Raw genomic sequence first — 144,179 nt, forward strand, 5'->3', positions numbered from 1 at the left:
GGTTTCATGGAGAGACAGCCTGCAAGAGTGTATGGACAATTTCTATGGCCTTCACCAGATTTACACTGTCCTGCCAGACCACACTTAGCTTTTACCAATTTTCCAACTTTTCTAGCTTACCTGTTCTTACCATATCTGGTTCCTATCTCCCTCAGACAAGTGAATGCTCCATCTTCTGTCTCCCTGTAGGCACCATCTTGCCTTAGATGTTTAGGGCTATTCACTGTGTCTCAGCTCTCTGATGGGTTAGAAAACAAAGTAATATGTTAGGAGTTAGTCTGGCTTTTTAAAAATATTTTATGTTTTTATTGATTTCAGAGAGAGGAAGGGAGAGGGAGAGAGAGATAGAAACATCAATGATGACAAAGAATCACCAATCAGCTGCCTCCTGCATGCCCCTTATTGGGGATTGAGCCAGCAACCCGGGCATGTGCCCTGACCAGGAATCGAACCGTTACCTCCTGGTTCAGGGGTCAGTGCTCAACTGCTGAGCCACACTGGCCAGGTGGCTTTTTAAACGAATTTTATTGCAGAATGGACATGATCTCATTGATGGTACATCAGGGAGGTAGAAGAAAGCAAAGGGGGAATCTCTGAGACTGGATACAAAGAAAAACAAAGAGACATACTTCTTTTACATAAGTGGGTCTGGGGTAGTTAGCAATTAATTTCAGCAGCAGGAATGTTATGAAGGAAACAAGATAACAATGAGGGGTTTTGGTCTCATGCTCTGGTACAGTGGGTGTGCCCTGAGAGTTCTGGAAAAGATTACCCTGACATTTCAAAGGTATGTTATTTCTGTTGCAAAAAGACAACAGATAGGCTTACTTGAGGTAAAGATTCAGCTTTGTCAAGGAAGCTACAGGCCCAGGACATGACTACCTGCCATGATTGGCTTTTAGTTAAAAACATTTATGTTCAGCACAGCTGGTTTGGCTCAGATGTATGGTCCATTGACCTATGAACCAGGGGGTCACGTTTGATTCCCAGTCAGGGCACATGCCCAGGTTGAAGGTTCCATCCTCAGTGGGGGTTGTGCAGGAGGCAGCTGATCCGATGATTCTCTCTCATCATTGATGTTTCTATTTCTCACTCCCTCTCCCTTTCTCTCTCTGAAATTAAAAAATATATATATGTTTTTTTTAAGAATGTTTATGTTCAGACTATGTTATAGGGTTACTTTCTGTTTATGAGTTTGTAAAGTCCACCATGCAGGCCTCCCCTGCACTTGTCAGGTTTAGCCTGTGGCCTCTTTTTTGTCCACATGTCCTGAAAATTGGTATGTTGAAGTCCTAACCATCAGTACATCAGATGTATTTGGAGATAGGACATTTGAAGAGTTAATTAAAATGAGGTGCTTAAAGTGGGTCCCAATCTACTATGACTGGTGTCCTTATAAGAAGAGGCAATTTGGACGCAGACACACACACAGTGAAGACCCAAGGAAAAGGTGGCCATATATGAGCAAGAAGAAAGGCCTACAATGACCCTCTCTCACAGCTCTCAGAGGAACCAACCTTGCCCACACCTTGGTCCCAGACTTCCAGCTTCTAGAACTGTAAGAAAGTAACTTTCTGTTGTGTAGGCCACCTACTCTGTGGTGGTTTGTTTTGGCAGCCCCAGCACACGAATACAGATGGCATCCGACATTTCCCAGGGCTACATGCGCAGCAAGGAAGAATAAGTATCTCAGATTCCCATCAAATTCCCGAGTTTCATTTTGGTTAAAACAGTTCTAAAACATGTGCCAGCCTCCAGTGCATCGTTGTTGTGACCAGAGGCATGAAATGGGGCCATTGCCTTAGCCTGTGTCCTAAACTCCACTTCTGCTGGAGTCTCCTGCCACAGCACGGAAAGAGCTTGCATGGAATATGAGGGCTAATGCAAATGGAGGAGCAAGGGATGGATGCTAGGCAAATGATTTCTCTGTTCTTTGACCTGCAACTATTCTTCTTCCTAACGGGAGGAAATACTCACATACATGTCCATATAAGGGCCCTTATAAACTTCTTAGTTACAGTGAAAAATTAGAATCCACTTCTGTGCCTGCCAATAAAATAATAACTGGCTAATCTGTGATAAAGCCATAGAAAGAACTAGTGTTCCTTTTATGCAAATGTTAAAAAGAATAATTTGAATTTATATGGTTTGACATGAAAAAATATGCTTGACTAAAATGGAAAATGTGAATTGTTTACAATATCTGTAGCATAATAATAGTAACCCAAAAAGCAAACAAATTACATTTCTGGATATACATATGGATTTGGATATGCATTTTTAAAATGTCCAGTAGAATGCCACCTAATTGGCAACAGCGGTTATGTTGAAAGAAGGTTCTAGGATTAGGATGATTAATTATGGGGACTTTTGCTTTATTTATAGGTTTGGGCTACTTATGAGAATACAATCAAGTAATTAGTATTTGAGAAACTAAAAAAAAAAATGATAAAGTACTTAGTACCATATCAGAAGTGTAGTGAATGTTTAGTAAATGTTAGCAGTTATTATTACTTTACGAATAGGTGAGAACTTACCAAATCAGATTCCTGCTGCTAGGTATATATCAGACGAGGGAAAACTGTGCTCAGCAAGAAGGCTGGAAACTTAGATGGCATACATGTGTTAGTGTACCGGTGTGGATATAAAGGCGCATACAGTGTGGAAGTTCCCTCGCCAAGCTGGGAACTATGAGTCCTATGGGGAGGGTTACGGAGTAGGGAGGGGATGAAGGTGGCCTCCATTTTTATCCCACCTATTGTGTTCTTTAACTTTTCATAAAGATGAATTATTTTGGTACTATTTGAAATAATGAAAAGTATGCTTATGTAATCCCTGGTTTGCCTCTATTACCTATATCCTCATTTACTTAAAAACTAATCCCAGCAAGGAAGAGCATTTGCAAAAGCATTAATTTGAGCGCTGTTTGTGTTCTTATGTTCTGAAGTATTGAACAAGAAGGAGGATTGTTTGTCAAAGCAGGACCAGCTGGGATCTCTGGCTGACTCCCAGATGCAACTGTGAAGAAGCGGATATTGGGTGCTCTCCCACCTCCTCAGGACTCCGTTACTCCTGCCTGCTCTTGGCACCCCCCAGCATCCTGTGCCCTGCTAAGGTGTTAACTGACAACTGACAGATTTTACTAAGAGCCTAGTCTTCTCAGTAGTATTTTTGTTTTAAAAGTTAACTTGAAAATGAAATAAAAACTCCCCAAACTTCTGAGTTTCAAGGCATACACATCCTCCATGATAGCCCATAAATAAAATCACAACTCTCTCATCTTTAAAGCAAATACATAATGCTCTCTTGACACCTGAGATCCCATTAGATACACGTTTATCAATTTTCATGAAAAAGTTTCAATGGAATAATTCATTGTCTCTTCCACTAAGCTCCCAATCACTACTTCTGCAATGTAATCTGGCTTTCATCTTCTCTCCTGAAACTTGTCTCCTTAAGGTTACTATTATTAAGATCTAATTGCCAATTAGAAGGACTTGTCTTCAGCTTAAGTCAGTTCTCTCTAGGATAGAAGTGTATGGCATTTGTCATGGTTTTCAATGTGTCTGTTTATCTGTCTCCCCGCCTTGATGGTTAGCTACTTGACATCGGAGTCTCTGCCTCATTCATTTCATACCACTGTGGTCTTTTACAATGCTCAGCCTGTGGTAGTGTTGGCAATAGATGGATTACCTGGTATTTGTTGAAAAACTGGATGATGGGGAAGGCCCAGTGCTGGTCACATAGGGGTGAATAAAATATGTTAAAAGGCATGACAGGTAGTGGGGGTATTAGATTGGGTGAAGTATTTTGAGCAGGTTAATTCTTCTAGCAGGCCTTCAATAATGCTGCCTGCCCACTCTTCAGATGGGCTGTGATTACAAGAATTAGGAAGATACAAAGGTATAACTTGGCAATAACCAGAACTGGTTGAGGTTTGGATGAAAGAAGGAGTGGCATCTCAATCATGACACTGAACAGAGCATGAGAATGAGGAAGGAGAAGAGGGATATTCTAATATTAGAGCAAGAATGCAACTTCAGTGCCCAAGATTTTACTCAGACATTACTTATCCCTGTGCCCCAACAATAGGGGTGTGCCTATTTCATACTGTAAATATGCTTAAATATCTAACGCAATGGAACGAAACATGGCCTTTAGTCACTTATAGTGATACTAGAGGCCCGGTGCATGAAATTTGTGTGCGGGTATAGTCCCTAGGCCTGGCCTGCGATCAGGGCCATGTTCTCCGGCTGCCCATAGATGGCCCTGCCCCCCACTTCCACCCACCCCCAATTCCCCATTCACCATCTGGTGATTAGAGCCTGCTGGCTAGAGAGGAAGAACCAAGAGGTTGGCTGTTCCACTCACTCACCAGCCCCACCCCCACCACGGGTTGCCCTCTATGTGTGGGGTGACTGGTGAGGCCGTGGCCATGGCCTGGTGCCACCCATGTCCCCGCTACCCACCCCCGGTTCACCATTCACCACTGGGCGATCAGAGCCTGCTAGCCAGGGAAAGGGACAAAGAGGTGGTCAGTGCACCTCATAGTGACTGGCCTAGCAATCATTCTGGTCATTCCACCCTTAGGGTCAATTTTCATATTACCCTTTTATTATATAGGATTATATAGGATAGAGGCCCAGTGCATGGGGGGGGTCCAGCCCGCCTGCCCTGATGGGGGCCCTGGATCAGGGTGGGGGGGTCCTTGCTGGGGGGCGGAGCCAGTAGGGGCGAGGGGCGGCAGTCATTCTGGTCTCTGGTCATTCTGATCATTCTTCTGTTTCGGTCACTGGGCTTTTATTATATAGGCTTTCCAAGCAAGTTCTGAGCTCTGCTGAAGAGATGGGTATAGGAAGTCAGCTTTGAATGAATTTTCAAAATGCTAGAGTAAGTCTTTTGAAACTTATCTCAGCCCTCATACATCTCCTCTATGTATGGACTCAGAATCCTGTTTTACTGTTACTTTGTGTAGATTGTATTTTGGGGAGTGCGGGGAAAAGATAATGAGTGGAGAAAAAGAGGGAGGACTTCACTAGGTCTGCAAATAGGTGATGCATATTCTAAGCACTAACAGTGACTTTCCTTCTGTTCAACACCTCTCAAGTTAGAATAATTGTAAGTTGATCCTCTTCTCACTGCAACAGATATAAAACCATTGTAATAGAACAATGTTATAAGCTCAATGCTTTCCACTTTCTAAAACAAACATCTTGGCTGTGCCTCTGTTTGTTTTGGCTTTGGAAGCTGAGTCCTTTATCATACAGTAGGAGGCTACTATTTGGTGATAATATACTTTGATTTTATTGTTATCTTAAAACTGGTTTCTTCTGGGCCCACCTTTCTGGTATGTTTGTTTAATTACATGTTTAAGAATCTTTGTAAGCACTGTATTAAAATGAAAGATATTTTATATTGCCAACATAAACCACAATCTCCAAGGCTAATGATAAACTCCAGTTCTAGTCTTGGCTACTGTGTGCTTCAAAGCTCTTAGCTGCTTTTCAGATGTTGGCATAGTTGTCAATCATTCTGTATCATGCTTATAATAGTTTGTGTGGGGAAGCCATTTGTTAAATTGCAGCCTCCTAGACTCAAAGAACATTTACCAAATGTTTTCAGATAAAATTCCACCTTATTCTGTAAAATACTGGAAAGCTTGTGAGGGAAAGAAATACCTGAGGAAAAGAGCAAATTATGGGAGAAAAAGGAAAAAACACATTTCTCCATTCTCTATTAAATATTTTATAAGAAATAAGAGTAACATTTAATCTCCCCTTTTTTATATGTGTCTTTTTGTTATACTTTTGACTTGATAAAGCTCTTTGGAAATAAGAATAGTTACTTCACTGGTTACCAAGGATAGGAACTCACTGTGGTGACCTTGAGAGCCAAAGGAGGATCTCTTCAGGTTTTTCTCATATTCTACCTCTTTGCCCTCCTTTTGATAGACCCTACTCTGCTATAAGGGCAGAGGTACTTCTAAATTATAGGAAAATGAATGGCAATGGTGGTAAAAGGCAAGTAAATATTACCTCCCCCCACCCATATTACTACCCATCCAATATTGCTTGGTAGTTGGCCATATCAATCCAATCCTATATAATAAAAGCCCAGCGATCAAACAGTGTAATGACCAGAAAGACTGGTCGACCAGCTGCTATGATGTGCACTGACCACCAGGGGGCAGACACTCAGTGTAGGAGCTGCCCCCTGGTAGTCAGTGCGCTACCATAGTGGGAGCGCTACTCGGCTGATGGGGATGAGCGGCTGCTCCCACTGCAAACCCTGGACCGATGGGCAGGAACCCAGGATGCGATCATCACCTCCTCGCCCCAAGCTCCTTCTCCTCACTCCCTGCTGCTGCTCCCAGATGTCAACAGGCCGTGCAGTGCTGCCTCAGGGCTCACAGAGCTGACCCCAAAGGCTGGGAGGCGAGTTCATGTCTGCTGCGGAACTGAGGCCTACTTCGCCGCCTCTCAGTACTATTGTCCCTGGAAAGGCAAGTTCTCCAGCTCCACGAAAGATGCCGGACCAGGGAGCAGCAGCTCAGAGGGTGGGTCCACAGCCACTCAGCTGACTGCGATGAGCTGCATTCCCACAGTGGGCGGCAGATCTCTGCAGGCCACGCCCCCCACATCAGTGCATGAATTCTGTGCACTGGGCCTCTAGTATTTTCATAAATCCTCTTTGTACTTACCCTTATCATCCTGTTATTTTAATCAAGTGTTCAGAAGATTCTGACTAAGTTTTCCCCCTGAAGTACCAACTCAAATTTTTATCATTGTCACCTGTGTTTTAACTTAAAGGATTTAACGATGTGGTTCCTAACCAGGGAGTATCCATGTACATTAAGTAGTATGTGAAACTGAATCACTAATATGTTTCACAATACATAATATATTATGTATGTGTATATCTCATATGGTATGTAATTATTTATTCATGTATTATTTTCTATTGCATGTTTGCAGTAGGTGAAACAGTATGTTACAAGTTAATAGCTTTTTTAAAATATATTTTTTATTGATTTTTTAGAGAGAGGAAGGGAGAGGGATAGTTAGAAACATCGATGAGAGGGAAACATTGATCAGCTGCCTCCTGCACACCTCCTACTGGGGATGTGCCCACAACCAAGGTACATGCCCCTGACCAGAATCGAACCTGGGACCCTTCAGTCCACAGGCCGATGCTCCATCCACTAAGCCAAACCGTCTAGGGCAAGTTAATAGCTTTTATGTGGTGGGAATTGAAAATAATCTTGGAACAGAGTTCTCTCATTATGGGAGGATTTACTTGAGTGGTTCTTTTCAGTTAAGCAGTTGTAAGGCAAGAGAAGCCTATTGTCCTGATAAATCTTATAATAGAAACATTTTTGGTGCCTGGCCTCTTGGTTTTCAGAGTTAGCCTTGTGGGAGAAGAATGATCAGAAGCCAGGCTAAGGTATGATATAGATGAAACTAAGACTTCAACTTATTACCCCGTAGATCAGTAGTTAAAATCAGTTTGTGTTGACAAAAGTGACCAAATATGTCTTAGTTCATTTGGGCTGCTGTGCCATAGAATACCATGTTTCTGAAGTTTGAGAAGTCCAAGATTAAGACACCAGCAAAATAGGTGACTGGTAAGGACCTGCGTTCTGGTTCATAGATATCCCTCTTCTGATTTTGTTTTCAGGTGTTAGGAGGGATTGAATAAACTCTCTATATTTCCCTTATAAAGGCACTAATTCCATTCCTGAGGAACCAAAGAACTAATTAGCCCTAATGAACTGATAACTTCCCAAAATCTTCATCTCCAAATACTACCACATTGGGGGTTAGGTTTCAATATATGAATACTGGGGGACAAAAACATTCAGTTAATGGCACAATCCAAAGCTGGTTAGTAACAAAGGATACCAAAAACCCTAGAGGGAACCTCACTATGAGAGAAGTGGCTTGCAACTTTTTTCTCAATATGGATCCATGTATTTTTGTATGAGATTAGAGCTAGCACAGCACGTGTCTGAGGCAGGATGAGTCTGCAGGTTCTGCCACCCATTGGAGGGGAATATATAGGAGTCGTGTTTGAGGACCCACAGAGGTGCTGACAGGAAACAGACCAGCAAGGGCATCACTGCACAGCACATTAGAGTCCCTTGTACCACAGACTATCATTATTCAATAGCAACTATACAATAGCAATAGCAATATGGCAGTCACCATGAACTTTTAGGATTTTACATTCTCTCTCCACCTGGTATTTACCAGGTGTACCGGTTTGCTAATGTGATTTTGTAATCGAAGAAAACATGATAATTTCAAAAGAAACATCAAAAGTGCTTTATTCAACATAATGTCCATTGCTAGCTACACATTTCCCCCATCTTTCAGGTAATTTGTGGATATATCAACCCAATAGAACTTTTCTTGTTTTGAGGCAAACCATTCAGAGACCCAAACTTCTTCATATATTTTGAAGTGCTGCTCAGAAAGTGCGTGTGCCATCGATCGGAACAAGTGGTAATTTGAAGGAGCAAGGTCTGGTGAATACGGTGGGTGGGTTAATACTTCCCAGACAAGATCTTTTAATGTGTCTTTAACTGGTTTTGAAGTGTGTGATGGTATGTTATCATGAAGCAAAATTACTTTGCCATGTCTTCTGGCCCATTCTAGTGGTTTTACAATCAAAGTGTGGTTCAAGTTGATCATTTGTTGTCAGTAGCGATCAGTATTAACAGTTTCACCCGGTTTTAGAACAGTGGTTCTCAACCTTCCTAATGCCACGACCCTTTAATACAGTTCCTCATGTTGTGGTGACCCCCAATTTCATTGTTACAAATTGAACATAATTACAGCATAGTGATTAATCACAAAAACATTATGTAATTATGTATGTTTTCTGATGGTCTTAGGCGACCCTGTGAAAGGGTCGTTCAACCCCCAAAAGAGTCACGACCCAAATGTTGAGAACCCCTGTTTTAGAAGCTCATAATACATCACACCTTCCTGATCCCACCAAACTCAGAGCATTGTCTTCTTTCCGAAGCAATTTGGCCTTGCAGTTGATGTTGATGGTTGAACTGGATCAACCCATGATTTTGTGCATTTGGGATTCTCAAAATAAATCCACTTTTCATCGCCAGTCACAATTCGATGCAAAAAAGACTTTCATTTGTGCCGTTGAAGCAACATTTTTACTGATGACTTTTCGGTTTTCCATTCGTCTTTCGTTCAGTTGATGTGGCACCGATTTTCCTTCCTTTAAAATCTTTCCCATTGCTTGTAAATGATCTGAAATTGTTTGCTGGGCAACGTTTAATCTTTCTGCAAGTTGTTTTTGAGTTTGACTCACATCTTCATACAATAATGCTTGTAATTGTTGGTCTTCACACTTTTTCGGTTGACCTAGATGTTCTTTGTCTTTCACATTGAAGTCATCACCTTTAAGGCATGTAAACCGGCGGTCACAAGTATCTCGAGATGGAGCATGTTCGCTATAAGCTTCCCGAAGTATATGATAACTTTCAGCAGCACTTTCCTTCAAAATAATGAATTAAAATTTCCTGCAAATGCTTTTTTTGGGGGCATGAAATTTGACATTTTTAAGCGTAGAAATATCTATGATGTTAACACCTTCATCAAATTTGACATATGAAGTTTTGAAGCTTGCTGTCAATACAAAATAGCTTACATATCAAATCACATGTATATCAACATATGTCTAACTCCATCTATTGAAAAAATTCCGCATTCTTAACTGGTACACCTGGTAGAAGAAAGAATTGATGTATTTTTTTTCCAAATAATCCACAGCATTATTTAATAGGATTCAGGAAAAGTTTGGTAATGGAGGCATATGGGAATTAGTTGGTTAATTAAAAAAGAAGAAGTGTGATTATGTTTGTATATCAAGCTTGTAAAATGGGTCATACTACTTGCACATGGATGCTACCATGCTTCCCAGTAGTCAATATTATCTAAATGCTTTACTGAATGTATAGTCTTTTGACATTTTGATTTTATTAATAGGCAGATACAATGTGGGAGTTTTGGAAGTTATTTATATCAAAAATGAATTTCCATTATTTCTGAATCAAGAGGAAAAAGACAACTATCTTAGATTTCATATGAGCTCTCCCCCTTCTTTCTATTGTTAAAAAATTCTTAAATATTTTTTCTTTATTTTATTTAATTTTCCCATCACTATTTCCCCCCCTATACTCCCTTCTACCTCCAAACAAATATACTACCTTCTCCCCACCACCACAACCACCATACCAAAATGATTAACAAATATTTTTAAAAGACTGTGCTTGATCCAGACAGTTATTAAGGGAAGGTCTAGAGTGCATTTCATGACTGGCGGAGGGAGAAAACATAACTGAAACAATCAATGGGAACTTGCTAGTCTTTAAAGATCTTGGAAGAATAGGTAGATAGGTATATTAGGTTGCTAGGGCTGCCATAAACTACCAGAGACAGTGGATTAAACAACAGAAATATATTTCTCCACAGTTCTAGAGGCCAGAAGTGCAAGATCAAGGCAGGTTTGGTTTCTTCTGGGGCCACTCTCCTTGGCTTGCTTCTCATGGTGTCCTTACATGGTCATTCCTTGATCTGTGTCCTAATCTCCTCTTCCTATAAGGACAACAATAATTTAGAATTAAGGCACATTTCTATGACTTAATTTTACCTTGATTACTTATATAAAACTAGAGGCCCGGTGCACAAATTCATGCATGGGTGGGGTTCCTCCGCCTGGCCAGTGATTGGGGCCTATTGGGGTTTTCTTGCCCAGTCCCGAGTGGGGCTGATTAGGCCCAGAGGCTGGGGGGAAGGACCGCAGGAGATTGGCTGGCTGGCCAGGGCTGGCCTGCTAGGAGGAGGGACTGCGGGACATTGGCCAGCTTCCGATCGGGGCCAGCCAGACAGGGGCAGGGACCGTAGGAGGTTGGCTGGCCATAGGAGGTTGGCTGTGGGAGTGCACTGACCACCAGGAGGTAGCTCCTGCATTGAGCATCTGCCCTCTGGTGGTCAGTGCACGTCACAACGACTGGTCAACCGGTCATTTGGTCCACCAGTGGTAACGGTTGCTTAAGCTTTTATAAATATGGATACCTATCTTCAAAGATGGTCATAATCTTAGGTACTGGGGATAAGACCTTAACATATGAATTTTGGGGGAACACAATTCAACCTATAATGTAAGGTGAGACTGCAATGGGTCTACAAAGGATGCTGCATCAAGATCCTGGGTTCCTAACTTTTCCTCCTCAGAATTTTGTGCTATGGTCTCAGCTCCTAACAGTTCTCAAGTCCTTGAAACTGTGGTTCTTTCAGTATTGGAGCAAGAGACTCAACACTTGTTGAATGGTGAAGGAAGAAGGGATGACTGGAGGTGTGAGGGAATCACTAGTGTGCAGAGCTGGTTCATGCATCCCAAGTTGAAAACTAGAAATTAATTTCAACACAAAACACTTTTCTATACCATAATCAGTTTCTTTTAGATGATCAGTTGTTGTTTTTTTATTTCAGATATGCTACTGGTTAAAATGGCTTTCTTGGGCAGGCAAAGTATTTGCTACAATAATGTGGAATATTTGTTTGCTAACAACAACAACAATAAAAGAGACAATGTTACTCACAACCTATTCACACAGGGAGTCTGCCTATGCACCCTTATTTTTCCCCTCAGGGCCCATCATAATGCTTCGTAAATATGTTTTCATTGATTACTTTTCAGTTCACTGAATTTTACAAAACACCTTCAGGCTTCCTCAAACTGTGCCTTCATGTCTCTTGCTGATGGTCAAGTTACACAAAATGCAGGACTGACTCCATACATTTTGTTTTTTATTGTTGTTGTTGTTTTCAAATTCTTTTGGCCATGGTTGTCATCAACTAGATTGAGTAGAGACATAGCAATATATCAGATTTGTGAATTCATGCAAGAATCCTTACAAGAAAATGATTACACTTTTTCCCCTTAACAGAAACAGCTGGTATCGATAATGGGCATGGCTGAAGTTTTATTTGAATGACAGCAGTTGGTATAACAACTCTTCTTCCATTGCTTCCATTTAAAATACCCCGAACACATGCCACTGAGATGGTGGCAAAGCTCAGGTCTTCCAGTTGGAACTGGAGCTCAGCTTGGAACTCAGCAAGAGGAGCAAACACTGTGAAACCCACTTTTTGGACTGCACCTGCTGTGGGGGCAGTTTGCATTTTTTTCTCAATGAATCCTCCCATGATTTATCCATTTCTAAGAGGAGCTCATCGGTTTTAAATAAATAAGGTACTTGTCTTTCAGTTTTACCGAAGAAAGAATAGAGAAAATGGGCAGAAATTCTGAAATGAAAGTTAGGTTAGTCTTAATGAAGAGTACTTTTTAAGACGCTAAATATTTTTAATTTAGGTGTAGCTGAAAGTTTTCTTCTTAAATTTATTGGGGAAATTTTTTTTTATAATGGATTGAGTAATTTCCTGTCTGGAATAAGAGTTTAAGGTATTAAACAATAAAGCCAATTGATTATCTTTTGAGTCATGGAATTTTACAAAACACCTTCAGGCTTCCTCCGACTCTGCCCACATGTCTCTTACTGATGGTCAATTTATACAAAATGCAGGGCTGACTCTATACATTTTGTCTTATGGACCTCTTCCAGCATTAGAATTAATAATGGGAATTCAATAGCTACAATGGTCTACACACAATCAGCTAAGTATTTTGCATTCATTATTTAAATTAATTCCTACAATTCTATATGAGGCTTATTATTAGCTCTATTTTCATATTTTAAAAACTAAAGATTGGAGAGGTTAACTAACTTCCTCATAGTCACAGAGCTAAACTGGTGAAGCAAGAATTTGAAGACAGTCTTTCTGGCTCCAAAGCTGCTACTTTTAATCATGCCCTTACCTTTTGTATTGTAATGCCACAGGTTGCCTCCAACGTGGCCCCTTCTCTCAATTACATTTAACAAACTTTTCTCAGCTTTAAGAAACAGAAAACAAGGTGCCATTGCTTTTTTTTTTTTTTTTTTTTTTTTTTTTTGCTGTTTGGCTCTATATTCTGTAGAACTCATTAGGTCTTACTTCCTGCCTCACTATATTGAAGAGGAAATAACCAAAAATAAGGCTTAAAAAGTCGTTAAGAACCTGATGTACTTTATGATTTACCTTCATTTGATAGATACAGCCACTTAGTCCCATTCAGAGCTGCTAATCTGCATAGTTCTTAATTACAAAGATTCATTCCCTTAAGCAGTTGTTCTATCCTTTTTTTTTAAAGTTGTAATTTAATCTATCCCAAGTAGTTATTTCACAGAAAAAAAAAATAGGTCCACATGTATCTCTATTTTAAAACGTGGCAAATCCGTGCACTTCAGAAGTTCCGCTCAGTTTTCCTGGTGGTATGACTGAAAATAGCACTAGATTAGGAACTGGATTATAAGGGAGTGAGATTGGGAATTTAGTGGCCAGCTTCTAAATCTAGCTGCTAATTTGGATGTGTCAGAAAAGGACCAAGGCCATGAAAACTTCTAACTCAAAGATGGAGTCTGTAGTACCTGATGACATTATTTTCAAATAGCAACATTTCCATTAATGAGAAGGCTTGAGGGATAGACTGCTTGTTATTTGAATTTTCTGGTTAATTTGAGATCATCTGTTATACTCTTTGCTTCAATGTGATATTGCTGTGAAACGTTTTTACTCTTCTGTTTTGTGATGGATATCCTGGAGTATGCTAGATTCATTCTGTGAATAACAGAGTATATAGAATTTTTTGAAATGTAAATAATATCAGTCTCCAACAAAATGATATACACACTTGCATACTGCACCTTCTCTTGGATTCTGTCCCTTCCTTGAGAGTGCCTATCTCACTCAGATAGAAACGAGTAATCAGTAGCAAAATAATTAAGGTGATTATACTATAGAACTTGGTGATGGTATCATTAGTATTTCAGACTAGTTTTCAGTGGCAGCTGCTTATGGGGTTATCCTTCTTTTTTAATATATCCATTTTTAAATAGAAACTGAATTCTAGAAGCAAAAGATGTATCCAGATCTTTTAAAATTATAGCTTAATAACTATATAATATGCTTTCTACTTTTGGCCCTCCATGACTTCTGTTATCACTCGTGGAATATATATATATATATATATATATATATATATATATGTATATATTCACTAGAGGCCTGGTGCACAAAAATTTGTGCACTCGGGGGTGAGGGGGGTGTCCCTCAGCCTGGCCTGTGCCCTCTCGCAGTCTGGGACCCTTCAGGGGATGACCATCTGCTGGCTTAGGCCCACTTCCCAGGGGATTGGGCCTAAGATGGCAATCAGACATCCCCTCTGGCAACCCAGTAGCCCTCAGGGGATGTCCACTTGCCAGCGGGGAACAGGCCTAAACTGCAGTCAGACATCTTTAGTGCTGCTGAAGAGGCAGGAGAGGCTCCCACCACCACCACTGTACTGGCAGCCATCAGCCTTGCTTGTGGCTGAGCAGAGCTCCTCCCATGTGAGAGCACCCTGATCACTAGAGGGTAGCTCCTGCATTGAGTGTCTGCCCCCTGGTGGTCAGTGTGTGTCATAGTGACCAGTCATTCCCAGTCCTTCTGCTGTTAGGGTCAGTTTGCATATTACCCTTTTACTACATAGGATAGAGGCCTGGTGCACGGGTGGGGGCCAGCTGATTTGCCTTGAAGGGTGATCCGGATCAGGGTGGTGGTCCTGCTTGGGTGCCTGGCCAGCCTGGGTGAGGGGCTGATGGCTGTTTGCAGCTGGTCACACCCCCTTCAGGGTGGGGGTCCCCACTTAGGTGCCTGGCCAGTCTGGGTAAGGGGCTGAGGGCTGTTTTCAGGCTGGCAGGTGACTGAAGCTCCCAACCTCCCTTTTTTTCTTTTTCTTTTTTTCATTCTGGGATTTATTTACCTTCTATGGCTGTCACTGGAACTGAGAGCCGGCTTTAGCTCTGAGGCTCAGTTCCAGCTCTGAGACCTCCGCTGCTGAAAGCAGGTATCTGGATTTGTTTGGTTTCTATAATTGAAACACTGTTGCAGCTCCAGCTCTGACACCCGGCTGGCTGAAAGCAGGTTTCTGGGGTTTGTTTTGCTTCTATAATTGTAACATTGTTTCTTAGAGTGTAGCTCAGAGGCTGGCAAGGGCAGGCGGGGAACCTTGGCTTCCTCCATCACTGGAGCAAGCAAGCCTCCTGTTCGCTTCAGCTGCCTAGCTGCCGGCCGCTATCTTGGTTGGCAGTTAATTTGCATATAGCCCTGATTAGCCAATGGGAAGCGTGTCGGAGATACAGTTAATTACCATGTTTGTCTATTATTAGATAGGATATATATATATATATATATATATATATATATATATGTATTTGACAGAGAGTTGGGGGAAAGGAGTTGTATCCTTCAATTTCATGCAATTATGTGTGTTAAAATGAACTATTAATTGCTAGTAAATGTAGTGGATCTCAGCAAGTTTAGGACTTTTTCTCAAAGCATCTGTGAGATTCTTTAGCTAATTGGAAGGAGTTCTGGACTGTTGTTGAAGAAACTGCTCTCAGATCTTCTGTTTCTATGAGCTTTATGATTGTTCTTTTTTCTTTTTCAAAAAGGATATAATCTCTCCAAACCTCCATTTCTCATCTGTGAAATGGAAATAAAGATGCTTAGCACAGTAGTGCAACATAGGACAATTCAGCTTTCACCTGAGTTCTCTTTCATTATAAGACATTACGTGTTCATCCAGGAACAAGTGGGTAAATATACCACAGTGCAAGAGGTTGATGTATGAGGCTCAGAGGCCTGCTATTTTTTTTAATATATTTTATTGATATTTTACAGAGAGGAAGGGAGAGGGATAGAGAGTTAGAAACATCGATGAGAGAGAAACATCAATCAGCTGCCTCCTGCACACCTCCTACTGGGGATGTGCCCACAACCAAGGTACATACCCTTGACTGGAATCGAACCTGGGACCTTTCAGTCCACAGGCCGATGCTACATCCACTGAGCCAAACCAGTCAGGGCAAGGCCTGCTATTTTGACATAGGAAGAGTAGGCTCATCTGTCAGAGCAGTACTTAGCTTAACCAAAACCATGTATTTTATAAATTAGGAGTGGTGGTGAATTGATTCCTAGTGATCAAAACTATCACAAGAGCAGGAAGATGGGCAGTCCATTCTCCCCCTGGAAGTCAAGCCTTATAAAGGGAATTACATCTTGATATAAAAATTGCTTAAGGAGCTTGATATTGAAATAAGAGGAATTGAACGATGTGAAAATGTAATGGCATAACTCTAAGATAGCCTGATGTATCCATCTCAAAATAGTGATGGTTTTAGCATTGCAATGGAATGTTGCAAATACACTGGCTAAAATTCTTTATGGTTACTGTTATAGGACTGAACTGTGGCTAAAAGTTTTGGTTGTCTTCTCCCAGGAACAATGAATTCTGTCAATATACCATGTGGGTCTTCAATTTCCATATTCAATGGCCGCTCAGCCTGTATACTTGACTTGTTCTTGTTTACCTATGATAGAGCATTTATTCAAGTTCTGGTCCTATCTCTCAGGCCAGGGGTCCATTTCCTCTTTTTACATGACTCTGTCTAATTTCACTCTAAAGTAATTTTACAGTTTAGTCCTTGGAAGTTATTTGACTTCTCTTTCTGGCATTTATGACAATATGTACCCCACACTGTTATTATGAAAGCTAATTTATCTAATGCAACAGAAGGTGTGTGGTACAGCTTCCAGCATCTTTCAGACATTTAATCTTTTTGACTTGGAATACGAATATCTTATCTGAAATACTTTATCATTTTATCTGTATATTTTGGGATAATTTCATCCCAATTTCAAACAATTGTTCCATTTTCAAATAGTCATTTGCACTTTTTGCTAAGTCAACAAGCTATCCTAAAAATTATACTCTTTGGAACATCTAAATTATATCTCCCAGGTGCTCTTAACACTCCTAACACAAGAAAGCATTTTTTGGACCCTGGTACCTGAGTTTTAGTTGGAGAAAATATCCATTAGGATTTGAAATATGTACAAAACAACACCCTCATTTAAAATTGGAAGTGATAACTGTCATAACGTTATTTTATGACTTGTATTACAGTGAGAGATAGGTACTTAAGTATGACAGGTAGCATTTACTACTTTTCTACTATGTATTATAGTTTTGCCAATCTACGCATTTTGTTTTTTATATTCTCCTTTGGCTTCTGTAAGGAAAGGGACAAGGTTTTTTGTTGTTGCTGCTGTTGTTGTGTGTTTTTTAAATATATTTTATTGATTTTTTACAGAGAGAAAGGGAGAGGGATAGAGAGTTAGAAACATCGATGAGAGAGAAACATCGATCAGTTACCTCCTGAACACTCCCTACTGGAGATGTGCCCGCAACCAAGGTACATGCCCTTGACCAGAATCGAACCTGGGACCCTTCAGTCTGCAGGTCAGCGCTCTATCCACTGAGCCAAACCGGTTAGGGCAAGGGACAAGGTTTTACTCATCTTCATATTCCCTCCGTACTTGATAAATTTGCATTGACAATGGGATAATAGCCAAAGAAACAGCCAGGTTCTAACATTAAGATGAACGTGACTTCAAAATACTTCCTTTTTCATCATAGTGGTTAAAAATGTCACATCTATTAATTAGCATAAAACAATGATTTTAAACCTCTTTTTAATCTCATGGCACACATAAACTAATCACTAAAATTCTGCAGCACACCAAAAAAATGTATTTTTTGCCCACATGGCAAAAAAGGTATAATTTTGAATAATTTACAACTGATGCCTATTGTTGTGTTGGCTGTTTTCATTTTTTAATTTGACAATCTAAGGGAAGAGAGGTCAGTGCTCCTGACTAAATAGTCAGGTATTGCCTGCTTTAAAAATTTTGCGGCACACTAGCTGAAAACCACTGATATAAAGGATTGTGGCCCACTAGCTGTAAATCACTGACATAAAGGATGCACGAGTATTACAGAATGTATTCAGTAGGAGTGTGCCTCTCCCAGCTATTTCCTGGCTATATTTCTGACGGAGATATATGTTAGGGGTATGGTAAAGTCAGCTAACTAAAATCACTGACATTTCTGTCATTGTTTACTTCATTTTCAGTTGGTTCAAGTTAATTCTGTTTTTTTGTGACTTTGGCTAAAAGTAGTCTTTTAAAAGAGGTTTGCTTTTCAATTATAGTTGGCAGTCTTATATTAGTTTCAAATATACAACATAGTGATTAGATACCTTTATACCTTATGAACTGATCTTCCCAATAATTTTAGTACACACCTGGCACCATATATAGTTATTATAATAGTAGAGGCCTAGTACATGAATTCGTGCACAGGTGGGGTCCTAAGGGGGTGGCCTACAGAGATTGGTTCCCAGCTTGCGCCCCCAGCCTCGCAGCCCCAGCTCATGTCCCCACCCTCGAAGCCCTGCAGCCCCACCTGGCACCCCACCTTGGCCTGAAACCACCCCCTCACCTGCTCCTCCATTCCACCTGCGGGGTGATCGATCAGGGCCGGGTCCCCCACCCAGCTCCCTTAGCATCAGGGAGCTGCTGTGTGGCAGCCCCGCCCACCCCACCTCCACTGGTCACCGTCTACAGGGCCATTAGCAGGGCAATTGGGCCCCCACTCATACCCGTCTTGGCCTGGCGTCGCCTGCTCACTTACTCCACCATCCCGCCACAGTCCTGCTCTCCTTGGGGCCCATCAGGGCTAGCAGCACCTCTACTACCACCCACTGCCAGCGCCGTGTTGCCGATGCCCGCCATGTTCTGCTCCGCCCCTGCATGGTCAGCGCACATCATAGCCTGCAGTTGAACCCCCAGTCTCCTGGTTAAACTCTCGGTCGAACGACGGCCCTAGGGGACAATTTGCATATTAGGCTTTTATTATATAGTATTATTAACTATATTCCCTGTGCTGTACTAAAAGTATTTCTTATGTCACTTTGTAACCAACATAATTTAGGTCCTATATGGGCATTAGGGTAGATTGTAGGATTTCCCAGGCTCTCCTGAATCTCAGACAGACATATTTTGAAAACAGTCTATGTAGAAAATAAGCAAAAATGTTGTCATAAACATATATAATTTCTTAACTTTTCCCTTTATATAATCATATTATCATGGAATCTCCGAATTACAAATAAAATTTTGATAACGAATCTCTCTCAATAGCTTTCTCTATATTCTGCATGAATACTTCTCATGATGGAAAACCCACTTAAACATAAAACAGCTTCTTGGAGCCCAAATTGATGTCTCTATAGTCCTTACACCTTGTTTTCTCTCTGAAGTCATGCTAATGTAACATACATTTTCTTGTTTCCTCCTTAAAATGTCTTAAAAATACTATGTGACTTGCTATAGTAAGCATGGCAGAGAACCAAGTGACAACCCTTTTCATGGTCTCTGAAATTTCATAAAACATCATCACCCTGTTTGGATCTTCTTCAGATACAGTGATTTGAAATGACATTTTCTTGTGTTTTTCACTTTTTTTAGGTCAGTGACATCCCATTTCATAATTAGTGTTCTATTGGGGTTGTGTGAATGTAGACACTCTCTCTTGTTATTTTACTGATGCTTTACTGAGAAGATCTTCCCAAGATATTTGAGAGTAAACATTCCATATTTCCTTTTTTTATCCTCTTGTTTTTAAAGTGTTACTGAAAATTATGAAATTTTTAAATGTAGCATTATTGAAAGGATGGTACATCCATGCACCCATTAAAGAGAAAGGGACTGTGGTAGATTTTAAAACAAGTCTGTGAAGTCTTTGCAGACCACTGTCATCAAGAAGTGGAGTCCGAGTTCTGTAAGCAGTTGTGGAATGCAGGAGAAGTGCTGCTCCATGACTTCGGAGATGCGGTCCTAAAAGGCAGAGCTACTTCCGTCTGTCTCTCCTGGAAACATTTGCTCTTAGAACCCTGACATCATACTCCCAGGAGGACTAGCCACATGGAGAGGTATCCGGTAGGTGTTCCAAGATAATGCTCCTAAGCCAGGCCCCCATCAACAACCAGCAGGACCCACCAGACACGTGAGGAAGCCTTGGACCTGGCTCCAGCCCCAGGACCATCTGACTGCAACCTTATGGGAAACCCCCAGTAAGAACTGATCAGCTGTCACCAGTCACCCTTCAGAACTCAGAGGTCATACTAGTAAATGCTGCTGCTTTTATGTTATGCTAAGTTTGAAATGGTTCGTTAGGCTCCATAACCAGATAACCAAATATATATATATATATATATATATATATATATATATATATATATATATATATATATATATATATGGCTTTTAACCCCTAGAGTGCCGGGGAGTGCAATCGCGCTCCTCCCATCTTTCGCCAAAAGTGCCGGGAGCACGATCACGCTCCTCCTGCAGTGTCACTATTAGATGCTAGTAGTTCACTCTTTATTGACAGATGGCACCGAAGTGCAGATTACTTATGATGCCGAATGTTTGTAGTTCTAAAATTGACCACTGGCATCTATCTGCCTAATTTTTTACAGGTACTACGATTTTATGAAGTTTACTCAGATTTTATAGCCCTAAAGCTTCGAAATGGCGTCCAGTTCTAAGTCTGCTTTTATTAGTGATGATGATATTGCTAAATATGTCAATTCTTGCTGTGACGATGACGATTTTGTGGAAGATACTGGAGAAGGGCGTCCCTCTATTTTAACATTATATGTTTTGTTCAAATTTTTTTTTCTACTAGTATTTTATAATACAATCAGCAAACAATACATGTCAAAGATGAAAACAAAGGTAGTAAAGGTTTCCTTAAGTTTTTCAATATGTAACTTCATTTACTTGCGAGTCATATTTTTTTTTTTCCTAAACTGCTGTAAAATCAGCAAAAATGCCTTGGCAATTATAGCATAGTTCGTAGGATATTGGCTGGCACTCAAAGGGTTAAAGTAACATTTATTTTTTTAAAGTTAACATGTGCAGATATAGGAAGCTGAAAAACACAAGCAAAGAACAAAGTCCTCCATAATCACAAGACTCGTGGTTTTCTCACCTTACGTTGTCACTGGTCGGCCAGCTCTTCCATGCAGGAGGCCTGTTTGCAGCGAAGTTCTCCTTCGGAAGGTCAGGGGGAGTGCAGAGCAGCTTTTCCTATTCTATACACAGGCGCCCACTAAGGGCCTGTCAACCTTCGCAGAGGGTGGTGGGCCCTTCCCATTGGCCAAATGGGGCACGTGCTTCCGCCATTTCTCTTCCGAAACCAAGGTTTACAGTGGAAGGAAGACCACCGCCCCATGTCCTGCTCACCGCTCCCTCCCGCCTTCAGGCCTTTGTCCCTGGTGGTCCGGCCAAGGTGAGGTCTCCTCCAACCGGGAGGGAGGAGTCACCCCAGGTGCCCATCCGCCTGCTCCAAGCCCTGAGGGTGGGAGCTGTGTCCCAGCAGCCGCCATCCGCTCGCCCTGCTGCATGTTGCTTAAGCAGCACGGCCTTGCGGAGGAGCCCTCTCCTCCTGGGGCTGGTCGCGGGGGTTTGGGGGAGAGGGGAGGGCTCCGCTTAGGCCCCGAGGGTTAGGCCTGGAGACCCTGTGGTCCACTGGATGCGCCTGGGGGAGGCCACCGCCATCAGGCCGCGGAGATGGAGGTGGGGGTGGGGGGTAGAGGTTCCCTGCTGCTTCCCAGCCTGGGCCTGAAAGGACAGAACAGGACTGATAGCTGTGTCCTTAACCCCTCTTCCAAGAAAAAGCCACAGAATGTATCAGTTACTCAGCCTGCCCTTATCTTGGCCAGTGGGAAAGTGGGGGAAACTAGCCCAAGGCCAAGAGTATGCTAGCCACGCCCCTGTCTTTGTGTAACCAGACCCTAGCTGCACCCTGCCCTTGCATCACTAGCCCCTGGCCCTCACTCAGCCAACCGGAATCGGCCAAATCAGTGGTCAGAGTGTGCCCCCACCCCCCCACCCCCACCCCAAGCTCTGTAAATTCTTTGTTCTCTTGGGACTCGGGGCTCTCTCTTGCATCCAGTAATGGAGGCGGGGGGGGGGGGGGGGGGGGGGGGGTGGTGGGGGGGCGGGGACCAAGCCCCGGGCTTGAATAAAAGACCCTATGCTTTTGCATCCGGACTCGGCTCCCTAGTGGTCTGTCTTGGGGGATTTTGAAATCTGGGCATAACAGCCCTGGCAAGTGGGCACCCGCAGGGAGGGCCCTGGGTCTGCAGGACGGAGCCTGCTGCTGGACCCCGGCCCGAGGGCCCCGAGGAGAAGGCCGCGCTCTCTGCTGGAACTCTAACCAGAAAATATTTTGCTGCCACATAGAAGGTTGCCATGGCCAAACCTAAAACATGAGGCATTGACTCTCAGACTAGCACTAGTAGCCGCTTCCAGCTACCGCTCATGTGTTAACATTTGTAGTGAAGTGTAAAAGGTCTTGAGGACTGTTTCCAGATCTTAGCTATTGTAGATAGCGCTGCTGTGGACACAGGGGTGCATATATCCACACTGCTTTCCATAGTGGTTGTACCAGTCTGCATTCCCACCAGCAGCATAGAAAATAGATTTTTCTCCACACTCTCGCCAGCAATTGTTGTTTGTTGATTTATTGATGGTAGCTTTCTTGATCGGTGCCAGGTGGTACCTCATTGTTATTTTAGTTTGCATCCCTCTGATTAGTGATGTTGAGCATTTTTTTTCATATGTCTCTTGGCCATTTGCATATCCTCTTCAAAGAAGTGTGTATTTAGGTCATCTGCCCATTTTTTAATTGGATTTTTTGTCTTCCTTTTGTTGAGTTTGTATGAGTACTTTATATATTTTGGAAATTAACCCCCTTTCAGATATACCATTGGAAAATATGTTCTCCCATAGAGTGGGTTCCCTTTTCATTTTGATGCTGGTTTCTTTTGCTGTACAGAAGCTTTTTTATTTTGATATAGTCCCATTTCTTTACTTTTCCTTTGTTTCTCTTGCCCTAGGCATTGTATCAGTGAAAATAAATTAAAAATAAATTAAAAAGGTCTTGAGGAATTTGTCAGTGAGAATGTAAAGAAAAATGACTAAACATTTTTAAAAAGCTGGGAGAAAGGAGACACTTGTTATGTAGTGGTAAGAAATTTAGAGGCGTTGTCCGTCACTGAACTACGGAAAGTAAATATACCTAATGAATTGGATGATCTTCCGAAGGAAATTTCTAGGCATAATGTTGAAGTTTCCACCTGATTTCTTCAGCTGCTTATAATAAAACGAGAGAAGAACTAAAGAAATAAGAGCTTAAAAAAAGCTGTTAAGTATAAAGAATCCAGGACTTGGGATCAAAAATAAAACAGTTCCTTTCTCATTCCCAACCTCTCCAGATGGTAAACTATTCTCAAATTAGGAAATAGCTTTCAGACAAAGATCAAATTCAGGGCACTGTCAGGAAAACATGGTCTAAAAATGATTTTTAAAGCAGTTTTAAGACTTTAGAAGGATTTAAGGTGGTGCCTCATACACCTTTTCCAACACCCAAAAGGCCATCTAAGAATCTGAAGAACAAGTTTCACATTTTCTCTCAAAATCTAAGGCTTCTGATGATATTCAGGGCATTATCCCACAGAAATCTAACTGGGAGGTGAAGGGACAGAAGAGTTTACCTCAAAACTTTCTATGTGAGTGGTTTTTGCTTAATGGAGTGAATCCTAAAAAGATTCATTGAGAATCCATAAAAGTTTATGATAAATGCAATAGCAGAAACACTGCCAACTTGGACTAAAAAGGAAAGCAATGGTATGAAGTGAAAAGTGGCCTTGGCATACCCAAATTTCTATGAGAAAGAAGCAGGCAGAGAAGAGTATTCAGCTGTAGCCATGGGATGCATTTTAAGCAAAAGGAAAGATAATGAAGAAGGAAGAAGGAAGAGCCATGGAGAATTACTGTCAAATAACAGGGCTAAGCACTAATGGGAATATGTGCTTGTCTGGGTTCCAGAATTATAACGGACCAGTGACTGTTACATATCTTCCATTTTACTTTTTGCTTTCTTTTCTTTTTCTTTTTCCTCCCTATACAATAACATCAATCTTAAGTCTCTCCCATCACTATATGTTGGTTGTGTAGACAATTTCTTTAGTTTACATGTATTCAGATTCACAGAGAGTATACTCAAAATGCTATACCTGCAAAACCGTACCCAAGGTCATGTGGACCCCTTTTAGATGATAGCATCTAGACATTAAGCCTGAGACTAAAAGTCTAACAAATAAGACTTTAAGAATTGTTGCAGAAGTGGGGCAGTCTATTTTGCATGTGAGAAGAATGTAAATAATCTCAGTCTAGAGAGTAGACAGATAATCATCCATCAAGAGACATAATCTAACTAGAAGCCTGGTGCACAAAATTCATGCCCCAGGGAGGGGGTCCTCTCAGCCCAGCCTGCATCCTCTCCAATCCGGGAACCCGCGGGGGATGTCTGACTGCTGGCTTAGGCCCAATCCTCGGGGATCTGGCCTAAACAGGCAGTCGGACATCCCTCTCACAATCCTGGACCACTGGCTCCTATTCACTCACCTGCCTGCCTGCCTGCCTGCCTGGTCGCCCCTAACTGCCCCCCTGCTGGCCTGATCACCCCTCACTGCCTCTGCGTGCTGGTCTGATTGCCCCTAACTGCCCCCCCAGTCTGGTCACCCCTCACTGCTCCCCCCGCCCCCGCTGGCCTGGTTGTCCCCAACTGCCCCCTGCCCCCCTCTGCTGGCCTGGTTTCCCCACGCAGCCTGCTTGTTCAGTTGTTTGGTCATCCCTCACTAACCCTCCCGCCAGTCTAGTCGCCCCACACAGCCTGCTTGTTCAATCATTTGGTCATCCCTCACTAACCCCCTGCTGGCCTGGTTGTAGGCAGCCATCTTGTGAGGGTATGAGGGTTAATTTGCATATTATATTATATAGGATTCCCTTGTCCTTACATATTTGTAGTTTTAGTGTCTCACCTCTAATAAACAGAGCTTCATGATTTCTAAGGCTACGTTATTCCTTTGTCTCAAATTCCTCTTGAGATACTTGCTCTTGGAACCCAGCTGCCACACTGTGAGGAAACCCAGGAGAATAGAAGTCACTTGTAGTGTTCCAGCTGATCATCCAGATGAGGTCTCATAGAACAACCAGCATCAACCACCAGACATGTTAGTGAGGACATATTCAAGATGACTCCCTACAATTATGATCTGATATCAATGAGAGAGGCCCCAAGAAAGGATGTCTAGCTGATCCTACTCAACCTCCAGAACTAAAAGAAATAAAAATAATAAATTATTAATGCTATTAAGTTTGGTATAACTTTTTGATAGCTATAAGTAACTGGGCAGGGGGCACATAAATAATCACTGACCTGGAACAGTCTCCAGTGTGTATTAAAAATAAAAAGAAGTAGGAGTGCATTGTACATGCACAGCCATTGTTGTGCTCTCTTTCTTAAGTAGATTGCTTGGGACTCTTTCTTTGTCTTGTCTCAAAATTGGTGTAAAGCTGAAAAAAGGGGCTTTAATTATTTCACAGAGTAGAGCTGAAAATAAGTGGGGTCCTACCCTCTCAGGCCTTATCTAGTAATAGCTGAATGGCTCTGCTGTTTCAGCCACCTCTTCCTTATATGTCAATAATTGGGAGGGTTTCGGCAGGCATCCAAAATGTCATCTGAGTCCCAGATCATCAGGTTAGAAATGGAAATATTGGACATTTGTCCTTCCTTTTCATGGAACAAAATAGGAGACTCTCTTTTCAGATCCCTTTTCCAACCCAAGTGAGAAAGACTCAAAGATTTACTTGTAAACATTGAATGGCCAGCAAGATAAGGTGATTGGCAAGTTTTCCCAAATTGGGTAATCTGCTTTGCAATGGAATTTCTGCTCTGGCCTCTCCACTATTTGGACAAGAGTATCAGAGTTTTGGAGAGAGTAAGTTAGTCTCATTCTAATGTTTACCTTGGCAAGGATGTATATGAATATCTTATGGATAATATGTACATGTGGAAGGTTTAACCATCTTTCTAGTGCCCATCACTGAAAGTAAGAAATTCAGCAGTAAGGATATCTGAGATATAGTTTTGGTTGGGAGGTAAGAGATCTAGAAGTATTCATATAGAGACATAGCCACATTGTGGAACTTGCAACCTTACATACTCCATGTTGTAATATAAAATGGTATACTTTGGAAAACAGATTGATGGTTTAAAAAAATTTAAACATATACCTACCATCCAACCCAGATATTCTACTAATAGGTATTTACTGATAATAAATATGGGTTTATGTACACACAAAGACTTGTATATAGTTTATAGCACTTTTATTTATAACAGCCAACAATGGAAACAACATAACTGTCCATCAACTTGTAAATGGTTAAAAAAATTGTGGAATACTACTCAGAAATAAAAATAATACAAAAATAACTATTGTTACACACAATAACATGGATTAATCGTAACATAGCTGTGTTAAGTGAAATAAGCCAAACATGGTCTATGCTTCCATTTATATGAAATTGTAAAAATTACAAACTAATCTATAGTGAGAGAAAGCACATCAGTAGTTGCCTATGGATGTGTGTGAAGTAAGGCATGAATGGATTACAATGAGCATGAGACAATTTTGGAGGGTGATGGATATGTTCATTATCTACATGGAAATAATGGCTTCATAATTGTTACATATGTGAAAGCTTATCAAAGTGTACAGATGAATTATACCTCAATAAATTTGTAAAAACAAATTATTAAACTTTGTTTATCAAAGGACAACATTAAGAGAGTTGAAGGAAAGCTATAAACTGGATGTATATATTTGTCACACATATACTTTACCATGAGTGGAATATATAATGTGTTCCTGAAAAAAAAGAAAAAGAAAAAAATACAGGCAATCCACTTTTTGAATGGGCAAATATTTAAATAGGTACTCCCCAAAAGTAGATATTGCAAATTTTAATAAACATCAAAAAGATGCTCAGCATTATTAGTTAATAGGGAAATGCAATTAAAACTAAGAGACTATTAAGACAATAATACTGAAAGAAATAATAACATCAAGTCTTGGCAAGAGTATATGAAAATTGGAATCCTTATACAGTGCTGGTTTGATGTTTAATATTATAATCACTTCAGAAAATTAGCAGTATCTACCAAAGGTAGGCATACATTTACCTCATGATCCAGTAATCTTGAATCTTGGATATCAATCAATAGAAATGACTTGTTAGTTAATGTCTAACAAGAGATACGTAAAATAATGTTCATTGTTTTATTCATTATAGCCTAGTTTAGAAACAACCAAATGCCCAATACATTTTAGAATAAGACTGCAATGGAATATTATCCTATATAATAAAAGCCTAATATGCAAATTGACCAAACAGCGGAACAACCAGTTGCTATGATACACACTGACTACCAGGGGGCATATACTCAATGCAGGAGCTGCCCCCTGGTGGTCAGTGCGCTCCCACAGGGTGAGCACTGCTCAGCCAGAAGCTGGGCTCATGACTGGTGAGCGCAGCTGCAGTGGCGGGAGCCTCTCCCTCCTCCGCAGCAGTGGCAGCGCTAAGGAGCAGCAAGCTGAGCAGTAAGGAGCAGCGAGCAGGCGGGTGCTAGAAAGTGAGGGGTCCTGGACTGCAAGAGCGTGCAGGCTGGGCTGAGGGACCACCTCCACCGCACGAATTTCGTGAGACTAGATTTTATTATATAGTCCTCCTATATAATAAAAGGCTAATATGCAAATTGTCTCCTTGACCGGGAGTTCGACCGGGAGTTTGACCAGGGGGCAGGACCAGCAAGTCAATTGCCCACAGCCCCTCCTCCCAGCCAGCTCCACCTCCTATCACCCCCTCCCCCAATCAAGGGTGGGGCCAGCCTGCCAACCACCTGCGGCCCCTCCCCACAACCAGGCTGGCCCTGATTGGGGTGGGCTGGCTGAAGCCCACCTGTGCATGAATTTGTTCACCAGGCCTCTAGTATGCTAATAAAAATGAATAAACTCCCTAATATAAAGTATGGACTTTGGGTGATTATAATTGATGGGTCAATCAATGTAGATTCCTCAGTTATTACAAATGTACCACTCTGGTGGGGAATGTTGATAATGAGGGAGGCTATGCATATATGGGCCAGAAGGTATATGGGAAATCTGTATTATCCTTTCAATTTTGCTGTAAACCTAAAATTGCTTTAAAAAAACTAAGTCTTGCAAAAAAATACTGTTCACACAATAGCATGGATAAATTTCATAGGCATAATCTATACTAATAAAAGGGTAATATGTTAATTAGACCAGCTAGACTGGACGTCTTCCGGACGTCCTTCCAGAAAAGCCACAGTGGCGGGGGCCGAGGCAGAGGTGGTTAGGGCCAATCAGGCAGGCAGGCAGAGTGGTTAGGGGTGATCAGGCCGGCAGGGGAGAGCGGTTAGGGGCTATCAGGCCGGCAGGGGAGAGCGGTTAGGGGCTATCAGGCTGCCAGGGGAGAGTGGTTAGGGGTGATCAGGCTGGTAGGGGAGTGAGTTTAGGGGCAATCAGCAGGCAGGCAGACGTGGTTAGGGGTGATCAGGTAGGCAGGCAGAGGGGTTAGGGGCGATCACGAAGTCAGGCTGGTGAACAGTTAGGAGCCACGGTCCCGGATTGCGAGAGGGATGTCCAATGCTGGTTTAGGCCCAGTTTAGGCAGTCGGACATCCCCCGAAGGGTCTCAGATTAGAGAGGGTGCAGGCCAGGCTGAGGCCCCCCCCCCCCCATGCACGAATTTCATGCACTGGGCCTCTAATGTTGAATAAAAGAATATGGCCACAATATAAGCACATACTATATCATTCCATTCATATGAAATTGTTGATAACTGTTAATTAGGAGTCTGCAAAAGGAACCTTCCAATTTATTGAAAAAATCTATTTATATGGCTGTAAATTATCTAATCTACACATAATAGATATATGCATACATACATAATAACATAAAGTACATAACTGTACTTTAAAGAGCACCAAATTGTTTAAGTTTTTATTATTTGCTTTGTTATATCTTGTTTTTAAAAAGAAAAAATAAACTATTTATGTAAAAATCCCTACAAATATAGGCTCCTCAAAAAGCTGACTTTACATATATACATACATACATACAAGCATTCATAGGTAGATTCATAGATACTAAATACAAGGTATACTTATGAAAGTATACTAATAGAATATTTCTGAAAAGATACACAAACAAATAGTAAAGAATGAGAGCTATGCTTTTCATATTATACTTTTTTGCATATTTGTATGTAAGTTTTGGAATTTGTACTTCTACATTTATTTCCTATTGTAAACAATAAGTAAAGGGATTGCAAGAAGAAACTTGCTCTTGAGTCTGCTTAACTTGTATTAATATTTTGCATCTATGACCTAGGGATTAATTAAAAAAATTTAATGACCTAACTTATGTTGAAAATTATATAACATTTTCTGAAGTTAGAAGTTGGTTTTTAATCCTAAATATTTATGAATTTAAGAACACAGTCAATATTTTCTAATAGAGTTATTTCTCAATGTTTTAATTACCCCATTAAGAGTCCCTTCCTCCCATCCTAAGATGTCAAGATCATAGTGGGGAGTAAGGAGACTTTAGACTATTGGTTCTATTGTCCTATTGTTATGAGATCTAGCTTTAGCAGTACAAATTGTACTAACTTTTACTATTTTTTTTTTTGTATCAGTTCTTTGAGCTTTCTTTACTTCTTGCAGAGGTATAATTTGGGGCATCATTTGGCCAAAAACTTAATTAGTAGTAAGAATCTCAAAGCTCAAGAGGGCCTAAACATCTTTGTAAAAAGCAAAGTGGAGGAAGTAAAATCAATAATGACTTTTGGGATTGCAGTACATATTGACCTTAGATTTATTCTCCAGAGAAGTTTTGATCAAACTGAAGAAAAGCATGTGCATTTCCTTGCATTGGCTCCAATTTAGAGAATCTTATGTCTATATGGCCTTTCCAGGGATGTTAGGAGCCAATGTTGAAACTGTACTTTAAAGAGCACCAAAGTTAAAATTCACAAGCTGGAGAACAACTTGTTTTCACAGAACTGAGAGCTGGCATGGCAAACACTTCTCAGTGGTGACTTACATACTTATTCAGTGATTTAGACTGCTTCTCTGGCACGGGTCAAATGGCATATTAACATGGGATATAATCCTTTCTCACTCCGTAGGCAATGGCTCAGTGTGATATTGGCACCATATTAAGCTTCATTAACCCTACAACACGTTGCCTTCTTACTCTTGGCACTCTCCTGCAGGCTGCAGGCAGTAACCCATGAGTAATCTGATTACCTACAACCGACTCTAGCTGCATGGAATGGAGGTTGACTACAGAGTGGAACACAATTACAGTCTTTTGAGATTCAATTAGAAAGCTGTTGGTAGAGCTTCTTTCAGAATTCTGAAACTGGCTGCAATAACCCTTGTGAACTGCGTGTTTCTTAAAGAGCCCATACTAAATAACCAACTTAAAAAGCTTCACCTGTTCTTCATATGCCTTTTTTGGAATTTGTCCTCCTGAAGTGCATAATAAACCAAGGTTGCAGTTATAAACAACAGTAATTATTTCCAGACTTTGCATGGGATTTTTTTTTTTTTTGCCTTCTTTAAAGGGGAAACATTATTTGTCTCCTCCACCAAAATATTTTGATTTAGTCTTTGTTAATGAACATTAAAAATAAAATGCTACTTAGCATGGAACTGAACATTATCATGCCCTTTAAATAAAAGCTGAGCTAAGAAAAATTAAGCTTCTCATGTGAAAAACCAAAATTAAGACAAAGATGGTCTAGACTGGATTATGTCATTCTGTGCCATCTCATACACATCAATTTTGCTAACTATACATATCCATATGACGTCATTCTTTGCATTCTGGTGGTCTGAATTTCTAATTGCACAATTAAAATAAAGCTATTTTACACTGGCCAGTGTTTCTCAGTGGTTAGAGCGTCTGCCCAAGCATGGAAGGGTCGCTGGTTTGATTCCCAGTCAAGGGCATGTAACTAGGTTGTGGGTTTGCTCCCCACCTCCAGTCTGGGTTCATGCGGGAGGCAACCAGTTGATGTGACTCTCTCTTTCCCTTCTCCCCTACCTTCCACTCTCTCTATAAAGCAATTGGAAAAATATCCTCTGGTGAGGATTAACAAATAAAATAAAATAAAGCTATTTTAAAATGCACATTTGGAAGAAAAAACACAGTAGTTAGAAGATGTTTCAAGTATGTATGTATATTAAAATGTCTTTGGTAATGGAGTGTTTGTTTTCTGTATTATTCTTGTTCCAAAACTTGCCTCATCTTGCTTATTTGTTGTAGGAGTTGCTTTTTCTATTCTGAAAATTATAGAATGAATATGAATTTTGGAGACAGACAAGCTTGAATCTTGGCTTTTACTAACAATCTATGAGACCTTTAGAAATTACTTGCTTTTTTGAACCTCACTCTTCTCTTGTTTGAAGAAAGGGAATAAAAATACCTTATGACAGAATAGTTGCAATGATTTAACAGAATATGATAAAGGGAATGGCACAAGGCATGGGATATAGTAAACAACACATGTGCCTTTCTGTCTTACTAAATTTCTAGGTCTCACCAGAAACTTCACCAGCTTGTTGTAAATTCATATCTTTTTTTTAAAATATATTTTATTGATTTTTTACAGAGAGGAAGGGAGAGAGATAGAGAGTTAGAAACATCGATGAGAGAGAAACATCGATCAGCTGCCTCCTGCACATCCCCTACTGGGGATGTGCCCGCAACCCAGGTACATGCCCTTGACCGGAATCGAACCTGGGACCTTTCAGTCCACAGGCCAACGCTCCATCCACTGAGCCAAACCGGTTTTGGCCATATCTTTGTTTTTAATACTGCATTATAATAGTTACCTTGTAATGATGTTATTATCTATTTTCATGCCGTGCAACTGGAGGAATTATTACTAATTACTTTGAGTTGGGTATTTATTTTTTAATTTATATTTCAATAACAGTTAATATCCTATATAATAAAAGCCTAATATGCAAATTGTTTGACGGAGTGTGACTGGGAGTCAAACCAGGAGGCGGCACAGAACATGGCGGGTGTCAGTGACATGGTGCTGGCAGCCCCGATGGGCCCCAACAAAAGTGGGACCATGGCGGGATGGTGGAGCAGGTGAGCGGGCGGCGCCAGGCCAAGAAAGGTGTGAGTGGGGGGGCCTGATCACCCTGCTGATCGCCCCTTAGATGGCGACCAGCGGTGGCAGCAGCAGGGCTGCCACCTGGCTCCCAGGCACTGAGGAAGCTGGGTAGGGGGACCTGGCCCCGATACATCCCCTGCAGGCAGGCTGGTGGAGCAAGTGAGGGGGTAGCACCAGGCCATGGCAGGATGACAGGTGGGGCTGCAAGGCTGGGGGCAGGAGCTGGGGCCTGATTCCCACAGACCACCCCAAGGGACTCCACCTGTTCATGAATTTGTGCAACAGGCCTCTAGTAATATTATCTTTTAGTTTTACAACATAATGATTACATATTTAATACCTTGTGAAGTGATCACCCTGGGAGGTCTGGTACCCATCTGACACCATACATTGTTATTATCAATACTAGAGGCCCGGTGCACAAAAATTTGTGCACTTGGGGGGAAGGGGGTGTCCCTGTGCCCTCTCGCAGTCTGGGACCCCTCGGGAGATAACGATCTGCTGGCTTAGGCCTGCTCCTGGGTGGCAGAGGGCAGGCCCAATACCTAGGTGCAGCCCCTGGTCGGGCTCAGAGCAGGGCCGATTGGGGAGTTGGGGTGCCACCCCCTGTCATGCACAGAGCAGGGCAGATTGGGAGGTTGCGATGCCACCCTCAGTCACGCTCAGGGTAGGGCCGATTGGGGGGTTGGGGCACCACCCCCTGTCACACTCAAGGCAGGGTTGATGGGGAGGTTGCGGCACCACCCCCGGTCATGCACAGAGCAGGGCCAATCCGGGGATTGGGGCGCTGCCCCCTGTCACGCACAGAGCAGGGCCCATCAGGGGGGTTGGGGCTCCGTACCCTGTCACACACAGAGCAGGGTCTATCAGGTGGTTGGGGAGCTCCCCCCTGTCATGCACAGAGCAGGGCCCATCAGGGTGGTTGGGGAGCTCCCCCCTGTCATGCACAGAGCAGGGTTGATCAGGGGGTTGGGGAGCTCCCCCCTGTCACGCACAGAGCAGGGCCCATAATGGGGTGGAGGAGCTCCCCCCTGTCAAGCACAGAGTAGGGCCGATAGGGGAGATGGGGCACCTCCCCCTGTCACACACAGGGCAGGGTGGATCAGGGGGTTGGGGCGCCACCCTCTATCACCCACAGAGCAGGGCTGATCAGGGGGTTGGGGCACGGCCACTCTCACACTCAGGGCAGGGCCGATGGGGAGGTTGTCTCTACCCTGTCACACACAGAGCCGCAGGGCGATCAGGGGGTTGGGGAGCTCCCCTGTATCAGGCACAGAGCAGGGCTGATCAGGGGGTTGGGGCGCCTTCCCCTGTCACAAGCAGAGCAGGGCGGATAGGGAGGTTGTGGCCCCGCCCCCTGTCACACACAGAGCCGCAGGGCAATCAGGGGGTTTGGTCGCTGCCCCCTGTCACACTGATCCTGGTGCCGGGAGGCCTCTCGGCTCCGCTGATCCCGGTGCTGGGAGGCATATTACCCTTTTACTATATAGGATAGAGGCCTGGTGCATGGGTGGGGCCCTGCTGGTTTGCCCAGAAGGGTGTCCCAGATCAGGGTGGGGGTCCCCACTGGGGTGCCTGGCCAGCCTGGGTGAGGGGATGATGGCTGTTTGCAGCTGGTCACACACCCTTCAGGGTGGGGGTCCCCACTGGGGTGCCTGGCCAGTCTGGGTGAGGTGCTGAGGACTGAAGCTCCCAACTGCTCCTTTTTTTCTTTTTTTTTATTCTGGGCCATCTTTAGCTCTGGCTCCAGCTCTGAGGCCTCCATCTAGCAACCAGCACTTTGTTTTCTGTATCTGTGACTTTATTTAAGTTTTGTTTGTTTGTTTTTCAGATTACACCTATGAAATAATATGGCATTTGTTTTTCTCTGTTTGACTTATTTTTCTTAGCATTCTACTACTTCAGATTGTACTATCATAATGTCACAGAAGGCAAGATTTTCTTCTCTTTTTTATGACTGACTAATAGTCCATATATTAAACACATTTTCTTTATTTATATATCAATGAACATTTAGGTTACTTTCCTATCTCAGCTATTATAAATAATGCTGCAATGAACATATGGGGTGCATATATCTTTTCAAATTAGATTTCTTTGGATAGATACTCAGAAGTAGGATTGCTGGTCATGTGGTAGTTCTATCCTTAATTTTTTTAGGAACCTCTATATTGTTTTCCATAGTGGCTACACTAATTTACAATCCCACCAACAGTGCACACAAATACCCTTTCTCCACATCTTCACTAACACTTGTTGTTTGTTGACTTACCAATGGCCATTCTGAAAGATGTGAGGTAATATCTCATTGTTGTTTTAATTTTCATTTCCCAGATGATTAGTGATATTGATCATCTTTTTATATGTCTACTGGCTGGTCGACTGTATGTCCTTTTTGGAGAAATGGCTATTGAAATTATCTGCTCACTTCTTAATCGCATTGTTTGTTTTTTTGGTGTTAAGTTGTGTGGGTTACTAATATATTTTTGCATATTAACGCCCTATTTGATGTATCATTGGTAAATATCTTTTCCATTCAATAGGTTGCCTTTTTGTTTTGTTGGCAGTTTTCTTCACTGTGTAAAACCTTTTTAGTTTGATGTAGTCCCATTTGTTTATTTTTTCTTTGGTTTTTCCTTGCCTGAGGAAAATATCTAATAAATATTGTTAAAAGCAATGTCAAAGAGTTTGCTGCCTATATTTTTTTCTAGGAGTTTTAAGGTTTCAGGTCTTCTGTTTATGTATTTACTAGTACTCCATTTTTAGTTCATTTCTGTATGTGGTATAAGAAAGTGATAATTTCATTTTTTGCATTTTTTATTTGTCCATTTTCCCAAACATCATTTTTTGAAGAGACTATTACTACTTATTAAAATGCATTACTTGTAGGCCTTTATTTGAGTACCTGAGTTTCAGTAACTGGTATCTGAGGTTGAGTAAATATATTCTCCTTTTATTCACTTTGTCCTTTCTTCAAGAAAATGTGAATATCCAATCAGTTCATTAAATTCAACCAGGTTCCAAAAAATTCAAGCCAGTCTTTTAGACCTCTTTGAGATAAATGCATAAAGAGTCTGAAAATGTAAGCATTTTTCAATCTGAAAGTTGGATGGTTAACAAATGCTCAGAGTATATGAAAACCTCTCCACTTGACTCTGCAAACAAACAGCTAGTAAACTCCTGAATGATAAACAGTTTCTTGGTCATATTGAAAAGTTATGACTCAGGAAATTACTTTCCTCCCGTTACTCTGTTGTTGACCATGTGCCCACGAGTCTGGTGAATCCCCACTAGTATTGGCTCCAGTTGCAGGACTAGTATGCATTTGATAACCACTGATGTGGGAGGCCATGCCACCCATTAACATCTATGAGTCAGATCGCTTAGTTTTATCTGGTCATCACTTACAATAATTTAATGAGACTTGCGTTTATCCCTTTTGTAGTTCAACATGACACACTTCATTTTATCATTATCTGTAATGAGTCACTCCCTGTCAACTGGTCAAGATTAGCAAACATTCTTAATCACCAAGGGTTTAGGGACAATTTTCCAAAGTTTTGTCTGCACATTTTGTTAGGTTTGTATTAATTTGGTTAATAATAGCTGGGTCATTAATACAGGAAATCCAAATGGAGTCCTGAGATTTCAAAGTGACTTGTCCCAATCTGAACTACTTTTCAAAGAATAATCCTGAAAACAGCCCTGGCTACATCACCAAGCATGGACACGGCTGGAAGAGTAGAAAGCTGGTGTGTGTTAGTTTATTTATTTTTTAATTCTTCTTTTCACTTGAGCCTTAGGCATGTCCATATCACCAGTGGGAAATCTGGATAAGTAATAGTTTAGCTAAAGGACATTGAAGGTCTTATGGGGTTGGTTTCAACTTTTCAAGCATCAGATAAAATAAGGTCTTTTTAAAAAAAGTAGAGAAACTCAATTTGGAAATTGTTTGGTCAATACTACTTATGACTCTCATGAAAGCATTGCCACATTTTATTTTTGGCTATAAGCCTGGAGTAAATCATCAAGACAAAGCTTGGCAACAAATTATTCTCATTTGTTCTCACATCTCCCCCCATTTGTATCTATTCATTTGTACACAGTTCAGACTCTATCACTACCGCCTGGTTTGATAGATTTCATACTTCTTTCTGTCTCCAGAATCTTATTCTTTGGACCCACCCTGATTACTCCTGTCACTGCATTTTCTTCTTCTCATGCTGATCCCCTTCAAAAATGTCACCAGCTGCCTCCACTTGTTCCTAAGCCAATCTCAGTCAATTTTTGTTTTCTTCACCCCATAAACTAACTCTAAAAATATTGATAAATAAAACAGGTTTTACTGGAGCTCTTTTATGCAGAGAAAAGCTAAAGTACATAGTCAAACACCCCCAAATGCCCCCTGTGCATCTTTGCTCTTTTCCCAAAGTTCCTCTTTTCCCAGGCACTTTCCTCTCCTTACTTAGAAAACGCTGTCTCTTCTCCCATTGCAGTCTCACCTTTTTCTGTGGCTCAGCACAACAAGGCATCTACCCCAGCATCCATGCTGGGTGGGGGTAAGAGTGGTGGTATAAGCAATGCATAATTTCATTGATAATCACACATGTGTTATTTCATTTAATCTTTACAACATTCCACACCAGGAGATGGAGGAGCGGAAAGCTTCATACCCAAGATCAAAATTAAGGGGCAGAGCTCAGATACAGACCAGGTCAGGCTGCCTCTGAAGCCCTGGCCCTGTCGCCAAACCATTATGACAGGTAATGTTAGGTGATGGTTGAACCAGCTTTTAAATCGTGTGGTAATTATACATTTATTTTAATATGTATTTTTAAAAATATAGTACAACCCACATGTGATTTTAGAGATACTATTGCTTATTTTACAAAAACAAGTGAGCTGAGTCAAAGTTGCTTTGCTATAAAATTTTAATTAAATGATAACATAGGTGGCCTACGGATATGGGAAAGAGTTGTGAGGGTGCTATTCCACTGAATAAAGTTGAGGAAACACTGACTGTATTTGTTTAAAGTTCTGCTAACTGCTCTCTGAGCGTCTTTCTACAGTATTAGTTTGAATAGTCTCTGTGCTTCTGTGCTTTTCCATCCAAAGGTCCACCTTGCCCCTTTTCTTCTTGCTGAAATCCTGCTTAAGTGGCACTCCCCTTCATCAACCTTCCCATCTGAACCTCTTCTGAAGATCTTCATTCCTACACTGATATGGCACTCAGTAGAGTATATACTTTTTTGAGTATATTTGTCAATGTGCTTGCTCCCCTCTGTTCACCACCTCCTAGTCAGGGACGTTCTCATTTACATCACTGTAGCTCCCTTTCCCACAGCACTTGGCTCACAGATAAGCACCCAGAAGAAAGGTGCTCTGAGGAAAGAAGTCAAGGAGACTGGGTTCAAACCCCACCCTGCCACTTAGTAGCTGTGGGAGCCAGAACAAGCAGACTGTGAGTCTCTGTGAGTGCTACACAACACAGCATAGAAATGTGAGATGAATATTATATCTTATCAGAGAGTCAATATATGTTAGTACTTTTTGTTTCTACCACTAATAGATATTTTCCGAAATAAAAATGTAATAAAAGTTTTATTATCTAAGCCTCGCCCCTAATTGTTACATGCTTTTGCATGTAACTTGAGTATTTACTCAGATAAACAATTTTCAACAAAAGTATCCATCTACCCAAATGCTCACAAAATTTATATTAGTCAGGAGTTCTTTGGGTGCCTGTGATTGACCACCAACTCATGCTAGTATAAGAAAAGGAAATCTTAAAGAAGTTGGGGGAGAGAAAGAATGAATATTTATGTCTCAAGAAACTACAGAATCCCAGGTGTAGGATGTGTTTCAGGCATAGCTGGGGCCAGGCTGCACACGTGATGTCACATTGCTCGGCGTGTCTCTCCCCATCTCCTCTTTCCCTCTGTGTTGGCTTCATCCTTAGGCAGTCTGTCTCCAAGTGCAGACAGTTCCTAAGTAGTACTGGGCTTCCCTACCTCCTCCAACTGTATCCTTAGGTGAGAGCCTCTCTACCAGCCTGTGTATCAGTTCCCAAGGGCTCCTCCTGGCCTTTGTTGAGTTATGTGTGCACCCCTGAAACAAACACTGTGTCCGGCATATTTGGTTGCTCCGATTGCCTAACCAGCCCAGGGTTTGGTGGAAGAGGAAGAGACTCTGACAAACAGCCCAATAGGCTCCAGCAGTGAAAGGATATAGGACAGATATGAACTAGCAGGTGCTCTGTCTAAAGAAAAAGTGAGGTAGAATAAACACAAGCATTTAGAACTGTGTAACATACTATAGGCCCAATGCACGAAATTCGTGCAAGGGGCTTGGCCCTTGCAGCCCCAGCTTCATCCGGAAGGTCGTGTGGAAGGATGTCCGGAAGGTCATTTGGCTTTTTGGACTAATATTAGCTCTTTATTCTATAGGATGTGCTCAGTGCCTCACTCACATTCTTTCAGCATTCACTGTTCCAGCAACTCACCGACAGCATCCTACTCCAAGTACCTTTTCCTTCACCTAAGGGTTTTCTTTTGCCATTAGCTAACATAGAAACATCCCTTGGCCAGTGATGGGGGGATGAGTTGATGGATACATCTTTCAGCCCCCTCTCCTCTATTGGGATATCTTGGTGGCATGTTTTTCACTGTCTCCTGGAATTCTCTAGTAAGATTGGATGCCAATTGCCTTAGAAGTGCTCACTTGACAATATAGTATTATCACTTCTCCATTTCTCCTCTTCCTAGGATAACCTCTCACATAAATTACTTATTCTTACCTCCTGATCTTGGTGTCTGCTTTGGGGGGAATCCCTCCCTCCCTGAAAAAAAAAAGAGAATAACAACAACAAAGTAACACAGAACCTAGTACATCTCTATTCAATTTCAAAGTTTTCTGTGTAGCATTTACTCATTGCAAATCATTACATAAAGACTGAATAGTTAAATTGTAATGATTATTGTATTTGTCTGTGATATGTGACAATAGAAAAAAAATATCCAAGTGAGCATTATAATGAAGACAGAGACACATTAGATGGGATGCAGGTGAAGGGCAAAAATGTACTGTCATAATTTTTTTCACCTTTTCTTCCAATTAAAATTTTCTGCCTTTGCTATTATTTTAAGGGTTTCTAAGACACACAAAAACATTTTCAACCATATTTGAAAACACTTGGCTTATTTTTCAAATCTGATGCAAGAGAAATACAATTACACTCATCATTCTAACTTGTCATTTGGCAGTACAGTTTACCCCTTGAGCCAACAAATTTCTACAAATTAGATATGTGGAAGTACAATGAAGATAAACTCATACCTATATACTCAGTAAATACTTGAATTCTTGTTGTTACCAACTATGATGTTATAAGAAGGAGAGAATATTGTTTTCATTCTCAAGGGAAGTTTAATCTAGTGGCAAGAGGAGATTCAATGAATAATGAGAGTACAGGGAATCTGATTATGTGTGTGAAGGTTAGTCTAAGCAAACAATCTTTTGGAGTTTGGAAAAAAGAATATAAAGATAATCACGAATCCAAGACCAACAAGAAGATAGATAATGGCAAAAATGTACAGTATGTTCTGGCAGACACTATATTGATTGGGTTATCCATTAGGGCTTCATTAAAAATGACCTTTTCCAGATGTTCCTTACTCATGTAATCTGCATATTGGGGATTTTGAAATGTTGATTTTCCATCATTTGCACTTCAGTGCTGGGAAGGAATGAAAGAAGAGTGAGATTGAGGGGAGAAATTCATGAATTATAGCCTTGATGATATCACTCATCCCCATGTCTTTAAATATCTTCTTTCTGCTGGTGATCCACCAGCAGAAAGAACTCTCTCATGTCTCTCAGTCTAGAACTCTCTCATGAGCTACAGACTGAGTTTATACAACTGCTCAATCAACACTTCCACTTATGTGTTCAATAGACACCTCAATCTTAACATGTCTAAGCCTGAACTTATCTTCCTTCCCATAAAAGTTGCTCTACCTATAGCTTTTCTCATCTCAGTTGATGGTAATTCCTCATTTTAGTTGCTTAGTCTAAAAGACTTGAAGTCATTCTGAATTCTTCTTTTCTCTCATAACCACACATTCAACCCAGTGTGAAATCATGTTAGTTCTACCTCCAAGATATTTAAAGACCACTCCCACCACCTTCATTGCTAGCATTCAAGTCCAAGCTGTCATTATTTGCCTGGATAGTGCATTAGCCTTTTACTGGATAGGAATCTCATCTTCGTTTTACCTTGAGACTGTAGCACCACTCCTCTGCTCAAAACACTGCCATGGCTCTCTCATTTCTCTCAGAATAAAATCACAGGCGCAGAGTATCTTACAAGGCCCCATGTGATTTGGCCACGTGTCACTTCTCTGACCCCTCCCCTGATCTTCCCTTGAGCATTCTTCTTCAGGCCATGGCCTCCTAGCCATTCCTGGAGCCAACCAGCCCTGTCCTGCTTTAGTACCTTTTCTTGTGCCCTTTGTCTTTTTGTTCTTTCTTTCATGCTCGTACTCAGAGTATTTGTTTGATTCAGTGTCTCATTTCCTTCAGCTCTTCGCTCATATAGTACGTCCTCAATGAGGCTCTGACCACTGATCAAACTACAGCTATCTACCACCCCAAACAAACAGCATTCTCATTCGTCTTTTCTGCATTTCCCTACATTACCTCTCCATTTTGCTACATACCTACATTATTCCTATATTTTCTTCCTTTGCTGCTACTTGTTAACTTCTAATGTACTATATCATTTACTTTTTAATCATATATTGTTCATTATCTATCTTTACTTGATGGAATATAAGCTACATGCAGGAAAAGTTCTCTCCTGATCTTATTTCCTGTATTAGTTCTTGTATTAATTCTCTATTGTTGAGTAACAAATTGCCAATAAATTACAAATATATTAGTTCATAATTCTCTACAGGTCAGACATCTGGCAGGGTTCAGCTTGATTCTCTTCCTAAGGTTGCACAAGGCTGATATCAAGGCGTTGGCCAGGCTGGGTTCTTATCTGTAAGTCCTATGGATGAATCCACTTCCAAGCTCATTCTCCTAAATGGCAGAATCCAGTTCCTTATAGTTGTAGAGTTGTCAGCCCCTTGCTTTCATCTCCAAAAGGCCCCAAAGGCCTCCTACAATCCCTTTACACACGGCCCCCCATATTCCAACTGCAAATCCCTCTAAGTTCCCTTTCTGCCCCTACTTCTGCTTTGAAATGCTCATGTGATTACATTAGACCCATTTGGATAATCTAAAATAATCGCTCTATTTTAAGGTCAATTGACTAGTAACCTTAATGCATCTACAAAGTCTGTTTTGCTATGTATTGTTCCATATTTACATGGAGTAAAGGTCATGGGGGCCAAAATTCTGCCTATTTCACTTCCCAAGCACCCAGAACTAGTCCTCCCTGGCATATAGTACAAATACATGATTATGTGGCTGTGGATACCTGAGCTAGAGGTTTTATTTGCTGAATGTTGGTCATTTATTTATTATATTTGGAAGAAATTTTCTGAATCCTTCTAACTTGAGTATCTTGGAATGTAAAAAAATCATTTGTGTTTGTTTTGATCTTTGAAAAAGAAAGGATCAGGAAATAAGAGAGGGATTAGGAGAGAGGAAAATATGGAAAGCCAGTGAAGGATGATGGTTGGACCAGAGTAAGAGAAAGCCAGAGGCCATGTTCATGGGAACCTCCAATTTTCTGTTTTACACAAACTGAAAGTAGAGATTTTCCACCTTTGTTAATATTGTCAGTCCCAAGACTCTCACTCTTGTGTGCCAGATGTGGTTTTCCAGGCTCTTAGAGCTGTAATTGTTGAACAAACCAGACACCCTTAGAGGTTTGCTTGTACCTACAGACACATATTAGGCCTGTAACAGGAGTCTGGTAGATGCAGCCAGTTAACAAGGGTGGCCAGGGCCTGGGAGGCTTGGCGTGGAATTCATGGCTTTTTCTTCTTGGCAAGACCATATTATCAATTTGTCTTTATTACATTAAAACACAAGCTATTTGAACTTAAATATGAGAAATTACTTTATTTCCTACATGAATGCTTAAACTCCACAGGGAAATTGATTTGGTAATTAGGATAATGTTTGAATATCAGAAAACTTTAGATTAATTAAAAATGATAAATTAGTCACTTTTCAATCTTGTGCCTGGCTTCACTCAACCATGAATATACTGCCAGTTTAGTACTTCTCTCCTCTTCTGCAGAGTGAACTCTCAGAGGTAGTCAGCTGGCTACCTTTCTCCTTTAGCCTTCACACTTGGCTCTTTCGACTAGCTGAGTAGGAGAATCCTTCTCCTGTCTGAGATGACGGCATTGGGTGCCCTCCAGAAGTGCCATTCTGCACGGCCCTTTTACTTTTTGGTGGAATTATGCTAGCAAAAAGAAATTATGCTATAAAAATTGCTTAATTAAGAAAGACTCGGGAATTTCCCCCCTAATTTTGTTACTTCTTCTGCTAGCTCTTCTTCAACACATTTGTGTTGAATATTCTCTTAAATGACAGACATGGGCTATGTATTGGAGAGACTGCTTTGGTTATAAGTTCAAGTAGTTTGAATCTGTTGACTAAATTCTGGTGGAGAGTTGGCTGGGCATGGGAGGGGAAAGAATGGTTTTAGGGAGCTAGTGTGGAAACTCTGTGACCGAGAGCAGAGGTAGGCAAATTATCATCTGCATACTGACTGCAAGTTAAGATTGGTTTTGCATTTTTAAATACTTAGACAAATCAAAGGGATAGTATCATATTTGTGACACATGAAAACTATATGAAATTCAAATTTTAATGTTCATAAAACATTTTATTGGTATACAGTAATGCTCATTTATTTCATATTGACTGTGTCTACACAGGTAGCGTCGAATAGTTACAACAGAGACAGGTATAGCTCACGAAACGTAGACTATTTATTATCCTGATTTTTATTATCTTTATCATCACAGAAAAATTCTTATGATCCATGGCCTCAGAGAAAGGGTTGATAAAGAGAGTGGAACTCCTCATTCACGCTCTAGGAAATGAAAGAAATTAACTACTTCAGAGCACCGATTAAATGGCTGGGGACTAAAGCTCAAGAGTTGTAGATGGGATTTTAGGTTTTAAGAATGGAGGGGAGTAAAGTGACACATCTGGCAATGGAAGGAGAGGGGATGAAGCATTCCAAGGGCTCAGTCCTGACAAAGCATAGATGTCACTTGCTCAAGTGACAAACAGTAGGGTTCTATGCTAAAATCGTGTTAGAAGTTATGGGAATTCTTGTAGTTACAAGTGATAGAAATCCTACTCTAATTTAAACCACACAGAAACTTGTTGGCTTACATGTCAGGTTTTAGGGCCTCGGTCTCTAACTCATTCTCTAAGCTCCTCTGATCTGCGTGACTTGATTTTGCAAGCATGCTGTTCCCATGTGGCAAGCGAAATGGTGGCCAGCCCCAGTATCCCAGCCTTCTAGTTTAGAATACACCCAGAAAGGGCCCTGATGTGTTTGGCATGATTTACATATTCATTCCTGAAGCACTTCCTGAAGATTAAGTGAGATTAGAGAATCTTGAGCAAATCTAAATCACCACGAGGAAGGGGTTCTGAGCTGGAAAGGGGTTTCATTACCAGAAGAGCAGTCAAGGTTCTGGGCAAGATAACAGAAGTCTGCTTTGGTGAATAGTGCTGAAGAAGCATTGACACAGGGTAGCAGACCAACAGATGTGGCATTTCTGGGCAGCATCAGAAGCACTGAAAACACAATGTTATTATCATGGTTGGGCAGTATCTCAGTGGCTGGGTAGGCCAAGAAGCTGAATATAAAATATAAATTGTCTGCCTGTTGTACGCTGCTTCTGAGATCATGAACATACACTAAAGCAATAAAAGGGACCCTGGACAAGGTCTGAAGTTCAGGGAAATCTAGTTACATAGTCAGATTTGTGATTATGGGACCCTTGCACATAGCCCCAGGCTTATATTGCTTAGAGAAATACCTGTTACACAGAGGTGAATGCCAGCTGAACCCCTGCAATGTGCTGTCTGTTTCTTTTGGTCCAAAGGGTAGAAAGACAGATAAGTAGCTCTGATTTAATAAAGTTTAGCTGCTATAATAAAATTATATGGTGAGATTTGGATACATAACAGAGAAGGTAGTGCTTGAGGTTGATTTTCTGGAAAAGTTACCTACAAGGTTAATTAGGAAAAAAGTTCCCTACATAGGTAGGACCATGTATGCAAAGGGAGGTGGACTTCAGAGAGCAAGTAGCAAGTAACTCAGTGTCATTGAGGTGGAGAAGGCAGAATCAATTTTTTATTTGTTGCATAGCATTACCCATATCAGACTGGTTATGGTGAAGTCAGAAGATGATTTTGAGTAACCAAAAGAGGAATGTAGGATAATCAAGTGTTTTGTTGGGGCAAATGGGTAGAGAGTGATATTTTCAAAAGAGACAGAGATTAAAAGAGTAGGTATCTGATTAGCAGGGCATGTAATGAGTTCATATTTGAAAAATGTGAGTTCATGATGCCTATGGGATGATCAAGTGTCATTGTTTAATTGGCTGCTGCAAATGTGGTTCTAGAGCTCAGAGAAAAAGTTCAGGAATTTTCTATTAATTCTCCTCCTGGTTTCATGGGAATTTAATAAAACCACTACTCATATAATTGCTCATTATGAAACCTGAGAATTTCTCTAGATCTGCTCCCTCTGACTATTGATGTCCTTCATTTTTATTTATTCAATGTCTTGGCTATTCATATGCCTCTCATTTTTATGGAAAGCATCTGGATGAAAAGTGCACATCCTAGGTCTGGACAATAGCCTTTGCATTAGCTATATAGTGTACTGGTTGCGATTCTTTGCTTAGGGAATGGGTCTTTTAATTTAATCTTGGTCTTCTTACCATTTTATTCCTAAAATACTCTCAGTGGCCCCAATCACTGCAAAGATGAAAGCTATTCTGCCTTTATCCCATTTCTGTGTTTTTACTAGACTTTTACCTGTAACAGAACAAAAGCTAATAATTATATTGAGAAGAATAATTGAAACCCCATGATGTTTCTAGTTTAATATATAGGCCATCTCCTGTATCAGAACCACCAAGAGGGCTTGTTAAAAAATGCAGCCCCCTGAGTTAGAAGATCTTAAGAGTCAGAATCTCTAGGGAGTAAAGTTCAGAATTAGTTTTTTCTTTTTTTTTTATAAGCACCATGATGATTTTTTATGCACACTCTTAAATTTGCGGACCACAGATGTAAAGCAAGCAAGAAAGAAGGTCACATTGTAAACCTGACTATTTTTAAAAAGGGAGGTTAAAAAGTCAAGAATGATTTTTTAAATTTTATTTATGAAAAAAATTAATATAAATTTATTGAAAAACACTTTACAATGATCAAAATTTGTTGATATAAAAACACAATTCCACATATAAAAAGACTATCAAAGTTAAAGTTTGGTGAATGATCTTTCACCTTTTATTTTCTAGAGGTATTTTTTCCATTGTGTGTGTGTGTGTGTGTTTCTGTGTGTGTGTGTATAATATATATATACACATATATATATGTATGTATATATATATGTATATATATATATATGTATATATATATGCTCAAACTTCATATAAAGCTTAGCTTGTAGTGTACTTTTCTCACTCAGTGTGTCACATGCATTTCTAAATGCTATTTAAGTTCTTAAAAATATTTAAATATATGTACACTTTCCCATATTATGGATATGTTACAGTTATATCCTTCTAATATTGGTCATTGTTTATGTTTGTGTCTGGGTTACTTTGCTAATTTTACTAGTGCTGTCTCAGAAGTGAGCTCCCTGGTTTCTCCAGCTTTGAGTTTCTGAAGACCAAACAGGACCTACCAGAGTTTAAACTATTGATGGACATTATCAAGAGCAACTTTAACAGCACTGTAGGGGAAATGAAAACGAGGCTGAGGATGAATGCAAAATAATGTAGTAGAGGCTGAGAATAAATACTCTTTCAAAAGTTTACTCTTTTCCTAGTAAAAGAAAGAAAAAGGACAGCATGACTGCTTAAAGGAAAACAAGGAATGAAGAAATTGATTTGGGGGTGAGATGCACCTAAATATATTTGTTGGTTGAGGAGAATGAGTGGAGAGGGAAATATTAGAACTACAAAAAGAAGGAATTATTGAAAATCAAGTTTTCAAATGTTATAAAGGGATTGAAATCTTGAGTACAAATGGAAGTGTTAACCTTGAAAAGGAGCAGAGATAAGACTTTCCCTGAGAGAGAGGCAACTATGCAGATGAAGATAATGGGGGTGAGCGGGGGGAGACTTTGATGCAGTTCACACATAATACTACACCTCTGTGTAGGAATCCAGACCTTCTGCCAAGACTGATGAGGGGGGAATGCAGAAGGGAGCTTGAGGCGGTGGTGGTAACAGAGCCTGCAGCATGGTAATGGGAAAGCGAAGAGCAAGTAAACGGAAAAGGGGCCACCGAAGATGAGAATCAACTGTGAAACTCCCAACAGGATGACCTTGTAATTTTCTCCAGCATTATCAGGCAGGCAAAGGGCAGTTCAAAAACAGAAGGTTAGATTAATCTAGGGTTCACCAGGCAGATGTGCTAAAGACAGGTGAGACTATCCTTTGCTTTAACCTACCTCGATTATTTCAGTGACAGAATCTAATCTAATACCCTATTCTTCCGTTTGTACAGTTCTCTTATAGTCAGTTTTGTTATTCAATTATCCACCTACCCACAGTTAACTGAGGACTGACTCACAACATAGTTGTGAAACATGTGCAGTTTGTTTATTCTATATTTCCATCTCCTTGCCTGTACCTCTACCCCAACTCCCACAATCCACATGCATTTACAACTGAGAAAGTGTGTGTGGCCTATGATCTCAGCATACCCCATGCTGTAGGCACTTCTCACTTTTTTTCTCATGTTTTATGACACTTCTATTGAAACAAACCTACGTGTAAAGTATCATTGGATTGAGAGGCCAACTATGTAAACAAAGGAGAGGGAATGAGGAAGAGTTTAGAAAGTAAGGTGGCCTAAGAAACATACTAGTAGCATGAGATCAGGAACTATGGAAGAACAAGATCAGAAAGAAATTCTCCATGGGTAATAGGAACAGTGATGTCTTACATTGAGCTGTTTATTTTTCTGTGCTATAATAATGATTCATAGGGCCACCAATTAAAGTCCTTAGATACACAAAACAAAGAATGAATGGAGGAGAGGAGGATGGATTAAGGCTGTTTCATTTACTAACTGGTGGCTTTACCTGAGCAAATTAGATTCTGTCTCCCTTTCCACCTTTGTGAAATATTTACCTTGCAAGATTGTTGTAGTCCCCTCAAAAGGTATTCTGTGTTGCCCTCAGGCCTTGGTATGTGATGGATTGACTATGTGTTCCTCCCTCTCCCACAAATAAATAAATAAACAAACAAACAAACAAACAAACACGTGATGTGGTACACAGGTAATGGCAAATATATTCATGGTAATAATTATTTATATAAATTTTCCTGATGGAACATATTTAATATTTTTAGGGGTTTTGAATTCCTGAGTTGGTAAGACTTCTCGCCCATTGTGAAAGATTTTAGTTTATATTTGTTTTGGAGTGTATGTCATATCTTATGCCCTGATATATCAAAGCATGGATAACTAGAAAAGGAAGAGATGAAGACCCAGGAACCAGACCTAGCTGATGGAGTGAAGCAGGTTATGGGAATAACCCACCTGAGGTATTGGAACAAAGTCTAGTCTAGAAGCCAGAACAATATTTAAGGAGCCACCAAAAGACTGTCAGTAAACAGTTCAAGTCACAGAGGTCTTACAGGAAGTGCAAGATTGCCTGGGCAAGTGGATGGAGCATATTAATGTTCAGTAGCAGAAATCTCAGAGTGGTCAATATTCAGCATTTAATCAGATGATTTAGTGGCTATTTTCAAGGATGTTCATCAATACAAATAATCTTTTTGGCCAAAGTGGCTAATAAGCAATAATAAAGACCCCCAAAGTCCTAAAGGATATGGACCCCAGCTGAGATATCAAATTAAAAGAGTAAGTTTGTTTTTGTGGTTTTTTTTTGGGGGGGGCGGTTATCACCAGACACACTGGAGATGATTCAGTAATAAGAATGTCAAGAGGCTGAGCATTGCATTGGAGCTCTTGAGAGCCTGTCCTCCTTCTCGCCTTTCCTTCATCCCACGTACATACATACAACCTTAAGGTCATTCATAGCCTTAGCACATTTGCTATTTAGCACATGGAAGCTCTGCAAGTGGAAGCCCGCTAATCCATTGGAAAGAAGAGAGAAGACTCCAGAACTTGACAGCCAGGCTGGACCTAAGATGCTGCTTATACCCTTCACATGTGCCACTGGAAAGGCAGACTTGGGATGATCCATTAACAATGTCAACCGCATGCAATCAACAGACATTTCTTCTGTCACCTGTCCCTAAACTCCGTAGCATGATATGAAATGTCCTTCACAGCTCAGCCGTTCCCACCCCCATCTCCTGTGTCTTCCTTCCTGGTTGTCTTGGAGACACCTACTCATCCTTTAAAGCTCAGGTAAAAATGTTACCTTCTCTGTGGAACTCCCTCAACTCCCCTAGGCAACATGAATCACTCCAACTCTGAGCTCTCCAAGAGAGTGCGAAGTGTCCTTTTTGATCCATCACATTTTATCATCTCCATCTCTTCACACCTCTGTCTCTCCCACTGGACGGGGGAGCTCCTCCCTGGCAAAGATGGCCTTATTCACTCTTGTTTCCCAGCACCTCATTTGGTTCTTGCCACAGTCTCATGTGGTTGCCCACTGAGGACACTCTGGCTCAGAATGTTAAAATGACTTGCCCAAGGATATTCTGCTAGTTTGGAACAGACCTGGGATTAGAAACCAGGTCACCTGACTTCGAATACAATGTTTTTTTCAACCTCCCATCTGATTACTGTGATCTTTTGCATTTCATTGCACCTTTAGTAACCTCTAAACACTTTTTCACTTATTTCATGCTTAAAGTAGGTAGAGAGTTCTCATTGCCTCTAAGAGATTTGTGAATTGAGGCAGTTAGCCAATGCTTAAAGTCTCAAAGGCAGTCATTTGAAAGAGCTTCTAACTTGTGCTTATGATTTACTTCAGACCACCCTGTCGTATGGGACACATGCTTAGCTATTTGACATGGTTATTGAAGGAACAGGAAGAAAGCAGTTAGATTGCGCTGGTCACTGCTTAAGTTGTTATTTATTCCTCCTGCAGTTTTAGAAAAAAAAAGTTAGAACTCTCCCTAGAGGTATCTTACTAATGTGGGTGATTTATCACTGTCCTCTCTTACACAGATATGTCTTAGGAGTTAAAAGTAGGAAGCTGGGAAGCTGGAGACCACCTGGGGCATTATGAATTCTCTTTCTCAATCAGTCTTTGTCTGACTGGCATAGCTATTTGCTTTCCATGCATAAGAAAGCTTTTTTTATATAATATAGTTTAAAGAAAGGTACTTTTTGTTAGCATTCATTTCCCTAAAGGACTTTTTATTGGGAATCTGGGAAGAAACACTATTCTTAAGGAACACACCCAGCGTGGATAGATCACATTTCATTCTTGTTTACAAGGACAGGGTTCTGCATAAGACCATATGGCACCATGTGGACATTTAAAAGGCAACACTTGTTTCATAAGTTACTCTTTCGTGTACTAAAAAAGAGCCCCAGTGACTTGAAAGATTATGTCTTTCTCAGTTACAATGTAAGTGAGATACTCTATTCTTAGTCCCCAGGGAAAGGTTTTCTTCTTCGGGGAGCATGTTTGTTAACAACAAAATATGCTCTTTCAAAATTATCTTGATCTCAGATATTCAGATGGTTCAGAAAATTTCTGGAATAAAATATTTTCAGCCCGTTACCCTCATGTACTAATGGGGGGGGGGAGCCAAACCTCATTATGTACATGTGTAGAAATAAATGTGGGACTCAGACATTTAAGATTTTTCTGCACTTCTCATAATGAGAATAGGGAATAGAATTTCTCAATAGGATATAAGGAGTAGGGTTCTGGGAGCCTGCAATTATATAGAGTAGCCCAGGAATTTATGAGCAGGTATGACTATGTGCTTAGTCCCAGGGCTCACTGAAAACCAAGATGGGCTTGGATATTACTAGGTTCCCTTAGGGAAAAAAAATTATAACTTAAATACCTTCTAAGAAAAAACTTTGTTTCTTTTCCCTACATGACAATATGTTCCTATATTAGCTTCAGAAACAAATAAGCAAGGCATTGGCATGTATTTTTCTCTTACACACAAAAAAAACTCACTTGGTTGAACTTCATGAGCTTTTGAAAATTATATATATTTGTAGAAGAGAAAATTGTGTTAGCATTTTTCACTAAACAAGACCTATGGCATATTTATGTTATGTTCTTTTGCCACCAAAAATTATTCATTTGGATTAAATTATTTTTATTTTATTTGCTATGGTAGAGGAAAATGTGTTTGAATTGCTTCAAGATTGTTGAATGCTTGTTACTCACAAGATAGGTGTGGCAGTCTGCAAAAATGGTGGCGTGATTCCACTCCCACTCCTGGTTTTACCTCTTGCAAAGTGACTTTGCAGCCACTCTCCACAGAAGATGGAATCGCTTCCTCTCCCCTTTGCTCTGGGAACGGCCTTGTAGCTAGCTCTGGGTAATACAGTTTGCACAATCAGTAATGTGCCAGTTCTGTCCTTAAGTCTCCAGAGACTTTGTTGATTGTGTTCTTTCTCCTGAACTTCTGCATCTACTATGAGAAACAGCCAGCCTGCCTGCTCTAGGACAAAAGACCAAGAGAGAGGACCAGAGTTAAATCGTCCCAACTGACGTCTTCTAAACTGGACAGCTCTGAGCCAAATGGCAACTGATCACAAGAAGGAGCTCAGCTCAAATAAGCCAATTTAGAAGCCCCCAGGGCAGCTCACAGACCCCAGAGCAAACTGTTGGATACCCTGCTGGATACCTGTGAGACTTGTATTTGCTTGTATGCAACTGCTATGGCAAAGATAAAAGATTAAGGTAGCAAATACTTACTTAGTTGACACTTTCAATCATAATAATAAAGACCCTCACTTAAAAATGTACATAGATAAATGAAATGCTGTATTCAAAAGAAAACGTTTGCTGACTTTTATTCTACCAACATAGGGTATGCTATGCCCAGTGTAGAGTAAGTAGCTCTGGAGACCTATCAACTTGTGAACTTACAGATGGCTTTTCACAGCCCAACCCATTCATCAGGGAAGGAGCTTGTGGAGTGGGGTGGTCCTTCTTAAGTTAGCCAAGATTATTTTTTTATAGTTGAAATGTAAACCCAAATAAAATTATAAATTAGTTAATATTTTTTGCCCTTTTAAGACAGTTGCCTCTGAACAGTTTGTTTTTTTCTTTTCTAAGGAGAAAAAGAAAGGGTTTTTTTTTGACACTAATTTTATTTCCCTCTGTAAGCATATTTTATCTGCCTACATCTTGAATGATGATAAAGCTTTATGCTAAGGAACTAATTCTTTGGCAAGAGGTATCTTAGAAATCTGACAAACCATAAATTCCCTCTAGTGCAAAGCCAGACAAGCAAGTGACCCATTTTTACATGAGAGTTCAGTTTCTAAGGGAGACTACAGACTTACTGAAATCTGGAAGGCAACTGATGAAACCAGCCAAACAGGGATGATGGTTTAGCTGGACAAAGAAGAGGACAAGAGGGTGCAGAGGAGTAACTCAAATGCTGTAGACACTCAGAATATATTAATTCATGATGAGAAACTGCTTCTCTTCAGTTCTTTTGCTAATATTGTACAGAACCTTAGAAATCATAACTTGATGATTTTATCTTTTATAAAAATGTGGAGGGAAAAGGGACATCTGTAATACTTTCAACAATAAAGATAAAGTTTTAAAAAATGGATCACAATCCTAGCTCCATCTTTACGAGACCTATGACTTCTGTGACTCAGTTTTCTGACCTGGAAAATGGGGATAATAATATCTGCCTGATGGTATTGGTAGAAGGATTAAGTGGCCGAATATTTGTAAAACTCTTAGAAAAGTGCCTGATACGTAGTAAATGTTTGTTAAATATGAAGAGTATTATGCTAAGTGGAATAAGCCAGTCAGAGAAAGACAAATACCATATAATTTCACTTGTAAGTGGAATCTAATGAACAAAATAAATGGAAGAAAATAGAAACAGACTCACAGATGCAGAGAACAGATTGACAGCTGTCAGAGGAAGAGGGGGTTGTGGGGCTGGGTGAAAAAGGTGAAAGGATTAAACAAAAAATCCCCATAAAAAAACTCATAGACACCAACAACTGTGATGTTTACCAGAGGGAAAGGGGGCTGGGAGGAGGTAGAAGAGGGTAAAATGGGGATAAATTGTGATGGAAGGGGACTGGACTTGGGATGGTGAACACACAATACAATATACAGATGATGTATTATAGAATTATACACCTGAAACCTATATAATTTTATTAACCAATCTCACCCCAATAAATTCAATAAAAGAAAAGAACAAAAAAATAAAAGCTGAGGACTTCCTGTTTTTAACCCAACATGTATGAAGCTGGAAGTCACCACTTTATCCTCACAAGTAAAATGCTGAATAAATTGAAAAATCAACAACTCCTTTTAGATTCATCAGAAAAGTGAGGTCACAGAGCAAACCGCTGTCCCACCAAGTTGGAGATACAGACAGGGGACTAGAGAGAATCACAGATATTGGAAGAGAAAGCCACCAGCATACAACTCCCATGGGAACCAATGCCAGGACAGGAAAACCTGAACTGTAATTGGTGACCAGCTGGAGGCTCAGAGCTGAGTGAGAAGCTCCAGGGGGATTCAGTCCTCCAGCTGAATTCACATTTGTGAATTTTTACCTCCAGGAACTCTGCTGGGGTTTCACAGTAAATATCAGAGAAAAAGCCCCTCGTACTTCCTGGGGGTGTGACGGGGAAGGAAATTTTGACATATTCCAGAGTACTCTGTTCTTCTCAACAAGTTCTGTGCTCAGGAGAAACATGCTGACCTTTATCAGAGCTTAACTGACCTCAGGGAAGGGAAATGCCCAACTCCAGCCTGCTTTAGGTCTGCATGTGGAAGAAGGAAAACGCCCAACTCCAGCCACACTAGCCATCTTGTTTCACCTGGGGTGGGAGTAGAGGGACGGGGAAGGACTGAGAAGCACATGTGAAGGTCTCAGGACACAGGTACAAGGTCACCACAAGACTGAGACCTACCTATATGACTACAGAATGCCCCCCTCCCTCCACATCTCACCACCACACTGCTAAAGATCTATTTACGGCAGCTCCTGTTACCCAGTGCATTGTGTCTGGCTACCAGAACAAATTACAAGACAAACTAAAAGGCAAAAAACCCAGTTTGAAGAGGCAGAGCAAGCATTAGGACCAGACTCAGACATGGCAGGGATGTTGGCATGATCAGAAAGACGTTTTAAAAGATGCTAGAAGTATGACCAAGCCAATAACAATCATTAGTAATAGGAAGCATGGTCTCTGTTCTTATAGATATTGTGGCTCAGACAGGAAGATGGAACCCACTGACACAGATGACATAAGGACCTTAACCAAATAGCTCGTCAACACAGACACATAATATTGGGAAAATCAAATCTATGGGACTCCAGAATAAAGAAGTTACAAGGAAGGTGTGGGGTTGTATCAGGAAGGAGTTCCCAGAAAAGCTAAACTCTGGTGTGGGTCACAGTATGCTAAGCAAAATCAGCCAGTCAGAGAAAGACAGGTATCCCATGCTCTCACTCATATGTGTAATCTAATGAACAAAATAAACTGATGAACAAAATAGATCCATATAGAAGCATGGAACAGACTGTGGAATCTCAGAGGGAAGGTAGCGGGGAGATTAACTAAATAACTTATATGCATACTAGAGGCCCAGTACACGAAATTCTTGCACAGGTAGGGTCCCTAGGCCTGGCTGGCAATCAGCGCCAATCATGTTCCCTGTCTCCCCGCCTCCCCCTTCCCTTGCTCCCTCGGTGCCCCTCTGCTGCTGCTGGTCACCTGCCATGTTCAGCGCCATCCCCTGTTGGTCAGTGAACGTCATAGCGAGCGATCGAACTCCTGTTCTTCTGGTCGAACTCCTGAGGAGACACTTTGCATATTAACCTTTTATATATAGAGAGATGCATAGCCCATGGACAGACAATAGTGGGGTGAAGGCCTGGTGAGAGGGTCATGGGGGGGGGGAGGAAATTTCTGTAATACTTTCAACAATAAAGATACATTTTTAAAAAAGAAAATGAATGTCAAAGTTTAAAAAAGGGGCTGTCAATCTTTTTCACTATAGAAGTAACTCAGATCCCTAGAACTACCTGTAATAAGCTAAAGAAAAGTTTATGCTCCATATCTTAGCCTCTGGAATGAGTTTATGCAATTTTCCAAGTTAAATAAAATAGGCCAGGGGAAAGATTACACAACAAGAGGATCTGGTCTGATATTTGAGATGATTCTGGGAACATCACTTTCTGAGGCAGAAGAAAACTTAAGAACTCAACTTTGTGAAAGTGGAAATTAACTTACAGGCAGCACTGGAATTGTCAACTACCTTGCTTCTTTTAATTTTTTTTTTGGTGTGTGTGTGTCTTCCTGAAAAAGATGAATTTGGTACACGGTAATTAGCTGCTCTGCTCTGCTTCCTCTTTGCAGCCTGATGGGCCCTGCCTTATGAAACAATTGCTGTTCTGCACTGTCGACATTTCTTGACAAGTGGTGAAAGCCAGTGCTCATGCAGATGCATGGAAACACCTCTCATTATGACAGGAAGCCATCTCTGAGGGCATGAGGGCTGAGGATGTGCAGCTCTCCCAGCGAAGGTGCTGGAGAGGGTTATTCTTTCTTTTTCAAATCTTTGGGGAAGGTGCGTACAGCAGTTCAAGAAAAGAGATGCCACGATTCTGACAAGTTAATTAAGCTTTCACTTCTGAGTATTATATGTATAGCAAAGAAGAAAAACCTTAATTTTCTTTGTACTGTCTGACACACACACAATAACACACACAAGATAAATGCAGGCGGATTCTTTCAAAGTTGTCCTTATTACTGATTCCTAGTCTGCAGAACAGAGGTTTTAGAAGCCTCGTTCAGAACAAATAAAAAGTCTCAGCATCTTTCATCTTTCTGTAATTTACATATGTATGTATATATGGCAATAGATATAAGAAGGTTATTCACCAAGATGTGAGAGCTGAAGAACACACTCTTGGGTTCCTCCCTCTGTGTGCTTCCTCCCCTTTTATTTGATGTCACCAGTGTGGGAAGTGAAGCATCCAGAGTGGGAGGTGGAATTTTGGTCTCACTGTTCTTCACCCCCAGGTGTTGTGCCTCTAGTCATGTTCCATGGCAAAGGAAGTTTGCAAATGTATGAAGTTTACTAATTAGCTGCTTTAACATAGGATATTATCCTGGATTATGCAGGCGAACCCAACATTGTCATATAAGCCCCAAGAGCAGAAGAGAAAATCACAGAGACTCAAAGCACAAGATGGATTTAATGTACCTCTGAAAGCTTCAAGAGGAAGAGGGCCACATAGCAAGGAAATGGGAACCTCAGTCCTATATCCACAAGGAACTGAATTCTTTTTCTTTTTTAAAAAATATATGTGTATTGATTTCAGAGAGGAAGGGAGAGGGAGAGAGAGAAAGAAACATCAGTGATGAGAGAGAATCATTGATGGGTTGCCTCCTGTATGTCCCCTACTGAGCCTGCACCCCAGGCATGTGACCTTAACCAGAACCAAAACCTGGGACCCTGCAGTACACAGGCCAATGCACTATCCACTGATCGAGCTAGGGCAGAATTGAATTCTTTAAACAACTGATGAGGTACAAAAAGGATCCTGAGTTCCAAATGAAAACTCTGGCTGAAGCTTGACTTCATGCACATGGATCTTAAACAGCGTGCAGCTGTGCTGTGCTCGAATGCTCACCTTCAGAGACAATGGCCTAAACATGGGTGTTGTTTTAAGCTGCTGAGATTGTGCTAATGTAAGGAAATGATAAAAACAAACACGTCTAGATTTTAGCCAACGTTATAATTTATCTATTTTTAGATATTTTGTACTATGTTTTTAATAAGCACATCAAGTGTAAGTGTTGTATATATCCATATGCATATAGAAGCAAATAAATTTCTAACGAAGTTCTTCCACTCAAAAATGTTGCTTCAGATAGGCCTTCAAGTGAGTCAAGTGAGTTCTGAGCTAATTCTGAATTAAGCGAGTTCATGTAAATCAAGGGACTAAAAAATAAAAAAAAAAAAATAAAAATGTCAAAAAAAAAAAATCAAGGGACTAACTAAATTGAAGTTCTCATTAAATGGGATTCTAGCCGAAACCGGTTTGGCTCAGTGGATAGAGCGTTGGCTTGTGGACTGAGGGGTCCCAGGTTCGATTCCGGTCGGGGGCATGTGCCTGGGTTGCGGGCACATCCCCAGTGGGAGGTGTGCAGGAGGCAGCTGATCGATGTTTCTCTCTCATCGATGTTTCTGGCTCTCTGTTTCTCTCACTTCCTCTCTGTAAAAAATCAATAAAATATATTTAAAAAAAAATAAATAAATGGGATTCTAGCCAGACACCTGGTGTCAAGGGGTAGGCAACTAGGAAGGAAATGCTACTAAGGGCATCCCTGGTTTGTTGACTGACATCTCTCCTCCTTCCTGGTACTGAGTCTAGATTTTACTTAGCAATACCCACCAATACTCATGCACACACCTTGCCTTCACTGTTAGTTTTGTCATTTGGGTAGGTCTAAACCACCTCAAATCTGCACTCTGATTGTATTAGAGCAGTGGTTCTCAACCTTGGCTGCACATTAGAATCACTTAGGAATCTTTTTAAAATCCTGATTTCTGGGCCTCATCCTCCGGAAATTCTGTTTCTTTGTTACTAATGTTGTGGCCCCACCCCATAACAAAGAAACAATTTCTGGAGGATGAGGCCCAGAAATCAGGATTTTAAAAAGATTCCCAGGTGATTCTAATGTGCAGCCAAGCTTGAGAACCACTGTATTAGAGTAATCTAAGCATGCCATACTTATGACCACAGGAAATGGTTTAGGAATGGGGAAACAACTCAGACCTGAGTCAATCAGCTCTTTGCTCTACACTGCATTGGTCCAAAGACATTGGTTTGTCTAAGCTGGTCCAATCAGAATGAACTCCAGGGAATTTTGCTGAGAAGGCTGGGAAATAGACTGCTCCCTTCCTCAACAGATATAAACAAGGGAGAACTCTGCCCCAGTTGTTGCTGGTAGGCATCTTGGGAGCAGAAAGTGAGGACTTACTTGAGATTAGAGCCATAACATCAAGGGTGTGGAGGGGAGACCACACAATTACACAATAGGCTCCTGAGCACAGTTTGGCACTGAAGTCTATGAGCCAGTAAATTTCCATTTTTTCCTTATTTGAAAGAATAGAGCTTGTCTTGGTTGGGTTTTCTGTTTCTTGCAATTAAAACATCCCTAAATTGCAGAAGGTGAAGGGAAAGACAAGTGTGGAAAAGACAAAACTCATACCTACATTTAGCCTTCACCAGCTTGCTTCTCCCAGGTCTGAGTCCAACTTGTAATTTCCCAAGTGTAGCTCTCCCAGCATAAATAGTGTTGTGGACTCATGAGTGTCTCCCATGTTTCTTTGCCTCATATTTTTAGTACCTGTGTTCTTCTTCCTGTAATTATGATTTTTTTCTTTTTGTTTCTTAGTAACATACCTTTTTCTTTCATGGTGATTGATTCTCAGGTGACTATTCTGAGAAAGTCGACGAGAGATGAAAGTGAATCATTACAGGGAATAAACTGTTGGGAAGACTTCTCACTTGGGGGGGCTGTGCTCCTATATATGGTCTTTTAATGTTCAGGGCATTCAGTTCATCCTCTGTCCCTGCTTTTGTCCTGCAGATGATATATTTCGTCCTCTCCCATTCTGGAGCTGGTTTTTCAAAATCAGTGAATGGAAAATCTCAAGTATACTGTTGCCAGCTGGAAAGAAAAACAAAAAATATCTGGGTCTCTTGTTGCACATCCACCTGACAATTTGCCCTGAAGTCATCCAGGGAGGTGAATTGAGAAATCTGTGTCACTCATGCACATATTTGAACAGAACTGCCAAAGCTTGTCTGGGCAAGTTTTCTTACTAGGTAAAAGCTATTTATGACAAAACCCTATTCATTTATTGTCAATATTACTTCCTGAGAGTATATGCATTTACACATATGAACTCTACACAGGCCACACTAAGAATTGTTAATAATAGGATAAATCCATTTATTTTAGATTATAAACTATAAGGACTAAGATGTGGCTTAACTTTATATTAAGAGGAAAATATAAATAAAAATAAACAAGATTGGTAGTAGATCCATATATTGTCATAATTTTCTACTTCAAGGCCCTTCTCTAAGTTTTAATGGCTGCCTAAAATTTCTTTAATATGAATAGAATGTTTTATTTTACAATCATTGGTAAAAGGATTGATGTGTAAATATAGACTTCTTTGTACTAAGATTTAATGGTAGTTAAAGCTTTCTTCCTATCAAGCAGGTTTAATAACGATATGATAATAGAAACCCATAGAAAGAAGTATGGAAGTATGGGAAAGGGACTCCTTCAGAAGTTGCAGACAAATTTCAATTTTTATAACAAAATGTTTTTTATCCTTTAGCCTAGGACAGCAAATTGACCTGTGGCTTTTTTTTCCAACAAAAACCATTTGTTCCTATTTTGTGGTGATTGCTATACACTCTCCTAGGTATTACCTAATGGAAGATCAGAACTGGTGGGTGAATGTAGACTTTTCATTACAATCTATTTACATTTGGGGATTGAAAATCATTCTTTATACTATTAATTTAAATGTATTTTAATATATTCACTTCCCCCTCAATCCAGTGTGCTCAGATATCATGTTAGGTATTAATATTGGCCAGTTACATCTGGAAACATTCTCTTACCCAGGGTTTTGGAGCAGCTTTTCTCAGATAGTTCCTATGTTAATGTACATTGTGAATCTCAGAGGGAAAATGTGTAACCAGAGATTTCTGAGCTACTGGGGTCTTTCTCTTTCTTCCAGAACACCCATTTATACCTCAAATGACACAGGTGTTTCTCAGAAAACAGAGATTTTCTTAAATCATAAGAGGAAAACTGTGCTATTTTCATTAACTCCAGAGTCAGGTTTTCAGCCCTTGTACAGGCTAAGAATTTCCCCCAAGAATGTCAGCTTTTGTCTATCTCCTTTCCATCTCTCCACCAGGCTCAAAAGTGAGATCAGAAGTAAATGATGGTGCCATCACTTTCAGGCCAAACTTGTATCTAGTATTGCATAAGACAATCTGTAACACAAATCAAACTCAAACTGGGTTAGTAATAGTGACGTTAACATCCAAAATACTTTCACCATTCAAGAGAAAGGCTAGCTTTTCTCTCAAGTTTCTCCCTTCACAATTATTTTCTCTACTCACAATTGAGAAAAGAGCAGAATCTACAAAAGGATTCAGAGTGGAAGATGTAGAGTATCTGATTTTGTTGACCCAACTAAAAAATGCTTTCTTCTCAGATTTGAATAAACAGTAATAACAAAATTACTAAAAGTGAAAATTAGAGTACTTGCTCCCAAAAACCAAATAATCATTTAATTTCTAACTTGTCTTATTTTATTGTGTTGGTATTACTGTCTGTTTGCTTCTTTGAAAGTCAGTGTTTTTAATTTTTGAAATGTCATGTTCCTTTGGATGGATATTAGTGCTATTGTCATGTCAACAAGTTCTCAGCTTTTATTATTTAGAAGTGAATATGTTTCAGTCAGCTTTGAATACCTATGTGTGGTTAAAAGTATGTAATCACAATGATTAACTAATTATAAAATAAAAAAAATAAAAGGTCAAAGAATTTTTGAAAGATGAACCCAGATTATTCATGCTATGCAAGAGAAATGGATTCTCAGAAACTTTAGGATTCAGGATTCAAAGGTGTGTGTGTGTGTGTGTGTGTGTGTGTGTGTGTGTGTGTCTGACCTCCCCTCCCCCAGATCAACCTTAGGACGCTGATTGCCTCCTAAAGAGCAAAATCCCACCATGCCATGTACCTGTTCCTACAGCTATATATGTGACCAAAACCAGAATCAATAAAAAGTAGCATTAGTGAGGTGAATTTTAACTCAGTAGTAGTAAGAGAAAGAACTGAACTTAGGTCTGATGCACTGTTCAGCACACAGGAAGAATGTCATAATATTCTCCTAATCCTAGTTGTATTTTTTAATGTTTAATTTAGTTCTTTCAAATTGGTCAGCTATGCTAATGCCAAATGAAATCTGACACTAGCATCATCCTATAAGTGTCCTAATAGCCACAGGCTTACTCTAATAAAGGCCCCATAGTGTTCACTCTCTTTTTTCCAATTTTAAGTGAGCCACCTTAGCTAAGCTTGCAATCCTCCTCTAATTGTTCTATATTCAAGATGTCCTCTGAAACAATGACTCATTGTTCCCTGTACTCTTTTTCCAAGGTGTGCAGATTTTGTCCTAAATCCTTACTTCATCTTAGAGCCATTTCATTTCTATTGAAACGGGGCTGCATATTATATACATAATAACTTCACAATCTTCATCACTGACAAGCTGTCAAGGAGGATGGAAAGGACTGAGAACTAAATGTAACCTTCTGCCATTATTTCCCTATCATCTCCTGTGCTCCATTCTCCATGGAGATGTTTGTAGCAGTCCAGTTTTTAGCACAATCACCATTGCTTGAAGATAAGCTGAAACTATGATTTTCCTAGATGGATTTGACTTTGAAACATCAATGTGTAGTCTGTGGTATAAAAAAGGAGAGTGGAAATGAAGAAGAGAGTGAGCTAATAAGGGGGTATTAGAAAACAAGAACAATTTGCAAATATTATGTACTTTTACTAAATGCTCAACAGATTTTGGTTCAAGAAAGCTGAGCTCTGTTATATGGTAGAAATTCTTTTCTTTCCTTTCCTTTTCTTTTATTTCCTTTTCTTTTTCTTGTGAAATATTGGGCTTTCATTTTGCCTTGTGCATGAAGCCTTGCAGGATGTCGCTAAGTCAATGCATGTGAAGTGATGAGTTAAGGATCTCCAAGCCAGGTCAACAGACATCTGAATGGTTCAGGCTCTGATTCTTTCTGCACATATGGATCAAAATCAAGTCCAGGACTCAGTTGAATTCCTTTAATTTCCAAGGAAATTAATGTGAGATACTCTACCCCAGAATACAAAAGCAGTGCCAAAATTCGCCAGTACCCCAAGAAACACAGAACATCACAAATGAGGATGGATAATGATCAGAATGATTGGCACTTGGAATAAAACTTAGATATGACTAAGTTCAAGTTTAACAAAAGTATTCAAGACTATTTTCTATCCTAAGTTATAAAAAGAAAAAAAAACAGTGCTAGTAGGAGTGGAAAGACTCAAAGAGCAGTTGGATAAATATGACTATAAATGAACTGACGGGAAACTTGGGTAATGAACTAAATACAACTGCAAACTTTTAGAAATTTTGGTTAATGTCTTGTGGTCTTCAGCTATGACCCTGACTTCCTGTTGTGTAAAAGTGTCTTTTATCTCCCCCCTATCTTTTGCATTATTGGATATAACTATTTATTTTTCTCAAATTTGATAAGGAATAGGGCTATAAACCAGGGAACAGCAGACCTCAATTCTAAAGGAAATGGTCTCACACCTTATTAGTGTATTTAGGAAGAAATGGTTCATGAGCTATACAATAACTCTTCCCTGAAAATTCTTTAAATTAGATTCCTGCTGCAAAGGTGTGGTGGAACTGCAGTTGCCACTGTGTATACGCATAGCTGATCATGCACAGAACTCTCCAGTGCGCCTGTGTGTTTGGCACCTAAAGAATCTTCTGTGCCATCTAATGGAAACAAAGAAAACTGCAACTTGCTTTGGAGGACAATACTCCAGTTTCTTCAGCACAGATCAATGCAGAGGAGATGGAAGCTACAGAGACTTAGTAGATCAAATACCAGCCTCTAAATGTAATAGCTTTGGGGAATTGGCCCTCAGTTTTATAGTGCACACAATTCAGACATGCCCAGGATATTATGATTTCAACATGCAAATGAATAAAAATACAATGTATCCATTCACAGCAGTGGACAATGGAGTTAACTCACATGCTTTGCCAAATAGACCCAGAATATTCCAGGTTTTATTTTTTTTAAATAACTATTCATTTTCAAGTTAGTGCTTTATTTCTTCTTTGCATTTATGCTATAGGTACAATATAATTTCATTTTTCAGGTGTCTACCACTTTCAAAAATGATAAATTTCATGTCATTGCTGCACCTAGAATTGTAAATTCAAATGTAAACAGAGATGTAGATAATGTGAATGAAAAGTGAAGTCTGGCGGGGGAGGGGGGGGGTCTTGGCAAAATGGAAATCACACTCCCTGTCTAGAGGGAGTGAGTGCTATTCAACAGGTGATTGCTGTCCAGTTAGAGTGTCCAACAAAAGTCAGAAATCTGTGCTCTTGTATAGATTGCCTTATCTTTAAAATACTTGTTCACACTCCAAATGCAGCTGTGGACCAGATACAACCTAGACCTAAGACCCACCATTTGTGATTGCTGCTTTATTATAGTCCAGGGCAGCACAATGAGAACATAGTCATAAATCCCACAGTTACTGGATCATTTGAGATACAAATCTTTTGAGAAATAAGTGGTCTTAGATTTTAATTAATATGCATAGATTAATTTTAACTCTACATGGTAATAGGGAATATCAAATCACAAATATTGTACAATCTTTCTATTATTCCAGGTCAGGTAGTTCTAAATCTAAACTGAATCTGTAGCCACTCTGCCGCCTGCACAGCCCTGGGGTAACAGGCAGCTGTCCAATTTTGTCAAACCACAGTTTCTATTACGCCCAGCTCCTGGACATAAGCACACACAAATGAATGTAAAGTGGACTTCAGCATTTGAAAGCTGTTTTCATGTGATTATCAATACACTTCTATATTTCTTGAGTGAATAAAGGAAAGGAAGCGACTAGCAATTAATTAAAATTCAAACATAGAGAAAATATAAAGAATGATGGAAGATAAAAGGGGTGTCGGATATAAGTGAGCCCAACCAGACAAAGATGTGTCTTTCTCCCTAAAAGTGTTTTAAATTTGAGGGATTTTTTTTTAATCCTTCCCCTCTACTTTTCAGACTTTGCTGCTCACTACCTCACTATTTTAAAATATTTCTGTAGATGTAGTTCCTCTAAATGAGGTGTGTGTTCCCTCCGTGATAGTCTCACAGAGCCTGGGGGGACTCCTTTCACTGGCCTTGGGACAGGTGATTGAATGTCTAACCCACACACTTTGTAACAGTACCTAGATAGTAGACTCATATTGACCTGCCTTTAATATATAACTGATTTCAGAGAAGAAGGGAGAGGAAGAGAGAGAGCTAGAAACATCAATGATGAGAGAGAATCATTGATCGGCTGCCTTCTGCATGCCCCCTATGGGGAATCAAGCCCATAACCCGGGCACATGCTCTTGACCAGAATCGAACCTGGGACCCATCAGTCCAACACTGTCCACTGAGCCAAACTGACTAAGGCTTGACCTGCCTCTTTATCAGCTGCCTGTCATGTCACAGAACTGTATCCTGAGTTCAGGAAACACTCAGAATGCGATGCATATTAAGTACTTAGCATTGAGTGTATAGTAGGTCTTTGTAAATGCAGATACTTATTATTCTCATCAAGAACTGCCAGAGCCGAAACCGGTTTGGCTCAGTGGATAGAGTGTCGGCCTGCGGACTGAGGGGTCCCGGGTTCGATTCCGGTCAAGGGCATGTACCTGGGTTGCGGGCATATCCCCAGTGGGAGATGTGCAGGAGGCAGCTGATTGATGTTTCTCTCTCATCGATGTTTCTAACTCTCTATCTCTCTCCCTTCCTCTCTGTTAAAAATCAATAAAATATATTTTTCTTTAAAAAAAAAAAAAAGAACTGCCAGAGGAGCTGCTCCTTTGTACTTTATAGAGAGCAGGGAGTGATTCTGCCATGACAACAAAGCCAACAAGGGTTGGATCTACTTCCTGTGTGTTTCCTTTTGCATGGTCTACCTGGTGTTTTGCTGGGGTGAAGATGGAAGATGTACTTAATCATATAGTGAAGAACGATGGTGGTGAGGTCATTTTAGCTGGAGGGATTAGTCTGGCCATTACTATTATCATTATTAAAATACTTCACATTCATTTCTTGTTCATTAAATTTCAAGTTTCTTAAAATCAAAAACTACGTCTCTTTTTCTTTGCAATCTTATATTATACATTAACATCAAGTTATGCATGTAGTAAGTTCTTTAAAAATGAGTAATAATGAGTAAGTAGGATTACATTTATTTCAGTTTTGTGACAAATATTGTCTTTGGGACCTCAGATGGTTGACAAATTATTTACAAATATGGCAGTATTTTATTTGTGTTATCTGATATTAATCCTCCTATACGGTAGTTAAGATTCACTGATGACAATGTATTATAATCTTAGTAAGGTATAGAAATTGATGAGTTAATATTTATCACATAAAATACATTTTTTATGCTTTGTGGATCATTCTATGAGACAGTATTGCTTACTTGGTAGCATACTAAATTGGTAACCAAGTAACCTAAATAAAGTTAAATTATTAATATTTTTCTTTAACCCTTAAATGAAAAACTTGGGTAGATTTTTAAAGCCTATATTACATTTAAGAATGCGTATCTTTAAGATACAAGTTGCTCAGGATTTTTAAATGGCTCATATATGCCACACTATATACTCCCAGCCTTTTGATCTTACCTGACTTCTCACTTTTGCTACCTTATAAAGAGGTCCAGTATAGCAGATGTTCTCTGACATTATGACCCAGTAATACTGCTTCACTACTCCCCCTAGGACATTTTTTTTTGTTTGTTTAATCTCAATTTCTCCTTGCCCTGGACTATTGGATATGCTGCCCCTAAATTCAGTCTCTGCCTTTGACCCTTCCTGGTACTGAAATTAAGTGCTGCAACTTTTGAATCTGAAATATTAATTTAGTTCACACAAGCCTATGCCATTGTGCCTAAATGTCCCCAGTTTTTAAGGCACAATCTATCTTCCTCCCTAGAACTTGCAGCCCTGTGAGAACCAAGCTCCCTTCCATGGTCTATGAAACAGCTACACAGGACAATTTCTCTGTTCCAACCCTGACAATCAAATAAAAAATTATATTTGTTTATGAAGCTTGAAAAACCATTATCTTGTTTTGTGCAAGCAGGTTCTATGTTAGGAATTGAGCAAACTTTAAATTTGTAAAATGCATTCATCTTAAATGCCAAAATATTGTGGGAAGAGTGTTCCCAAGAGTGGACAGTCTGGTTTGAAGACCTAAGTGGCAGAGATTGCTGGGAAAAGACCTGGAAAAGGCCATTTCTCTGAGCTGAATCATGGGCACTAGGGATTGGCTAAGGACATTTGAGTGGAGTGAAGCAATTACTATGGAATGAGCCCTGGCCAGGAAAACACACTGGGGTTAGACAGAGGAAATGCAGTATCTATGGCTTCAGCTTTGTTGGAGCAAAATCTTAATTAGCCTGGTTCTCTCCCTTTGGCTTCCACTGTCTTAGTTTTGCAGAGAAAGAGGTTATAATAAATGAGCACCTAAAAGCCAGTTTTTCCCCTCTTAGGGTTTGATGGCACCTTCTGTTGCATAGAGGATAAGTATTAATTCACATTTATTCTCATAAATTACACTGTACATTTTCTTGAATTTAAAAATAATACATGCCCATTATAAATATTGGGGCACCTTAAAAGTATAAAGAAGAAAATTACAATTCCCAAGGTAGATAAAATTATTAAATATGGGGTATTTTTCTCAGTACTTTCTCTATCCTTTAACGTATTTGTGATCAGGCCATCTAGCCTTTTATTACTTAGAAATTCAATATCAATATTTTTCTATTCATTTAAAAAATGTGTTTTGAGCATATTTTGAATATGTTCATGTCTTTCTGATTTTGCTTATAAAAATAGATGATAGCTTACTTAACTACCCCTCTGTTACCCTCCCACTGTGGTTGTGATTATTTGCAATTATGCTTTATTTTCTCTCCCTTATACAAACTAAGTGTAGCTTTTAAAGCTGGAGGTGGATTCTCACATCTTTGAGGTAGGTCAGACTTGGAGGGAAAATGCAGGGAGACTGAGACAGCACTGTTGGCCTGTTCATGATAGAGGTCAAAGTTAGACAATGAAGTGACTAGTTATTCAATCAAATAGCTGTTGTCAAGTCTAATTTCTGACAAATCCCCCCAAATTATCTTTCTTTACATGTTTGGCCAAGAGGAAGTTTTGGAATTGAAGACGTTTATTATCTAAATGCAACCCAAGCTTTCATTTGTAGTCTCCCTGTTAAATGCTGCATAACATCCTCTTATGAAGTTTCATTAGTCAGGAACTCTGGTGGGTGCTTTTTATTTCTGCACATTCATATTTTTATTTAAAATACTCTTAAAAATGGTTCTTTTATATTTATAATATAAATTCAATCCAATATTTTACCAGGTAAAGAAACAATGGGCATTTATGTATTTTATGTTCAATACATTGTTCATATTGAATTCTCCACAGACAGCAATAAGAAAACAATATAAATCCATCAATATTAAATATCAAATCTTAATCACAAATGAATTGTAATTGGATTCAATTGCAAATGGTTTTTTCCCCCTCACAGCACAATTAAAATTTATTCACAGATTTTTTTTTTCCATTAGAAAATAAAATCAGCTGCTTAGTTCTAAAAATGTACTGTGACAAGAGCATGGACATTTTCTCTTTGTTGGTTTTGATTTTTGTAGGCTGTCATAGTCTGCCTTTCAGTTCTCTGGTATCAGTGATCTACTTTGTAGGGGTAAAATTTAAAGTAAAATGGAGCATAAGACATAGTGAAGAACAACACATAGACTTCAGTTGTTCAGAAGACCAAGGCATCCTCATTTAAAATACACTCTGGGCTCAGATACATTAAGATTAAATAGAGAGCAAATTTCTATGGTAGTTCATGATAGCCTCAGTCCACTGTGGATTTTGTCTTTTCTGGAGACAAAAAAGTATTAAATCAGTGTGCCCCTTTTCATTTCCACTCTCACAAAAAAATAAAAACAAACAAGATTTCAAAATCAAACCAGAATCTGCTTCTCAAACATTCTGGTTGATGTCAGAATGGAATGACACTCAAGAGGGAGAGAGACTGGAGTTTGGCAGAGTTGAGACCAAAATTTCTCCACTTCTGGTATGAAAAGGCCTCATTTCCCTCTCTCTAGAGGTTTTGTCTACACACTGGTAAATGTTATCCTGGATGATTGACTAGTTATAAATATTTCTGGAAGATACTCTGCCAGATTTGGGGTGACCAAGAATTTTGGGTAAACTAAAGGACTCAAACCGTGGCTACCATTTTCATTCAAAACACATAGTTGCCTGTATATCTTAAACTAGTGTTTAATTCACCTTTTTGCATTTATGTCTTCCCACTTTTGTCCTTTAATTTCTGTCTTTGATTTCCTCCTCAGTAGAATCCAGATACTGAATATAGATTAACTATTGAGCTCTATAAAATGTTAAATAACCCTTCATAGATGATGAGTGTTAAGGATGTATATGTATGTGAGCACATAACACACTCTTGTGGATTCTCAGCCTGATCCCTTCTTCAGCAAGTATGAAAATTGAAAAGGAAGGACTATGTCACTGTTTTAATATTTTATTTTTGTCCCTTTTAAGTCAGCACATATTCCACCAGAAACTTTAAACGAGAAAGTTGAGATTCTAATAATGAATGCAAAATGAGATGAAGATCTGTTCTGAGAGGTGAATATTATAAGGGTGAGCTGCTAGGGCTCTAGGCCAATCTTTTGATCTGCTTTAAAAATATTATCCTCAAATAAAAAATACTTTTTTTAGGTCTTAGAATAGTATTATAATGTTTGAGGTGAATATTTAGTTCTTTACTGGTGTGTTTGAGGCAAAGTTCTCAAAAACTTTAGGACCTAGTGGGTATCTTATTGAACTCTGAAAAGAGGACCATTGTAGGCTTTAAAAGAAAAAAGTTTTCATCTTTTCCCAAAGATGATATTCTCTATTGTAAATGAGCACAGATTTAATTTCTAACTATAATACTCCTCTCCTCCCATTGCTTTCTGCCCGCTCCCCACACCCCAGCCTTAGTTCGATCTTCCAACTGAACCCATTAATGAAGGAAAGACAAATGTTTGAGGTAGTCTGGAAAAATTAGCAGGAAATTGTTTAACTGAGCTACAATTCTTGAAACCCATTTCTGCTGGAGGGAAATCTATCCTGTCACATCATGAGAGCTCATTGTCTTTCAGACCAGGTTTGAACGCATATTATTTTTCAGTAATTGTAGATTTTAAAATGCAAAGTGAGAGAGTGGTGGATATTATGCTTATTGGTCAAGCCATATTATTGCCTATCTAATCTTGGGTGCTAAATATATCAACAACTCTTTTGCATATAGAACTTTAATGGGTTTACCATCTCTAGGGGAAGCATTTAGGGATTTTAACTTTTCAAGTGAAAAATGAACTTATTCTAATTTAGCCCAGTATTGGTTGGTTCCCCTTGGCTAATGATTATTGGTATGCAGTTTATGATGGTTGGTTAGAGACCCAGAATCAGTCTGTTGCTGTGAATCTCAAGAAAATGTCATGACTGGTTAATAAGATGAACATAGGATACTCTAAGCAAGACACTATCTGCCATATGTTTTTTAAAATATAATTTTATTGATTTCAGATAGGAAGGGAGAAGGAGAGAGAGAGAGAGAGAGAGAGAGAGAGAGAGAGAGAGAGAGAGAGAGAAACATCAATGATAAGAGAGAATCAATGATTGGCTGCCTCCTGCACACCCCCTACTGGGGATGGAGCCCAAAACCCAGACCTGTGCCCTTGACTGGAATTGAACTCGGGACCTTTCAGTCCACAGCCGATGTTCTATCCACTGAGCCAAACTGGCTAAAGCACAATCTGTCATGTTGACATAGAAGAAATCTATTTAAAGTTAATAAATGCAAGTAGACAAGAGGATATTCTGGCTCTGGCTGACCTGTATGGAAGAAGAAATACTCCTATACTGCTTTGGTAATGGTTGAAAGGGAAGACTAGAACATTTGGGAGCTGATGTTAATGATATATAATTGAGATCTCTATAGGAATATGGAACTGGGTAATGGGCTCCAGTTTAAAAGATGGGACACATCTAATATCTTAACTTTCTTTGTCTCTTGGTCCATCCAAAAGGACGAATCTAATAATGAAATCATTGCAGGGGAGAAAAACAAAGTAATAATAATAATAATAAAAAAACTCCAAGGAGAACCAATAAAAACAGTTTGACCTAATCCCAATCTAAATTTTGTTGACCTTCCTCTTAGCCATGGCTTCTTGTGATCAGAAGATGTAAAGGACATTAGATAATATGTTGGAATGGCTCCTTGGTGAATTCATCTAATAAAACTTATTCTCAGAACTCATCTGCCACATGGTATCTGTTGCTACACTGGCAATAAATTCTCAGGGATAGAGGACGAAAAACTCAGGGGGAATCTGGCAAAGTCTGGAAACAGAAATAGACCATCTGCCTCATGGAGAAATTGACAAGAGACTTAGAACAGATGCAGGCACCCTTTCACCATGAGGCAGATGGAGAAGGAGAGAAAATAGGACCCAAAGCTGATTCTGGGAGACAAATAAGTAAAAGGCACAGGAGAGGGCTGGTTCTAAAGGATAAAATACAAATTCATCCATTTAAGCTTGAGGCCTTTTATAGTATGGCTCCACTCTTGTTTTCCACCCCTATCCATTACTATGCTCTCCAAATACATCTTTCCAGCCAGAAATACCAATTTAGCATCATCCAGAGTTAACTTTTACATCATTGTTGCCCCTGCATCATTTTTGACAATGCATATTTTATCTACACTTAAAGATGCTCTCTCTCTCTCTCTCTCTCTCTCTCTCTCTCTCTCTCTCTCTCTCTCTCTCTCTCTCTCCCTCTCTCTCTCTCCCTCTCCCCAGATCTCTAGCACAACTCGTAAGGATCTCTTCCCTTCATGAATGTTAAACATATATTGTTTATGCCTCCCACTTTACAATGTCATTGTTGTGCTTGGGATAAAAATTCAAAATTTTCACTGCTGAACTGTAACAGTATAACTAAGTCTTATTTTTCTAATTCATCCTATGTAAACCTCTGCATGGTCATGCACCAGCTACATTCAGCTTCTTAGAGGATTTGAACACAGTATGTTGCTTTCTGCCTAGTAACTTAGGCACGAGACTCTACTTACTTGAGCATCAGACTGAGAAAAAGCCACTAGAACAATAGGATGGGGAAGCACAGAGAAATTAAGGAGGGCTGCATTTCAGGCAAAGCTAATAGCAGATGGGAGTTGGGGATAAAGAAGATGTGGGGGGAGCACCTTTGGGAGCAAATGAACAGAGGACATGGTGAAGCGTTCAGAATTTCCAGGAGCAAAGGAACAGCAGTCAGTGGAGGTTCTGCTAATGTCCAGGTAAAGCATTTGTTTGGAGACAAACAGTAGAAGCAACAGAAGAGATAGGGAGAAGGAGCTGTATTGATCGTTGGACCTGGTGTATGTTTTGTTTCCTGATTCTAAGGGTCAGCTTGGTAGGCTCTCTTCAGCCTCCATCTTCCAGAACTATTTTATTCTACAGCTGAAAAATGTACCAAATGCAAAAAGGAAAGCACAATCATACCCAAGAAAAGTTAAAAAAGCCAGAATTAAAACTTGGGTATTTTTATATTCAGAGACCCAACATTATTCAGTAGATGCTTGACCAACAACAAGATTAGCATGCACGGTTTTATTAGACTCTTCACCCGCCCCCCCTTATTTTAAAATTCTTTTTCTAATATTAAAAGTTGTTAATATAAATATGTCCTCTCTCTCTCTGTGTGTGCGTGTGCATGTGTATGCATACCTTGGGCATATTAAGTTCTCAAGTAATGTTTGTTGATTTATGTGTAACAATATGCTGCTACCTGGTTGTATCAGCCTGTGGATAGGAATGAGTTTGTAATTGGTATTTATACCACCCTGTACTGGCATTTTAGTACTTTACCATGCCTCTCTCTGTGATTTCTGTGAGACCTTGGCTCCCTCCACCTTTCCCCCACTTCAAGTGTTTTGGTGGTCCGGGCAGTCCTTCACATGTTCCTATCTGAGGACAAGCTGCTGGGCATAGCCACTCTCTATTCAGTGTGGGCTATATCTCTCTGGCACCTGTTGCATTTTCTCTAGGGTTCTGTGGCTGTGACTTGTACAAATAACCAAGAGTGAAAGAAACCTAAGGTGCCCTTTACTCAGCTGCTTAATCTCAATTAAGTCTTTATTCATACCCTTGCTATGAAACATCAGAGAAATAGGAATTTGAAAGAGAACAACATTTCCTTAGGACATGCAAGATTAAGAGTTATTTGTGAGAATGCCTCAAAAGTATGGCTGCCATATTTGCAGCTCAATTTCAAGCATTTCTAGAAGGCCAAAGAGTTATTTCAGACTCTACTAATAGAACATATGTTCCAGGAAATTGTGTGTAAACCCCAAAGCAGCAGAATTATGGATTCATTCTATCTCTTTACTATTGACAACCATTACTGTTGTAAAAATCACACCATATGTTAATAACATCTTAAAGCATGAACAAAAAAAAACCACCAAAAAAACATGTAATATGAATTTAAACATAGTCTTAACTCTATTATTATCAAGTGATCTATGAAAATAAGGACATTTCTCTCACCTCTGTCAATGAGAAGAGAAAGAGCTTGGTTATGTGCCACCTTCTTGCATCATCTTGATTCCCCAGAATGGCCTGAATCAATTGAAAGATAAACTCACTGTAGTCAGGCATATGCTGACATGTTGGCCCCTTCACAAAAGCTCATGGACAGATTTCCTCTAGACCCAAACAAACTATGTAAAGAGTCTGTTTTGATTCTTGTTAGCTTTTCACTCTCTCAGCAAGCTGCTAAGAAAATTCAAATATGGCTACTCGTTTGGAAAGCAATGGAATTCCAGAATCTCTCAGGGTTTTTTAAAATATAAGAAAAAGTTATTTTTATAGAACTGTGCTACTCTACATAGCTTTCTTGGGATGGCATACAGTTCTGACAACTCAGTTAACACAGAATTTGGGCTTAATAGGTGGTTTTAAAGGCTTTAAATAATATACAAATGGGCCTATGATGTCATGTTGATATTTGATTCACTGTCTGTATCTGAGGAGCCACAGCCTGCCACCAATAATAGGGCAGCTTCAGTGCCACTCTAGTCTTAACACCTAAAATTCTACATGGTGATTGCAAATTAGAAATATAGAATTAGTACATACCTGTTGAATGAAAAAATAAAAAATATGTGTGTTGAAAATTCAAAGACAAATTTAATAATTTCAAGCCTATCATTGCTCATTTGAAAGCATCTTTATGTGTCTTTGCTTTGGCAAAGGGAATTATCTGATAAAACTGCACAATATTCTTTGTGAAATTCTTTGTTTTATTTCTTCTCATTAATCCTTAAAATCCTGAGTGGTAGGTGTTAGATTTCCTATAGGTAAAATTGGGATACTAAGATTTAGTATGAGTTTTTAAGAATACACAATTGGCAAGTGATGGAACAAAGACTCAAAATGAGTTTTCTAAACTTAAGTTTTCTTTTCCAAAATTTCATGTGTTTTTTTTTAAATGAAGACACTGAGACTAAGAAAAGTGGGAGAGTATATAGTTCTGGGTCTCAACATAAGTGTTTAGCAATATAGTCTGCTCTGATTTAGGTAAACTTTTAGCTGTGAATACTCTCCCCATAATGAACCTTCAACCCAGAATGCAGCCAGTGGGAGAAAGCTTTGTGCTGGGCATATGATATACGAAATCAAGGCCTGGATCTTGTCTGGCCCCAATTCACATTACAAGTTGTAAAATAATCCAAGTATAGTTACAGTTACAGAAACGTCATTTGTTGCTACTCGCATTCTGTGGGGGCCTTTTACTAACCACAATTGTTTCAAAGTGATCGTTTTCTACTCTAAAGAGGAGACAAACAGAGCCCTGCAAGCACAGTGTGCTACCTGCTTAGAAAGATCTCAGCTTTGGAACATCTTACATATCGTCTTAGTTTTCCCATATGGTTCCAGCATAAAAAAATAAGGCAACAGCTGAGAGACTCCAGTTGTGAAAGACAATGTAACTCTGAGGACTATAAATTCTTCTACTATTGAATGGAAGAACAAATAAATTGTTAGAAAAGAGTGTTTTCTCCAAACTAAAGGATGTGCATAATTCCCTTAAGGTTAAGCAGTAAACCAACTAGAGGTCACCTGAGTCCTAAGTTACAGGCCTAGGCTTTGACATCTCTAGTTAAATGGTCACTCCAGGAGCTGTTATGGCTTGATATTTTGAGTACTTTTGGAATGTAAGGATTTGTTTCTCAAATAAACTTTTTAATCATACAGATGACTCATTATTGTCTTCTAATTATACTCATTAATGTAGGTAGGAGGCAGAAAGACACAAGACTGTCAATAATTTAGACATACGTTATCCTTGGCATTGGAATCAAAATTAAAATTGCTATTTTAACCATAGACTTGATAATATTTCAAGCAAAATAATAAAGCTCACAAGAAAGACAATAAATCAGAATGGGTAATTTTCCCATTATGGAAGACTTCCTAAAACGACTCAGAAATCAACTATCCATAAAAAAAAAATCTCTCTCTTTATTCCTCCTTATATCAGATAAAAAATAAGTACTGGACATCTCTTCTATCTTCTGTCCTACATACTAAGCCAATTTTATGGCGACAATCTTTAAATTCAAACCAAATATCAGCCTACAATTAAAGCACTCTGACTTGATCCAAATATTTTTCCCACTTCACCATTCTGTCTATTCTTGCTTCACAGGCTGGATTTGTGGCTAGACATTTTCACCCAATATTCGCCACTTCAACTCACTGTTCTAGAGAATAAGTCTGTCTGGCTTACTCTCCTTCCCTTCCCTCAGCTAACTCCTAATCACCCTATAGCTCTCAACTTAGATATACTTCTTTCAGAAAGATTATGCTCCAGTCCAGGGTTAGGAATACCTTTTAAGGATTCACATAATTGCCTTTTTACTGGATATAATTTATATGAGATTATCATGCCCATTGAAGACAGAGACTGAATCATATTTATTCTTATGTCCCCAGGAACTAACATGGAATCTGAAGATCATCGATAAGTATTTGTTAAATGAAAGTATAAAGAAATAATGATAGGTTATGCTATTTCTAAGTAAACTAGCATAGTCTATAAACTGAAACCTCCAGGGCAAAATCTTCCTCTGGAATCCTAACTCAGTCAAATAGTTTCAAGCAGAGGAGGAGAACAAAAAGCGAAAGATAGCTGCTCCACAGTTACAAGGAAACTTCGGCTTCTTCCCCTTCTGCACTATGTAATGTCAATCCAGACCTCCTGGAGTGTGTAGCATTTTCTAGTTTTATTATCTGTCTTTGAGATACAGATTATTACACTATTGATTATTTTTTCTTAATATTTAGGGATCCTATCCCAGGTATCCAGAGGATACCTTTACAGTGTTTGCCAGTGTCAAAGCAAACAATAGATATGATTACTTGCGATGCTGACCTATGGACATTTTTCTAAGTAATTTTTCTGGACTAAAATTAATATTTTGCCCAATAGCCAATCATAGAAAATCAAAGACTCAAGCAAAATCTCAATCTTTACCTGAGAATTTCTTAACCTAGGTCCCTTGGATTCTAGTCTCTACCCCCTGCCCCGAGAAGAGACCTCATCTTCATTTTGTTTTAAAGGTTTATGTGCATGGAAACAAGGAAGGACTATCTGTATTAACATCTGGGAATGACAGGGTGTTTTTCCATGGAATTAAGGAATTAGGCATTTGGGGGTTTGGATTCTTTCTCTCATCCACTCTTTCGAGAGAGACCTGTCTTTTTCGCCCTTCACCTAAGATTTCACCCAATCTTAGGATGGAGAAGAAGGATTCTTTCTAGGTAAGTCACTTGCTAGGGCTCTTCTTTGATGCGGAGAATTAGGGTGAAGGCCACATGGAGAGGAGTGTAAATATTAAACCAGAGAAAGTCTGAACTTTGTGAAAAAGGGGTGGGGATGGGTGTGGTAAGAAGATGAGACGTTGGTGAGGCTGGATACCAGGAGGACTTTTTGAGGGTACAAGTGAGTGACTGTAGATAAAAAGAGATGCCAGAGGAAAGGAATAGTTGAAAGGGATTATAAATGGGATACTCTGCAGTTCCATATCCATGTGCCCTTTTCTGGGGAGAATGTCCATATATTTCATCACATTTTCAAAAGAGACTCATGATCCAAAAATGTTAAGAAGTATTGATATGAGTCATATTAAATGTTCTGAACTCAAAGAGGCTACAGCCTGTCCACAAAAATATTGCAACATACCCCCCCCCCAAGAAAAAATAGAACCAATTTGTAGAGAGTACTTATTTAAAAATTGTCTTTGATAATATATGATTGTGTGACTGAGTTGTATCATTCATTCTTTGACCTTCCTTATAGCAGTGGGACAATTGAGAAAACAAGATTATTGAATAGCTACGATGTTGTAGGCCCAAATGAGCATATGAATGAATGATGCTATACTTATATTTATGCTCAGATGGTGATGGTTTCCAGACCTCACCTGCATTACTAATATGATCTCCAATTCTTTCCAGTAGCTTTTCCCTACAAATTTATAAAAACTGCCTGGGCTTGCGTAGAGTACAAAGTGCTGCAGTTTTTTAGTGAACCTGGTCTATAGGTTACACACACACACACACTTTCCCCAAAGGTGAAACTGAGGCTGGGGTGACAGGATAGTGATGGGTTCTTTTTAAGCCACATTGTGGACTCAGAACCTTACCCCACTACCCCCTTCATCCTGGGAGACTATTTTTATTCACTGGTCCCTATTCCTTATCCCTTTAAGATGTACTTCTTTTCAAGAGCCCATGACTCTCTTTTTGCAATTTGACGTTCACCCAACAGCCATGAGACCTGTATTTCTGCACATGCATATCTCCATGGAGTCCTGAGCCTTTCTCCTCTGGGCGGCTCCAGGTCTCCTATGTAAATCAGTACTCAGCAGGTTTTGCTAAGGATCCAACCTAACATGCAGAGAGATGTCAGGGACAGGGTGGTCCTACTCTACTGGCCAAAAGTATTAGAGCCTCAGACTCCTCCTTAAAAACAATTTTACAAAAACATTTCCAAATTTGATATCATTTGTGTTTTTGCATTAATAAAAATATTAAATGTGTCTTTATTTTTGGCTTTTTAGTTTGACAAATTGTTTTTATATTTTTATATTTTTTTCTTTATATATAGGGAATGTACATTTTTTAAATTTTTTATCTGAATTAATTTTTTAAAAACTGCAATGTTAAATACAATTTTTATTTTTTAATGATTTTAATCAAGATCCAGATTTTTTTCTTTAAATCAAGTATTATTTCTATTTTCAGGACTTAAAAAAAAAGCAAAACCAAATACCTCATTTTTCTTAGTATAAGGCAGTGATGGCGAACCTATGACACGCGTGTCACCTCATTTTTTTATTGATTTTTCTTTGTTAAATGGCATTTAAATATGTAAAATAAATATCAAAAATATGTCTTTGTTTTACTATGGTTGTAAATATCAAAAAATTTCTATATGTGACACGGCACCAGAGTTAAGTTAGGGTTTTTCAAAATGCTGACACACCGAGCTCAAAAGGTTTGCCATCACTGGTATAGGGGGAAAATAGAGACATTTGTAAGACTTACAAGGTGGCCTAATATCTAATTTTTTGATAAACTAATACTAGAGACCCCTATGTAAGAAAAGCTATCTTAATAGCATGCAAGTCTAATCCATTTTGATGAATGTCTTTTGTGGTTGCAGAGAGGGAGGATTTACTTGAATATGTAAAATATCCAGAGGTGGTGGGGGGGCAGTCCTGAGACTCAGAGGTACAGGTGTTTAAAGGTACCACTAAAGGAGCTGGGATCTTCCAGAGCGCCGCTGAGAGCAGCTTCACCTCTCTAGGTTTTAGTTTTGTAGAAGAGTAAGGACTCCTGTAGGCTCTGTGTTTTTACTATTTTTGGAAAACAAATAAATGTGTCTTGGCAGGTTACTCAGGAGGCATTTTCTTAGGCTAATACCCGTGAATCAGTCACAACTGGCCTCTGTGGGAGCTTCAGGGGCTTACCCGTGGAACAGCGGTTCTCAACCTGTGGGTCGCGACCCCTTTGGCGGTCGAACGACCCTTCCACAGGGGTCGCCTAAGACCATCCTGCATATCAGATATTTACATTATGATTCATAACAGTAGCAACATTACAGTTATGAAGTAGCAACGAAAATAATTTTATGGTTGGGTCACAACATGAGGAACTGTATTTAAAGGGCCAGAAGGTTGAGAACCACTGTGAAGGTTCTGAAGATGGATGGGACTGCTTCGTGCCTTTCCTCAACTAATATAAGGAAAATAGAGCAAGGGAAACACTAGTGGGCTTGGCCAGTGGCCTCTGGGTTTCTCTGCTCCAGATTCCAGGGCTGCAGTTTTATGGGGGAAGATGAGTTCTGAAACCTGCTGGGTCCCAGCATCTCCTTGCTGTTTCTAGGTCTGAGGGAGCATCCATAGGGCAGGAGGCAGAGACTGAGAAAGTCCCTCGGTATCCACAGAGCTATAAAGAACAGCTGCAAGCTTTCAAATCTCTGTCTTTCACTCTTTAAACATCTACTTACAGCCCTGCGCTTTTGTTGTTTTGTTGCTGTGCTGATTAGACAGATCTTGGAAGGAGCAATAGGATAAAAAACATAAAAAATCATTGATACAATATGGTATCCTTTCAAGTACATTTGCATTAGAAAAGAAGGTAGGCAAAGAGAGAAAAACTGCTTAAAAAAGTAATACATTACGGAGAGTGGTCTTTCAGTCCTCTGTAAGAGGGGTACTCTTAGTCAGCATGACTTTCCAATACCCCACCTACCAAAACGATGCCCTCTACTCACTTTGGGAATATAATAACCAGCCCCACAGTTTTTCTGAGGACCAAGTGAAATCCTGGTTTACAAAGTTTTACCTTATTGCCAAGTAAGGCTTGGTTGTGAGGGATACAGCTATTTAGCAATGGAAAGGCTGCTGCAGGGATTGAGCTGTGAGAATTAATATTCTGGGAACAGCAGGACTGCTGTCCTCAATATTGAGCTTACAACTTATAATTCACACACTGCCACAATGTGAATTAATATGGAATTCAGTTATGTGTTCTTATTTTGGGGAGCTAAGTTATGGATTTCTACAAAGTCAATATGCCTATGCTAATTTCCCAAGACAGTATTCACAGGAGCATGTTGTGAATGATGCTTAGAAAGTAGCAGGATTAACCTTGGTTGTTTTGGTCTTCATCTCTCTAGATCTGTGTAGTTTTCAATCACATTGGGGAACCTGAGACTGTTCACATACACATAGAAGATAACGAAGGGCATGGTAAGGTATGAACAGAGCTACTGGTGATGGACACAGGGGCGGGGGGGGGGTCACTGGGAGGCACAGAGAGAAGGGCCTCCTCTGCTTCCCTTGGTAAAATAATCAGTACAGACTTCTTGTGCACACATGATAGACAGTCCATATTCCCTTAGTGTAAATAGAATCTTTGGCAGAGCTCAGTCCTGTTCATTTCTTGACCACTTTTAGACCTTAGATGACCTTTGGTCAAGTAGTATTTTGGAGTGTGACTTATTCTTTATCTAAGTTATCCCAGATACTTTTGGGTAGATGCTGTAATTTTACATTTCCCAAGCATCATTTTTGCCAGCAATATCCATTTCAGTGTGTCATAATCATAGCTCTTATGGCAAGCAATGGGAACAACTTCTGGGTAAGGGATTTATTAGAAGAGTATCCTAATGGGAAGGCTATAGAGCCAGGACTGGCAGAAACCAAAGGAGACAGATCCATGCAAATCTCCCACAGAGCTGGTCTATTGAAGGATGCCACTGATGACTCCATCACCCTTGGAACATGAATTGCCTTGCAACAACTGAGTAATTGCTAACTGACCCCATTCATGTGTGTCACTTCCAAAAGATATGAAGTCCTGACAGGGCTTCTAACTGGCTGCACGGAGGTCATGTCCCAAGCTCACGCTGGCAGGGGAGGGGAGGTGCCCCTGACCTTCTGATAGCAAGGATATTCAGATATTCACTAAGCAGGATCAGCAAGTGAGGGGTGTTCTCGCAGCAGTTCTCAACCTGCAGGTCGCGACCATCGGAAAAATCATATAGCATATCAGATATTTACATTACGATTCATAATAGTAGCAAAATTACAGTTATGAAGTAGCAACGAAAATAATTTTATGGCTGGGGGTCACCACAACATGAGGAACTGTATTAAAGGGTCACGGCATTAGGAAGGTTGAGAACCACTGCTTAGAGGATCGACTGTCTATAGAGGCTCTTCCGTCTCCACTTCTCAGAGCCTGCTCTTCTGCCTAAACCCCACCACCCTTCCCACCACTAGTTCCTTTTCCTTTAACTCTCTTTGGGCCTTGGCTGCCCTCTCAGAGAGAAAAGGGCCTCTCCCACAGCCTTGGTCGCTGAGCTCCTCTCTGTTCTCATGCACCGAGAGCCCAGGCTCCTTTACTTACTGTAAATGCAAAGAATCACCTCCCTCCCCTTTTTGCCAAAGATCATCCTTCATGAAGAGTCACAATTATTTTGTTTTCCCTAGATGTTTTCATATCTATCATCTGTTTCTTGTCATTACCTCTCACTGCAATGTTACCACCAAATACCTTGGAAAAAAAACTTAGCTTCATATAGTTTACTATGTTGAGAAGTAGTTTTATGCTATGGATGAAAGGGGAATGTTTATGTAATGTTACATCTCTTCACATGCTTACAAGCCCCTTATGTCCCCCTGGAAATGCCCAGATTTATGAAAGTACATATATTATTGTAATAGTTCTTGAGTTTTGCATAATTTAAAAAGTCACAGTAAAAGAGGTTTAATTTCAAAGAGCAGAGGATTTGGCATGAGATAAACTTACCTTTAGAACCTGGCATTACCACTTCCAAGCTTTGTGACCTTTAGCACAATCTGTTTCTAATCCCTTTGGATTATTCTGAAGACTTAAGGAGAAAACTAATTAAGGCACCTAGTACAAAGCCTAATACATAGTAGGTATGACCTAATAAGATTATCACTATGAGTTTTGGAAGCGAGGTATTTTTTAGAGACCTACATGAGTTCCCAAATCCTCATATCGAGAATGTTCCCATAGACACCTGTGTTTCTCCAAAATTTAATTTCCATGAAAAAGCATGAGGTTTTGTAATAGATAGTAATTATTAAATTCTATCTATCATTGGATGGTTGCTTCTCAAAAATAAAATTAGAGTTACTCTAAATAAAAGGTTGAAAAGAAAGTTTCAAATACAGTTCTCAGCCAAATTCCAAATTATTTTACATTCACATGGTATTACATTACTATATATTTTACAAGTTATTTTACATTGCATTCATTATTTTACATTTCCCTTGGTTTGTAATAAATTATCAAAATCATGTCACATACACATGTGAGTCTCATGAGGATAGTCTGCACTGAGTATAGAACATGCGTATGACAACTTCAAACACTCTGACCTACAGCTACAGGACAATCAATCTGTCATCTCAGGCTTCATTTAAATTCTGGACTCAGACTTTCATTGTTTAGTTCTGAATTCTTTTGGATATTTCTAAATCAAGCTGAGCATTCCAAAATATCATGTTAAAGAATCAGCTATTCTGGTGAGATTTCTTCTTTGCCAAGGTGACTGAGTATTGGGATGTTGGGCTTCTCAGTAATTCCGAGATGAGGTCATGAAAGACCTGTGGAATCAAGGAAAATATGTTCTGAAGCTCACCTCAGTTCTCCTCAGAGACTTTTGCTCACCAAAATTTGCTTTTAATTAGTTTTCTCTATGTCACTTTATAATTCTTTGAGTTGCCACTCTCACAGCTTGCTGGTCCAACTTGCTCTTGATGACAAAATTTCTTTCCTAAACACTTTTATGAATGGATGATACTATAAATTGAACTGGAGGCTAGTGGGTGATGATGAAGAAAGATTTTAAATGTGCACCAGACCACATAGCAGCCATTTCATCTGCTTTGTTTATCCATCAACTGAACAAATACTCAAATATGATTTGTTGATTACTTACCCTGTGCCTGTTCCAGTAGTCTACAAAGGTTTTGGTCACGCATCTCTATCAGTGAAAACAGGGTTGCTTTTTTCTCTTTACCTCTGATATATGTTATTTATTTATAAATTGTACACAGATATTAACATGCTATCTACATTGTTCAAGAGTAGACAATAAAATCTGAGATAAAAATAGATACAAATGTCAGTATTGACATTTTCTTCCCTATATGGCCCAATGGATCAGTTTGCACACCCACTGTGGTGTTACACTCCAATTTGAAGACCACTGGCTTAAAGGCAGGGTTTTGGACGATGGCCAGCTCTTCGAGGTTAGGTTATGATCTTCATCTGTGAAGAGTACAAACCACATCTAGGCAACCATGAAGTTAAGCCAATTTTCTGTCCCCAGACTCTCACCAGGGTTAATACAGTGGCTCCACAGCATGCAGATTATGAAAGCTAATGGAGAAGGGAGCAGTTAGGGGTAAACATGGACATAGGGACAAGTCTTAAAGTGAGTTTGATAATTAGCACTCAATTCCAAACAAATGAATGTTCACTCTAATTCAATTGCATGGCCAGTAGGAGTTGGACAACACTCTTGAATGCATGAGGTCAGAGTTCATCATAAAGGTTCAAGTCTCCAGTTTGATTTGGAGCAAGACACATAGAAAGCATGAGCAGGATGTAGAGAAAGGGTTATGGCAGGAAATAAGTCTAGATGCGTTTCTAGAGAACAAGACATGGCTCCCCTTAATTCCAGGTGCAAAGTATCTGGTATAGAGGTGGCAACAATATGATCCAGGTTCCCAGGAGCTGGTCATAACGGAAGAGACAGACTGCCACAATCCCTTCTTTCCTCTAAGCTCTGTTCCCCCTACTTCACCATCTAAGTGTTTTATTAAGATGCCATCATTCATTTTGCCTCCAACAAGAGTCCGAGCTGATCTATGAAACTCCCGACCATTCCTCATATCCTTCCAAGACAACACTTCTGGATTGGGAGTTGGGGTTAGGATGGGGGGGGGGGGGTGAAGGCTGTATATAACCAGATGAAGAAAGCGTCATGAAATTTAGACAAGAGGCAGGTACTGATACAGAGCTCTGGGGACTGACCAGCATCTTGCTCATAAGAACAAACAAAATGACAAAAGGATACTTTAACTTTTGTCTGCTTTATTCTTTTGATACCTGATTCCTGTTTTTAATATGCATCTGGGCCTCTGCTTTTCTGATCCACATGGCCACTCCATTTTGATGAACCCAGTTGCTACTGGAGACTCTGCTTTACCCCATTCATCTCTCCAAACAGAGTTCCTGTGTCAACTTGTCCAAATCCTGAAGCTAAAATGTGTCAAAAATGATAATCCTTCATTGGCATTTTGAGATGCCAGATTATGTTACCAACTGGTCAATTCACATTTGAATTAAGTAACTGAATTATATGGCACAACTACCTACTTTGTCATTCTGTCCACTAGTGAAATAATATCATTGTAGCTAATGGATTGATCATATTAGACACAGAAAGTTGGTTTTACCTGGAAAAGGAGAGACAAAATTAGATTTGACACAAAATTAAACTGTAACAAATACCAAAGTATGAGTAGCAAGATGATCTAATGAAAAGACTATAGGAGAGAAAGTCGAGAGACCTGCATTTCAAATCTTATTCTTTACTGAGCTATAAAATGTTTAATCTATTTGTAATTCAGTTTTCTTATCTGCAAAATTAGATATAGAAACTAGAGTGTCAGAGATTCCTTCAGTCATTAATATTCTATGATTATTATATAGTCTTGATGTAAAATGCTGTCATTCCCAGTTTTCCCAGTGTGTGTGTCTGGCGGGGGGCGGGGGGCGGGGGGCGGTGTGGAGGGAGGGAGGGGGTGAAGTAAATAAACTGTGACCCAACTGAAAATTAGTATTCACAAAAGCAGAAATATCTTAAGGCAGGCTTCAATAGTTCCCTGCCACGCCACCCCTGGAATAATAAATAACAGCTTATTTTCCTTGCATTGAGCCCGTTGAAACACCAATGCTATACTAAGAGTAATTAGAAGGAAATATGCTTGCAAACGAGTGCTGGGAAACATCCAGGATGTGTTTATTCCAAGGAAAACCAGAAACTCATGCAAATTAACAAGGCTGTTGACTTTGAAAATAGCATATTATTAATTCAGAGAATATGTACTTAGCTTATAATAACTTAATAGTTTCACAAAAGCGAAGGATGGTGCTGGCTGAAATATGTCATTATTTCTGAAGGTGTGTTTTCAGAAATGTTCACAAGAAGGACAGGCAAGCTGAAACGCGTCTACCTGCTTATTCCAGCCCAGAGGGCTACTTGGATAAATTCTGAACGCAACAGGTTCTTACATGTCACCTGAAAAACATTTGTTGTTTGGGTAGATTTGAAATAACTTTCAAAAGGCCAGTGTTTGAGCATTTAAACAATGTTTCCTCCTAGGAAAAGTCAATCACAAAAGTTTGCTTTTATGCCTTTCTCCTGCCCATTGGTTTTACACCACACTTCAAGCGGTCCTTGGCTCCATGAGAAGCTAGTCAGTGTTTGGCTTACTCTGGAACATGTGAGCCCCAGGTTGGAAATAACTCCCTTGTTTAGAAAAGTAGATGCTATTGTTTCCAAGTGATCCCTTCTCACGGAGAGAACAGACCGTAAAGAATAACGGTCTTTCTCTTTCCACTTGTAAGTTAAATGAAAATAAAACCCTGAATTCAGCATTTTTCAAATATGATTTTTCACAGAATGACATATAACATTTTAAGGGCAATAGTAAGATTAACCTTTAGAACAAATAACACAACATGAGCAATAAGCATGTAATTTCAGAGGGAACACACTGCTTTCGGGCAGCCCTGCTAACAATTGGCTATTGTAGGTTGTACAATTCTTCCAGTAATATGATTTCTCTATATGCTGGATCTGTTATAGTTAAAGGCTGCGATCCAGGAACTCCAGACATTTTATGGTAACTTTTCACTGTTATCCATCTCTTTTGGGGACTAGGTAAAACTAGATTTAAAAATATATATAGATGTAGATTTAGATATAAATACAGCTATTTTACAAGTAATCAAGCAGCCTATAGCAATTTGTTAACATATTTGGAATGGTTCAAGTAGAAATATAAATGATAAACTAATAAAGACAAGCTGAGAAAGGCAATTTATTAAGACATTAATCTAAAAGGAGAACCTGGAGCCAGGGGTGGGCAAACTTTTTGACTCCAGGGCCACAATGGGTTCTTAAACTGGACGGGAGGGCCGGAACAAAAGCATGGACGGAGGACGGGAGGGCCGGAACAAAAGCATGGATGGAGTGTTTGTGTGAACTAATATAAATTCAAAGTAAACATCATTACATAAAAGGGTACGGTCTTTTTTTTTTTTTTAGTTTTATTCATTTCAAACGGGCCGGATCCGGCCCGCGGGCCGTAGTTTGCCCACGGCTGACCTAGAGTATATAAAAAGGGAGAATTGTGGAATCTACAGATTAACATAATTTTGGAGACTCTAAGAAGACTCCTCAGAGAATGTAGACAGAATCCATATTTGGTGAATTTCCTTTCAAAATATGGGTACACAGAAACAAGGATATAATTTATTGACTTTAGCACTATAGTGAAACAAAAACCTCTTCTGATCTGATCCATGGTAGAATCTAAGGTATTGCATGCTCTTTATAGATATTAAGTTAATAATAAAAAATTACAAAGCAGTTATAGTAGACTAAGGGGTGTTTACTCTCTTTATATATAGTAACACATTTGATACAATACATCAATAAGGTATGTGTTATCATATTTTACAATGAAGAAACAAGACTCAGAGTTGGGGGGACTTGCCCAAGTTCACACAGCTAGACGGGGTCCATTTGTATTTAAACACAGGCAGTGCAGCTTTAGAGTTTCAGCACTTAACATGGCCTCTCTTGAGTCACAGAACCTGAAAAGCAAGTTAAAAATCACGTCGTCCAGCCCTCTAATCTTATAGATAAGGAGCTGAGACTCAGAGAGGTGAAGGAATGTTTGGATACCTTAGTCAGTTAGCAGCAGACCTAGAATCAAAACCCTGCTTTTATTAGTTCCATTTAAGGACATTCAATTCTATTTCTTTTCTTGGAAAAGCAAAGTACTTAATAATGCCTTCAAACATTTATAATTAGATCTTTCTGTCTCTTCTTTGGTCTAAACATAGTTAGCCAGTTGAAGAAAAACTAACTAGGATTGTCATTGCCCTCTTAGAGGGAGATGAGATATACGCCATTAGCCAAGTGGCCCAGAAGCAGCTGGAAGCTCAGACAAGGAGAGAGTTTAAAACACATTTCAAGCAAAGCACTCCTTTCCTCCACCTTCATTTTCCCTCCAGACTAAACTTTCTACAAGTAGCATCCCTTTGAGTGTTTGCTTTGGAATAAAGAACACAACTTTGTTTTATCCTTCCTCCCCCCATCTCTGTGTTTCTTTGGGAAAATAGAAAAGGACTAGATTATTAAACTCTTAGAATTGCTCCTTCCTCTTCTATTCATGGTAATGTCTTAACTCTTTGCTTTTCTCTTGCTTGATAACATATCCATCAGGTAGAGGCAAAGGTAGGAAAAGGAATTAAAACCACTTCTGTGTGCCTATGAAGGCCTTGAAACCATAAAATGTTGAAACTATTGGCTAAAATTGAAGTACACTTTCTTACAGAATTTTTCACACTTTTGGATTCTTCACTGTGATGGGAAGAAAAGCTGATGTTCATGGGCATAGTAGACTCACAAGAATTTTATAGGAAAACCACTTCTAAATAAATGTTGGGTGCAGTTTAAATATTTTAGGTAATGCTGCCAGTAATCATTTCATGGCTTTTTTATTTAGACTTATATATTAACACATTTGATACAAAACTTCAATAAGGTATGTGTTATCATATTTTACAATGAAGGATGCCTTAGATTGATAGAATGTGACTAAAGTGGTCTCCAACAAAATAGATCCATAAACCAACTGTCTCTACAGCAAATTCTATAAACTGGATAATAGTATACTCCACAAAGCCTCTTTTCAGTTTTTGCCATTATAATGCTTTAAAAAAATAAAGTATAATTGGCATTCACTATTCAATTAGTTTAAAGTGTACATCATAGTGATTCGATATGTGGATACCTTGTGAAATGATCACCACAATAAGTCTAGTGATCATTTGCTTTTGAGATGACATTCTAAGTAGCTAATATCACACATATGCGAAGCGTTAGATACATTGCATACTGGAGGGGAAATTAATAGGTAGAGTATTAATTTTGGCACTACTTGGGTCACTGGCAGATAATGTTCCTGAGTTTTGGATGTCTGGGGTTCTCCTGGAATTTTCCTAACTAGTTTGTTTTTGCCACCTGTTTTCTACATCAAATTGATGTTCTGTGTAAAAGACATGAACTATTTCTGGCAGGAATGAAATGACATAAATATTTTACAAAAATACTATGTTATCCTATCTTATCTCCTATGTCATTAATTATTCTGTCATCAAACACACCCACTTTACTAGAGAACTCACAGGAAAAAAATAATGAAGATGATCTTAACACAGAAAATCTAGAAATAGAGGTAGGTCAAGGCCTCGCCAACACATTGTTGCCTATTAAATGTCATTCTATCTTTGGCCCTTGCTCTTAAATATAATGGTTCTTCTGAAACCCTGTAGGAATGAAAACACTGTCCAGTTTCAATTTTTCTCAAATTTCCTATTTCCAACCTGCAAATAACTTTTTGGATGATGTCTATGGCTATGGGCCGGATGCCTCTCTCTGTGAATTTACATGAATATACACAATAACTGAGAACTAGACATTTAACTTCTCTACACCTCAGTTTCAGGATTGCAAAAGCAGAAAGTTACACTTGATGTGTGTAATAATAGCACGTATAAAACTGCTTTGGAAAGCCTATAAAGTGGCCCAGAAATGTCACTGTTTCTATTCTGTGTTCAGAATTGTCGCTGGTGTCTTCAAGCTACCTATGGCACTGGGCTCCCCTGTCTGCCTCAGTAAATCAGGGGAGGTGGCGTGAGGCGGAAAGATGTTTCTGTCTGTTGTTTAGCTAAGTCACAAATGTTTCATGGAAGCTTTTTGATGGACTTTGATGTTGAATTCAAAATCCATTCGCCTACTTTTGCCGGTTTCCCAGCTGTGATAATTGATTGAGACTCCTGGGTCCTGCTGCTCCGTGTAGGAAAGACTCCTTGGACATTAGTGTGAACAAAGAAAAGAAAACGGGGGGCGCTTTTATGTTTTGAGAAAACAAATATCATTCGAATTCAAAGCGGTGTGTGGATATAAAAAGAGAAGGCTTCAGATGAAAGCATTCACTCAGAAAGGATCCGGTTTCTGTTCGAGGCACCTCAGGTGATTTCACCTGCCAAGGTTTTAAGGATGAAGTTATTTATTGCCTTCTAAAGACACAAATTTGAGTAAGCTCAAATTGTTCCTCGAAGGACTCCTATTACAGTTGCAGTTTTGTCGGTAATATTCAATTGACCCAGAGGCTTTAATTTCACAGGGGAATACTTAGTTCAGCTTTTAAAAGATGCATTTTTATTCTTGACAGAAGAGCATTCTGGAAGGAGTTAACACTTTCGATTTCTCTAGTGCTACACAAGCATCATCCTACACTCATACTAACTATCCATACAGATTGGCTTGATATTCTTGTCCGTGAGCATCAGGTGTGCAGCCAAAGGATAGCAGAAGTTCAGCACTTTTTTAAAAGACAAGAAAATGTAGTCCTGGGTGCTCTCTCAGTCCTACATTTAGCCCACATCCCCACGGTGGAATTTACCTTTTTGCATGCAGAAACACCTACCCATTTGCTCCAGAAACATTCCAGGGCCTCACTCCTTCAGGCAGGCTCATGACCTGGTTTCAAACAAACACATAGTTATCACTGGTGGGGAAAGGCTGTTACAATTGGTGGCACTCCATTGACTCAGAAGTCATTTGGAACTTAGCTTTTTCATACCTCAAGTGAGAAATGTTGCATAATTAATGTATTTAAGAACCATTTAGAGAGGACTTTTAGGTATAGTTGTGAGAAGAGTCGATTTGTGAAATGAAAACTGTCATCAATCTGAGTAGCAATTATACATATTTAAAATAGGAAGTAGGAAAAATACAGGGACATGGAAGATGCGTGATGGCCAGGCATCTAATGAGCCCCATGCAGAGACGCTGTGCTTTGGTGTTGTTAGGTTTGTTAGGGAATGTAACAAAGGATGCAAAACCATGGCCAGCATTTATTGAATGCCTATATTATTCTGGGCACATGACAAATGCTTTACATATGTTGATTATACCCTTTGTTCTGCACAACTAAGTGTTTGGGTTACTTTTAAGATAGGGTAATTGAGACTCAGAGAGGTTATGCATCAGTAAGCTTGGGCTTCTCAATGGGACACGCTTTGATTTGAGCCCTCCTCCTCTATGCTCCTAACCTATAGGCAACACTGCCTCTGGACCAGTGGTTCTCAACCTTCCTAATGCTGCGACCCTTTAATACAGCTCCTCTTGTTGTGGTGACCCCCAATTTCATTGTTACAAATTGAACATAATTAAAGCATAGTGATTAATCACAAAAACAATTTGTAATTATATATGTGTTTTCCGATGGTCTTGGGCGAACCCCGTGAAAGGGTCTTTCGACCCCCAAAGGGGTTACGACCCACAGGTTGAGAACCACTGCTCTAGACTCAGCAGGCTGGACGGGAAAGAGGGCTAATTTTTCTCCAGGAAGTGGAAGTAAAAGAATAATACTCTGTCTATCTAATGCAAGCCTGGTTTATTGCTAGAGTCCAAACACAATGCTCGGTGCTAAAGAAAGGGTTAGAATGAAACCATATTAAAAATCCATCCCATGGCTGATCATGGGGAGGGTTTTATTTGCAAGTGTGCCTGAGGGGTATCTCTAGATTTGGTTGCGGGTTCACATGTTCTGGTAAATCACATGTTCACTCTCGTAGGGGTGACCACATGGTTCCTTGGAAATGCAGGTCAGAAAAGAGGAGTCAGGACAGGAGTTTTGTGTCTCAGCCTAAAAGGCTTCACTTACAGTCTGTGGATCAGCAGTTGAGATGGGACCCCATTGGCTGCTGACACTTGGAATAACAAAGATTCCACTCCTCCTTTTGGAGTCTACCCCATGCAGCAATCTTCCTAGATGTTTGTTTCTCTCTTTTTAGATGTTTGTTTCTCTCTTTTTAGATGTTTGTTCTCTCTTGGTACCTAAACCTGCCACAGAATTTAGCTTTGGCCTCTGCTACCCTGACTGCTTTCAGTTCCCAGTGGCTGGAGTGCTATCCCTCTCCTTGGCTGTGTTTGGTTTTGCCTCCATCCCGCATCTTGCCTAGTCTTACCCTTAAAACCTCATGCTCAGCTTGGCTCCACCCCCTCCCTTTTCCTGTCTAAAGGCCTTTGGAGTGTTTTTGTATTGTGTTTTGTTTTTTTGTTTTTTGTTTTTTTATGAACAGCTCCTTGCTGCCCCCTTCTGGCTTAAAATATATTAACCCTTCTGTTTGCAGATCAGGGGGTGAGTCAAATTTGGGTATTAGATAACTGTCAATTCTATATTCTTGCTACTTGAAGGGAAGAAGAGATAATTCTTATCTCTTTCTTATTCTCTCCAATTTCCCCCCAACTATTCTTTCACTAATAAGTATTTTTCTGGGATTTATCAAATTATTATTACTGGCTATATTTGCTTTCATCTTAGATTTATAACAATGAAAACACTTTTTTTTCTTTAATTTAAACATAAAATCTGTTTTTATTACTAACAATGTCTACATGTTTAATATTGAAAATTTGTAAAACACTGAAAGGCATAGAGAGAACAAATATACTCTGTAATTCAACTAGAACAGGTCATGACCGTTAACATTGTGGTGTTATCTATACTTGTTAGTTATATGATTCTGTATTCTTCCTCAGCCATAGGTCATTAGCTACTTTGGTCCTTTTTAATACTGACGGCCTCTTTTGGAGGTAATTATACCACGACTTTGTTGGGGTCTCAAATTGTCATAAGATTTTAAGCATCTACCAGGCAGATTTTGGATATCTGAACAGAAGCTTTCTCCATACACTGTAAGATGCTGGGCTCTTTATGTTGTGACCCTCAATATATGTGGTTGACTAGCTGTTCTGATTTGATGATGTGTTTTCCAAAATGGCATTAAAAATGGTAATGAAATGTTAAGTTATTCTCAGTCACTAAATTCCTGGTACCAGGGACATCATAAATTGCGTTTTTGATGATCAAAACCATTTGACCATAAATTTCAATTAAGTCACAATGACTGAATTTATCTCCAGTCCCTTTCATCCTACATGTTTCCAAAGTATCTGCATCAAGAATGAAGTACCTTATAGCTAATTAAAGCATAAGAAGAACAGTGTATGTTAGGAGGAAAACCTAGTATATGTTAAGGTGTGTTTTGGGAAGTAAGCACATTTAGAATGGTTCTATTATAAAGGGTATTTGGGGGAGCATTTCATCCCAGAAACCCACACTGTCAGTAACACTTGTCACCTTGCCTCCTCTCCGGCCATAGTGAAGTCAAATCATGTGAACACTTTTCTGTGAGCTACTAAGCGATGGGTCTGCTCAAAATCAAAGTCACACACCAGAGTGCTCAAAATCACCAGCCTTAATACTACACTATTTCTTGCCAATGCTTCTAGCTTATAGAAGCTGATAATTTTAGCCGTCTCCGGGTTCAATGATTCCCAAGCTTGAAGGAGAATCTGTGAGCAGGCCTATTCAGCCCTGACATGGGAGGAATCTCAGTACACCCCTTCTCTCTGAATGGTTAAAAACAAGAGAAAAATGTTAAAGCAAGACCAGATTAAGTAAAATGAGTAATTCACATGAAATGTTCATATTTAAAGAAGATAAGATGAGTAGGAAACATGAATATGCTTTTGAAAAATTAATGAACAATGGTTTAGGGCAATGTTGCTATCATCACAATTAACTAGTTGTTAATATTAATAAAAGTGAGAGAGCAAAGGGAGAGTCAGTCGTTGTTGAACATGATCAGCTGGGAAGCATAGACTGGTTTCACCAGGAAGCTACAGCTTCACACCCCAGGGCATCGCAGCATTGTCCCTCCAAGGAGATTGACACCCCTCCCTTCACCCTTCCAGTACTGAGGTCAAATCAGGGGAGCCAGGGGTGGGGAGGGGGGGACAGGTACAGAAAAGCCAAAATGGCTTAGGCAGCGGTTCTCAACCTGTGGGTCGTGACCCCTTTGGGGGTTGAGTGACCCTTTCACAGGGGTTGCCCAAGACCATCGGAAAACACATATATAATTACATATTGTTTTTGTGATTAATCACTATGCTTTAATTATGTTCAATTTGTAACAATGAAAATACATCCTGCATATCAGATATTTACATTAAGATTCATAACAGTAGCAAAATTACAGTTATGAAGTAGCAATGAAAATAATTTTATGGTTGGGGGTCACCACAATATGAGGAACTATATTAAAGGGTCGTGGCATTAGGAAGGTTGAGAACCACTGGGCTTAGGGATAGATGCTGAATCCTAGAGACCTGTCAGTCTAACACAGGAAAAATATCATTGGGTGGAGGGGGGTGAGAGGTGGTGATGGGGGAGGAGCCAATGCAAGCCCATGAAATCTTGGGAAGTTAACTGGTGATTTTGAATAAGCTTCTGGTTCATCCCAAGCCAGAAAACACATAATCCCAGGAGGATAAAGAAGCTCTAGCTCTCTCTTGCTCCGTGACCCATACTTGCCCGTGTGTTCACACATCCTCTCTCCATAGTCATGTGGTGTTAGCAGGCCCATGGCCCATGGCCCATGGCCGTGTGGAATTCACACACAGGATGTTGAATTGGTTATTAATATGAAGCAGAAACTATAGGCAGTGGTCTTTATTCTTGCCCTGCCGAAGACACAGCTGGACTTCTTCCATGGTGCAAAGGACAGAGATGGGGCCTTGGAAGGGAACCCCCTTAATTTTACATCATCAGTAAAACTTCTCACAAAACCTTGTTTTTTGGTGGGGGACTCCGGAAACTCATTTTCTCTTGGTACAGTAAGAGCACTTCCACCGATAACAATTTCAGGTTCACAGCAAAATGAGCAGAACGCACAAAGGGTTGTAACATACTCCTGCCCCACACATGCAGTTTCCCCCACTAACAACATCTCACACAGGATAGTACATTTGTGTACTCTAATGGAAAACCTACATGGACACATCTTTTTCACTCAAAGTCCCTAGCTTAGATTGTCCTTCATTCTTGCTTCTATATATTGTATGAGTTTGGACACGTTTATAATGCTATGCACTCATCATTATACGATTGTGCCCAATAGTTTCATGATCTAAAAATCCTCTGTGTTCTTCTATTTATTCCTCCCTCCCCCTGCCCCAACCCTGGGCAAGTACTCATCCTTTTACCATCTTCATAGTTTTTGCCTTTTCCAGGATGTTGCACTCATACAATTTGTAGCCTTTTCAGATTCTCTTGTTTTTATTAGAAATAGCATTTCAGTTTCCTCCACGTTTTCAGGTATTGATAGCACAGTTCTTTTTAGCACTGGATAATGTCCTACTGTCTGGATGTGCCAGTTTATGTTTCCATTCACCTGCTGCAGGGCAGCTTGGTTTCTTTCAAGTTTTGACAATTAGGAACAAAGCTGCTGTCAGTATCCCTGTGCGGTTTTAGTGTGGACATAAATTTTCATCTCCTTTTCGTAAATCAAGAAGTGTGATTGCTGGATTATGTGGGTAAGAGTATGTTCAGTTTTGTCTTCCAAAGTGACTGTGCCATTTTGCATTCCCACCAGCAATGAGTGAGCGTTGCTCTACTTCCTCTTCAGTATTTCCTCTGGTCAGTGTTTTGCGTTTTGGCCATTCTGCTAGGTGTGTAGTGATATCTAATTGTTAATGTGCAATGCCCTAATGACATAGAATGGTGAACATCTTTTCATGGGCTTACTTGCCATCTGTATATTTTCTTTGGTGAGGTGTTTGTTCAGGACTCTTTCCCATTTTTTAATTGTTATTTTTTCTCTTACTATTGACTTCTAAGGCTTCTTTATTTTAGATAACAGTTCCTTATGAGATTTGTCTTTTGTAAATATTTTTTCCCAATCTATAACTGTCCTCTCATTCTCTTAAAGAACCTGTTCTTAGAAATAAACAGCTTTCTTTTAAGCTATTTATCTCTATGGGTGATCAATGCAGAGAGTTCTCCTTATCATATTTAGAAATAGTAGTTTAACAAGAGAAATTGAATACATTATATTTGCCTGACTATTCTTGGTTCTAATTCAGAAAATTTAAAATGCACTATGATCTATGATCCATGGGTGCTCAATATCTAACTCCTCTCTAAATGTGACTTATAAGAAAGAATATAGCAGAGAGACTTTTTAAAACATTATGTCTAATGCCGCTGAATGCATTGCTTTGGGTATAAATTATTTCCTGTTCAGGAATATTTCTGTCCAAGGAAATCCAGGACTTATTATTATTATTACAGAGAGGACTACCATGACAAAGGCCAAGAAACTGAAATGAAAAATCAAAATTATAGTGTATTTTCATTTCTACCCAGCATTCTCAAATAAAGATTGGTGGCAAAGATTTTATGTGATATTCTTAGGGCAAAACATTAAAAAGATAAATGTTTGGCCCCGCCTTTGTGGCTCAGTGGTTGGGTGTTGACCTGTGAACCAGGAGGTCCTGGTTAGATTCCTGGTCAGGGCATGTGCCCAGGTTGTGGGCTGATCCCCCGTGTGGGGCGTGTGGGAGGCAGCCAATCTCTCTCTCATTGATGTCTCTATCTCTCTCTCCCTCTCTGAAATCAATTTTATGTATATATATATATATATATATATATATATATATATACACACACACATACATATATATAGTAAATGTTTATTCTCTGTGTTCTGGTATGCAGAATATTTTCAAAATGCAATAGCTTTACAAAATATTTTTTTAAATGCTGTTTTTGCTCTAACCTTTTTTTTATTTTTTCTACCCTTTCATAGATATTTTATGAATGTAGCTGAATGTTATCTTCTGTGTTTGAATTCAATATAATTCTTTGTTTACTCTCTACTTGGTCATGAAAGAGAATGATAAGGATGATAAGCTTAGAATTTTATAATAGCCATATGTAAGTTTTAATTATAGATACTGAGTGCATTGGGCTGTTGTGTAATCTCTTCTGTATGCTTTTATTATACAGATATACTTATCATTTCAGAAGTATTCAGAAAATTTTAGATTAAATCAATCAGATTATTCCAGTAAATACACACACCTACACACAGAGAGAATATACCTTTGATTACTGTGTTCTATTATACACACAAGCATAGTCTCTCTCACTCGCTCTCTCGCTCTCTCTCTCTCTCTCTCTCTCTCTCTCTCCCTCTCTCTCTTCCTTTCTCTCTCTCAACCCTCTCATCTCTTCTGATACCCCTGTCCTTTGACATGTAAACATAGATACTGAGAATTTCATGATAAAAATACTAGAGAAGCATGAATTCTCTGCAACCAACACACTCAATAAGTGTTGTTTATATTTTGATTTCATCTTTTATATGAGAAATACGACATCTTTAATCTCTCTCTCTCTCTCTCTCTCTCTCTCTCTCTCGAGAGAGAGAGAGAGAGAGAGAGAGAGAGAAACATTGTAGCAGTTCACAGGCTAATAATGGAAGTGGATTTTATGCTTCTCCCAAGAAAAGTATCACATAGGGTCAGAACACTTCAGGATTACAATAGTTTGAGGAAAGCTGCTCTTGTTAACTCTTTTATTTAAGAGTGTGTTAGAACAAATACTCCAAGTTCTTCAACCTGTCAATAGACAATTAGATGTGCTACAAAACACCTCTCCTCTCCTCCTAGTGTCTTCAGTGTGTTAGAATTGGGTGAAGTCACAGTTATTAGCCTGATAAGCAATGATGTCATTGACTCTTTGGGCTAAGTTCTCCTTATTAAATATGGCTGCACAGGAGGATAATTGGGGACAGCTGCCTCAGATGTTGGTGTTTTGCAGACCTGACTAACATGGAAGCTTCCTCTCTATGGAACTTAGTATCTCTGCCATGGAATAAATTCTTAGAAATCATTAATAAGGTAATTTTTAGAAATGCTTCTGCCATTTCCATGAGCTCAGATTACAACAGTCACAGTAATTAAGGTTAGTGGTATACAATATCCCCCAGGCCTATGAAGGGGATTTTTATGGGCCTCTTTTTTCCCCATCTTTCCACCTAAAAGGTAGTCAAGGAAAAAGAGTGCCAAGGATGGTAGCCTCAGAACTTGCTACCACCTTACTGTCCATGATGTTTATGAGAAAGCCTAGACACTTGGTCTTTTCTCATTTACACAGACTCCTCCAGGGTTGTTGATAGAGTTGCCACCTCTAGGCAGTTTGCATGTCTCATTTTAGGATTCTCTTCAAATTTACTAGGAGGGCAAACTACTCCTCCTACAGTGGGCAGGACACTTACCAAGAATCATCATTTGCCATCTATGCTGGCAGCCAGTAGGCTAGTGGAAAATCATTTTTTTTTGTGTGATATCCATAGTCATTTATATATGAGACCCTCAGGAAATTGACTTTCCCACAGGGACTTTCTATAGAAGCACCATCTATTTCTGGTCTTTTGCTTCCTACCTGAATGTGGCTAAGAAGCAGGCTCATCTTTCATTGAGAACTTGGTATATTAGGATGCTATTCAAGCTCTAACCGGCCTCTGGCTAGCTCTAGGAACAGATTGAAGTTTTCATCTCGTGGCTAAAAAGTAGCCACTTTTTCACCATCTCTGCAGGTAGGTGGACATTTTCCTTCCATCTTTCTTCCTCCCTCCATCCCTCCCTCCCTCCTTCCCTCCCTTCCCTCCGTCCTTCCTCTATTACACTTATTTATATGTGGCTCATTTTGGGGCATGTAGCCTGGCTGGGCTTCTGGTTTGTTTAATTTGTACTGCCTGCCTGTCTTCTATTTGGAGGTGGGTGTTTCATCAGAGTGATTAAACATTCTGTGAATCCTTCAGATATCTACACAGAGGAATCATTGGGGTCTTACGAAAGGAAGGTTAGCACTGACCACTGTCAAAACAAGTTTTATTTGCTCAAGAACAGGCAGTTTCTCTCTCCAGTCGAAGCTTGGACTTCATCATTCTTGTGGGGCATGGAGGGGGCCTGGACATATGGAGGAAGAGGGAAGAGTGTTCCTTTCAAGACAGGGAGTGAGTAGTCTTTTCACTTATAAGGAACAAAGGGAAGAGGCAGCTGAGAGACAAGCTTACTCCATTTGGAATTCTAGAAACAAATAAATTGAATTATTTTCATCTTATAAACTTGTTTAGCAGTTATACGTAAGGGGAGAATGTTGCCTCTTTTGAATAATCAAAGTTATCCAGATTTTCTTCGGAGTAAAATTTCCCACATATGAGAGAGAGTATAATATAGTGATTAAAAATATAGGCTTGGGAGCCAGGTTACCCAGTTCAAATTTTGGCTTTATAATGTGACCTTCTCAGCCTATTCATGGCAGTTTCCATCTGTCTCACAAAATTGTTATGGGCATTAAAACAGTAAATATTTATATTTATAAGGTAATCAGAATAGTATCTTCCATATATACCAAACACCTTAAAATGTTTTCTGAGTAAATAAAATGTTCAACCCTCTCCAAAAAGATGGACATTTTAACATTACTAGTAATAGGGAAAGGAGGAAAGGCAGTGGAAATAGCTTATACATCATTATGTCAATGCAAGATGCTGCTGCTTATGATTCATTTTCCATGAAAAGAGTTTAGATATACATTTGGCGGATGATGGCCTATAAATTTTATTGAGGGATTGAGTATTCTGCTGTTTTTGATCCGCATTACTATTTTTTTCATATAGATTCCATTTTACTAAACCTTTTCATTAGATTTTAACAAAATTATGGACACAGCGGTTCCCAGGATCTTTCATCATAGAGTCTTGCTATAGGAAGCACTTAGATAACGGCATGAAATTATCATTTATTGATAAGAAGCTAAACTTGGTGAATTAATTTTTTATTTATACATTAACCTTCAATAGTCATTTAACTTCAGACATAGTCATAAGCATATGGTATCTCAATATCTTCCAGTTAAGATATTCTAAAATCAATCTTTTCATTTCCAGAAATAAATTCAATTTGATCACGTCATTTCCCTGATTGGAGGTAGTTAGTGTCTCTCCATCATCCAACTGCTTTCGTTGGCATGTGGGGCCTTTCATAATATGGCTCTAACTATGTTTGCCTAATTTCTTATCACCTCTTCCCTTTCTCTTATTTAAGCTCTAAAAATATAAAATTCACCTTTGCATCTGACAAAAGCTGCTCTCAGTGCCTCTGATATGCTTTCTAATGCCTTACTCTCCACTTTCTACCTCTCCTCTTAGCCCAAAATCACACTCTGACTCACTCTTCATATTTTAGTTCGGTTTAACCAAACTTTTGGGGATACTAAAACTCTCTCCCTCATGATGTCACTAATAAAAATAAGTGGACCCTAAATAGTGCCTACTGTGCATGATGCTCTATTTAAATTATGTTACATATATTAACTCATTTAACCCTCATAATAAACGTAAGACAAATGCTTCCCCAGTTTACAGACTAGGAAGCTGAGTCACCCAAGGTCATACTGTCAGTTGATATCAGAGCCAGAATTTGAAGTGCACTGCACTACCCTGAAGCTTGCATATTTTTTATATTTTCCATTTATCAGATCTTTGTAAGTATTTATATGTATGGCTCTTCATTCTATTAAATACCTCCATGACTTACTAAGTTTCTCTACATCAAAGATGCTCAATAAACGTTCATTAATTTAAAATACATGAAAATTACTAAGTACAATGAATGAATCCAAAGAAAGTTACACAGCGATGATCTTGCCCACTATTTTCTTTTCAACATCTGTGAACCTTTGTACCTGCACCTTCTCCTTTCTCTCTTAACTTGACATCACCAACCATCACTGGTGTAGCCATCTTTTTGTTCTGACTACAACAGGCCCAAACACCAAGATACAATTATAACACAAATCCTCAATCCTGAAGACATAACTATCTATTTTAAAAGCTTCTAGCAAAGGGGGAAGAATTAAAATAAGGAGGAAGCCTAGAATTTTGCCACTCCCTAATAACGTAGTATCAAGATGTTCTGGTTTTGAAATAACAACTAAACTACCCCTTTTCTAGTAAGTAGGAAAAGTTGTGTTCAGATGACAGTAAACACCAGCACACTGTGGGAGGATGACCTGATTGCTTTGCTCCAGTCTGAATTCCAACATTTCTATATATACTTTCCCATAGGTCTGACTGATTTCTTTCAGGTATTTAACTGTTTACTCCCTGGTCTGTTGTAGAAATGCCACAAACCTTACTTTACTATCCTTTTCTTTAGCTGGGATTCTATAGTATACCTGACCATACCTTTCTCAAGACGAAAAGCATCTGCAGTCTTCTCCATATTGACAAAAATAACCACCTAGTCAACTCACTTTAAATGTGGATTAAACTGATTGGTTACTGACAGGAAACCACTTAAATTTGTCTGTATTTTTATGCTTACATTTATGCAGTATTTTTTTTTCACCTGCTTGGTTTGGCCCCAGGGAGAAACAGGCATGGTCAAATTTCTGTTTGTTGCAAAAATTCCTAGTCTCTTCATAACAGCCATAGGAAAATAACTCAGGAATTTACCACGAGTCTGGATGTTTTACATTGGGATGGTGGACTCTTTCCTTCCTACCGACTTTGACAGTGCACATGCGTGTGTGGTTGCAGAACGCATTGCTAGAAGGATCTCGTGTCCTCAGCAGTCTTGAGTTTGATCTCCATTTCTTACTCTCATTTTCGTTTCCCTAGAAATGTTTCCTAAGTCATTTCCTATTGCATCAATACAGGGCTTACTGGGTTTTTTTTTATTTTTTTGTTTTTTCATTTTAAATTCTACTGAGTCTCACAGGTCTAGCTCTACGGTCATCAGACTTGACATTCTTTGCAAAACAATATTTTCTCCCTTATCATTCCCACTCCCCCAGGAATAAAGTACAAAAAAAAATTGAGAATTTCTCCAATAGGCAAATGCAACTCCATGAAACAAGACTATGAGCTTTAAGAAGTGTGCTACTTTGGCTTATGATTTCTGTCAGTGGAATCAACTAACAAATTGTATCTAAATGGTAAACAGTAGGAAACAGAATAAGGTAACCAATATAGTGTGAATACAAAGAAAGTAAATCATATTGTTTGTTTTGTCACATTTTCTGCAATGTGTTGCTTAGCAAGGTAGAGTGTTTTTGTAAATTTTGAGACAGCGCATAACTATGATAATATCCGTTCCCAGCACTGTCAGAGGGAATTCCTGTTGATAAGCTCAGCTTACCTCTGTATGTTGGAAACTGGGTTTGTAAACACAGAGGTTGTCTTTTTGCTCCCCTCCAGCCTTGGTTCCTACCAAAACCCAAGCAGTGCCATTTTGCTATTTTACACTTTAAAAAAGAAAGTTTCTGTCTGCCGGTGTATTACAACCCCGCTTCTCTATTTGGTGAAGTTTGTTGATTTTTCTCTGCACACACCTGAATGAATGGCTTATTTCTCCCTTCACCAGCTCTCTACCATCCCCCTCTCCCCCCCACCCTCCCAAACTGTCTTTGAGACCTTGGGTGAGCTATAAGTCAAAGGCAACACTCATGAAGATCTTAGAATATTATCCACTTATTCTGCTACATAATATCTTAAAGTACATTTTACTGTGGTTATATTAACACTTGTAAACATAATATCTTATTTTCATTTGTGTGGATGTATTTAGGTTCAAATAGTTTCTGATGCTATCTTATATTAACTTTTCCCTTTAGGTAATCAGAATATCCTTGTAAATTCTATAGAATCATGTAGTTCTTACAATTTTACAAACTCAAGAATTGTTGCTGTGCCCTGACTAGTCACTTCTCAAGCCATACATTGGGAAAATAAGAGTGTGATAAAATCATTTTAAACTCCATCATCCTAATACTTTTATTTTCCTCAGAGTAGAGTGAAGATTTAAATAGATTATAAGTCATTAGCTTCTTGATAGGAGAGGGTCTGGCTATGCTCTCTCATGCCAGATATCCTTCTCCCTTTGCTTAATGTTTAGTGCTCCCAGAGAGAGATAGGTCTCAGGGCCATGAACATGCCAAGTTCATTGGACATTTCTTAGCAACTTTGCCTAGGATAGCCCTTGCCCTCCCCAGTTTAATTCTCTTTCCCTACAGGTAAAATCAGAATCAACATTCTTCACTTGTTGAAGACTCCAAGAAGTTATGTGACCACTTAATCTTCTTACAGATCAAATTGTGTGAAATTGTAATCTGCATAGCTCTAAAACCTAGAAGTCATTTCCAATTTCCTATCAGATGGGTATCCCTCACTGGATATGTTACATATGTCAAATTGATTTTCTTAAAGACCTCAGTGCAAATGGGAAAATCTAGGAAAAAAAGAGTTATAGAAACTTCATTTACAACCATAAAACCATCATGGTGATTCATCAACAGAAAATGTTCAGACAGATTATGTTGTAGAAATTTTGATCTCGAGGCTTTGGGTAAGACTTCAAAATGTTTCATAGATTTCAATGACTGATTTGGAAATGTGGTTAATGAATTTTAGAAGAAATATTAGAATGGAAATGGAGAATGAGGCCTCTTGACTTGTTTAAAGAAAATTGTTAATCAGACCCAGAAGCTGTTCCGACAAAGAAAAAATAGTGAAGTAAACACTCAGGGAAAGAAAAAATGTAGAAGCATTTTAGTAACAAAATTGCATGAAAAAATAAGGAGATGCATTTAGGAAAATCCCATTTGGATGAAAAGACAGCATGAGGAAATTAATGACAAATTAAGAAAGTAATGAAAAAGTATATTTAAGAAAATATCATTAAGAAAACCATCCGCCGAAACCGGTTTGGCTCAGTGGATAGAGCGTCGGCCTGCGGACTGAAGGGTCCCAGGTTCGATTCCGGTCAAGGGCATGTACCTGGGTTGCGGGCATATCCCCAGTAGGAGATGTGCAGGAGGCAGCTGATGGATGTTTCTCTCTCATCGATGTTTCTAACTCTCTATCTCTCTCCCTTCCTCTCTGTAAAAAATCAATAAAATATATTTAAAAAAAAAAAAAAAAGAAAACCATCCAAGGGAGGATAGGAACTAAAAGAAGGTATGTTGGGAGACATACTGCAAAATAGTCAGTATAGGCAGCACCTCCAATTCAACTGGACCCAATTCAAATTAATGTTTATTTTGTCATGGTCTGAGCAATTGGATTTAATTTAAACTTTAAAGACAATATAATCAGATCAAATATGAGATGCTTTGTTCAGGTCAATATGGATATGAATACAAAACTTCGAACAACGTAGTACTACTTCTCTAGGATAAGAAAAGGCTAGGCATTTATATTATTATTTTTTTAAAATATATTTTATTGATTTTTTACAGAGAGGAAGCGAGAGAGATAGAGAGAAACATCGATGAGAGAGAAACATTGATCAGCTGCCTCTTGCATATCCCCCACTGGGGATATGCCCGCAACCCAGGTACATGCCCTTGACCGGAATCGAACCCGGAACCCTTCAGTCCGCAGGCTGATGCTCTATCCACTGAGCCAAACTGGTTTTGGCTTTATATTATTGAAGTAGTATATTGAACTCTAGTCACCATGAGCACAGCAAATAGCATCTTCAATGATGCTGCCCAATGCAACATGTTTTCTGAGAAACATTTAAATCCTCCAGGGCCCATGTAAATTACATATTTAAAAACTATTGTGTCAAGTTATAACCTCAGTTTCCTGATGTACTACAATAAGACTTTTCTGGACCTGAAAGTGATCTGGATGGAGGACTGCAACAAAGGAGATGCAGAGGTGACTTTTCTGCATCCAATTTTAAGTCTACATATAGAGGCCACCATGGTTGGGATTGAAGGGTATACCATGCAAGTGGAATGCATTTTCATGATTCCAGATATCTTTTGTTTACTCACCCTGTGATAACAAGATCTCAGGTACTTCTTTGCTCTACTTGTTATATCTGCTGCTCATTTGAGTAGTTCTTTGTTCTTTGTTCACTCATTCCATAAATATTTTTCTACTGTATTAGCCAATTCAGGCTAGTTTATGTTAGTAAACTATTTGCTTAGTGTTAGCTTAATTTTAGTTTACTGTCTGCAAATGCGTACTACTTTAGGGCGTAAATGGCTTATATTTTATATTCCCCCACTCTTCCAAACCAATTTTATAATAAACAGTTAATGCCTACCCAATTCATTTAGTTTCATTGAAATAACAGTCAGGTATAGATTTCAACTGAATACATGTATGTATCAGAGTAACTCATTTCCACAATAACTTGTCAAAGACTAGAATTCTGAGTTAATGAGAGCAGGGAATATGACAATCTTAATTCCAAGGGTAGTAATGAAGAGACATTAACAATTGTCCATCAGTGTCATGCGGAAACAGAAGTCTTGTGAAAAATCTTGGACACGAAGGGGAAGCCCAGAAGTCTTTCATGAATTGTTCTTATATAATAATCTGGGAAGAATCTGAAACTGATAAATAAAGAACTCTGTCAAGTGTCATATTTCAGGGACATGAGTTTACTCACAAAGCAATTGTAAAACTTTGATAACCTTCTTTAGTCGGCCCTTTTAGTACATTGCCCGTATTTAAGTTTATGTGTCAGATTTTACACAAATATAGTAAGCTATTTCAGTGAAGACCTCAGATGACCTGAGGTATATGAGTCCTTTACAGTCATGTTAGAGGTAGTTATTGCTGTCTGGCCTAAAAGAGATGGGATAGTGCTAGGAAGAATTGTTGGAGAAGCAAAATCTACTGATTTTGTTGAGGGCCAACTCCGCCTTGTGCAAATGAGATTGGTACTTAGAAAAACAATGGACTCTTGGTATAAGGGAATCTCTCAAAGGTGTGTGTTTTTCATGACATGACTTGTGTGTAATTGCCAATAAGAAGATGTAGTCCTTACTAATATTTTGATGTAATTGTAGCAATAGGATGGGATTGGAGGTTTTGAAAAAGGGAATCTCCATGTCAACCCTGCCACCTCCTGCCACATTCCTCTTTCTGTCTGTCTGTCATGTTAATCACACCAAGCTCATTTGCACATCAGCTCTTGCTGATGATCCTAGGTGGAGGAATGATGGAAGAGGAAGCATTTTGCAATTGCTTTTATGTATAGCGTTCTTATTTCTCAAAACCCAGTTATCCACATGCCACCTCATGTGAAAATTACTTGACTTTTCCTAGATACTGTCTTTCTTGGCAAATCTCCTTAGAGAGATTTGGCATGGCATTTCTCTCTTAAAGAATAAGCTCTTTCTCCTCCATCAGATATTTGCTAGGCACCACCAATTGCTTACCTGTGGAAGGTACATTCCAAGACCCCCAGTGGGTGCCTGAAACTGTGGATAGTACCAAACCCTATATGTACTATATTTTTTTTCCTATACGTACATACGGGGAATCTAATGGACAAACTGAAATACCAAGTAAAATAGAGCCAGATGCATAGATAAGAGAGCAGGTGGACAGCTCTGGTGGCGGAAGTGTGACAGGCACCTCTCACAGACACCAGGAAGGTGTTGTTGGACAGCCCCCTGAGTCAGAGGGAGAGGACTGTCCCCAATCTTGATTCTTGTCATGTTCATAGGAATAAATTCAAACTAGTAACTCCAGATAATAATTGTGTTGTGTTAAAGTGACTTTATTAAGAAAAATTAAAGTATGCACATTTATTAAAGAAGCAAGGCAAGCAAGTCTGTACGCCTGGCTTATGAAGCTTAGACTGGCTCTCAGCTAATCTGGAGAGTGAGTTGGGTGGGGGTTTAAGGTGTTTTATACCCTCCTGCTTATGAGTTTTTTTTTTATTAATTCCCCTGCTAGATATTCTGGTACAAATCAACTCTGAATGCCTCCCCTTTTCTTTGTTATGGCTTTTCCAGAATTTATGAGAAGCACCTGGCAATTAAATCCTATCACTGTGGCTTTTCTATATAAACCGTGGGATGAGCTAAGACTACTTTCCCCTTCTTCCTGCTATTTTAACCGCTCCAGGGTGATTTGCACTAAGTATTCTCTGGTTAGTGAGAAGTTGAATTAGAAATCCTCCTCCTCCTCTCCCTGTTCCCCTCTGCTTCCTCCAGCATTTGTGAGAAAGAGAGGTTTTAACCCTTTGTTCTACAAGCATCCTGTGAAGTGTTTTGGCTTTGTTTAATTTTCCTGCCTCAGTTTCCCTATTCCACTTGTCCCAGAATTTTTCTAACTTTTCATTGCCTTATAACAGAAAGGGTATTGTAGGGGTGGAAGGATTGAGCAAGATTTTTTTTATAAAGAGAGAGAACTCATGAACCTGGACTTTAGTGTGATAATTGTGGGAGGGGGGTGTGGAGGTGGAAGATTTCATTGAGGGGATAAATGGTGATGAAAAAGTAAAATAAAATAAAATATTTTATAAAGGGCATCCACAAAGATGTGCAATGAAGACAAATCATTCAGTCTTGGTGGTTGCAAGGAAGTAAATGGATGGATTCCACGCACAAGCAATTGTTATAGAAAGACTTCGTCCCCTGGGCGTGAGCAGAGCCAAAAACTAAACACTGAGAAATGCAGTGGAAAAATATTTGCCATTTTATTGATGAATGATGCCATCCAGGAGAACAGGAAGCTAATGCTCAAATGCCTGAACTCATTGATGTTGTGTAAGTTACAGATCATACAGAGCAAAATCACAAGACATCGTTCATGCTGGGAGCTGTTGGTAAAAGGTGAGCTAAGGGTAACTGATCCTTTCTTCAGGTCTTGAGGACAGCTCTGAGGTCTTTTCTGCCAGTCAAATGGGAAAGTAGCCAGGGGATGGTCCATCTTAGGGCTCAGGGACTGAAACATCACTTAGGTCAAGATGTTAGCTTTAGCCAGACCTTGTTATTATTGGTTCCATCAGGGCCAGGGTCTTCTATTGCCTCAGTCCTTATTGATTATCTGGGGAAAAGGCAAGAGAAAAGAGAGAGAGAGAATTTCTAGGGCTAGGATTTAAAGCTAAATTTAATCAAAATCATAAGGCCCCTCAGTTTCATAATCTCAAATTTTATGAACAGGTTGTATTTCAGAACTGTTTGTTTGGAATTTGGAAAGAATTCTCTCCTAGAAACAGTGTGTTGATTGGGAATGAGGGTGTGAGGTTAACCAGCAAGAGCTTACTTAATTTATGTAGTGGAACTGCAGTGTGCATTGTTAGACCATCTGGGAATAGGAATCAGGCAGCTTGAGAGTTAGCTGGAAGAGTAATGATGGCTTTCCCATTTACTAGGACTGGCCTTAGGCAAGAATTTGAAACCTGCAAGATTTGCCCTTGCATCCTTCTACAACCCTCTGTTTTTTCTCCCTCCACTCAGCACTGCTCTGGCGGCAGCCCACCCCACCTGTAGAACACCCTTCACCTACCTGAAGGCACAGGCACTCAGGCATGTCAGCAACATTTTCACACTATTTTAAACAATCTACCTTCCTTTATTCCCCAGTTTTATCAGTATATTTACTCTCAAATAGGTGTTAAGAACAAATCAATCAGAACCAATTATCTCACACTATGGTGTGGAAAATCAACAATTTCTTTGTATTTTTAAAAGAGAAACTTATTGACTCAAATATATAAATTCAGATAAAATGATATACTTGCAGCAATTGGAGAAGGTGTTGGGTTTATGGAAGTCTGAGAAGCATCATAGAAGCTGGTCAAATTTCAATTGCTACTACATAACTAGTGATATATATCTATCTAATCATCTATCTAATTATCTATCGATCTATCTATCTAACTAATTATACCCTGGACTTTTTATTTGAATTTGATTAAAGATTTAGCTTTCAGTTCTGGCTCAGACACCTCAAGACAACATGTAATTTGTCATAAAACAACACGTATCTCAGGATAATTACCGCTATCTACTGAAAAAAAGGAGGCCCAAAAACTCAGTGGATTTACACAGTTAGAGTTTATTTCTGTTCGCACAAAGTCCTGTGGGAGTTGGGCAGCTCTTCTCTAACAGAGGAATCAGATTTCTCCATCATCTCCTAGTTCTCCAATTCCAGCTGCTAAAGAAGGAGCATGGGCAACTGATCTAGAGTCCCCAGAGGCAGGCTGGGCACATGACATATAGCTCTCAGTCCATTTTTGCCTCAGCCATATTCTCACATGATCCAATCAACTGTAAGGGAGCCCGGTAACAGAGAGGACTGCGTGGATATGGTGAATATTAGATGGAGCTCTCTGCAACAGCCTTATCAGTTGCTCATCTCTTTCTTAAACTAACACCAAAACTTAATTTAAGCTACAAAGTCCCTTCCCCTCACTTTCTGATACAGCGACACATATGTTGTGTGTGTGTGTGCGTGTGTGTCTGTGTGTGTGTTAGTCTGTCTAATATACTAGTATGTGAACAATGGCAATGAAAAGAGCAGCAAGGCAGGTGGAGGAGGCGAGTGAGGTAGTGTGGGAAATGGGAAGAAATTAGCAACATAGGAGCAAGAAAGGCATGGAAAGGTTGTTCGTATATTGTGATTCCTAAATCAGGGGCTATATATCTGGTCCTCATCTGTTTGATTATTTCAATAGCAGCTAGTAAAATCATTCCTTTTTTTCTCTGCTAGTTGTTTCTTCACCTAATTGTTCATATACAAACAGTAAGTCTAACGGTGCAGGGTCCAGGATTATTAATTATCTCCAACCCTTTAAACTCCAACTATGTAGGCTACTTTTTATATAGTTGCAAGCCTTAATGAGAAGTATACATTACTGAGAATTAAGGAGAGGGAAGTCAGTCCACTCGACTTCACCTATGGCTGGTGTAGGCGTCCTGGGAATCATTGTGCATGTCAATTACTCGTGAAATGGAAAGTGACTAGTATCTGATACCTTAATGGATTTACACAGTAGGTTCTGAGTTTGTTTTATAAATCAGAAAACATTCAGATTTATGCTTTGGCGGACAGTCCTCTGAACTGTCTAAAGCAGCGGTTCTCAACCTGTGGGTCGCGAACCCTTTGAGGGTCGAACGACCCTTTCACAGGGGTCGCCTAAATACATCCTGCATATTAGATATTTACATTACGATTCATAACAGTAGCAACATTACAGTTATGAAGTAGCAACGAAAATAATTTTATGGTTGGGGGTCGCCACAACATGAGGAACTGTATTAAAGGGTCGCGGCATTAGGAAGGTTTAGAACCACTGGTCTAAAATGTTCTCGTGGTGGAATTACGTAGCCCCAATGTTCCATGAATGTGGAGGCTGCAATTCTTCAAATTGATTTAAAACTTCTAACTTTACTTTTAAAGCTCTAATTTTTATGCTTTTCATGAAAAATTCCATTATTTATGTTTAATTTTCCAACTATCTTTCTCTTATAAGCAAAAATAATTGCATGCTTATAAGGAAGATGTAAACAGCAGAGCTGATATTGCGACAAAGAGCAATATACCGGCGGTAGGAAGGGAGAGAAAAGTATGTGTACACGAACATATACTATTGTGGAGTTTTTTCTGTTGCTGAGAGGACTTGTGGACAAGTCTCAATAACAGATATATTAAAACTCAGATTATGAAGTATATGTAACAAAAGTTAACTTTATACTAATGATATGCAGATATGCTAAATCAGGGAAGAAATAATTCTTTTGTACTGCAGTATGCTACACTTTAGAAGTTTTAGGATACTTTCATCAACTTTATTTGATCTTCACAACAACCTCATGAGTACGTAGAACATGAATTATTATGCCCATTTCATTGTTAAAACACATAAAACCAGAGGGCTTAGGCATCTCATTGGGTCACACTCTCCTTAAGTGGTTGAGTCAGAAATTGAGCCCACTTTTCCCAACACTTGTCTAACTTTCTTTTTGCTATAACAGACTGGAGTTTTCTTATTACCATGCTGAGATTCAACTACTAGGGGAGCTACTCATTTATTGGTTTGTTGTTTTTTTTCTAGTGACAGTAGTTTGCTCATTTCTAAAGAGGGTCTTTTTCTTGATTTTCATTTATTTTCCAGGAAGGAACATAATATTCACTCTTCTTTGGTGAGCACATGGAGGGGCTATACCTTAATGCAGTGATAGCGAACCTTTTGAACTCGGCGTGTCAGCATTTTGAAAAACCCTAACTTAACTCTGGTGCCGTGTCACATATAGAAATTTTTTGATATTTGCAACCATAGTAAAACAAAGACTTATATTTTTGATATTTATTTTATATATTTAAATGTCATTTAACAAAGAAAAATCAACCCAAAAAATGAGTTCGCCATCACTGCCTTAATGGTTTAAAAGCATCATTATTATTGATGATTCATATGAAATCTTTAAGAAAATTCCATAGGCCTATACATCCAAAGTGCATTCTAATTCCACCACGTCTCACCACTTTAGTCACTGCCTCATGTCTAGTCTCTTGCAGTAGTCTCCTGCCTGACCTCCTGCTTCCTTTCTCACTGAGCCCCTTCCCAAGACTGATCTCCCCACAGCAGGCAGACCCTCCCCTGCTCAACCTTCCAAGGCTCCCAGTCGGCCTCAGGATGAAATCTCCCACATGTCCTGTAAGATATGCCCCTGGGAACGTTTTCCACATTTCCTATCACTCCTCCCTTACTTCTTTCTTTCTCTTCGCCTCTTTCCTACCCCTTTAACATGACAGTCACTGCAAGTATTTATCACCACCTGGGACTCTTTCCTTGAAAATGTGTGCTTGGATGCCTTCCTACTTTTGGTTGGGTATCATTACAAAGACACCTTTGTAAAGAGCCTTTGGAGATCGTCCTATCTTGTTAGGCCTCACCCAACATCACTTTTACCCCTTATCACTGCTTGTTACATTAGAAATACTTTTATGCATTCATTTTTTTCTCTATCCCACTGAAATGTGAACTCTGTGATGGTAAGGACTTTGTCTGTTTGTTTCATGATTATGTTTCCAGTGCCTAAAGCAGTGCCTCACATATATTAGGTATCCAATAACTATTTACTCAATGGGTAAATTTATTGAATGGATGCGTGACTTCTGGGTTAAGTCCCCTTGGATCTTAATATGGCTTGGCCTATTACTTAGCTAGATAATATTGGGTCTATTTTTTAACTTTTCTTAGTCTTGGTTTTCACATCTGTAAAATGACAGTTATAATAGTCTCTGCTTCATTATTAGTTTGCTATGAACAGTGAGATCATTCATATACATTGCTTTCACAAGAACCTGACTTATAATAGGAACTCAAAACTTTCTGACAACTATTGACTCTGCTACCCATGGATAAAATGCATAGATGAAAAGCATTTTTTTTTATTATCAGTGGGACTCTGCCCATGGATTTAGAGCATGCAATCAATGGAACCAGTGACTCAGCTCTTAAAAAAAAATCAAGCTCTCCAGAATCTTGAATCTCATTTTTGGAGATTGTACAATTGCCTTTCAATAACAAATGTGATGAAAACATGTTCAGGTTATGTAGGCTGCGTTTGTTTTCACTGTCTCTGTCAATAACATGGCTTCCTTTTCAGAGATCTGGCTAGAAGCTGCTGAACCCTTTATTTCACCAGAACTAACACCTGGTGCCAGGAGGGCCTTGGGTTAGACTTAGGGGAAGAGGTTTTGTGAAAGTAGGATTACACCCATTTGTTTGAGTGAAGGGCTGAGCCTGGGCATGAAGCCAGATGTTCTGGGAACAATGGCCCAATTTGCTTCTCTAAGCTCCTGGCTTTATGCACTTGCTTAGAAAAGACCAGAGTTACCTCATAGTTCTGTGGCCTGGGCTTGGCCATGGACTGAGGTCTGGATGCTCAGCCTGGTCATCCTGTTTACTCAGTCCTACGACAAGAATAGATGGCTTCTGACCCTTTCCTACCTGGGCTTTCCCTCTGATGGAAGCGCTCCTGTCACAGGTATTTCAGTTTTTAATGGACTGTGGCTGTTTCTTAGGTAATGCTATACGTACCAGCTTTATTGCCAAGAGAGTTAACAGGAAAACATTCTCCAAGCACCTCATCACAGCAACACTTGTGGAAAGTCAAGAAAGATAGGTTGGAGAAGACTTGAGCTTGAGGGGTTTGCAATACACACAGGAAATAGAATGTGTCTTTTAAAAGAAAATATACAGGTCAGGGTAAACAAATATGAGAATTTTTAAATGATGTGATAGAAAGTGCATCAGGAGACCCAAGGGTGGAGGATTTCTGAAGAAAAGGTTTGAGATACAGAAGGTACTCATACATGAAACCAGTGTTTCCTACAGCTGTGGAGACAATGATGGGAAAATACTTGTCAAGACCCTTGAATTCAGTGGAATACTTTGAGAGATTTCTGATCCCAATCCTTGGCACTTTTATCAATCTATTTTTAAAATATGGACATTTTTAAAATTCAGAAACTTTTTTTTTTGTCTAACATGATAATGTTTACAGGCACTGAAGTAATTCTAAACACTATTAATTGCATGGGAATTTCTTTTGTTTTTCCTTTCAATTTTATTTTGTATTGGTTTCAGGTGTACAGCTTAGTGATTAGACAAGACACCCCTATTTAAAAGAGCTGAAGTCAGATTCAGCCACCTGCTGTCTGCATCATCTCCTCCCTCTTCTTCTTCCTCCTTATCTCCTCCCCGTCCTTCTCTTTTTTCTTTCTCTCAATGTGTTTTATTGGCAATTAACATAAATGAAATGCACTTATCATAGGATTCAGTTCAATGAGTTTTAACAGTTGTGTAAATCTATATAACTACTTTCCAAAGCAAAATATTTCTCCCACCACAAAGTCCCCTAATGTCCCTTTCTAGAAAATTTCATTTCCCCCAAAACTCCCCCACCCCAATTTCTGATGTCTAACTAAAGATTAATGCAGTCTGTTCTTGAATTTTATATAAATGGAATTGTATAGTATTATAGTTTTGTATCTAGCTTCTTTTGTTCAAAATAGTTTTTGGGAATTCACCCATATTGTTGCATGTATCAGCACAATTTGGGGGGATTTATTCATATTGTATTAGTAGTTATTGCCTTTTTGATTTTTTTCATTTATCGTTATTGTTGAAAGTATTATAGATACATACGTTTTTACCACCGTTGACCTCCTCCACACCGCTCCTGCCCCCTCCCAGGCCTTCACCACACTATTGTCTGTGTCCATGGGTTATGCATTTCTGCATACAAGTTCTTTGATTAAGCTCTCCCAATCCCCATCCCCCACCCCCATTTTCCCTCTGAGATTCATCAGTCTGTTTCATGCCTCTGTGTCTCTGGATCTATGTTGTTCCCTTTTAAAATTGCTCTCTAATATACTATTATTTAAATAAACCACAAATTATTTATTATATTTGTTTTGATGGGTATTTAGTTTGTTTTCAGTTTTAGACTATTATGAATGTCTGCTATAAACACTCGTATATATTTTTCTTTGTAAATGCAAGTTTTCATTTTTCTTAAGTAAATAAATAGGAGAAAAATTTTTGACTCATAGGATAAATGCATATTTACATTTGTAAGAAACCATTAGACATTTCTCCAAATGGGTACATCATTTTATAGTCTTCATAGCAATGCTGGATAGTTCCAGTTACTTCATATCATCACCAACATTTGGTGTTGTTAGATTTTTAAATTTACTTTAAAATGTTGAGCACCTATCATGTATTTATCAGTCATTTGTAATAACTACTTTATTGACATGTCTCTCCAGATAATTTGGATATTCTTAATGAGGTTCTTTGTCTTTTTATTATTTATTATTATGAGTCCTTTTCATATTCTGGATACAAGTTTTTCTTGTGTGCTTTTTTTTTGTCAGATACATGTGTTACAAATATTTTTCTCAGTAGGTAGCTTATCCTTTTTAAAATATTTCTTTTGATTATAGACCTTTAAAATTTATATTGTTAAATTTACCAATTTTTATTTATTGGTAAGTACTTTTTTGGGATTGTTCCAAGAAACTTTTTCACGAAACTGCAAAGATAGTCTATATATTTTTAGAAGTTTTATAGTTTAGAACTCTGATCAGTTTGAATTCATATGTGTGTTCATGTGTGTGAATGCCTGCATGTGTGTGTAATGAGGTAGGAGGTTGAGATTCATTTTTGTTCTATACAGATATGTAGTTCTTCCAGCATGAATTGTTAACAAGACTTAAATTAACCTGATACCTTGGTTTCTGCAGTTTTAGTTGGTTCTGATTCAGAGCACTCAAGATTCATTTACTATATACCGCTGTGGAGGAAAAGTGAGTGGGTGTTTATTTTGCTTTCTTGTGGGGGGAAATTACTAGCAGTGGAATAATAATGTTATCAGTAATCACCAGGAGGGACTAAATTTTTATTAAGCTGTTGCTACTCTACCCCGATTATAATGAACACTTATATATAATGAACACAAAGATGCTCTTTAGTAGATATTAAAGCCAAAATCCAAACTCTTGTTTTCTGACTCTAGAGTTACTGTCTTAACCATGGTGTTCTCTGCCTTCTTCCATGGTGTGCTGACTTTGTTTCCCTGCTTACGCCTGAATGTAATGATTCCTTAATGCAATGGTTCCCAAACATTTTCCTCTCAGGTTTACTTTATATTCTTCAAAATTATTGAGAACTTCAAAGAGTTTTTGGTAATTGGGTAAAATATATTTGCATTTATTGAATTAAAAATTAAAAATGAGAAACTTTAAAAATATTGATCAACTTATTTTTAAAAACAACAGTAATGAAGCCATTGCAGATTAACATAAATAACATCTTTTAATGAAAACTATTTTCCAGAAAAATATTTGCTGAGAAGACTAGTGGTGTATGACATTTTTTGCAGATCTCTTTATTATCTGGCTTAATAAAATATATCTGAATCTTTTGGTCTACTTCTCATTCTGTCTGTTCAGATATATTCTTTTTGTTGAAATACAGTATATGAAGAAAATCTGGCCACACCTGAATACATGACTGGAAAATCAGTATTTTAATAGCCTTTTCAAATGATTATGGCTATACTTCGATACTATATCAAACCCCCCAAAATGGTGGTTTCTTAAATATTAAATGCTACTTAAATCTGTTGCATCGTGGAATCTGAGACCATAGTTTATATTAATGAACTTTTTTGTACTTAATTTAGGTGAATATTTTATCCATGAATAACTGAATAACAATGTGCATTGGTCCTTTGGAAAATATCACTTCACTCAATTACACAGATTCTGGGGAGCATGACAATGCATTGCTGAGACCTGTTACTGCAGGCGTATAGTTGACTAACAGCATCTGCTGCTGCCCTTCTGCATCCACCACAGCATTTGTATGAAGGTCATGCTTCCCATGGCTGCTCCCAGCCAAGGCATAGCTGAGCAGAAGTGTTAACATAGTCCCATTGCTGCCAGATGCAAACGTCCTTAAACTGGTGACTTTGGCTCTGGAATCTGCCATTGGGCTGGCAGAACTATTTCTGGAGCTGTGCATCTACCCCATCCACTTTCCTTCCTCTCTCCTTTGCAGGTTGTCAGACCTGAATTGTAGTCTGAAGGCTTTCCATGCTTTCTCTGGCTCTTCCCAATATCCTTCAGAGGTATTTCCACCAACAACTCTCTCGAAGGCCTAATCTCATTTCAGCATCTGCTCTCAGGGGACTAATACACAGATCTCTAAATGTTGACACATTTTATCATAGAATATCAAAACTCACATTCGTAAATATCACCACTGATCTCATCAGGAAAGTCTTTAAGCATTGGGAAGCTGTCAAGTACAAAGTGAAAGACAGGAGCGTTCCAAAATTCTAATTTTCACTTGAAAACTTGAAGTGTCTCATTTGCAACATGTTCTGTCAGTTGTTTTCCTTGAAACAGCAGGCTTGGTCTCTTCAGTGATGTGAGCATTTCTGCCCAACACCCAAGTTGCTTATCAGTGGTTCTTTCTAGGGGAGCAAACCTGCTAGTTCAGATCACAAATCAAGCAAGGTCCTTTCCTTGAGCAAAACCAATGGACTATAGAATGCAGAGGAAGGGCTTTTAATTCACCTGTGCTATTTCATCATGCAGAGCATAAAAAAAGATGTGTCTTAGGGTCAAGATTTAATAAAATTAGTATTTTTAAAAATTTTTTAGTGCTTTTTCAAGGACATTCTTAAGTGAAACTGGCATAATACTTCCTGCGAGTGTGTGGCAATGAAGAATATAACTACTATTAATAGTGTTTGTTGCCAATGACCTGAACCCCCGTCGTTTTACTCATCTTTGTTTTCACTCTCTCAGTGCAAAACCAACCCAGTAAGAAAGGCAAATGAAACCTTAGTATTAAAATGAAAAATAGTTTTGACCTTTGAGATCTTCTGAAAGGTCTACAGAACCCCCAGGTGTTCACAGATTATACTTTGAGAATCATTTCATGGAGGCATCAGGCTCTTATCAAGCACTCAGTAGGTATAGGCCATCTTTTGAGGCCCAATGGGTGCAAAGTGGACAGTGCCAAATACTTGTCCTCAAAGAGCTCTGGCTTTTTAAAATTTTTTATTGATTAAGTTATTACATATGTGTCCTTATCCCCACATTACCCCCCATCCCCCCCAATCATGCCCTCACCCCCCTGTTGTCTGTGTCCATTGGTTAGGCCTATATGCTTGCATATAAGTCCTTTGGTTGATCTCTCCCCCTTACCTCCACCCTCCCCTACCTTCCCTCTGAGGTTTGACGGTTTGATCGATGCTTCTGTGTCTCTGGACCTGTTTATGTTCATCAGTTTATGTTGTTCATTATAGTCCACAAATGAGTGAGATCATGTGATATTTATCTTTCTCTGACTGGCTTTTTAAAGGGGGCACATGTTATTAAATAAGTAGATTAGAGTCAGCGGAGTGTGTTGTGGAACAGACTCAGGATACTTTGGTGCTATTTGTAAGGGTCAGAAAAGTCCATATCAGGGAGGCGATTCTTGAATCAAGACTTGAAGATTGAAAAATAATGGAGATAGGCATGCCAGGAGGAGGAAATAGCATAATGCCAAGATAGGATGGCATGGCAGAGTGTGATATGTTTGTACAACTATCTATAAAAAACAACAACATAGTAAAAATGTTATTTTAATCTACCTCAAAGAGTCCAAAAAGTTTCTGCTATATATTTTCCTGGAATTTAAATTTCCATGTCATTACTCAACTAAGTAGACCCTTGGAAGGCACCACATTGTTTTGCCAGGTGTGGCAGATGCAGCCTTACTTTGTGACCCTGATGGCTACTTCTTAATAATTTCTTGGAACATTTTGTGGTTTTGTTTTTGTGTTTCAATAGGACCCCAAAATAAGACACATATGAATATTTCCCTAGTCATTCAAAATAGAACTCAGGCTGATGTTATCACTGATTAAGAATTATATTGTCCTCACATATGTATATGAAGCTCAAATGCCTTTATTCTTCAGTAGCTCAGACCCTGTTTTACTTAATATGTATAAAACCATGAATCTTAAAGTCTAAGCCAATGTTTCTCAAAGCATGCTTATGATTTGCTAAGCCATAAAGAAACTGGAATACTTTAGATTAGAAACCTGCAGTGCAAATAAATGTATTATTGTGGTGTATATTGAATATTTATACAAACCTAAGATTGCTAGGGAGAGTTCAAACAAATCACTATGATTCACATGTTTCCTAACAACCACCTGGGGGAGGAGTGCGATCTCCTCATTTAGTCTTAATCACTGGCAATCAGGGGCATTTGACAACTGGGAAATATCACACAAATTATTAGAAGAGCAATCATAAAAGATAATAAAGGATAGAAAGAAACATAGTCTTCCCTGTGCCAGGGATTTATACACAATTATTTAAAATATTTAAAGACCTTTTGCATCCCCTCCCAAGCCATCAGGTTTAAATCTAAGTTGTCTTTTTAACTGAAGTCCACAGTCTCTAGTAGGCCAAGTATATTTTATACACAAAGTAAAACAGATGGATTTTATTTTAATACTGAGATTCAGATATTACTTTTTGTATATCTCCTCAGCCATTGGTGCCTGGGTGGAAGTTTTAGCTTTGTAGTCTCTCTTTATAAACCTGTAAATATTTCTAGACCAAGAAGTGCCTAAGTGTCCTGTCACCTTAGCTTTTATGTCAGAGATCTGAAATCATGCCCTCTGGTTCTGTATTTCACCACTCCAATCTCTGCCTTCAGCTGCCAGGAGAAGGAAGAGAGTTAGAGAATCCCTTGTTAGGTTTTGGGGGTCCTTTGTTCCTATTCCATTGACCAGATCTAATTGCAAGACGCCACCTAATTGCAGGAGAGGTTAGAAAACATGGTCTAGGCCCTGGAGGAAAAGAGAACTAAAGTTTGGTAAACAGGATGCATTGTCTCAGCCACACACATCAATTTTTTCTTAGTGACTGTTGTCAGCATTATGGGTGGGTTCCATGTACAAAAACCTCAAATCTGCCCTACCAAGCACGTATTTATAATTTTGTCTGATCACTCAACAAATATTGAACATCACTCTGAGCAAGACGCTGGGCAAGGCACATGGTATGTGATACTAAACAGAGCATGTAACAGAGATATATAACAGACCTGCCTTCAGAAGCTTACAGTCTCCTACTAGCAAGCACATCTATTTTCTCATCTGCTTCTTCATTTATCTCAGAGCTGTTGATGGTGTAGTAAAAGGATGGAAGGGAAGGCAAGCACTTCTCCTAATTTACTCTTCCAGAAGTGAGTCCAGTAGTAGGCACACATATAATTTTATCCACTACAGCCAACTTAGGGACCATCCAGAAGAACATGTAATTTATGTTTTATAGTGCTTCATATTTTTTTTAAATGTTTACTTATACTAGTGAAGAGGACTTGAAATTCGCTGTGTGAGACTTAGACAAATGACTTAAGCACTCAAAGTTGATTCTTGACCTATACAATGGGAATAATGATAGAATCTACCTCTTAGCATGATTTGAGAATTAAATGTAATGTGGCTAGCTAAATGCTTAACCCACCATAATAAAAAAAGTAATGTTAACTTGTGTTGTCAATTTTTAAAATACATATACTTATTGATTTCAGAGAGGAAGGGAGAGAGAGAGAGAGAGAGAGAGAGATAGAAACATCAATGATGAGAGAGAATCTTTGATCTGCCTCCCGCATGCTCCCTACTGGGGATAGAGCCTGAAACCCTGACATGTGCCCTGACCTGGAATTGAAACTTGATCTCCTTTTTCATGGGTCGACACTCAACCTCTGAGCAACACTGGCTGGGCTTGTGTTGTCATTTTTATTTGACTTTAATAACAACCCATATTTTATAGATGAGAAACCTACAGTTCAGAGAAGTTAAGTATCTAGAAAGTGGTTGTACAACTTAGTAATCACAGAGTCAGGACTGATTCCTGGGTTAATGCTCTATTGTTGATTCATAATTCCGTGTAAGGCCTACAAGTTATAGAGGACTTTTGAGGACTATTTACTTTATTCTGTATTAAAAAGAAAGGGGGTTAATCTCTTTAATAAAATGGAAAGATAGAAACTACTTCTCTTAGTAACCAGTCATGAGAATTTTTATGAGCATGAAATTTTGGGTTCCAGGCAGCATATTATCAAACACCTGCACCTTGCTGCCTTTATGTAAAGGTTGCTGTAGTTGGCAGATGGCGTGGAAAGAGAAGAGTGGGCGTAAGATTTAGAATGCCTAAGTTCTAACATTTGTTCTACAGGTGGCCAGCTGTACGACTAGAGATAAATTACCTCACCTCCCTTCAGTTTTTCATCCATAAAATAGGCATCTAGAATGTCATGTAGTTATTAAGTATCCTGCCAATGTAGCATAAAGCAAATTAACTAATGAGTGAGAAGATAATAAATACTACATCGTATTTTGAATTTAGAAGTGAACTCAAGTCATCTTTACATCTAAACTGCTGAATCCAAGTCCGCTGATCCTAGGCCACTTTATTGCCTGGAGAGCGTAAATTCAGCATCCCTATAAAGTAGACACAGTCTGAATAGTCTCTGTTGCCATGGTAGAGAGCATGCTACAGATATGTATTGTGTCTGTGTTGAAAGACTAATTTATGAACAGACTGAAATTCATATCCTACAACTATCTATGTACCCCCACAGAAACAAACATGGTGTAGGGTAGGCCTGTGAATAATCTTTTATAACCAATTAACTTGTTATCCTCAAATGATATCTTTGGTCATCATAGAGACTTTTACTTCATGAAAAAAAGACTCATCATATTGAATGATGCAGTTATATTTCAATCAAAATGTTACAATTCAATAAGAGTTTATATAGTATTTTTACTCTGCAAGATCAAGTTGGCAAAAAAAAAAATTGCTGATAAATTTAAAGACCTTAAAAATCATTGATGGAACATTCTATTAGGTTTTTTAGAAAATAAAGAAAGGTCAGATGTTTAGCTCATCATTAATCTTTTAACCAATTTATTTTTACCTATGAAGAAACTGAGGAGCAAAGAAATCCATAACTAATTAGTCACAGATGAGGGATGTGAGGACCTAGGTTTTCAGATTCCTAATAACTGTGTTCTTTTCTCCAACTGCATTTATAGTACATTCATCTTGAACTTGCTTTGGTTCCATGAAGAATTTTATTGCCAGAGTGTCAATGGAGAGACAGTGAATGTAGGAAGATAAAGATAGACTAATAGCCAGTTACACACATGGTTTAATTTTCATCTGAATCTCAGTTGCTGAATTTGTATATATCTAGAACAGAAATATCTGCCTCCTTGGATTGCCATGGGGCTTAAATGAGATAGGAGTAAAAAACTGGGGCTTAGTTTGATTCAACAATCATCAATTTCTTTCTTTCCTAATAATGTTAGGTTCTATTAATTGTATATATTTTGTGTCATAATTTGTGGTTAAACTCTTTCCATGAATCATCTCATTAATTGCTTAAAACACAAGAAGGCTGAAGCTTCTAGAAATTAAATCTAGTCCCAAGGTCACCAGGTCAGTAAGTATCAGAGACAGTTTTCTACTTTAGATGTCCCTAACACAGGAGGCCATGCTCTTTTTTTTTAGTCCTCACCCAAGGCTAGGATATGCTTATTGGTGTTAGAGGGGAAAGGGAGAGAAACATTGGTGTGAGAAATGTCTTTTGGTTGCTCTCCATATGTGCCCCGAAGGAGATCAAACCTGCAACCTAGGTATGTGCCCTAAGGGAATCAAACCCGAAACTGTTTGGTATATGGGAGGACATGGAAACCATTCTCTTGATCACCATGTGTATTTATTTCCTATTGGTACTGTAATAAATTACCACAGATTTAGTGGGTTCAAAAGCACAAATTTATCATCTTATTGTTTTGGAGGCCATAGACCTAAAGCCAGTTGCAGTGGGCCACAGTCAAGCTGCCAGCAAAGCTGGTTCCCTTTGGAGGCTGTAGGACAGAATCCATGCATGGCCTCATCCAGCTTTTGGAGGCTGCCTGCCTCCTTCACTCAGGGCTCCTTCCTCCATCTTCAAAGCCAGGGGTGCATCTTGCTTCCATGATCACATTTCTGTCTTCTCTAGTGGCCAAATTTCCTTCTCCTCTCTCTTTGAGGGCACAGGTGATTACATTTAGGGCCCATGTTGATACTTTAGAATAATCTCTTCATCTCAAAACCCTTAATTTAACCCCATATCTAAAGTCCCCTTTTGCCTCATAAGGTAACATTCACAAATGCCAGGATTTCAGACCGGGGTGTCTATCACCCACTACTTTATTTCTCTGTCCTTCCCTGTTACATAGTAACCAAGCTCTGGTTTTCTCTTCTAATTGCCATGGTCTTTGGGGTTAAAGTCCATCTCTTGATGGGTTTGTTTAAACAAATGAATTTGGCTGTGTGGGAGGTGCAAGATCCACATGCTGAGAAAATGTAGAGAGGTCAGATGGGTTCTTGATTCCTGGGCGGCATGAACTCTTGCTTTAATCTCAACCAGCTGAGAGCACCAGGTTTGATTCAGCACAACCCTGAAAAAGGCTAAATGTGTAGCTTCTCCCTGACCCCTGGTATGAATTGTACCAGGTGGATTGGGAAGTCTGGAGACGTGGCCAGGACAGGCTCTAAAGTTTCCTTATTTTCTTAAAACTTTTGTATTTTCCTCCTTGATTCTAAGAGCTCGTTTATATTTATCAGAAGCGTTTTGGTGTAAGTTTTGTTAATGGCAGAGGCATGGTCTTGAAGTCCTTCTGTGATTCACGTCAGACATACTCTATAATTTTTTAACCTATTTTCCATCATCTATTTATCCATCTTTCTATTTACTTATCATAGTTAAACATAAATACAAGATGTTTCATGAAATTTCTGGTTCTTTTTCTTTGTTGTCATTGTTGTTAATCCTCACCTGTGGATATTTTTCCATTGGTTTTTAGAAAGCTTGGGAGGGAGAGTAAGAAACATCAATGTGAGAGAGACACATTGATTGGTTGCCTCCTGTATGCACCCTGACCAGGGGCAGGGATTGAGACTGCAACCAAGATACATGCCCTTGACCAGAATCAAACCCTTCAGTTTGCAGACCGACACTCTGCCAGTGATGGCAAACCTTTTGAGCTCGGCATGTCATCATTTTGGAAAGCCCTAACTTAACTCTGGTGCCGTGTCACATATAGAAATTTTTTGATATTTGCAACCATCGTAAAACAAAGACTTATATTTTTGATATTTATGTTATATGTTTAAATGCCATTTATCAAAGAAAAATCAGCCAAAAAAATGAGTTCGCATGTCACCTCTGACACGCATGTCATAGGTTTGCCATCACTGCCACTGAACCAAACCAGCTGGGGTGAAATTTCTAGTTCTTGATGATAGAGAAGGCAAACTACCTATACTGTTTTTAAAAACTATTTCTCATAATGTAATAAATTTACTATTAGATTCTTATTAAATTATTTATTGTCTAAAGTTTTACATGTGTCTCCTTTTTCCCCGCTTGACCGCCCTCCCCCAGCCATTCTCACCCCAGTGTCTGTGTCCATTGGTTATGCTCATATGCATGCATACAAGTCCTTTGGTTGCTCTCTAACCTCCCTTTCCCTGCCATTTGTCTCTGGATCTATTCTTGTTCATCAAATTATATTGATCATTATATACCACATATGAGTGAGATCATGGGATATTTATCTTTCTCCAACTGGCTTATTTCTCTTAGCATAATGCTCCCCAGTTCCATCCATGCTGTTGTAAATGGTAAAAGTTCCTTCTTTTTTATAGCAGTGTAGTATTCCATTGTGTAGATGTACCAAAGTTTTTTAAGACACTCATCTGCTGATGGGCATTTAGATTGTTTCCAAATCTTAGCTATTGTAAATTATGCTGCTATGAACATAGGGGTTCATATATCCTTTCTGATTGGTGTTTCTGGTTTCTTGGGATATAGTCCTAGCAGTGGGATCACTGGGTCAAATGGGAATTTCGCATTTAACTTTTTGAGGAAACTCCATACTGTCTTCCACAGTAGCTGCACCAGTCTGCATTCACACCAGCAGTGCACGAGGGTTCCTTTTTCTCCACATCCTCACCAACGCTTGTCGTTTGTTATTTGTTGATGATAGCCATTCTGGCAGGTGTGAGATGGTACTGTATTGTCGTTTTGATTTACATCTCTCGGATGATTAGTGACTTTGAGCATGTTTTCATATGTCTTCTGGCCTTCTGTATGTCCTCTTTCAAAAAGTGTTTATTTAGGTACTTTGCCCATTCTTCGATTGGATTGTTTATCTTCCTTCTGTTAAGTTGTATGAGTTCCCTGTAAATTTTGGAGATTAAACTCTTATCGGAGATAACATTGGCAAGTATGTTCTCCCATGCAGTGGGCTTTCTTATTGTTTTGTTGATGGTTTCTTTTGCTGTGTAGAAGCTTTTTATTTTGATGTAGTCACATTTGTTTATTTTCTCCTTTGTCTCTATTGCCCTAGGGGCTGTGTCTGTAAAGATATTGCTATGACATATGTCTGCTATTTTTGCTGCCTATGGAGTCTTGTAGGATTTTTATGGTTTCCCGTCTTACATTTAAGTCCTATAGCCATTTTGAGTTTGTTTTTGTGTATGGTGTAAGTTGATGATCTAGTTTCATTTTTTTGCATGTATCTGACCAAATTTCCCAACACCATTTATTGAAGAGACTATCTTGACTCCATTATATGCTTTTGCCTCCTTTGTCAAATATTAATTGAGCATAATGGCTTGGAACGATTTCTGGGTTCTCTGTTCTGTTCCATTGGTCTATATGTCTGTTCTTGTGCCAGTATCAGGCAGTTTTGAGAACCGTGGCTTGGTAATATAGCTTGATATCTGGTATTGTGGTCCTTCCAACTTTGTTCTTCTTTCTCAGGATTGCTGTGGCTTTTCGGGGTCTTTCTTTATTCCAGATGAATTTTTGGAGAGTTTGTTCTAGATCTTTGAAGTATGCTGTTGGTATTTTAATGGAGATTGCATTGAATCTGTAGATTGCTTTGGGTAGTATGGACATTCTAATGATGTTGATTCTACCAATTCATGAATATGGTATGTTCTTCCATTTGTTTATTTATTCCTCTATCTCTTTTTTCAATGTCCTGTAGTTTTCAGACTACAGGTCCTTTACCTCCTTAGTTAAGTTTATTCCTAGGTATCTTAATTTTTTTGGTGCAATGGTAAATGGGATTGTTTTTTTCATTTATCTTTCTGTGAGGTCATTATTGGTGTATAAAAAGGCCATAGATTTCTGGGTGTTAATTTTTTAATATTCTTATTAATTTTTATTATAACTGATCATCTGAAGAATCTTTTTGTTATTTCTAATATAATGATTAAAATACTTGAAAAGTGTCTGTAAGCCTAGCATTTCATAAGAGAAATCAAGACATTTAGTTTTCCTCTTACTTTTCTGTCAATTCAACAATTTCTGAGTCATTTCCATTTGTTATTTTTTTATTTTCATTAATTATTAATTTATTAATTTATTTACTTAATTTTTCCATCCTCAATTATCCCCTCTATGCCCTTTTCCACTTCACACTCCCACCTTCTCACCCCCATTCCCACCATCACTCTTTAAGACCTATATTTTTTTTCTGTCAATTGCAGACAAAATATAATTTCCCTCCAGGAAACTTTCTAGGAGTAAAGCCTTGAACTCACTACAGCTCAATCCTCAGAAGAAAAAAAAAAAAGTAGTTGAAGGAAACAATACTTATGGAGGAATTTCAGAGAGATATCTACACTGATAAAAGAGAAAAATGGTAATTGGCGTACGATGATACCCTTTTCATTGGCTAATCAGGGCTATATGCAAATTAACTGCCAACTAAGATTGGCAGTTAACTGCCAACTAAGATTGGCAGTTAACTGCCAACAAGATGGCGGCTAATTTGCATACGTAGGCACAATGCAGGGAGGCGAAAGGGAAAGCAGGAAGAAGCCCCCCTGCCACTGACAGTGATCGGAAACCCAGGGGGGAGCTAAGAGCTGGGGGGCAGGGCAAAGGCGGCCCCGGGGCCGCCTTTGCCCTGCCCCCCAGCCATGATCGGAGAATCAGGTGCCTTTTCCGCCCTGGCCAGTGATAGCAGGAAGTAGGGGTGGAGCCAGCGATGGGAGGTGGGCAAGGTCGAAGCTGGCAGTCCCAGGAGCTAGGGGCCCCTTGCCTGGGCCTAAAGCGAAGCCCACGATCGTGGGGCCGCTGCAGCTGTGGGTCCCTGCTGCCCGGGCCGGACGCCTAGGCCAGAGGCGTCATGCCTGGGCAAGGGACCGATCCTGTGATTGGAGGGTGATGGGGGTCAACGCCTGAGGGCTCCCAGTATGTGAGAGGGGGCAGGCTGGGCTGAGGGACACTCCCCCCCCCACACACACACACACCCAGTGCACGAATTTCGTGCATCGGGCCCCTAGTTTATATTATATTATACTCCAGCTATTTTAAAACCAATCCTCACATTAAGCAGTTTAGTAGAGGAGGCTGCATAAATAAACCTGATCCTTTGCCCCTCTGCAGAATTACTTGAACTTCACCCTGCTTTGATTTTAGGTCACTGGCCTCCATTAAAGGACAGGGTATGAAATAGCCCAAGGAGAGTAGTCCAGGCCAAAGGTCAGTATTAGAACCCAGTTGAACAAAACATTCTTTTTTTTCCCTTTAGTCTCAGGGTTAATTGTGAACCTGGATTCATGCGTTTTCCATGTTTTGAGGATCCAATCCTCTACTTTGAAGGTACTGTCTTTCAGGGCCTCTTTTGCCCATAGAATGACAACATACTGTTTTCCTCCCCAGAACAGCGCAGCATGTGTGCTTACAGGTGGTCACAACGTCTTTTCCACATTTGCAATCTTTATGTTCGTCGTCTCTGTTATGTTGCCAGGATTAATTCTTGAATTCCTTTTTCTGATTTCTTAAAGGCTCTTGGCACTGTCTTTGTCCATTTGGCTTAGCTGGTTTTGCCTCCACCATATCAGTTAGCATAATCACATTCATTTGTTCAGCATCAAGTAGGCTTTGACTCCAGGTGACTTGTACCTGGAGATCATGCTAAATTTCATTTGTTTCTAATTTTGTCAGTGGATTCAAGAGGTCATTGGCTTTTTCTGGGCCCTTCCCCCTCCCCCCCCCCCCGCCCCGAGGGTTTGCATTGTTTCTTTGAGAAAACTGAGTGTGACAGAAAATAGAGGTCTAGTCTGCAGTTGGTTACTGATTTTTATGGGTGATTTTTTAAAAATAATTTTTATTTCTTGAAGTATTACAAAGAGTATTACATATGTCTCCTTTTTCCCCCCTTGACATTCGCCCAGCCTCCCCTACCCCCTAGTGCAGCCGTGGGCAAACTACGGCCCGCGGGTCGGATCCGGCCCGTTTGAAATGAATAAAACTAAAAAAAAAAAGACCGTACCCTTTTATGTAATGATGTTTACTTTGAATTTATATTAGTTCACACAAACACTCCATCTATGCTTTTGTTCCGGCCCTCCGGTCCAGTTTAAGAACCCATTGTGGCCCTCGAATCAAAAAGTTTGCCCACCCCTGCCCTAGTGTCTTGTGTCCATTGGTTATTCTTATATGCATGCATATAAGTCCTTTGGTTGATCTCTTAACCGCCCCCTCCAACCCGCCCCAGGCTTCCCACTGTAGTTTGACAGTCTGTTCAGTGCTGCTCTGCCTCTGTATCTACCCCTGTTCATCAGTCTATACTGGTCCACATTATCTGTCCCAACCTCACCGGGGCCATCCCGACCTCACCAGGGCCGTTTCAACCTCACCGGGGCCGTTCCAGCGGGGCCGTCCCGACCTCACCGTGGCCGTCTCGACCTCACCAGGGCCATTTCAACCTCACCAGGGCCGTCCCGACCTCACCGGGGCTGTTTCAACCTCACCGAGACCGTCTGGACCTCACCGGTGCCGTCTCGACCTCGCCGGGGCCATTCCGGCCCCGGATGCCATCTATGGGTGATTTTTAGACTCTCCTCATTTTCCTATTGATTATGGCCTGTGTACCTCATAGTTACTAGGAGGATTAATGCTTGCATAGCAGTTGCTAGAATGTAGGCCTTTGGAAGGGAGGGCATGCTATTAATAGTGATACAGAAATATGTATAAACCAAAAAGAACTTGTATGCATATATGTATAACCCATGGACACAGACAATAGGGTGGTGAAGGCCTGGGGCAGGGGGCTGGAGTGGGCTAGGAGCGGTCAATGGGGGGAGGAAGGGGGACATATGTAATAACAATACAGTTTTAATTTAAAAAAGAAAAAAAATGTATAGAGACGATTAAAAAGCAACAGAGCCTGAGGTAGTCTTGACTGGAAAGAAAGCTCATGAGAAAATTTGGAAGTTGAAAATTTGTCATTCCTGAGAATAGCCGCACATTATGGTCCAGCTCCCTTTAGAAGACAAGATGGAGATGATCTGTGGGCAGGTTGCATCCAAGTAATATTTCAAAGTCCTAAGATCTGTTACTTCGAGAGGTTCATTAAAATCTACCTCTTCATTGTGGGCTTGATTTTTATCAGCATATGAACAGCAGGTGCATCTTAAGAGAAGACAGCAATGAATATTCTGCATCCATTCCTAATTGTGTGAAGTTCTATGATCTTATTAAATTCATAATAGAAATATATTTCAGCTTGATGTGTTGGAGCTATGAGGTTGGAATCATTTTGGCCACGGCTATAAGATAAGAATACTTTTTAAATGTTTTGAGGATATGCTTATTTAAACAAGATCACATTTAATATGGCACTGAAGCAACAGCAGAACAAAGAGCATTTAGCTATTCTTTAATGGAAGTTGGAGGATAGCTAAATTTTCTGGGAGAGATATATAAACATTTGTTCAATTTATTAATAAGTTGTGAATCATTTGAGGTTTTATCTTCCTTGGGGGAAAATAGACAAAGGAAAGAAGAGCTAGAAACGACCAAAAAGGTCTGAATAATGTGGGTCAATAAGATGATGGTTTATAATTATCTATCTTGGTAAAACTCTTCCAAACTGCTTTTTAAATTAATAATTTCTCTCCATTCATCTTTAGTAAACACAAACATTTAATCTGAAACTTTCTGTCAATGAAAGTCAGAAACTTAGATTAATACTTTTAGAAGTTATGCTTAAAGAAATGCAAACTTGAGTATTAAGAAAACAAAAAAAAGTTAGAATTGTGATAAGTTAGTTTTGTAGAGACCAGGATGTATAAAAGCCAGGAAAGCTATGGGATATTGAAACACAGGGAACAAAGGGGAATTAGGTGGGGATACATGAAATATGAATTATTTATGTTCTCTGTTCAAGAATAGCTAAAAGGTTGTTTTCCTAAGAGAGAGAGGTTCCTTAAAAGTTTAGGTGTAATTACTAGTAATTACTGAGTTTTTTCCTTCTTAAAGATAGTCTATCATAACCTTTCTTCCCCAGGTCTTTGCTAATAAACTGTGACCCAGCTGTAGGACATGAAATGGACAAGATAGTACTTTTAAATCTAGAGACAGTGTAAACCAGTGGTAGGAACAGAGCCTTTGACAAATATTCCTTGAAAGATTTGCTGAAATTGTCTGAGATGATCTTCATTGGTAAAACCACCTTTAATAATACCTGCCTCATAGTATGTCTTAAAGGGATGTTCTAAGGATTAAATGACAAAATGTGCAAGTTGCTTGACACCCAGTAAGTGCTCAAAATTTTGTAGTTTCTACTGTTTTTATTGTTGTTTCTGAATATTTAAGTGTAATTATTATTCTGTGGACTATATTTATGTGGTGAGATGAAAATTTGAAGGTATTTGTTTAGTGTTAAATAATGATTATAAGTGAAGCAGATGAACAAAAGGTCCAGAAGAAAAGTGTGAGTCAAAGGCCAACCTTTCTTGAACACTGACCAGACTGATGCAAATTTTTGGCTGCAGCAAGCAAAACAAACATGCCCATGATCAGACCCTTCATCAGGTCCATGGAGCCAAAGCTTTGGGAATAATTGCCTTCAGCTCAGGTTATCGAAATCATCCCAGATTTTTGAGATGCCAGCAGTGAGAGCTGGTGCTCTCCAAGTCAGGAAATGTGAATCGGAAACAGGATGTGATCCTGGCAGAGATCATGAGGATGATCATTTATGTCATTTGTTTTGAACAGGAATAAGATTGGTACCTGCTCATAGATGGCCAGGCTCCTGAAGCTATGAGGAAATAATTCTGGGCAGGTAGGCAGAAACTCCCACATATAGTTTTATTGCTCACTAATGTGCTAGAAAAATTTTGGCAAGATACGTAAACTCTCATGAACTCTCAGAGCCTCAGATTCCTCCTCTGAGCAAAAGGATTGGACAAGGATTGAAACCTTGGAGGTTTCTTTTAACATCTTGTCAACTAGTATATATTAGTGTTTTTGAAAATTTTTTTAGTCTATTTAGTCTATTAGACTATAATTAATAAACTTAGTCTCTGTGATTGCATATTTATAATTTGTAAATTTTTCCCTAGATATTTATACATTCTGGGATTGATTGATTAATTGATTGATTGATTTTTGCCTTTTTTATTGTTTGGTCCACATGTTAAGTGTATGAATAGAAGAGTCACCACACAGTTTTCCAAATTAACTGAATTTTGGCTAGTGAGTCAACAGAGTTTAGAAAGTTTGTAAACAGCGTTGAATCTTACAGTCTCATTCACATTTATATAGGAAATACTTTTCAAGAAGATAGATATTTATGGTGAATGAGGCAGACAAAGTATTTGCATATAGTGGTCTCCAGACAGCTGGGCAAAGTTTACAATTTTAAAACCAGAGGCCACAATGGTTAATTAATTTTGTCCCAGGCTTTTTACTAAGGAAATGAGATCCTTTTTTCTTTAATGAACAATGTTGTTTTTTAATCAAGAGCTGGGTAAATAATTAAAGTAGAATTCAAGTACATTCAGTCAACTAATGTGCTCTCAAACAAAACTGAAGTGGAAAGTGGGCATGGGTATGGTTTATGGGAGTGTTCAGAGGTTCATCTCAGTTGCAGTCCCTCTTCCCCACACTAAAATGCTAAATGATATCACTAACTACCTTTTATTTTGCAATGACTTTCAAAAACTTTGGAGAGCATCTCTAAGTGAGATACTTTCAATTCTTTTCTTTACTTATTTCTCCTTGGAAGAGTCATAGGCTTCCAAGAACTTGTGAGGGTTGCATTCCAAATCTTCCTCAGTACTTAGATGTAAGACTTGAGAATTTTTAAATTTTCATATGAGGAAAATCGTGCTTGTATGCCTACTATATTGGTCACTCATAAAGCAATAGTACAGTGGTAGCCAAGTTACCTCCTAGAGCAGTAGGAAACATCCAGGCAGAAAGACATATTTTTGTTTACTTATATCACAGATATTTCACTCTTAAGAAATAGAGCACAGTGAGAAGGATAAACTCCTTTCAGTTTTCCAGTGGTCATGTTCTAACCACAGTATTAAGAAAGTAAAGATCTATGTTAACCTCCCCTCTTGTCTCTCCAATTTCTCCAGACTGTGGAATGTTGGGACTCATACTGTGAATGCTCTGAGAATCAATTATTGTCAGATTCTGTTTTCAGGGCTGCCAGACAATATTTTGGCTCAACTTCAGTCCATTTGGAACACAGCTGTTAAGTTGTTGACAAAAACTAAGGAAATATGAACATGTTCCACCCTTTCAAAAAGAATGCATTTTCTGGCAATCAACCTGATGGGCTTGAAATTTTCTTATTGGAGAGCAAGTTAGTACCACCCTTTGGCATCATTTTGGGATGAACTGGTCATTCCTGTGTTCCCATATACATGGCACCCTCCATTTACCACTGGGGATATTCAAAATTTATTTCTGATCATGAATTTGAGCTTTATATTATTCTGTTGAAAACTGCTCCACAACTTTAAGTTTTCCTGGGATTTAGAGTCTCTTTGGTCTCACCACTTGAGGCATATTAAAAAAAAAAGACTAATATGACAAGTTAGCACTGATTTACTTCCAAAGGATTAGTGGTAGTACTACTCTGCATGCTTTCCATTGCAGGTAATAGAAAATCCTATTCCACTGAACAATAAATAGTGTGTGACCATTTATATAACAAAACAGGGACTTATAATTATATGTATATTGGTTTACATAAAAAATAAAGCCAGTGGGAAAATAATTTTAAGAAAATGTTTACCTATAGGAAGAGGGAGATAACAGGTTAGAGAAGACAGAAGAAGAAACTAGGCTTCCTTAAATATATCATGTTTGTGGATTTGTTTTCAGAATTATATAAGTATTCACTTAATAACAAAAAAATGAAGTAAATGTAAAAGAAATTTATAAAACTTAAAATGAAAAATAATAAATTCATTTAAAGCTATATACTAGTAATGCTGCCCAATATAACTTTTGTGATGATAAAAGTGTTCTGCAGTAAGCATTATTCAATACAGTAGCCTCTAGCCACATATGGCTATTGAACACTTGAAAGGTGCCTAGTGTTAATGAGAAAGAAAATCTTAAATTATATTTAGTTAATTCAAATTATAATTTTAATAGCCACATGTGGCTAATGGCTACCCTACTGGACAACTTAGAAACAGAATAATCACAGAACAGAGATAAATTGCTGCAAGTGATTTTAAAATGCAATGATTTGGTTGTATATTCCTAGTGGGGCAATACTCTAAAGCCAAAAGAACTTAAAATATAGTATTACACTGTTTTCAGTAATGACTTTTTTGTAGTAATGTTGGTGTCATTTTGAAACTGTTAGGTGTATATTGTGAATAAATCAAATGAGTAAATATGCTGATTTCTTTGAGAACTCAAATTTTTGGCATAATTGGAAGGAGATATAGGTTGAAGGTTGATACAGTTAAGTTAAAACTTTTTGAAGCATTTAATGAACTTATGATATATGTTTTCTTAGGAAATATTTCCCAGCTCTATCCATCAAAAAGGCCTAGAAAAGCTAAGTAAGCAAGCATTTATTCTACATTTTCTATATGAACTATACATCAGGGAAACCAAAGAATTGATGAAAGAAGTTTTCTCTTTATGACACTATTCCATCCTATCTAAGAAAAGAGTAATATGCAAATTGACCATCATTTCAACACACAAGATGGCCACTCCCATGTGGTCAAAGATGGCCACCCCCATGTGGTTAAAGATGGCCTCCCCCATGTGGACACAAGATGGCCAGCAGGGGAGGGCAGCTGTGGGCAATCAGGCCTGCAGGGGAGGGCAGTTGGGAGGGACCAGGTCTGAAAGGGAGGGAAATTGGGGGCAAACTGGCCTGCAAGGGAGGGCAGTTGGGGGCAACCAGGCTGGCAGGCGAGGTCAGTTAGGGGTGACCAGGCTGGCAGGGGAGCAGTTAGGCATTGATCAAACTGGCAGGGGAGTTGTTAGGGGCAATCAGGCAGGCAGGCTGGCAAGCAGGTGGGAGCCAGCAGTCCTGGATTGTGAGAGGGATGTCCGACTTCCCAGTGGGATCGGGCCTAAACGGGCAGTTGGACATCCTTGAGAGGTCCCAGATTGGAGAGGGTGCAGACTGGGCTGAGGGACACACACCCCCCTGCACAAATTTTGTGCACCAGGCCTCTAGTATAATAAATAAAAAAGTAATGATACAATTACAATATTACTCTCTTCCAGCCCATGATGAATTAATGGATACGGTCATTACTCACCAGTGGATAAAAATCTCTTAAAAAGGTAATAGTAGTATATTATGATGATGTACACTGCTTATGTTTTACTTTTTTTTTTTTTTGCTCTTGTTTGAGGATGAAAATGTGAAAAACCAAATATAAAGTTGTCTCACAAAGGAAAACCAAAACAAACAGACCCACAGTCAAACCTGACTGTGATCTAGATCCAACTACCAATTTACAGAAGCTATGAGAAACAGAGGCCTGGTAAAGGACCCCATGGTTGTGCAGTAAATGAAATCCAACTGTGGGATATCACAGCAAGAATCAGCAAACTATTGCCTGTGGGTCAATTTGGATACTGATAGAAACATACATATTGTAAATAACTTTTAAGAAACTCAGGAAAATCTACATTCTGCTTGGATATTGATGATTTTAAGAAAATTTAAAGGTTTTTAAAAAGATTTTTAACTATGATATTACAGTTATATTTTTTAAAAAATATTTTTATTGATTAAGGTATTACAAATGTGTCTTTATCCCCCCGTTGCCCCCTCATCCCACCAGTCTTGCGCTCACTCTCACTCCCTGTTGTCTGCGTCCATCGCTTATGCTTATATGCATGCACACAAGTCCTTTGGTTGATCTCTCCTCCTTACCCCACCCTCCCCTACCTTCCCTCTGAGGTTTGAGCATCTTATCAATGCTTCTCTGTCTCTAGCTCTGTCTCTGTTCATTGGTTTATGTTGTTCATTAGAGTCCACAGATGAGTGAGATCATGTGATATTTATCTTTCTCTGGCTGACTTATTTCACTTAGCATAATGCTCTCCAGCTCCATCCATGCTGTTGCAAATGGTAGGAGCTCCTTCCTTTTTACTGTGGCACAGTATGGAGTTTCCTCAAAAAACTAAAAATGAAACTTCCATTTGACCCAGTGATCACACTTGTAGGGATATATCCCAAGAAACCAGAAACACCAATCAGAAAGGATATATGCACCCCTATATTCATAGCAGCACAATTTATAATAGCTAAGATTTGGAATCAGCCTAAGTGCCCATCAGCAGATGAGTGGATTAAAAATCTTTGGCACATCTACACAATGGAATACTATGCAGCTGTAAAAAGGAAGGAACTCCTACCATTTGCAACAGCATGGATGGACCTGGAGAGCATTATGCTAAGTGAAATAAGTCAGTCAGAGAAAGATAAATATCACATGCTCTCACTCATTTGTGGATTATAATGAACAACATAAACCGATGAACAAAAACAGATGTAGAGACAGAGAAGCATCGATCACATGCTCAAAACTCAGAGGGAAGGCCGGGGAGGGTGGGGGTGAGGGGGGAAGATAAACCAAAGGACTTGTATGCATGCATATAAGCATAAGTGATGGATGTGGACAACAGGGGATGAGGGTGAGGGCAGGATTGGGGGGATGAGGGGATATTGGGGGGATAAGGACACATTTGTAATCTTATTCAATAAAGGGAAAAAAATCTTTGGCATATCTATGCAATGGAATACAGTTGTATTTTTAATTGCCCTTCTTTTTTAGTTAACTATTCTGAAATGTTTACAGAAGAGCATGGTGTCTAGGATGTGCTTCAAAATAATTTAGGGGGGCCTGGCCAGTGTGGCTCAGTTGGTTGAGTGATTATTGTGCACCAAAAGTTCACCTGTTAGATTCTTGGTCAGGGTGCATACCTGGGTTGTGGGCTTGATCGCCAGTAAAGGGCATGCAGTAGGCACTTGATCTATGTTTGTCTCTCACATCGATGTTCTTCTCTCTTTCCCTTCCTTTCTCTCTAAAATCAATAAAAATATAGTTTTAAAAACTCAGGGGGTAGGGAGTAGGTGGGTGTAGTGATGAAACTAGATTGGCCATTAAGTGGTATCCATTGAATGTGCTGATGTATAGTTTGGGTTAAGTATACTACTTTTCTACTTTTATGTAAGTTTGAAATTTTCCACAGTAAAATTTTAACGCCTCTTTTCATGAAAATTGATTCCAATGGAAAAGAAGAAAATGATAATTAAGATAAGTAACTAAATATATATATTGTAAATTAGATGGTAAAAAGAGTTCAGTAAAAAAAAAAAAGGTTAAGATTTTGAGGATAAAAGGATTTGAATTGTTGACAGGAAGCTATGGAAATTTTTAAGAGGATAGCTCGGACTGTGTGGTATATAAACCACATATCCAACCCCTAAGTCTGGGATGGAGTTAGCTTCCTGAGCAGCACCTGGGAAAACTGAGCAGCCAAACACAGTGCTTGCAAGCATGCAATCTGGACCTTGATTTCATGGGTTCAAATCCCAACTCTGCCACTTACTAGCTGTAATGTGCTAATGTTACTGAGAAACTAAATGTATGAACTCAGGCAAGCTCCTTAGCTTCTCTGTGCTTCCATTTCCTTGTGTTGTATAAGTCTTTGATAAATGTTAAAAAAAAATATATGTAGCCAGAACCGGTTTGGCTCAGTGGATAGAGCGTCGGCTTGCGGACTGAAAGGTCCCAGGTTCGATTCCGGTCAAGGGCATGTACCTGGGTTGCGGGCACATCCCCCAGTGGGAGATGTGCAGGAGGCAGCTGATCGATGTTCCTCTCTCATCGATGTTTCTAACTCTCTATCTCTCTCCCTTCCTCTCTGTGAAAAATCAATAAAAATATATTTAAAAAATATATATATGTAATACTGACATGGGAATTAAGGCTGAAAATGTTTTTTGTTTTTTTTTTTAAATTGACAGCCTTCTTATCAGTACACTAAGTGAGTTTCAAATATTGTAAGAGAGTGGTTTTCAAATTTAAATATGAATCAGAATCACCTAGAGTGCTTGTTAAAACAACACCGGAAGGACTTGTATGCATGCATATAAGCATAACCAATGGACATAAGACACTGGGGGGTAGGGGAGGCCAGGGGATTGTCAAGGGCGGGGGAAAAAAAAGGAGACGTATGTAATACTCTTTGTAATACTTTAAGCAATAAAAAACAACAACAACAAAAAAAAAAACACAATAATACTGATCCTTCCCTCCCTCCTACCCCGGTGTTTAGTTCTGGTGGGAGCCTGTGGCTGCATCTCTAACAGCTTCCCAAGTGATAACGATGATTCTGGTCTGAGGACCTTACGTTGAGAACCATTGCACAAAGAATCCCCTTATTCTGCTGCTATCCATTTAGAAGGAAAATGGGAAGAAAAAAAAAAACACAAAACATGACTTTAAATTTTTTAAAAATAATTCATTTGCTAACCTCAACTTCATATGACAGAGGAGATAACATTCTTAGTTTTACCCCAAAATGAGAGAGTTTGAGTTTTCTTCTCTTGGTTTTCATGACGGAATAAAAGAAAACTGTGCTTATGGGTAAAAAACGACATACCAGCTGCAGATTATTTTCACATTCTTTTTTTTATATATAAAAATTCAACGTAGCCAGACAATTTCTCACCTACTCATATCCATCTAAAACAAGACACCATCTGTTATGTACCCACTTAATCAGTACCGTGACAAATTGGAGCACATTCGGGCCTCTGACACCATATACCACTCACCAGGAGTTTCTGACTAGACCTTTGGACGGTCCTGATCAGAGGCTGCGAGGACAGCTGGCCATTAAACTGCAGCTGGATATAATCAGAGGAGATGCCCTCAAGGACTCCCACCACATAAGCAGGGTCAAACAGCCTGGCCAGGATGGCATTTGGAAAATGAGTAACCTGGGGTTTGGAAGGCTCCTGAATTTAATTTACTGATCAAGAAGGTTAAGTTATCTTTGAAAAGCGAGTCTCTTTTCTCTTGGTGCCCATTGAACATGAAGTGGGGATGTTGAGCATTTTCAGCATGTCCCCAGTCGGTTCCTGGACTCTCACTAGAGTGCTGGCTTGCAGACAAAATGCCTCTGTACGTGAAATGGGAGGTCTCATTCCTGCTCCTGCTGGTCTGAGGTGAGCTGTAGGCGGAAGTCAGACAATCCACACAACTTCAGAACTCCCCTCCAGCAGCTACTGGTGTAAAGGTCTCTCATCTCTTTGCTTGCTAACATGTTCAAAGCAGAGAAAGCAGGTGGCATTTGAAATCAGTAGAAAAAAATATCAGAGAAAAGGAAGCAGATAAAAAGCAATGTTACAAGAAGGGAAAAAGTGAAGTTGGAATTTGGAAACTGCAGTTAGGGGCAACAAGGTTAGCAACTGCAGCTTCAAGACACAATTTCCTTAGTAATGCACATGTAATATTAGGAAAAGAGGAAAAATGCTTGGTAGGTGGGTGGTTCTCCCACCCCCCCACCCCAAATAGAGAAGAGGGGATGGAGAATGAATATAAAGACACAAAATAGTAAAAGCTGAGCAGATGATAACTATAGCCTTAAATGAAATTTTGAGGGTTCGTGATCTATTTTGTGTCTCCGAGTACTTAACCATTAAAACATAAAAATAGTGTGTATAATTTAAAACAGATCCATGAAAGGGTATTACATAATTTCCTTAGTAATGCACATGTAACACTGGGAAAAAAGGAACAATGATTTGTTTAGTAATGAATCAAGTACATGGAACAACAAAAAATCTGTTGGAATATATTTCTAGAATGCAAAAGAAAAATTATTTATGTCCAGAGTAAGTAGGAGATAAGAAGTTTATAAAATGTTCTTAGCTCTTTACTTTTCACTTTGTCTCTTTCTCTCAGCAAATATTTATGAGGACCTGCTGTGTACCAGGTGCTCTTTCTAGGAATGAGAGATTCAGCGATGAACAAAAGAAACAAAAATCCCTGCTACCAGCATTTAGTAGGCAAGAGGAAACCTTGAAGGTTTTGTTGAATGGAGACTCTTGGACCCAAACCCTAGATTCTGATCTAGTTAATTTGTGAAAGGGCCTGGAGATACAGACTTTTAAATGCTATAAACTTAGGTGATTCTGACATGACACAAAGGTATGTTCCCCAAAGGTATCTCACTCACTCTTAAGGCATCAGCTGTTTCTCACAGGAGTACTAAGCCCATCTGCCTCACTCAGTTCCTGAGCTCCAGACCTGTTTATTCAAGGAGTCTCTTGGACTTTCCCATCTGGCCTTAAAAAGTCAAAGGCTACATGTTAGAAAAAAATGAAATTATCTCTAAGTACAAACCTACACTTCTTCCTACAGTTTGATTTCATTGAACAGCATCACCTTTTAGGTACCAAAGAATGAATTGGAAATTCATCCTAAAATCACAGTCTTCTCCTTCCTTCCACAAATCTAGTCACTCCTGCTTTAGGGACTACCTCTGTGATATTGAATATATTTATCTCTATTGCTTCTGCTTGAGGTCAGCCTCATTCACCACCACCTTGCCTATTCCCAGCCTTCTAATTGGACACAGACTGTGTCCTTCCAGTGCCTCTTCTTGCTGTTTCCCATGTAATCTTTTCAAAGTGAAACGCCAGTCACATAACTCCCCTGTTGATACCTCCTGAATCACTCAAAACTGCTCACTGAACGAAATCCAAGTTATTGAGAAGGTTAAACTCGTTCATAATCAGGTGGCCTTTCTAGCATTTTCCTCTTATAGAACCTCCTCCAATCTTCCATCATCCTATAATTCAACCATTACTGAATCATACTTTTCTTTCTTAAAATATATTTTTATTGATTTTAGAGAGGAAGGGAGAGGGAAAGAGGAATAGAAACATCAAGGATGAGAGAGAATCATTGACTGGCTGCCTCCTGCATGCCCCACACTGGGGATCCAGCCAGCAACCAGGGCATATGCCCTGACTGGGAATCAAATCATGACCTCCTGGTTCATAGGTTGACATTCAACCACTGAGCCAAGCTGGCCAGACTCAGTCATACTTTTCAATCTGTGATGTCTTTGCTCTTGCCCTTCCATATGCCTAGAGTGGTCTTCATATTTACATTCACTAGATAATTCATCATTCAACATTCACTTTACTATAAAAATTCATGAACACCCCTTCACAACCTCCCACTCCCCAAAGAACTTCCTTTCTTTGTGCCCCTATATTACCATATGCTTTCAATGTAGCATATGTAACCACCTAGGACATGTTTTTTCACTATGAGTCTCACTTGGGTGGTGTGAAAACCTCTTGATGTCTTAGAGCCTATTTTGCTTTGTAGGGGAATTTTTATCACAGTGTATGTCCAGTCTTGAACGAATGAATGAAAATGATGACTCATCAAGAACTGTAATTGAATATTTTGTGATGCAAGGATTTTTTTTTATTCTATATTTTTATCTAGTTAAAGCATAGGGCTCCTTTAGTTGAGTAGTAATTAAAGTAAATTTCTACCTTTATGTTTAACATTTAAGTCTTAAATTGAGTTTTTTAGTGGCTCTTTAGTCTAAGTATCATAGATCTTAGATTTTCATTCTTGAGCAGAAAGACTTTAAGCATCTCAGCTTCCTTCTTGCATATAAATTTTGATTTATAATGGTTTCAAGCTGTGTTTATATTTAAGGAAAGAAACTTATTACTAGCCATATTTTATAATAGTAGAAAATTATTCAAATTTATTGGTTTTATCTAAACTATTTCCATGATATCTGATTACAAGGGAATGGAGCCTTTTCTTTTTTAAAAAACAGATTCCACACATTTTTAGTATGCCTGAGTAGATCACCCATTACTCTCTGTATCTCAGATATTATTTTTTAACTCAAATGAACCATATTATATATCCCAAATTTTGTGAATTGCTCAAGGAATAGAAGGGTGAACCCATAACTGATATTGTTCACAAACTAGTGGGGGATAGTAATGTATTGCCATGACTTATTTTAATAACAAGTGGGTCATTGCTTATTCAGTGTCCTGATGTACTTTGAGCTGTTCTTCAATCAGTAGCAATTCTGTATAATAAAAGCATAATATGTAAATCGACCTAACAGTGGAATGACCAGTTGGCGGGGGGCAGGGCTGGTGAGCACATGGCACCACGCCAGCCAAGGCACATGCCAGCAGACAGAGGGAGGGAACAGAGATGAGGGGGCCAGAACCATTCCCTGTTTGCCCCGTCTGGTCACCTCCCACAGAGGGAGGCTGGATGGAGGCAGTGGCAGGGGTGATGGGGGCAGCGCTGTCCCTGATCAGCCGGCCCAGTCACCTCCTGCAGAGGCGTCAATAGGACATCCCCTGAGGACTCCAGGACTGTGAAATGGCTCAGGCCGGGCTGAGGGACACCCCCCTCCCAGTGCACTGATTTTTGTGCACCATGCCTCTAGTAGGTTCATAATTTCCCATCTGATCTCAACCAAGAGTCTTATGTTGGGTATTTGGCAGATAATGATAACTCCACGTTTCTGTGGCCCTTGATATTTACAATGCACCTTGCCATATATAATCATCCTTTTTTGATATCTGGAAGTTTTATGAATAGAGTGAAATTTACTGGCCAGTAAATATTAACAGAATGTTGTGTGTGCCCTTGTAAGAATCACTTCCTAACAAACTGACACCTTTATACCCTCTGACCCAGTAAGTTTCCAGAACAGTATGAATGATAATATCTGGAATTGAAAAAATATATAGATTATTTTTTTCTGTGTTCTTCAAACATATTACTATGTTGTGGCTGAAAAATAACAAGAAAAGCAAACCTTTACCTTCAGGTAACAGTGTCTTTGAATAAATCTAAAGATTCCAGATGCTTAAATGCACATTTAGAATAGTAGTTAGAAAAAAACATTTTCAAACAGAATGGTTTGTCCCTGATTTATTCCTCACAATAGTTCTCACACTAAAAGAAAAAAAAATCCTGACAATTACTCAAATAACAGGAGAAATCTGCCTGTTAATTGCCAGTGGAGTGAAATATAATGGTGTAAATAGCACTTTAAAAAGATGTTTGTCTTTTCTGTACCTCAAGGTTCAAAATGATGCCTCCTGATTTTTGAAGCACCAATTTTGAGTTGTTTAAATTCAAGGACCTTATCTGTATAGAGCTGGGAATTGCCAATCTATTAATACCTGCATTTTTATGACACATTCTAAGGTCAATAGGAAAGAGGTTTCTGAATAAAAGACTTAAAATTACCTTATAAATTATTAATTATAGGGCATATTACCTTTGAATTATAAAAGCCCAGAAAAAAATAGAAAGGAGAATTGAAAAACATCAATCTCAGGTTCTTTAAAAATGTAATACCAATCATTGGAGCAGTGTACAAATCTTTTATTAAAGATAAAAAAGAGGTGATGCATTTTTTTTATTAACTGGAGGATATGTTCAATTCACATGATTAAAAACCTTATTACTAACTCAAGTCAGGAAAGTGATTTATTACTAAAACGGAATGGGAAGAATTCAGTTGTCCATAGCAGCTTTTATCAGGAGTAAAACTATCGGTTTGTATCTATTTTAGCAGGCTTAATTTTTTTTAAGGTGGTCTTGCCATCTGTTTGAAGGATTGAAGATCTTTTTCTAAAGTTGGCAAGTTACCTTAAACTGAAAACATTAACTGTTTTTCATTTAGCTTAAAGTTTTAAAAGTAAAGATTCTTTCTGTGCTGTAATGAAGGCAATAGTTTCCAAAAGGGGGAAAAATTGCAGAGTTTACTCTGATTCCTGTCCTTAATATGGTTGTAGTTTGTAAACATTTTTTTTAAAGGAAAATAATGTCCTGTGTATTTGGTATTTGCTATGGCAAAGGGAGATTATTATTATTATCTTTTAGGTTCATTGATTCCTCTGATTGTTACCACTTTGTTTTTAAGAGTAATTGTGATAATGCTTTTGAATGATTTCAAATTCCCTCAGGCCTTAATTCAATATCTAAGATGTTATATTTAGAAAAAGTCCCTTAGTATAAACTAATTATTTAGTACCGAAGCTCATTTATTCATACCTATAATATAATAAAATATCCCGCCAAATGTCAGGGAAATACATGAGGGTCAGGATATACCTCCTGGATGTGGTAGGGAGCCTGGAAGTGGGGTCTGATTTGGCTTGGTGGAGGAGTTGGAGGGGTGGGGGAGGCAGCGTTTAGTATAGGCTAAATGGCACTATCTTAACACACTTAGCTGAAGCTGAACTTGTATGGGGAAGGTGGTGAGAAAAGGGCTTGGGGAGAAATGGTGAAGAAATAGCTCTGGTTGTTTATCAAAAGCTTGAAGAGATGAGTTTCTGTTAACTAACTAGGGTAAGCCAGTGGAAACATTTAGAACAATGTAGAAGAGAAAGTGAAAAGTCAGTGTGCTGGCACATTTAAGGTAAGGGGACCAGACAGCAGTTGGCCAGAGAAAATGACTCCATAGGCAATTGGAGGTCATGAGCCCTAAGACAGCAGGAACTAAAAAGTAATGTTCATAAAAAACAAAACAAGGGGACCCTTTCCCCCTCCCAACCTGGGAGTCCATTCTGTGGACTCTTTCCCTCTCCCACGTGGGAGTCTGTACTTGTTCTTTAATAAATCTCCACCATTGCTATACAAAAACAAAAACAAAAACAAAAAAACACCACAAAAAAAGTACAGGTAACTCTGATTTGTATGTTATTCCTGGCTCCAGGTGGTGATGCCAGTGCCACAGACCTTGGGAAGCATGTAAGATTCTCTCCATGTATTCCTTTTTACAGAAGGAGACTCAAACTCTTTCAGAGCGTCTGTTCTACCAGCAGGGACCATCCAGCTCTTCCCACTCGGCCTAGGGACAGCTGACAGTGCACCTGTGTGTCCATTTTGAAGTGGTGCCTTCTGGGATTGCTTATGTAACACCAGGTGCACCTTGGTGTCAAGGCTGCATTGGAATTTGGGCTTTTCACTAGAAATATTAAGCAGTAACTATCATGCTTTAGGTTGTCAGTATCATAATGGACTAGAAAATCTTAGAATTTACCAATAGTTTTCTATCTCATTTAAACCTAAATTTTTACTTAAGAATGGTTGTCAGAGATATGCTCACATTGTCTAGTTTCTTGGCATTGGTATGTATGTATATCTTCTCTGACTTATATAGTGCTTTCTGCAGAAAAAAAAATAAAGGTCTCCTCAGCCTCATGTCCATCTGTCTATATTTATACATTTGTGAGTATATATATATATATATATATATATATATATATATATATATATGTATTTTAAGAAAAAGAAGAGAAAAACTGTGCTTCAAATGCAAAATGCCTGTTACAAAGCATCATATTTCTTCAGGCTGTTTTGTCCCTTTGAGCATTTGAGGATAGACAAATGCCTTTTCCTTGTTCCTTTTTTTCCCCTTTTTCAAAGCTGGCACATTCTTGTTCAATGAAAACAAGGGAGCAAGGGATTATTCTAGCCATTGAAATAGAAATGGTGTGTGAATCTGACAGCTGGAGCTTGGGTGTGAGATATTGCAATTTTTGCTGTAGGGAAAGGAGATAAAATGAGGGTTTGAATTTCATAGCATAAGGGGCTACCTAAATAGCAGCTGTTAGGTGTGAGATCCCTGGTGAAGTTTAGAAAATGGTGGGGGTTAGGTATTCCTACACCCAAGGAGTTGGAGTGGGGGAAATGCATTGCTTTCTTTAAAGTGATTTTTCCCCTTTTCTAACTCATGGCAATTGCTTTCAGGGTGTAGAACTGCACATTCATAAATTCTCTTCACTTGTCTACACTAAAAATACTGGCAGCCTTAGAGTTTTCATGTTGAAGGAGTTGAATAATATCCATAGATTACATGAGAGGGTTCATATTTTTAAACTGCTGGAATTGTTCATAACAGTTCAGTGGGTTTGGTTCTGCGTTTCAGAAGGGAATGTTGTAATGAGTTTGACTTCCAGATGACAATAAAGTGAACAGCATTTAGTTGATAACTTTTTAAATGAATTTATTACTTCATCATATTACTGATTTTTAAATATGTCCCATCTCTCCTAAAAGACAAATGCTGTCAGCATGCTTCTCCCTTCTAAATTCCCCTCGCCCATCATCACACATGCTCTCTACGCATCAGCCTCTATGTACACCTTTCAGTTCCTCAAATACAATTTGTTATCCCTCACTTCTGCGATTTCAGGACAGTATGAAGTGTAGAAAATAATTAGGACCTTTCCCCCATACTTCTCTTTCTTTCCCCGAAAGTAACCATTTCAAGCAGTTGCTTGTGATTGTGATATAATGGCTACTGTGGTGGATTCCCAAACATATCTCCCAAATTACTAATTTCAATCAATGGTTCTCAAACTTTTTGATAATAGAACCTTGTTAAAAATTATTGCCGAAACCGGTTTGGCTCAGTGGATGGAGCGTCGGCCTGCGGACTGAGGGGTCCCAGGTTCGATTCCGGTCAAGGGCATGTGCCTGGGTTGCAGGCACATCCCCGGTGGGGAGTGTGCAGGGGGCGGCTGATCGATGTTTCTCTCCCATCGATGTTTCTGACTCTCTATCTCTCTCCTTTCCTCTCTGTGAAAAATCAATAAAATATATTTAAAAAAAATTATTGAGAACTCCCAAAGAGGTTTTCATTTACCAGTATTTATCATATTGGAAATTAAAAACTGAAAATAATTTTAAATGTTTATGTATTAATTCATTTAAAACCAATGATAATAAATCTTCTATTACGTATTAACATAAGATCTGACAAAAATTATCTAAACCAAAAAACTATCATTTTTCTCAAATGGTAATTCTCTAGATGTACTTCTGTTATTAAAAATTGTATGATTCTAATTGTTTTGAAGCTTTGAGCTTTATTTTGAGGACTATGATATGTTCTATCCTGAGAATATTCCGTGTGCACTTAAATTACATTCTTTTTCCTTGTTGACCTTTCTCTTAGTGTTTCTATCCATTATTAAAAGTGGGGCAATGAAGTTTCCAACCATCACTGTTGCACTGTTTACTTCTCCTCTCAGTTCTGTCAGTGTTGCTTCCTGTAATTTGAAGCTCTGTGGTTCAGAATCTAAAAATATTTTAAGTTATGTCCTCCTGATAGACTGACCCCTTTATCACTACAAAATCTCCTATTTTGTCTCTACTAATATTTGTTTGCCTTAAAGTTTATTTTTTCTGAAATTAGTGCAATCACACCAGCTCTCCGAGGTACTATTTGCATGGTATAATATTCTCTATTTTTGTGCTTCCAACCTATTTGTGACATTAACCAAATGTGTCTGTTGTAGACAGCCTGGAATTATCTGCCCTTCAGATGATCCTATGACCCATTCCTTCACATCGTTAGAACCTTTATCAAATGTTACTTCTTCATCCCGGC

This window comes from Myotis nattereri (assembly GCF_964212035.1).
Source record: "Myotis nattereri genome assembly, chromosome: 7".
NCBI lineage: Eukaryota > Metazoa > Chordata > Mammalia > Chiroptera > Vespertilionidae > Myotis > Myotis nattereri.